At 47.6% G+C, this 140,579-nt stretch overlaps 6 protein-coding genes and 1 pseudogene across 17 annotated transcripts in view; 4 read left to right on the plus strand and 3 right to left on the minus strand.

Annotated features, from left to right (window-relative positions):
- Positions 1-547: 547 nt before the first annotated feature.
- On the plus strand, positions 548-31,539 carry VPS33A (VPS33A core subunit of CORVET and HOPS complexes). Its single transcript, XM_019977836.2, has 13 exons — positions 548-704; positions 4,186-4,251; positions 4,881-5,008; positions 6,448-6,634; positions 12,371-12,487; positions 13,550-13,724; positions 17,044-17,237; positions 18,792-18,918; positions 20,133-20,200; positions 21,090-21,227; positions 24,085-24,222; positions 28,903-29,071; positions 29,583-31,539. The coding sequence occupies exons 1-13, from the start codon at positions 603-605 to the stop codon at positions 29,762-29,764; spliced, it is 1,791 nt and encodes a 596-aa protein (XP_019833395.1). The 5' UTR covers positions 548-602; the 3' UTR covers positions 29,765-31,539.
- LOC109571393 (large ribosomal subunit protein uL6 pseudogene) lies at positions 27,916-28,561 on the plus strand (annotated as a pseudogene).
- Positions 31,540-31,677: 138 nt separating the features above from the next.
- On the plus strand, positions 31,678-35,411 carry LOC139176732 (uncharacterized). Its single transcript, XM_070769489.1, has 2 exons — positions 31,678-34,157; positions 35,252-35,411. Exon 2 carries the CDS (start codon positions 35,277-35,279, stop codon positions 35,409-35,411), a length of 135 nt encoding a protein of 44 aa, XP_070625590.1. The 5' UTR covers positions 31,678-34,157; positions 35,252-35,276.
- Positions 35,412-35,814: 403 nt separating this feature from the next.
- Positions 35,815-53,560, plus strand: DIABLO (diablo IAP-binding mitochondrial protein). Of its 6 annotated transcripts, none has more exons than XM_019977806.2 (6): positions 35,815-35,933; positions 36,793-36,919; positions 40,935-41,066; positions 43,125-43,235; positions 43,424-43,520; positions 52,671-53,560. In XM_019977806.2, exons 1-6 carry the CDS (start codon positions 35,884-35,886, stop codon positions 52,868-52,870), a joined length of 717 nt encoding a protein of 238 aa, XP_019833365.1. In that variant the 5' UTR covers positions 35,815-35,883; the 3' UTR covers positions 52,871-53,560. The 6 variants fall into 6 exon arrangements, with proteins under 6 accessions (XP_019833365.1, XP_019833366.1, XP_070625588.1 ...); XM_019977807.2 differs by lacking the exon at positions 52,671-53,560 and adding an exon at positions 51,047-51,511; XM_070769487.1 differs by lacking the exon at positions 52,671-53,560 and adding an exon at positions 51,011-51,333.
- Positions 53,561-53,710: 150 nt separating this feature from the next.
- On the minus strand, positions 53,711-58,962 carry B3GNT4 (UDP-GlcNAc:betaGal beta-1,3-N-acetylglucosaminyltransferase 4). 4 transcript variants are annotated; one of them, XM_070769485.1, is made up of 3 exons: positions 58,362-58,598; positions 57,781-57,854; positions 53,711-54,935 (listed from the first exon to the last, which is right to left on the minus strand). In XM_070769485.1, the coding sequence occupies exon 3, from the start codon at positions 54,926-54,928 to the stop codon at positions 53,855-53,857; it is 1,074 nt and encodes a 357-aa protein (XP_070625586.1). In that variant the 5' UTR covers positions 54,929-54,935; positions 57,781-57,854; positions 58,362-58,598; the 3' UTR covers positions 53,711-53,854. The 4 variants fall into 4 exon arrangements, with proteins under 4 accessions (XP_070625586.1, XP_019833364.2, XP_070625585.1 ...); XM_019977805.2 differs by lacking the exons at positions 57,781-57,854; positions 58,362-58,598 and adding an exon at positions 58,876-58,962; XM_070769484.1 differs by lacking the exon at positions 57,781-57,854 and having other exon boundaries at positions 58,362-58,597.
- Positions 58,889-74,171, minus strand: LRRC43 (leucine rich repeat containing 43). The gene is made up of 13 exons (XM_070768932.1): positions 74,066-74,171; positions 72,507-72,767; positions 71,815-71,925; positions 70,142-70,281; positions 67,441-67,679; positions 66,373-66,560; positions 65,100-65,332; positions 64,784-64,925; positions 64,488-64,628; positions 64,210-64,398; positions 63,840-63,870; positions 63,680-63,724; positions 58,889-59,004 (listed from the first exon to the last, which is right to left on the minus strand). The coding sequence occupies exons 1-13, from the start codon at positions 74,156-74,158 to the stop codon at positions 58,889-58,891; spliced, it is 1,929 nt and encodes a 642-aa protein (XP_070625033.1). The 5' UTR covers positions 74,159-74,171.
- Positions 74,172-103,381: 29,210 nt separating this feature from the next.
- Positions 103,382-140,579, minus strand: part of MLXIP (MLX interacting protein) — a 60,732-nt gene continuing 23,534 nt past the window's right edge. The window contains exons 2-17 of one of the 4 annotated variants that reach the window (XM_019977307.2): positions 119,888-119,994; positions 119,235-119,320; positions 117,747-117,836; positions 117,171-117,212; positions 116,695-116,866; positions 115,960-116,049; positions 115,060-115,151; positions 113,389-114,055; positions 112,821-112,945; positions 112,516-112,720; positions 110,889-111,016; positions 110,293-110,397; positions 110,057-110,184; positions 109,813-109,936; positions 108,644-108,773; positions 103,382-108,076 (exon numbers count right to left, since the gene is read on the minus strand). In XM_019977307.2, coding sequence (XP_019832866.2) covers positions 107,955-108,076; positions 108,644-108,773; positions 109,813-109,936; positions 110,057-110,184; positions 110,293-110,397; positions 110,889-111,016; positions 112,516-112,720; positions 112,821-112,945; positions 113,389-114,055; positions 115,060-115,151; positions 115,960-116,049; positions 116,695-116,866; positions 117,171-117,212; positions 117,747-117,836; positions 119,235-119,320; positions 119,888-119,994 — 2,413 coding nt within the window. In that variant the 3' untranslated portion in view covers positions 103,382-107,954. The remainder of the gene's footprint in view (positions 108,077-108,643; positions 108,774-109,812; positions 109,937-110,056; positions 110,185-110,292; positions 110,398-110,888; positions 111,017-112,515; positions 112,721-112,820; positions 112,946-113,388; positions 114,056-115,059; positions 115,152-115,959; positions 116,050-116,694; positions 116,867-117,170; positions 117,213-117,746; positions 117,837-119,234; positions 119,321-119,887; positions 119,995-140,579) is intronic. The other 3 variants (XM_019977305.2, XM_019977304.2, XM_070769491.1) reach the window with 3 other exon arrangements.

A 140,579-nucleotide genomic window follows, 5' to 3' on the forward strand; every position in this document is an offset into this window, starting at 1 on the left:
CGAAGAATTGACCCATTTAAAAAGCGCCTGATGCTGGGAAAGAATGAAGGCTGGAGAAGGGGACGACAGAGGATGAGATGGTTGGATGTCTTCAACGACTCAATGGACATGAGTTTTAGTAAACTCTGGGAGTTGGTGATGGACTGGGAGGCCTGGCGTGCTGCAATCCATGGGTTTGCAGAGTTGGACACGACTGAGCGACTGAACTGACTCACTGAAAAGATTTCCATTCAAATATAGCTTCATTATCATTTTACAGAGAGTATACTTGCTAAGAAGAAACCCTCAATTTTTAAACCGGACGTGCAAGATCTAGTCTCTGTGCTTAAACTCAATCAGCACCCAGCTCAGGTGCCCTGGACTGTGGAGTAGTCTGGATGGGGTCTTGGGATGCCTCAGAACCCACGCGGTCGAGGAAAGAGGCGGGCACTAGGACCCGGAGGGAGAGTGGCAGATGCCCTCCCATTCCGGTTTTCCGGGTTTGGCGTGCTGTCAGCGGCCCTGGTCACGTGAACCTATCGTCACGTGATAGCGTCGGTGGGCCACACGTAGGGGAATGCAGATCTGGTTCGAGTAGGGGGTTAAGGGGGCGGTGGGGCAAGATGGCGGCACACTTGTCCTACGGGCGAGTGAACCTCAATGTGCTGCGCGAGGCAGTGCGTCGCGAGCTGCGCGAGTTCCTGGACAAGTGCGCAGGAAGCAAGGTGAGGGACAGTGCGCCGCGACACCGCCGTCCGGCCTGGCCTCATCCGGTCCCTAACTGCCTGGGCTCCAAGTGTACTAGGTCTCCTAGGGCTTCCAGGGAGGAGAGCCGGCGGAAACGATAAGTCGGGGAGAGGGGCCTTTTGGTGGGGCTTCCATCGCAATGTACGCGTGGCATCGCTGTTGTTTCATGGCTGCAGAATAAGCCACCGTGTTGTCTCAGCCCTTCGTGAACCAGCTTGTGTCAGGTGCCCCTCCGGTCCAGAGAGGCGGATCCGGTGCTCCCTGCCCAGTTCCCACCCAAGATATTGGAACTGGGGAGGCGGCCACGCCCAGGAACGTAGCTGCACCAGTGTCCATTCATTACAAAGATCATACGTGTCGTTATAGATCATATTCTCAAAAGAATTAACATGAACTACCAACACCTTGCGATCTGCTGCTCACTGGAATCGTGAGAAGTCGTAACTATCTGAGATTTTTAACGTCAGCTTACTTTAATAGTATTGTTTTTCTTGTTAGATGTTTATTAGCACCCAATTCACAATGGAATCAGAAACCGTAGATCAGGAACTTCATAGGACTTCATTTAAGTGGTATTACCTCCCTCCTCTCCCTTTAGGATTTATCAGTCTTCTAAGTAACTGGCAATATAACTCTGAAGAGAAGAGGAAAATTGGGGAAATTCAGCAGTCAGTATTAGAAAAAATAGGACCCCAAGAGGTGGGGTGAGTGCTAGCAGCTATGGATAGAAAACAAAAGCAGGCTAAGTCCTAGGCGCCCAGTTCCAGCTCATTAAATAACTCTGAAATCTGAATGAGATCATGGATTGTATCAGTGTCAATACCCTGGTTGTAGAGTCTATTGTATTGTAATTGTCTATAGTTTTGCGAAATGTTTGCATTGGGGGAAACTGGACAAAGCATATTGGGGAGTCTCCCTGTATTGTTTCTTCAACTGAATATTTATAATTCTACAGATGTCTCAATAAAAATTCAATTTAAAAAAGAAAGAAAAGGAACTGACATTGGAGTTTAGCAGTAGAAATGCTCAGAGGATCCCAGAGCAGTGCTCAGTGAGGTCGTTCAGTCCCAGGCTGGAGACTTGACTTCTTTATGCTGTTTATATTCAAGGTCCTAATATGGCCTTGGATGTTTTTTAAGAATTAATTAGTCTATTTATTTTTATTTTTGCTTGCGTTGGGTCTTCGTTGTGCCTGTGAGCTTTCTCTAGTTGCAGAGTTTGGGGCTACTCTCTAGTTTTGGTGTCCGGGCTTCTTCTTGCCGTGGCTTCTCTCCTTGTGGAGCACGGGCTCTCTGTGCACAGGCTCTTTAGTTGCAGCATGCAGGCTCGGTAGTTGTGGCTTGCTGGCTCTAAGGCACGTGAGCTTCAGTAGCAGCATGGGGGCTCATTAGTTGTGGTTCAAGGGCCCTTGAGCATGCAGACTTCAGTAGTTGCAGTACTTGAGCTCAGTGGTTGTGGTGCATGGGCTTAGCTGTTCCGAGGCATATAGAATCTTCCCAGACCAGAGATCAAACCCATGTCCTGTGCATGGCAAGTGGACTTCCATCCACTGTGCCACCAGGGAGTCCTGGACATGTTACTTAAACTTTCTGAGCCTTTAAAATTTTTCTCAAAATAAACTTTGTAATACCTATATCAGAGGTTTTAGTTTTTATAATTGAATTGTATGCTACTTATAAAATAGTAGGTTGAACTGTTGCATTTGACAGTTTCCATGTGGTTCAGTCTAATAATAATACCGTGACACAGATACACAGCAAACTACAGTTCCTTGTTTTCTCTAATTGTTCAGTCGCTCAGTCGTGTCCAACTCTTTGCAACCCCATGGACTTTAGCACTCCAGGCTTCCCTGTCCTTCACCACCTTCTGTGGCTTGCTCAAACTCATGTTCATTAAGTCAGTGTTGCCATTCAACCATCTGGTCCTCTGTCGTCCCCTTTTCCTCCTGCCTTCACTCTTTCCCAGCATCAGGGTCTTTTCAGCTCTTCACATCAGATGGCCAAAGTCTTGGAGCTTCAGCTTCAGCTTCAGCATCAGTCCTTCCAATGAATATTCAGGGTTTATTTCTTTTAGGACTGACTGGTTTGATCTCCTTGCAATCCAAGGGACTCAAGAGTCTTCTTCAGCACCACAGTTCAAAAGCCTCAGTTCTTCAGTGTTCAGCCTTCTTTATAGTCCAATTCTTGCATCTATACATGACTACTGGAAAAACCATAGCTTTGACTAGACTGGCCTTTGTTGACAAAGTAGTGTCTCTGCTTTTTTAATATGCTGTCTAGTTTGGTCATAGCTTTTCTTCCAAGGAGCAAGTGTCTTTTAATTTCTTGCCTGCAGTGATTTTGGAGCCCAAGAAAATAAAGTCTGTCACTGTTTTCATTGTTTCCCCATGTATTATCCATGAAGTGATGGAACTAGATGCCATGATCTTTGTCTTTTGAATGTTGAGTTTTAAGCCAGCTTTTTCACTCTCTTTCATCTTCATCAAGAGGCTCTTTAGTTCCTCTTTACTTTCTGCCATAAGGGTGGTGTCATCTGCATATTTGAGGTTATTGATATTTCTCCCAGCAATCTTGATTCCACTTAGTGCTACATCCAGTCCGGCATTTCACATGATGTGCTCTGCATATAAGTTAAATAAGCAGGGTGACAATATACAACCTTGACGTACTCCTTTCCCAATTTTGAACCAGTCTGTTGTTCCATGTCTGGTTCTAACTGTTGCTTCTTGACCTGTACACAGCTTTCTCAGTAGGCAAGTCAGGTGGTCTGGCATTCCCATCTCTTGAAGAATTTTCCAGTTTGTTATGATCCACACAAAGGCTTTAGCATGGTCAATAAAGCAGAAGTAGATGTTTTTCTGGAATTCTCACTTTTTTTATGATCCAGCAGAAGTTGGCAATGTGATCTCTGGTTCCTCTGCCTTTTCTAAATCCAGCTTGAATGTCTGGAAGTTCTTGGTTCACATATTGTTGAAGCCTCCCTTGGAGAATTTTGAGTATTACTTTGCTAGCATGTCAAATGAGTGCAATTGTGCAGTAGTTTGAGCATTCTTTGGCATTGCCTTTCTTTGGGATTGAAATGAAAACTGACCTTTCCCAGTCCTGTGGCCACTGCTGAGTTTTCCATATTTGCTGGCATATTGAGTGCAGCACTTTAACAGCATCCTCTTTTAGGATTTGAAATAGCTTAGCTGGAATTCCATCACCTCCACTAGCTTTGTTCCTAGTGATGCTTCCTAATGCCCACTTGGCTTTGAAGGACAGTGATTAAATCTTAAGTTTCCTAGGACTGCCAGTAACATTACTTGCCTTGATGCTGGTTTTTATTTTTTATTTTTTTAAGATCCACACGATATAAATGTGACCAGAGCCAGTTACAGTCTGTTTATTCAGACTTTGAGGGCAGTAGTTGTTGAAATTCTTGACATTAACTGTAATGTTCATTTCTCCCCTCTTGTAGGCAATAGTTTGGGATGAGTATCTCACTGGACCCTTTGGCCTGATTGCACAGTATTCACTGTTGAAGGTAAGTGAATTGTTCAGGTTTTGTTCAGGAATTAATAACTCTGTACTTCAGCAATAGTCAATGGCTTGCAGGGCTGTTTGGTCTTTATAAAACAGCTGCTAATGTATGGCTAACATTTTGTATACAGTGATCCTTTGGTTAATGATTCTATATTGATCCTATTTGCTCTCATTGTTGTCATTTAGTCGCTAAGTCGTGTCTGACTTTTCTGTGACCCTTTAGACGGTAGCCTACCAGGCTCCTCTGTCCATGGGATTTCCCTGGCCAGAATACTGGAATGGATTGCCATGTCCTTCTTCAGGGGATCTTCCTGATCCAGGGATCAAACCTGCATCTCCTGCATCGGGAGGTGTACTCTTTTACCACTGAGCCACCACAGAAGTCCAGCATTATATGACTGTTACCTGGTATCTTTGATAGTTTATTGCATTAGAGTCATTTACACTCAAAGACTGTCACAGTGACTTCATCCTGAAACCTTATGGTTAATACAGCTGGCTTGGGGAAATCTAAATTTTGAGAACAAAGCATTGATGTGCGTTGACTGCAAGTGTTTCTGATGTCTGAGTCTGACTATGATACTTAAAGTTGAGTGATTTTGTTAACCTTTTGTGTATGTGTTTTCTTAGGAGCATGAAGTGGAAAAAATGTTTACGCTTAAAGGAAGTCGTTTGCCAGCAGCCGATGTCAAGAATATAATTTTTTTTGTCAGACCCAGGCTAGAATTGATGGATATCATTGCTGAAAATGTGCTTAGGTATCTCAGAACTTATGTTTGTGCCAGTAGGAATTAATCCTTCTAATGTTTTTAATGTCCTGAGCTTTTCATTGTAAACCCCTTCTCTTGCCAGTGCCTCGGATAGTGGTCTTTTGCTTCTTGTTTGTTTGTTCTTATTTATTTATCTGGCCATGCTATGTCTTAGTTGCAGCACTCGGGACCTTTGATCTTCGTTATGGCATGTGGGGTCTTCAGTTGCAGCATGCAAACTCTTTTTTTTTTTTAATATTTATTTATTGGCTGTGCTGGGTCTTTGTTGCTGCACATGGGCTTTTTCTAGTTTCAGAGAGTGAGTTCTACTCTCTAGTTGTGATGTGTGGGCTTCTCTTTGCAGTGGCTGCTCTTGTGGAGCACAGACTCAAGGGCATGTGGGCCTCAGGTGCTGCCGCTCATGGGCTCCAGAGTGCAGGCTCTGTAGCTGTGGTGCACGGGCTTAGCTGCTCCATGACACGTGGGATATTCCCAGACCAGGAATTGAACCAGTGTTTCCTGCATTGCCAGGCAGTTCCTTAACCACTGGACCATCAGGAAAGCCCATGCAAACCCTTCGTTGGGATCTAGACTCCTGACCAGGGATCCAACCCGAGCCCCCTGCACTGGGAGAACAGAGTCTTAGACCCTTGATCACCAAAGACACCCCAGCAAGTGGTCTTTTAGAAAAACTAGGACAAACATGGAAAAATAGAAAAATGGAAATAGGAAACTTGTGGCATTGTTCAAGCAGTCTGAGAGGGCAGTTATTATAAAACCGCATTCTTTTAGGACAGCTAAAAGTTTGGATATGTATCAGTAGAAAGGAGCCTGTTTTTAAAAATGAATAACAACAACAAAAAAGCCTACCTCTAATGGTTATACTGATGACAAGGTGCTTGAATTTCATAAGCAAAGTAAGAGCTGATTAAAATTTAATATAGCATCCAGTCTAGAGAGGAAGTTCTGCCAGCTCCATCTGTACTCTGTGATATAATCGATTGATTTTAAGATTTTAAAATCTTAAAAGCCATATGGGCTATTTTGAGAAGTTCACTGTCGAGAGGAGAAAGAAGAGTCAATACTGAGCTTTCATTTGAAAAGGAGTCTCTGTGGCTGCATTGGTTTGGTTAAAGAACCATTTGTTTTCAATAAGACACAGATACACCATTTCAGTAAACCTCAGAGCTTTAATGCCCCTGAAAATAGTTAAAGAGAAAGCTAGAAAATGTACATATTGGCTATGCATCAATGCTGGTTTCCTGTCGGGGGAAAAAAAAGAGAGCAAGAAAGTGACTAACTCTTTGGGTCTGAAAGTCAATGTCATATGTTTATCTCACCAGCATTTATTTAGTGCTTTCTGTGTGCACGGCAATGGGGATAGAGTAAGTGAAATAGTCGAAGACTCTAGGGAGCTCATAAGCTAACAAATGTTCCTTCTTTTGCAGTGAAGACAGACGTGGCCCAGCAAGAGATTTCCACATTTTGTTCGTGCCACGACGTAGCTTATTGTGCGAACAGCGGTTGAAGGATCTGGGTGTTTTGGGATCCTTTATTCATAGGGAGGAGTATAGCCTAGATCTTATTCCTTATGATGGGGATCTCCTATCCATGGAATCGGAGGGTGCGTTCAAAGTAAGTTTGGCATTTTCTGTTTTAATGTCAGGCTGTGATTTTTGCCCAATTTATGAGCTTGATGGTCATATTCATCTCAGATGTACAGCAGAATGCTTCAGTATTTTTTCAGATTATATTCTGTTATGGGTTATTATATTAGGTATAGTTTCACGTGCTGTACGTATATCCTTGTAGCTTTTTTTTTTGTACTAGTTGGTATCCGTTAGTCCCATACCCCTAATTTGTCCCTCCCCTCTTCCGTGCCCCACTGGTTTCTTGTCTTGTCTTTTTTTTGGATGGGGGGCTGTGAAGTAGAAAAGAATAGCTTTATTGCTTTGCCAGGCAAAGGGGGCCACAGTGGGCTAATGCCCTCAAAACTGTGTGTCCCCTCCTGGAGGGAGTAGTGAGGAGTTTTATAGCAATGGTCCAAAGAGGGCGTGAGCAGCTTGTGGACACGCTTCTGATTGGTCAGTGGTGAGATGCGTGGAGGTCAGCATCATCAACCTTCTGATTCCAATGGGTCTGGAGTCTGCATGCTTAATGAGCAGCATACAGTTAACTTCTGCCACCTGGTGGGGGTGTCAGTAGCTGGTGTCTGGGCTTACTAAGGCTCAGGTTCTTTGTGTCTCAGCGCAGAAGGGATTCAGTGAGAGGCAAAGGGTTAGGCAAGAAGCAGAGTTATTAACATGGGACACTTGTAAGAGGTGCAGGCCGGCAGGTGGGGGCTCTGCCACCGCTAGTTGGTTTTCTGTGTCTGTAAGTCTGTTTCTGTTCTGTGTATACATTCATGGTATTATCTTTGCAGATTTCACATATGAGTGGTATCACGTAGTGTTTGTCTTTTTCTGTCTTATTTCGCTAAGCATAATATTCTCTAGGTCCATCCATGTTGCTACAAATGGCACTATTTCATTCTTTTTTAATGGATGAGTAATATTCCATTGTACACTTGCTAAGTTGCTTCAGTTATATCCAACTCTGTGTGAGCCCATGGATTGTAGGTCTGCAGGCTCCTCTGTCCATGGTATTCTCCAGATGAGAATACTGGAGTGGGTTGCCATGCCCTCCTCCAGGGGATTGAACCCATGTCTCCTGCATTGGCAGGTGGGTTCTTTACCACTAGTGCCATTTGGGAAGCCCAATATTCCATTGTGTGTGTGTGTATACAGTCACATACATTTATACATTTATATACACACACACACACACACACACCCGCCACCCCCTCCATGTCTTCATCATCCATTCATCTGTTAATGAGCACTTGGGTCGCTTCCATGTCTGTTGTAATTAGAACTCTCATGAATGTTGGGGTACATACAGTATCTTTTCAATTAGTGTTTTTATTTTTTCCAGATATATATCCGGGAGTGGGATTGCTATTTCACATGGCAATTCTAGTTTTTTAAGGAACCTTCATACTGTTTTCCATAGTGGCTGCACCAATTTATATTCCCACCAGTAGCGTGGGAGGGTTCCCTTTTCCCTTTGCTCCATACCCCCTCCAGCATTTATTATTTGTAGCCTTTTTAATGATGGCCATTTTCACTGGTGTAAGGTGGTACCTCAACGTAGTTTTGATTTGCATTTTTCTAATAATTAGTGACATTGAGCATCTTTTCATGTACCTACTGCTGCTGCTGCTGCTGCTGCTAAGTCGCTTCAGTCATGTCCGACTCTGTGCGACCCCATAGACGGCAGCCCACCAGGCTTCCCCGTCCCTGGGATTCTCCAGGCAAGAACACTGGCCATCAGTATATCTTTTTTGTAGAAATGTCTGTTTATACCGTATGCTTATTTTTTTTATTGGAGTGTTTATTTTTTCGTTAAGTTGTATGAGCTGTTTGTATATTTTGGAAATTAAGCCCTTGTCCATCACCTTGTTTGAAAATAACTTCTCCCAGTTCGTATGTTGTCTTCATTTTGTTTATAGTTTCCCTTGCTTTGCAAAAGCTTATAAATTTGATTAGGTCCAATTTGTTTATCTTTGCTTTTATTTCTATTGCCTTGGAAGACTGACCTAAGAAAACATTGGTATGATTTATGTCAGAATGTTTTGCCTACATTCTCTTCTAGGAGTTTTATGGTATCACATCTTATATTTAAGTAAACATGGCACTTTTTAAACAAATTTTCTTGGTTGATTTATATTTTTGGCTGCAGTGGGTCTTTGTTGCTGCGCTAGGGGGCTAGTTGCCGCAAGCACGGGCTACTCTCTAGTTGTCTCTTGACTTAGTTTGTGATAGTTTTTGCTATGTGTACATCTTTCTAAGTATATTCTGTACTCAGATGAGTGCACAAATCATGAGTATAAAGTTTGATGGATTTTCACAAAGTGAAAACACCTGGGACTCTGCTTAAAAAGAAAACAACAAGAATGCTACCAGTATTCCAGAATGCCTCCTTTTGCCACTCTAGTGACTCCCCACCCTCTGTGTGTCTTCTTAATGTAATCATGTTTATCTGTGTTTCCTTCTTTGAATTTTGCGTATGTGACAGGGATCCTGCTGGTCTGGAGACGAGAACTTTTGAGAAGCACTGGTGTTGCGCCCAAAGTTATTTGAAACTTTTTCTTCTGTATTATGTTGTTACTGTGATCACCATCTTCAAAGAGTTAACCTGAGGAAGAACTCAGTGGCACCCCTGATGAATTTTATAACCAAGAGAGTTTCTTGGCTCTTTTTTTTAAAGTCATGTTCCCCATTGTTTTGCTTACAACAAACCTCTTCCAGTGGTAGTACAGATTTCTCCACCTGCCCCCCGCCCCCAACCTAATGTTTTATATGAAACATACAGAAAAGTTGAAGCTTGAAAGAATGGTACAGTGAACACCTGTATACTCATCACCTAGATTCTGGAATTAACATTTTGCTGTATTAACTTTAAATCACGTACCTATAATGATGTACCCTGGTGTAATCAATTCACATCTGTGTAATTAATGTGACTCAGTAGCAGCTGAGGAAAACTTGCCCCAGCATGACAAAACCTGCCCAGAGGAGAGATTTCCTGTTTATTTAACTGCTGGTTTGCAAGAAAGGACAGAATTCTTTTTTGCCAAGAATTTCAAGCCCTTGGCTGTATATGTTCACTGAAGATTCTATTTTAGAAATCAAGGATTTTGCCTGGATAATAAAGCTAAGAATTCTACTTGAATGTTAAATTCAAGTCCGATTTCTAATAGAGGTGAAGTAATTATACTTATTTATTGGATTTTAAACAGTGAGCATGATTAGGTTTTTGGTTTCTTTTTTTTTTTGGCATCAGGAGACACATGTGGACCTTTCTGTGCTTTGGGGATATGATTTTGATTGTCTTGAACGTTGTACTGTACAGAATGTGGGAATTAGAGTTCAGTTCAGTTGAATGCTCAGTCACAGGGCTTAAACTGTTTTGGCCTTCACTAGTACATGTAGGAATGAATACATAGAAAATCTGCCTACCTCCTTTTTAAACATTGCAAGATATTCTACTGTATAGGCATGTGGGACTTTGGGGTCAAAAAAACATGTATATTTAAATGTTAATGGGTATTAGCATTTGTCCCCTCCAAAAATGTCCTCATGGCTGAAATACCAGGTGAAATTCCACAAGCACAGAATAGAGGGATATTAGGACAAATAATCACCCACCACCAGTCATATGACAGCAAAAAATTCAAGATAAATATGTATCCTCAACTTTTAAATCTTTTTTAAGAGATAGAATTATAAAAGGAATATCTTTATAGTAATGCAGCTTTCTAAATTTAAACAATTAATACTACTTTAAGAGATGTTCTCTAATTTTTTTTTTTTTAAATTTTGTCTTGGCTCTGCTCCGATAGGGAGTTTTAAGTAATTTTTCCATAAAGTATGTCTCTGGACATTCTTGATTTGGCTGTGTCGTATGTGGTGAAATGTTAGCATTGCCAGGCTTGGAAGAGCCACCAGGCATTACTTTCAGTGAAGACCAAGCATCCTCACAGGCTCCTTCCAGGCACAGCCCCCCTTCCTCCCTGGGGCAGAACAGATGAATTCCGCCCTCTCATCCTGAATCCCTCCAGCATCCCCTCCCTCCTGGCTTTGGAGGCTACAGACATGTCAGGAGGGTCAGTGACGGGTGTCTGGTCCAGTGTTCCATTCTGACTTATGAGTGGATGATGATTATGAAAAGGAAAAATCCAAATGATTTCTAATTGTTATATAATAAAATAATAGAAAAATAAAATAATAAAATTATTGTTAATAAGAGCTATATGTGAATATCACTAGAAAAGCTAATAATTTTATTTATATTTTATTATTATATTAATAATGTTAAATATTAATATTGTAAATAATGACAAAAGCTAACATAAGCACTTGTATGTTTCAGGTCCTGGGATGAAATGTTTTACGTGTGTTTTCCTCATTTAATCCATATACTGTGTTGAATATACTCCTTCTGCAGACAATAAGGCATAGAGAAATTATCTAATTGCCCCAGGGCACCAGCTGGGCAGTGACACAGCTGAGGTTCGGAACAAGACAACCAGAGTCAGGAACCTGTGCTCCTACCAGTGTCAAAACTTCTGGAGTCTCTCCTGTCACTTCCTAGCTGTTCACTTCCTAGCTGTTTTTTTTATTTTTAACTTTTTATTTTGTATTGGAATATAGCCAATTAACAATGTGGTTTTTTCATTTTTATTATAATTTTCATAATTTATTGACTTTTTAGGTTTTCTTCCCTTGAGTTGTCACTTTTGTGCCACTTTTGTGTATTATGTTTATTTTTATTTCTATGTTTTATTTTCAATTAGAGAATAATTGCTTTACAATGTTGTGTTGGTTTCTGCCATACAACAACGTGAATCAGCCATAAGGATACGTATGTCCCTCCCTCTTGAACCTCCCTCCCACCTCCCCCAGCTGGTTTGGTGTGTATTTTTGTGTCCCTTTTTCTATGCCAAAGAAGCATAATTTTGCCTGCTTTACAAAATTTACCCTGTATACTTCATAAGGCAAAATATATTTTCTGAAAATGGGATCACTCTAAAGATGTTCAGCTGCCCCTTTTTCATTTCTCAAGATGTTACGGCCTTCAGTCGGCATCATTGTGTGAAAATCTGTGTCATGTTTGTAAAGACTGCCGTGTACCCCGTTGTGAGGTCACCTGGGATTCTGGGGCTCAGGGAATACGTGCACTCGTGGGCATCGCCACGTGGCCTCCCGCAGTGCCCTCCTAGCCTCTGCACTCGCCACTGTGAGTGAGGGAGCCTGGTTCCCTTCTCAGTCTTTCTTGGTGGTAGTGGTCTAGTCAAGAAGTCATGTCCAACTCTTTGTTACCCCTTGGACTGTAGCCCGCCAGGCTCCTCATCCATGGGATTCTCCAGGCAAGAACACTGGAGTGGGTTGCCATTTCCTCCTCCAGGGGATCTTCCCGATCCTGCTTGCCAGGCAGATTCTTTACCACTGAGCCATATGGAAAGCCCGTAAAATCTTTTCTAATCAGTAGCTTATTCAAGAGCTGGTAAACTAGGAGGAGTGCCTTCCAGAAGGCTCTGCCCTGGGAGAATTGCTTCCTAGCTGTCCCCTGATGGCACAGCTCTTGGGCTCCTGGCCTGGGCTGCCAAACAGCAGCTTCGTAAACTGGACCCCAGTTTGCAGCTTCCTGGCAAAGTAGGGAAGTGGAACCCATCTTACCCAGTGGCTGCCAAGTCCCACCACCAGACGGAGGCAGGCACCACAAGGCACCCAGGTGACCGTGACTGTAACTAGCCCTTCCTCTCCACAGGAGTGCTATCTGGAAAGTGACCAGACCAGCCTGTACCATGCAGCCAAGGGGCTGATGACCCTGCAAGCTCTGTACGGGACTATCCCCCAGATCTTTGGGAAAGGAGAGTGCGCCCGGGTGAGAAACGGGAGATGCTTCTGGTGGTGAAGCAAGGGCCCCCTGGTGCCTGGGATGGGGAGGAGTGGGAATCTGTTTTGATTTGAAAATTCGCATACTTGCTAAAATTTCTTTATAGCTCCCAAATTGGCACAGTGCTCTGCAGATACGCTCAGGGAAGCAGTAATTTGTATCATCCAGTAATTGAAGTTGCGCATGTTCTCAGCTGAGATCACAGCAAGCAACGCTCTGCCTTCAACTCATACCATGAACAAGTGTGATTTTTGCCACTATACTGCCATGCAGTACTCATTGCCACTTTTGTGTGTGTGTGTGCATTTTTGTGCCTTTTTTTTTTTTTTTCAGTTGGTGATTTCACTGTTAAAATGGCCCCCAGCGGTGGTGCGGAAGTGCTATCCAGTTTTCAGAATGTAGGAAGGCTATGATGGGCCTTTAGGGAGAAAACTCATATTAGATGAGCTTCATTTAGTGTAAATGATAGTGTTGGAGAATCAACAGCATATATTTAATGTCTTTAAATAGAACACACATAAAACAAGATTATATATTGATCAGATGATGAAAGTGTTGTAATCAGAGACTCAAGAAGCCCTCACCCTAATGGCCCTGCAGAGCGGTGGTTCAGTATTCACTGATTCAGCATTCATGGTGACTTTATAGAATAGAACTTCCGTGAATAATAGAAATAGACTTTGATTTTATGCCTCGTTGAGAAATAGCTGGTAAAGTGTAAGCACTGGAATGGGCATCCAACATGGAGTGGTTTTCTGTCACTGTTTATTTCTTGTCCATCTCACTCTTCCACCATTTTTCTCCAGTTTTTACTTTTTTGATACTTTGCATTTTTAGCTGTTTTTTTTTTTTTGGCTGTGCCATGTGGCACATGGATATTAGTTCCCTGATCAGGGATCAAACCTGGGCCCCTTGCAGTGGAAGTGCAGAGTCTTAACTATTGGATCACTAGGCAAGTTCTAGCCAATTTTTTTTTTTTTAGTCCTAGCCAGATTTTTAAATCTGCTTATGCCCAGTAGAGTCCCACCTGACCCCATGTTTTGTTTCCAGCAAGTGGCCAATATGATGATCAGGATGAAGAGAGAGTTTACAGGAAGCCAGAATTCAATATTCCCTGTGTTTGATAATCTCTTGTTGCTTGATCGGAACGTGGATTTGTTATCGCCTCTCGCCACTCAGCTTACATACGAAGGACTCATTGATGAAATTTATGGCATTCAGAACAGTGAGTAAAGTAACCCTGCCTTTTACCAATAGGTAATCTGATAGGAATATCCAAAAGACCAGTTGAAATTTTTTTTCAAAGAAAAACCCATATTCTAAGCAGTATTTATTATAGTGGACAGAGAAGAAAAAATATGCCAAAATTGTAATTCAAAAGACCATTTTTTTTTCAGGAGACACTTCCTTTCTAAATAACTCAGTATTTGGAAAAATTAAAATGCGGACTTTAGACACTAGGATTCAGTGACATCTGAGCACACTGTCCTTGTTGGTCACACATAGGCTGGCGAGTGTTTACTGCACAGGGCTGTGTGTGCCCCCTGTGAGCAGAGGCCCAGGGCTAAATGCAGGTGGCCCTGCAGTTGGAGAACATAGATTCCAAGGTGGGCAGTCATTCAGGAAAGCTTATGGACGAGGTGGCTTTTGTACTGGGTTTGGAAAGATGGGTAGAATATAGGGGGGTGTTGCTGGTGAGGGGCAGTCAGCATAATACCTGTGGGGAACCATGGGGCAAATAGCTTGCTGAGGCAGGGGGCACAGCCGGGTACATTCTGGGAGAAAGGTGATAGATAACAGGAGGTTGGAGACACTTGATGATAGACTTGAAGGCCTACTAGAGTTAGGCTTAACAGACAGTTGGGGTCAGAGATCACAAGTGTGTTTTATTTGGTTTTGACCGCATGATTTGTGCCTGTTTCTGTCACTGTTTAAAATTGGAGAAGACTGTAATAATGATCTTGATGTATTCCGTATCTTTAAAAACCTATGAGGCTCTGGCAACCCCATGACCACATTCCTATGTGGCAGCTGGTGCCCAGTGAATATCCCTTCTTTAGACAGGCCCTTCTCTCTAGAATACCACAGATTCCACCACTCCTGTCCCATCCAGGCCTCCTTCCCTCATTTACATGAGCCCCAGTCTCTTTTGGCATCCTGAATTATATCACAGGGAGCCAAGGAAGAGCCTTGGAGGAAAGCATGGAGGCAGAAAGCCAGCTGGTGGTGGCCAGGGCTCAGGAAAAGGGTGGGGAGTCAACTCCTGTTGGGTACGGGATTTCCTTTGGGTTTTTTGTTTTTTAATTTTTTGGTTGCACCACAAGGCATGCAGTATCTTAGTTTAGCAAGTAGGAATTGAACCCGCACCCCCTGAAGTGGAAGCATGGAGTCTTAACCATTGGACTGCCAGGGAAGTCCCAGGGTTTTCTTTTGGGATAAAAAAAGTTCTGGAACTAGAGACCAGCTGTGGTTGTAGAAAGTTGTGTATGTAATAAATGCTTTTGTAAAATGGTTAAAATGGTAAGTTTTATGTTAGGTGTATTCTACCATAAGAATGCATGGAGAGCAGATGGATAGATGGATGGCCAAGGGAGTAGATGAAGACACAGCCATGAAGAGGGGTTTCCACAAAGCAGAGTCTTTAATGATAAGGCTGTGAAAAGTCTTATTTTTAAATTATTTGTTTCAAAATTAGGCTTTTTTTTTTTTTTTTGGCTGTGTTGAGTCTTTTTTGTGGTGCAGGGGCTCAGTAGTTGCAGTACATGGGGTTAGTTGCCCTGCAGCATGTGGGATCCCAGTTCCCCGTCCAGGGATCAAACCCAAGATCCCTGCATTGGAAGGCAGATTCCTAACCACTGGACCACCCGGGGAAGTCACCAAGAGATGGCATCTTGAATACTTCTAAAAACTCCATTTCATGGACAGAGGAGTTCTATGCTAGATAGTAGGTGGGAATCAAAGAAATGAGGGAGCCCCTCCTCTCATGGTTGCAGAGAGCAACCACCTAAGAGACCTTTAGAAGGAACTAGGGTTTAGGGCAGGGAGGTGGCCTGGGGAGTGAGGGGAGGCCATGTAAGATAGGTGGGAGGTAGGAAGGGATTCTCCAAGAAGAGAAGGAATATGTGTAAATTCAGTTTCTTGGCAGCAAGGTTTGTTTTTTGTTTTTTTGTGTTTTTTTTTTTATAATATAAGTCAAATGTTGATTAAGGGAAAATTGAAAAAAATAAAGAAGGAAAACACACATCTTCCATGATCCCTGAAATCCTGCCCCTAAACTTTGGGACAACGTTAATATTTTGGTGTATTTCCTCATAGTCATTTTTCTATTAAGAGTTTGTTTTCAGTTAACAAAACGACTGAGCAACTTCACTTTCACTTTTCACTTTCATGCATTGGAGAAGGAAATGGCAACCCACTCTAGTGTTCTTGCCTGGAGAATCCCAGGGATGGGGAAGCCTGATGGGCTGCCGTCTGTGGGGTCGCACAGAGTTGGACAGGAGTGAAGTGACTTAGCAGCAGCAGCAGCAGAATCAGCTTGTACAAATTATTCTGAAAAATTTTGGGGGGTGGGTTGTGGGAGCCCACGCAGCTTGTGGGGTATCTTAGTTCCTTGACCAGATTTTGATTGAACCTGGATTGAACCCAGGTCTTCACAGAGAAAGCGCTGAGTCCTAACCACTGGACTAGGTACAGGGATTCCCTGAACCTCGTTTTTGATTTGGTATAAGATGAGCATTTTCTCAGCATATGTATAATTTTAATAGCTTAATTAAAGTCCATAATATATATTATACCATGGTTTGTACAACCATTCCCCTAGTGGTGGGCAATTTATGTTTGGGTTTCTTTTTTTTTAATGGTTATAAAGGCATCTGTGTACATAATTTTTTTTCATATACTATATTTCTTCCTCTGCATTCTCTGATGCAGGATTTAGGGGTCAGAAGTATTAATGTTATAAGGTCCTTGATTCATACTGCCAAGCTTCTTAGAGTTAAACCAGTTTATATGCTAAGGCAACTCGTAAGAGCATGTAGGGTATTTCTGGAAATGACTAAGTTGGTTTGGAGGGAACACAGGTGGGAGAAGTGGATTAAGGCTACTTAGTGGAGGAACTGGATGCTGTGTTTTGTATGTTTGTTTATAATGCTCATTGCAACCCACCAACTTGATTTCATGATCCACTAACAGGACATGACGTACAGTTTGAAAAACACCATAAGATAATGGGAGAGATCCTTGTAAAATTTTTTTAAGTGAAAACATAACCCATCCCTGAATAAGTTTAGAAAGTAACTAAACATTGCTGCAGTGATTTAGATAGGTGACTCCAAAGAAAAGTGGAACCATGATATTAATATTGAAGAGTGACTGCATTCTGTACTGTGATTGTGGAAAAATCAGAGCGTCAGTGCCATGCACCATTTTTTATAAAGCCAGCTTCCACCCTCTTCTGAGTTGGAAAATTCTGTTTAAGTGCCTGAGCTAAACTGGTTCTTCCATTAAACGCACTCAGGGCCTTGTTCCCTTCCGCTGTTTTTCAGGTTATGTGAAATTACCTCCGGAGAAATTCGCACCTAAAAAACAGGGCGATGGTGGTAAGGACCTTCCTACGGAAGCAAAGAAGCTTCAGCTGAATTCTGCAGAGGAGCTGTACGCTGAGATCAGAGATAAAAACTTCAATGCTGTGGGCTCCGTGCTTAGCAAGAAAGCAAAGGTGATCTCTGCAGCATTCGAGGTGAGATGGTTTGGTTGTTACCCAGCTTCTGTAGGTCACAGGCTAGACTGCCCACCCCTCCTAGCGAGCAAGGACTGCCAAAGTGCAGCCACTGAGCAGGGCTGCAGTTCTGAGCAACTGTGGGCTCAGCCACTGGAGAACCCAAGGTTTTCTTTCTTTTTTTTTTAAATATATGCACCTTCATTCATTCATTCTGCACTTCGTAGCATGCAGGATCTTAGTTCCCCAATCAGGGCTGGAACCCCTGCCCCTGCATTGGAAGCAAGGAGTTCTAACCTCTGGACCACCAGGGAAATCCCCGCCAAGGTTTTCTTTTTAAACTTCTCCCCAGACCTATGAGAAAAGGTGTTTTTCTCTTTTAGGGAGAGAAAGGGGTAGTATTTTGAGTTTACAAGCGTTCACCATAAATATTTGTTCTACCTTCTTTGTAATTATTTCCCATCTCTCTTAAGAGGAAGCCAGCTGTACTCTAAATTTAAGATCCTCTATAACAGAACTTGCAATTTGGGCCAATAGCTCCCAGTTTAGCCAACATGCCAATGGCAAGGGACCTCTGCAGATGCAGGAGGTGATAATAAGAGCGAAATCCCAGGAGCCCAGAGCTTTTAAATGGACGGCTTCATTATCACCTTCCTGCCTCCTCTTGCCCAGCCACTGGTTTATTCTTGGTTAAGCTCATTTTTGAAATGGGAATTCAGTAAGATGCTGAACTCTGCGTGTTTAGTCTTTGGAAACATGTATTAGGAGAACTTTGAAGACTGATTTTTTTCACTGAGTGTGTATTTCCAGGTTTCATCTTTATTTTTTTTAGTGTTTTTTTTTTTTTTTTAACGTGGACCATTTAAAAAATCTTTATTGAACTTATTACCGTTTTTGCTTCTGTTGTTTATGTTCTGGTCTTTTGGCCATGAGGCATGTGTGATTCGACCAGGGATCAAACCCACACCCCCTGCATGGGAAGGTGAAGTCTTAAAACACTGGACATACCTGGGAGGTCCCTAGGTTCATCTTTGTTAGGATTCGTTAATTGATTTTCTTCAATTTTCTGAGTTACTTGCTTTACAATTACTAAACTTTGCAAAAAAAAAGAAAAATTTCTCACCACGAAGTAAGGTTGTTTTTATCCGTGGATAATATTCAAGATTGAGGTTCAGCAGTAAGAATGGATTTTTTTTTCTGTTACAGAGGAAACTTTTTGCTATTTATGTTCCCCTCTTAATATAATGTCTTCATTTTAATTTTTTACTCAGAAATGTTTCTGGATAACCTAATATCGTCCCCCACAAATACTAATCACAATATTATCTGGTCCCTGGGAAGGAAAAAAACCTTAGGCATTTGCTCCCTAAAAAAGTACTAATGTAGTGAACAGGAACAGTGAGCCTGTCTTTTCTGTTTTTCTGTGTCATGTTGAAGATGGGTCTGGCCTGATTTATTTGTATTCCCTTCTTTCTTTTGCATTAGTATAAATTGAATGTCCCCTAAGCAATACAAAGAACAGAGCGCTTAAAATATCTTCCCCACTTCCTGCTCCTGCTGTTTTATGCATTTCAGGAAAGGCACAATGCCAAGACGGTTGGGGAGATCAAGCAGTTCGTTTCACAGCTGCCCCACATGCAGGCAGCGCGAGGCTCCCTCGCAAATCACACCTCGATTGCAGAGCTGATCAAAGATGTAACTAGTGAGTATCCTTGGAAAGTGATGGAGCTTGCCTGGGGCTGACTAGCACGAACCATGACTGACACCATGGCCATTGGCACCGCCATGCTCCCTTGGGAGGGTTAGCTCTGTTTTAATACCGTATGTTATCCTCAGTGTTAATTAAATGTTCCCATGTTTATAGTCAAAAATGTTCCCTTTGTGGTTAACTCAGTTTTCTTTCATTAATAAGATAATGTAATCATGTGATACAATATTTGGAATGTCAAAAAGAGAAAAAAATTCTTCCCCTAACATGAGGCAGTTAATTGTTTCGGTCTGGTTTTTATCCTGTCATTAAGGATTACTTAGAGCAGAATCCAGTTTCTGTTTTAGTTTTTGTTTTTCCCTTGAAGACTCCCTAGGTGGAGAGTGTATGTTAAGTATTTTGAAAGAGCTTGGGAAATGTCTATTACACCAAAGATGAATTTACTTGTTAAAACACAGGCTGTAAAAGCTGAGTTAGAGATTGTTCAATGCCCTGTTTTATAAAGTATGCTTTGAATCTTACATAAAAGTGTTAGAAAATCAGTCCTTTGTTTTCATATTGATGGAAGTGGAGATCAGGTGAAACTGGGTTAGATCTGATGATGCAAGTAAAAGGCTCTTGGCAAATTAGCTTTCATTGATACTGAAGAAAAGGAGAAGGCAATGGCAACCCACTCCAGTACTCTTGCCTGGAAAATCCCATGGACGGAGGAGCCTGGTAGGCTTCAGTCCATGGGGTCGTGAGGAGTCAGACATGATTGAGCGACTTCACTTTTACTTTTCACTTTCATGCACTGGAGAAGGAAATGGCAGCCCGCTCCAGTGTTCTTGCCTGGAGAATCCCAGGGACGGCAGAGCCTGGTGGGCTGCCATCTACGGGGTCGCACAGAATCGGACACGACTGAAGTGACTTAGCAGTAGCAGCAGATACTGAAGAAAAATTCCTAAGATCTTATTAGAATCCTAAGGATATTGAGATTTCATGAGAGTCCTAAGAATAGCGAAAGGGTACAGTGGTTGACTATTCCTGGATGTAACTTAGGAGGTCAGAGTTATAGTTTTCCATGTTTCTTAGATTCTCCTCAGGTGGCAGTTTGAATTTTTGTTTGCTTTCTTTTTTGCATGTCATGTTTCCTAGTCATGCTCTGTGTATAAAGGCATTAACATTTATTGAATTTCTTACTTACAAATTTGCTGTTTCCATTTTAGCTTCTGAAGACTTCTTTGATAAATTGACAGTGGAGCAGGAGTTTATGTCTGGGATAGACACTGATAAAGTATGTGAAAATGAAACTGTTCTAGCAAATAATTGATACCTTATAAAAACTAAGATTACAGCTAGAAAAGCAATTGCTTTGATTCCCATGCCTTATCTAAATATTTTAAAGAGCAGGTGCAAAATGTGAAAACAGAGATCTTAATCAAGTATTTAAGATTATTGTATTGAAGGCACTTTCTTCAGTGCACAGAGAGGTGAGGCCCTGCCTCTAAAATCAAAGATCTCTAAATGAATAGATTTACTTCCTAAGTGAATTGATCTTTTTTTTTTAATTAATTAATTTATTTGGCTGCACCGGGTCTTAGTTGAGGCATGTGGGATCTTTTCGCTGTGGCATGTGGAATCCAGTTCCCTGACTAGGGATCGATCCCAGGCCCCCTGCATTGGGATTGCTGAGTCTTAGCCACTGGACCACCAGGGAGGTCCCAGCAAATTGGTCTGATAGTTCCTTTACATATCCACCTCTATTACTAAATTTGAAATGATTGAATTTGTGAAAACTCCCATCTTCTAGAAAGATTCTTGTTACTTTATGCTGATAAATTGCTGCTGGGATAGCCAGGATCACACACCCGGGACATGCAGCAGCCTCTGGAGGTTGTCCATCCGTGGAGACAGATGAGTCCAGACAGGCTGCTGGGTCCCTCAAGTCTGCCCTCGCCAGCCTGTGCTCCCCGATCGCTGGCGTGTCTGCATGGTGGGGGGTGGGTGGTGTGTGTGTAGCAAGGGCCGAAGGAGCTACTCTGGAGGGAGCTGAGGGAAAGTGCAAAAAGAATGAGCCCTTCTTCCACTCATCTCCTTTATTTGACTTTGAAAAATAATAGTAAATATCCAGTTCTGTCAGTCCCCAGACCAGATGCTGGTGCCCATCTATACTTTGTTTTCAGGTCAACAGCTACATTGAGGATTGTATTGCCCAAAAACATCCCTTGATCAAGGTGTTAAGACTAGTTTGCCTCCAGTCTGTGTGCAATAGTGGACTCAAACAGAAAGTTCTGGATTATTACAAAAGAGAAATTCTACAGGTCAGTATGTTTTTAAATGACTAATTTGCCAGGGGTGAAAGCGTCTTTCTAAAAAAATACTTCCCAAAGCTGCTATTTGGGTGTAGGGTTTCCATTATCTTTTAAATGTTTTAATACCTGGAGGGATTGTCCTTGGTATTTGTCTGCTGTGTTTGCATAATAATAACGATAGTTAATGTTTATTGAGCTTTTACTACATGCCAGGCTTAGTTAGAAGAGTGTTATGTGTATTCATTTGTTTAATCCTTACAAAGGTGATGAGCGAGACAGTCTTATCCCCATTTTATGGATGAGAAAACCAAGGCACAGAGTAGTGCTGTAACTTACCCAAGGTCAGCAGCTAGTGTGTGCCAGTTGTTGTTTTTCATTCCCTAAGTTGTGTCTCTTTGAGATGCCATGGACTGCAGCACTCCAGGCTTCTCTGTCCTCCACTATCTCCTGGAGTTTGCTTAAATTCATGTCCGTTGAGTTTGTGATGCCATCTAACTATCTCATCCTCTGTCATCCCCTTATCCTTTTGCCTTCAATCTTTCCCAGCATGAGGATCTTTCCCAATGAGTTGGCTGTTTGCATCAGCTGGCCAGGGTATTGAAGCTTTAGCTTCACCATCAGTCCTTCCAATGAATATTCAGGTTGATTTCGTTTAAAATTGAGTGGCTTGATCTCCTTGCAGTCTAAGGGACTCTCAAGAGTCTTCCAGCACCACAGTTCAAAAGCATCAATTCTTTGGTGCTCCACCTTTATGATCCAACTCACATCCGTACATGATACTGGAAAAACCATAGCTTTGACTATGTGGACCTTTCTTGGTAAAGTGATGTCTCTGCATTTTAATACTTGTCTACGTTTGTCATAGCTTTTCTTCCAAGGAACAAGCATCTTTTGATTTCACAGCTGTAGTCACTGTCCACAGTGATTCTGGAGCCCAAGAAAGTAACGTCTGTCACTGCTTCCACTTTCTCCTATCTGCCATGAAGTAATGGGACCAGATGCCATGAACTTAGTTTTTTTAATACTTAGTTTTAAGCCAGTTCTTCCACTCTCCTCTTTTACCCTCATCAAGAGAGTCTTCAGTTCCTCTTCACTTTCTGCTGTAAGAGTGGAATCATCTGCATATCTGCGGTTGTTGTGTTCTTTCCCAGAGAATCCCATGGATAGTGTGTACCGGAGCCAGGACTAACCCCAGACAGCCAGGGACTAGTGCTCCTGCTCTTTAACCAGACAATTCCACAGAGGAAGGGAACTTTCTGATGATGATTCCTTAGCCGACTTACTTAAATCAAGCCTGTTACTTTATAGTAAGGAAAAGCCCACCATTGTTTTTCAAATTCTCCTCTCTGTTTAAAAATGTTTCAGCTGTATGTATTTGCTGTTACTATTTACAGTTAAGTACATTATTGTCAAAACTAAATACTCACTTAGTTTGGGTTTTTTGTTTGCTTCTCCTTTAAAAAATTACATGTGCATTCTCATCATATAACATTCAAATGAAGCAGAAGTATATGGTGCAAGGGCTTCCCAGGTAGGTAGCTCAGAAGGTAAAGAATCTGCCTGCAATGCAGGAGACCCGAGTTCACCCCCTAGGTCTGGGAAATCCCCTGGAGAAGGGAATGGCAACCCATTCCAGTATTATTATTGCCTGGAGAATTTCATGGACAGAGGAGCCTGGCAGGCTACAGTCCATGGAGTTGCAAAGAGTTGGACACAACTGAGCATCTAACACACACACACACACACACACACACACACACACACACACACACACACCGTACAAACTGTGACGCCCCGCCTTGCCTCCCCTGCCCACCATTCCCCTCCCTGGAGGGGACTTACATGAGCAGTTTGGTTGGAGTGCTTCCAGATCCCCTTCTTTGCGTGTGTGTACAAAGAACGTTTACATACACAGACCATGGGGCGAGACCAACTGGATCTGAGTCCCAGCTCTGTTACTCATTAGCTGTGTGACCTTGGGCAAGTTATTTAAAGTTCTCTGTAAAATGGAGATAATAGTATCTACCTCATGGGGTTATAGTAAGAATGATTAAGTTAACATATATAAAGCACTTAAAACATGGAAAGTATCATATAAGCATCAGCTTTTATTACTCATTAGATCTCTTTTAATAGAGATAAAATCCTATTATGTGAAGTACAGTAAGTCCCCTACACACAAACCTTCAAAAATTAAAAACTTTCAAAGATGTGAATGTGCATTCCATCAATGTGAGACTTAAGAGAAACTTCAGCTTGCCCTCCAATTGTGTTAGTTGGGTACTCAGGCTAACTTTGCTGGACTTAAAAACACACTCTCAGAACAGAACTTTTTCGTATCTAGAGGACTTAACTATATTCTATTTTTTTGTCCTTAAGAATAAATCCAGAAACTTGTTCTTAATCAGGATGTGTAGGTCTGCCTCATTCTGCTTTTAACAGCTAGTTATATTCCATATGAAAATATACTATAATTTTTTTTTTTGGCCATGCTGTGGGGGATCTCAGTTGCCTGACCAGGGATCAGACCCCCACCTCCTGGGGTGGAAACATGGGATCTTAACCACTGGATTGCCAGGGATGTCCAGAATACTATAATTTATTTGATGCTCACTTAAGTTGGGCCCATAAATTCTCGGAACTTTAAAGTGAAAAGTTTAAATCCTTTGAGTAATCCAGTGAGCTGGATTTGTTGTCATGGGCAAGCAGCTTTAGGACAGGCTTCCGTCCTGCCCTGCCTGCGCCCGCGGACAGTCATCACCTGGATTTTGGTAACGTGCCCCAGAGTGCTCACCAGTGAATTTGTTGGAAGTGCTCCTTTTTGAAAGTCACAGAAACCATTTTCCTGATTTGATTTCTCTTGCAGACCTACGGCTATGAGCACATCCTGACCTTGCACAACCTCGAGAAGGCTGGTCTGCTGAAGCCACAGACGGGGGGCAGAAACAATTACCCCACTATCCGGAAAACGTTACGCCTTTGGATGGATGATGTAAATGAGCAAGTAAGATGCTCCTCTTCAACTCACTGAGAGCTTCCCAGGTGGCTCAGTGGTAAAGAGACCGCCTGGCAATGCAGAAGATAATAATAGGAGACTCGGGTTCTATCCCTGGGTCGGGAGGATCCCCTGGAGGAGGAAATGGCAACTCACTCCAGTATTCTTGCCTGAAAAATCCCATGGCCAACGGAGCCCGGTGGGCTACAGTCCACGGGGTCGCAGAGTCAGACACCCCTGTGCATACTTCAGCTCATTTGAGTTCCCATTGCTGGTGTATTGCCATGACATACGCTACTTGATCTATTCACCTGCTTTGCTTTCTAAAGACAGTTTTCTAATTTTTTTTTTTTTTTTAATGTGTGGATCCTGGCAGAAAGCAGTGCTCTTGTACTGAGAAGTTTGATGGAGTTTTATAAAGATGGGGTGGGACAGGCAGTGCAGTAGAGAACCACTTACCCCCTCCCATCTGAGGTCTGAGGGCAGGGGTTCCAGAACCAGGAGAGCAGAGCTGTGTGGTGACAAGCCAAGGGACTCAACCAGCCTCTGGCAGCATTACAGAGAGGGATTCGGGCAACAAAACGTGACCGCACAGTCCTGTCCTCTCCATTTTCGAGCTGGTGTGGAGCCCACAGGGCTGCCTTCTGGGCACACAGCACCAGGTAGAAGGTGGGGAGGGTCAGGCAAGGATCCAGTACAAAAGGAAAGCAGATGGTGAGAAGCAAGGTTCCTCCCACAGCCAACCCGTCTCCACTCAGAATTGATCACTAGAACCAGTTTGTTACGCATCTTCCCAGAAAGATTCTGTATATAGACAAACATTTTTTAAAATATTTATTTATTGATTTGGCCGCTCTGGGGTCTTAATTGTGGCATGTGGGATCTAGTTCCCTGAACAGAGATCGAACCCGGGCCCTCTGCATTGGAGTACAGAGTATTACCCGCTGGACCACCAGGCAATCCTAAACAAACATTTTTACATAAATGGTGCATATTCTATACCTTGGGTCTTCAAAGTAGGGTGCACTTTGCTTTATATTTGTTATTTATTCCTATCTTTCTAAATTTCATTTTTCTTATATTCTTTTTTTGGTTTTTCATAAGGGGCTTTATTAGGCTGCCTCTTGGCACAAAAGCTCACAATTAAACAATCTCTTCTCTCAGTACTAAAATTGGATTGTTTCTCCCCAGTGGGAATATCAGTTCAGTTCAGTTCAGTCGCTCAGTCGTGTCCAACTCGTTGCGACCCCATGAACTGCAGCATGCCAAGCCTCCCTGTCCATCACCAACTCCCAGAGTCCACCCAAACCTATGTCCATTGTGTTGGTGATGCCATCCAAGCATTGCATCCTCTGTCGTCCCCTTCTCCTCCTGTCCTCAATCTTTCCCAGCATCAGGGTCTTTTCAAATGAGTCAGCTCTCCACATCAGGTGGCCAGAGTATTGGAGTTTCAGCTTCAATATCAGTCCCTCCAATGAACCCAGGACCTATCTCCTTTAGGATGGACTGGTTGGATCTCCTTGCGGTCCAAGGGACTCTCAAGAGTCTTCTCCAACACCACAGTTCAAAAGCATCAATTCTTCGGCGCTCAGCCTTCTTCACAGTCCAACTCTCACATCCATACATGACCACTGGAAGAACCATAGCCTTGACTAGACAGACCTTTGTTGGCAAAGTAACGTCTCTGCTTTTGAATATGCTATCTAGGTTGGTCATAACTTTCCTTCCAAGGAGTAAGCATCTTTTAATTTCATGGCTGCAGTCACCATCTGCAGTGATTTTGGAGCCCAGAAAAATAAAGTCTGTCACTGTTTCCACTGTTTCCCCATCTATTTGCCATGAAGTGATGGGACCAGATGCCATGATCTTTGTTTTCTGAATGTTAAGCTTTAAGCCAACTTTTTCACTCTCCTCTTTCACTTTCATCAAGAGGCTCTTTAGTTCTTCTTCACTTTCTGCCATAAGGGTGGTGTCATTTGCATATCTGAAGTTATTGATATTTCTCCCAGAAATCTTGATTCCAGCTTGTGCTTCCTCCAGCCCAGCGTTTCTCATGATGTACTGTGCATATAAGTTAAATAAGCAGGGTGACAATACACAGCCTTGACGTATTCCTGTCCCTATTTGGAACCAGTCTGTTGTTCCATGGCCAGTTCTAACTGTTGCTTCTGGACCTGTATATAGGTTTCTCAAGAGGCAGGTCAGGTGGTCTGGTATTCCCATCTCTTTCAGAATTTTCCACAGTTTATTGTGATCCACACAGTCAAAGGCTTTGGCGTAGTCAGTAAAGCAGAAATAGATGTTTTTCTGGAACTCTCTTGCTTTTTCCATGATCCAGCGGATGTTGGCAATTTGATCTCTGGTTCCTCTGCCTTTCCTAAAACCAGCTTGAACATCTGGAAGTTCACGGTTCACATATTGCTGAAGCCTGGCTTGGAGAATTTTGAGCTTTACTAGCGTGTGAGATGAGTGCAGTTGTGCAGTAGTTTGAACATTCTTTGGCATTACCTTTCTTTGGGATTGGAATGACAGCCGTAATTCCCGTGTTGTACAGTGTAAATGATGTATTAGTTTGGCTCTTCACTGCCCTGACCAGCCTGTACCTACCTCACCCACCCACCTCTTACCCTCTCAGCACTCAGGTTCTTACTTCCCCGAGAAGGGACGAAACCTGTTGTGCTTCCTGCAGTGCAAGTACAGAGTCTTAATCCATGGATCACCAGGGAGGTCCCCTCCTTCATTCATTTATATATGTATTTGACTGCATTAGGCCTCAGTTGCTGCCTGTGGGATCTTTTACTATGACGTGTGGGTTTAGTTGCCCTGCAGCTTGTGAGATCTTAGTTCCCCAGCTAGGAAATCGAACCTGTATCCGCTGCATTGGGAGGTGGATTCCTAACCACTGGACCACCAGAGAAGTCCCCCCTCCTTCATTCTTTTAACTTCTTTTTAATTGCACCATAGTGGTTTTCAGTTATATCTTGTTTTATGATTTATTAGAAATTCAAGTCATTTGCAGTCTTTCACTAGTTCATTCAGTGTTGCATTAATATGTTTGTGCTTTGGTCTTTTCTCCTCTGGAGCACAAGCCCCTTTGTGGGATAAATGCCTGAAAGGAGAATTGACAGGTGCAAGGGTTCTGTTTCTCGGCTAGAGAGTTCCACTTTACTTGCCAGGAAGTTTCTTGCCAAACCAAGTAACAACTTTCCATCTTCAGTTCCTAGAGATGCTTTGAGTGGCTTTTGAAGGTTTGCGTCGAAAGTGCACCTTTGGATGGAACAGTATGGAAACGTGTACATTACCATGTGTTAAATACATAGGCAGTGGGAATTTGCTGTGTGACGCACGGAGCTCAAATCCAATGCTCTGTGACAAACTAGAGGGGTGGGATGGGGTAGGAGGGAGGCTCAAGAGGGAGGGGATGTATGTATACCTATCCAGGTGGTGCTAGTGGTAGAACCTGTCTGCAGATGCAGGAGACTTGGGTTTGATCCCTAGGTCAGGAAGATCCCCTGGAGGAAGAAATGGTAACTCAGTCCAGTATTTTTGCCTGGAAAATTCCATGGACAGAGGAGCCTGGTGGGCTCCAGTCCATGAGGTCGCAGAGAGTCAGACTCGATTGCACACATGCACACATGGCTGATTCGTGTTGATGTATGGCAGAAACACAATATTGTAAAGTAATTATCCTCCAATTAAAAGTAAATTACAGCTCTCTTTGCCGCATCTACTGTGAGAATGAAGACCATTCTCAGCAACCAGACTGTCGACATCCCAGAAAATGTCGACATTAACTTGAAGGGACGGACAGTTATTGTGAAGGGCCCCAGAGGCACCCTGCGGAGGGACTTCAATCACATCAATGTAGAACTCAGTCTCCTTGGAAAGAAAAAGAAGAGGCTCCGTGTTGACAAATGGTGGGGAAACAGAAAAGAACTGGCCACTGTTCGCACAGTCTGTAGTCACGTACAGAACATGATCAAGGGTGTTACACCGGGTTTCCATTACAAGATGAGGTCGGTGTATGCCCACTTCCCCATCAACGTTGTTATTCAGGAGAATGGTTCTCTTGTGGAAATCCGAAATTTTGGGGGTGAAAAATATATACGCAGGGTTTGAATGAGGCCAGGGGTTGCCTGTTCAGTATCTCAAGCCCAGAAAGATGAGTTGATTCTTGAAGGAAATGACATTGAACTTGTGTCAAATTCAGCTGCTTTGATTCAGCAAGCCACCACAGTTAAAAACAAGGATATCAGAAAATTTTTGGATGGTATCTATGTTTCTGAAAAAGGAACAGTTCAGCAGGCTGATGAATAAGATCTCAGTGATCCTGCTGCAGAAACAACAAGATAGCAGATGGTTCTGTGGACTCAGTTGTGATGTTTTAAAGAGACAATAAAAACTCTTGATTTGAAAAAAAAAAGTAAATTACAAAAAAAGGTGACCCCTTGGCTGCTAAGAACAGAGCCAAGCATGAGTAGACTGGAGAAGAATATTTTGATATTAGAGAAAGATATTTCAATATTGCTGCCAGATATTTCAGCATTGGAGCAAGCTATTTTTAGGGCTTTGTGTTTCTACTTCAAAGCCAAATCAAATAATTTTGCATTACCCCAAAAGCCGCAGTTAGGTGGCTCCACTTCTCTGTCTCTTGCTGTACAAGCTTTTTTCTCTTCAATTATTTAACAGAATCCCACAGACATATCGTACGTATACAGTGGTTACGCTCCGCTCAGTGTGCGACTGGCCCAGCTGCTTTCCCGGCCTGGCTGGCGGAGTATTGAGGAAGTTCTGCGCATCCTCCCAGGGCCCCACTTTGAGGAACGGCAGCCGTTGCCCACAGGACTGCAAAAGAAACGTAAGTCCAGGGCCCGTATCTACAGATACTCATGCGCTGTTTCTGTGGTTTTCGCATATTAACGCACTTGCTTTATACATTTGTAAAGGACTTAGGAGTCAGAGTCCAATATACTGCTGCTGTTAGTTGTGAATTACATTGTAAGCACTGGAGCGCATTACTCCCTTAGGAGTAGCAGATTTCAACCTCTGAGTTGAGGATCTCCTAAGTTAGAAAAAACATTGAGATCAAAATCATGGTTCCTGAGTTTCAAGTGAACTGTCTGTACCAAGACATATACGACTTTTCTTAGGAATGATGCAGTTTTTTTAAGAGGTGGGAAAAGAAGCATCGATAATAAATTGTTCTTCCGTTGCAGTCCAGGGGTTAAGACTCTGTGCATTCCAATGCTGGGGGTGAGGGTTTGATCCCTGGTCAGGAAACTATGATCCCACATGCTGCACAGCCAAAAATAAATACATAATTTTCAAAAATAATGATAATTCTTCATTCTGAAATGTTCAAATTTTAGGTCAACCAGGAGAAAACCGAGTCACTCTGATCTTTTTCCTCGGGGGTGTAACCTTTGCTGAAATTGCTGCCCTGCGATTTCTCTCCCAGCTGGAAGATGGAGGTACAGAATATGTCATCGCCACCACTAAACTAATCAACGGGGCCAGCTGGTTAGAGTCACTAATGGAAAAACCTTTCTAGGGTGTTCCAAGTAGACTTACCAATGAACTACAGAATAAACTGCTCCTTTGAAGAAGTTACGGGAACGGCAGTGCAGTTCCATGGAGGAATAACAACAGGAATGCAGAATTTACTTCGGGGTCAGCTTCTTAAATTAGGCTGTTTTCTCCGTTCAGTTTCTCTTTTGTGTTCTTAAATTTTTTAAAGAAGAATGGAAGAGACTCAGCCTGTGTAAAAGAAATCCCAGTTTTTCATGTTCTGAGCCCAGGATCTCCATTAGAGACCTCTGGAAATATATGAAGCGTGGTGGGGATGGATAATCTGTTCAGCCATAAATGGGGTCAGTTCTTAAGAACGCAGGGACCAACCAGGTAAAAATGAAAATAAAAGTGGAAGTCCAACCCCTAATAAACAGTGCTGAATTTCTTGGAGGTGCATCATGCCTAGGGCAGTGGCCAAGTGTTAGGGACCTGGGGCTGGTATCTCAAATACCTGAGTTTGAGACTGTTTTTTCCTGTCGAACATGGCACCATACATCCAGTGTCACCGGTCTCTATGTTACCTGGTCGTCAGGGCAAGTTTTGGCTCCTTCTGTTTTTGATTCCAGTGCTTCTAAAAAAGCAAAAGGTTTGGAAGAGCTTCTTGCCGAAGAACAGATTTTATGCTGTGATCAGCTGAATTGGTGTGGGTCCCCAACTTATCAAGGGCTTTTTACATTGAGGAAAACTCAGCTTTCTGAGAATGTATTTGAAGATGTGTTCTTAGTGCATGTTATTAAGAAATTTCAGTGGTAGATGCCTTCAGTTTTCTTCCCTGCTCATCGTGAGCCCCACCATCCCGCTGGTTCCCCCCCGTAAGCAGTGACAGCTTTGCTTTGGCATGTGGCAGCTCCCCCTCCCAGGTAAGTGCCACACCTGCTGCCCCAGCAGTCTGCAGCCACTCCTTACACAGCCTCCGGTGTTTGTTATGCTAGGAAACACCCAGCTCCCTGGTTTGGTGATGTCATCCCCCTCTGGTGCAGCTTGTTGGTGATCCAGGCATCCAGCTGCTACCTTTCCTGGGGGAGACTGCTAGGCTGTAGAAGGGAAGAGGGAAGGTGCTGGCAGAGAAGTTGGAAATCTCCCTCCTGCACTGTCCCAGCATCCGAAAGAGTTAAGGCCAAGAAGGGGACTAAATTAATGGTTTTATAGCCCTTGCCCAAGTCTCCAGCAAAATTAGTTGACCCCTCCCCCTTCTTTGCTGGGGTCCAAAGTCAGTGTCCCTCCCCAGGTGTCATTTCTTTTCTTTTTTTTTTTTAATTATTTATTTGGCTCCACTGGGTCTCAGTTGCAGCACTTGGGATCTTCTTTGCTGCAGCATGTGGGATCTAGTTCCCTGACAAGGGATCAAACCCAGGCCCTCTGCATTGAGAGCACAGAGTCTTAGCCAGCGGATCACCAGGGAAGTCCCCTGAGGTGTCATTTCTGTTGTTAATTAGTACCTGTACATGTTTTTGTCTCTAGTGAAATTCTGTTAGCACATGCCATGTTATGAGTGAAGGAGAAATCCTGCATTTAAAAAAAATCTCTTTAATGTAAAAATGAGGGGTAGAAGAGGGAATATTTAAAAGATAAGCTTCTTGTGAATTTAACTTGGCTTTAACATTCAGTATTTGGAAAGGTCTTAAAGAAAGCAATCCCTGTTTTAGGAATCCTTTCTCAACTCCTTGTTAGCCCAGGGAGATTAGTTTATACCTTCCAGCCCCAGTGGCTCTCAGTCTTAGCTGCTGTAGAGAATAAAATGCACCTTGTCCATCAGTGTTTTTGGCTCCTGGGATTCAATTCCAGTCCAGGCAAGTGCCCTTGGCTGGGGTTTTGTCCTGTGAACAGATGCTCAGTTGTGTCTCATGTGTCTGCATTCACTCATGACTCTCCATTCTCTTGCTCTGAGCATAGTTAGGTCAGCTCCTAAAAATGCATTCAGCATAAGACTTCAAAACCTCAATTGCTCCATTTGTATGCAAATAGAAAGTGGGGGATAATTATATATTATACGCCTTTGTGTAAGTTCACTTAATACTTGAAGCAGTCTTTGTCCCAAAGAAGTGTGCCCTTACTGAGAAAACGGGTACGTGAATGGTACATTTATTCTTGGAAAGGGTGGATTGTTTACATCATGTCTGGACTTTTTGTCTAGTTGGATAGATGGTTCTGCAACACCAGCAGTCCTACAAAAAGAAGTCTCCGTAGATACAGAAGCCTGCATAGGCGCTATTTTGTGTCCTTCTGTATACTTTTGAATTGTAGCCAAAAGAGAAATAAGTATTTGAACCCCAGTTTAACTGTGGAGCAAGAGACTAATGGTTAAAGGAGGTTTAAAACAGCGCACTGTAAAGTTTTTCTTGTATATTGGAGTACAGCTGATTAACAGTGTTGTGATAGTTTCAGGTGGACAGCAAAGGGACTCAGCCACACCTGTATCCATTCTCCCCAAATCCAGGTAACAGCACATTTAATTCTTGAAGAGAACTGGGAAGGGAGATTTCCATGTGTTCAGCCACTGTAGCTCTGTCCTCATGACAAGTGGATTATAATTAATCTGACATGTAGTCTGTCTCTTGTTTTCAGTTGAACTGTTTATATTCAGCAGAGCTGAACTCAAAAAAAAGAAATACTTCTTTAAAAAAAACCAGAACGAACTGAGTGCCTAAAGCAGCCAGTAAGAGGGGCTGTGCTAAGGATGGCAAGGCAGAGAAATACAGACACCGCATAAGACTATGAATGATAAACAGAATGAATTATACTTGAGAACCTTGTATATATTTCAGTCCTATGGTTTAACAATGACATAGTGTAGAAAATAGAGGATGTTTTTTGTCATCCAGCAATCAAAGACAGTACTGTAAAATTTCTCAGACTCTCATTTCTAAATGGATGCATGCGAGCTACATAATGTGTCTCAGCTTCAGTTACTCCACTGCGACATTATTTAGTTGCTAAGTCAGGTCTGACTCTTTACGACCCCATGGACTGTAGCCCACTAAGCTCTTCTATCCATGGGCTTTTCCCAGGCAAGAATACTGAAGTGGGCAGCCATTTCCTTCTCCAGGGGTTCTTCCCAACCCAGAGATCAAACCCATGTCTTCTGCAGTGGCAAGTGGATTCTGTACCACTGAGCCACCTGAGAAGGCCACTCTGTTGGTATAAAATACCCCAAATTGGGTGGTGATTAGAGTCTACAAAGGCTGGAACACAAAACTGCCTTAAGATATCCATATGAAGGATGTGAGAGTTAAAGGGTAACAGAATCAGGTCTATTTTAGTAGCCTTTTGCATGTTACTTTGGTGTGGGATTAGAATATAAATCTCAGCCATACTTGCCTGTGACTCGGCAGGACACAGCCCTCCAGATGACCAGGTCTCTGTGGGGAGTAATTACTCACTGGCTTCCTGCACGCAGCTTGATAATGTTCCGCTCCTGTTTTCAACCCGGCTGCAGCGGGGCAATGATTTGATAATAAGAGATCCTGATCAAATTAGAGAGCCATTTGGCTTCTGGATGAAGATGTTGATAAAAGTGTTGATGTCCATGCTGCCTGTTTTTTTTTAAAGGTCAAAACATAGTCTTAACTACAAACTACTACAAAAAACAGGAATGGGGAGCAGCATAAAGTTTGTGCTTTCTTTTCCCTTCATTGTTACATCTGGGAAAGGGTCTGTTCTTTATTGGCTGGAATCCTGACTGGTTCTTTTAACCTTAACATTTGGAGGAGTTGAAATTGGAAGTAGGTACATTGCGAAGGTGTCTATATAATAAGTCTCTAAACTGCAACTCTGAATTAGAATCTAGCACTTGAGAGCTCTTGGTTTTCTGAGCTAGTTCTCACACAAATGCTTGTAATTGCATGTTTTAAGACAAAAAAGCTAAAGTTTTTGCTTTAGTTGGACAGTCATAAGTGAATGTTGTATGTACAGTGGTTCTTCTTGTCTGAGACTCAAGGATGGGACTGCTGTTTGTGGAAGTTTGTTAGAAAAGAATCTGGACTGTATCCCATCCACAGTGTTTAGAAAAGCCAGGCAGAAGGGCCATGAAATCCCCCCTGTGTACCACTTGCTCAGCGCCTCTAAGACAGGAGCTTTTGCAGGCAACCTCAGAGCCGTGTGGGCTGTGATGGTGACACAGGCAGAGGGTGGGCAAGCCTGCCAGCGCCCTGCCTGGTCTGGACTTGCCTGTGCGCAGCTCCGTGAGAGCTCAGGGACCACGTGGAGGTTGTGATTGGTCTCTAGACCACACCTAGTTGGTGAGTGCAGCTGCTGCCTGAAAGTCCCTCAGCTTTGCCGACATCACTGGAGCGCACACAAGCCTACCTTCGGACAGCAGACCGGAGAGGGACCGCAGAGCTGCCACAGTGGAGGATTCGTGGAAACTTGGTTGAGTGAGTGAAATGGGGAGACAGGGAAGTTGGTGGCTGGCACTGAGGGGTGTTGCTGGGCAGGGCAGCAGTGGAGGTAAAGAATTGGTTTGTAATTGTTACCATCTGATTCCATCCGAGGTGGAAGATAGAGGGCTGGAGCGGATGCCAAGAGCACAATGGGCAAAGAGATAAGCCCAGAGTCAAACTGATACCCACCTCTTGGCACTCCTGCGATCCTGGCTGGCCATAAAGCAGCGGTCCTCGGACTCTTGTAAATAGATAAGCCTTGGGGCCAGAAAAATTGCAGAAGGGCTGCAGTGAGGGCCCGCTGCTTTCCCCCTACTCAAAACGATCTCTTTTCCTCTCCTAAGCAGCGCTGACAGCTGGGGCTGCGGCTTGAATGATGGCAAAAAGCAAGCTTTACTCCATTAGCCCATTAACAACACTCACAACATTAAAAATGCAGGAGGTGGATGGGAGGAGAGGGCTGGAGATGAAGACCAGTGCAGCAGCGGGAGCTGGGAACTCTCCTCTCCAGGCTTCCCTGCTCCGAGCTCAGATCCAGATCAGGAGCCAAAGAATGAGAACGTTCAGTTTAAAAGAACTATATGATATAAATGTAGACAGTGTCCACGTGGGTTGTTAGGGAGAAAATCAGTCCTTTGGGCTTCCTTAGCCTCGGAGAGGGCAATGGCAACCTACTCCAGTACTCTTGCCTGGGAAATCCCATGGACGGAGGAGCCTGGTAGGCTGCAGTCCATGGGGTCGCGAAGAGTCGGACACGACTGAGCAACTTCACTTGTCACTTTCATGCACTAGAGAAGGAAATGGCAACCCACTCCATATTCTTGCCTGGAGAATCCCAGGAATGGGAGCCTGGTGGGCTGCCGTCTATGGGGTCGCACAGAGTCGGACACGACTGACGTGACTTAGCAGCAGCAGCCTTAGGAAGGTGTGTTTATACTTTTTAGAGGTCCTAGTCTAGCCCCGTGTCCACACTGCCTCTAACGGTGCGGGACTCGGTTGCGCTCGCTTAGTGTTCAGCGGAGGTTGGTCTAGCGAAAGAACCGTCCTCTTGGCGTGCTCAAGGTCTCCTGGGTGCCCCCACCCTGCAGGTTCTCGGGCCTCCCGCGTAGGGCGATGCCGACCTCGTCCACCATCCACGTGCTGCAGCTTCTGCGAGAGCTGCTGGCCTTCGTGCTCCTCAGCTACACGGTGCTCATCGGGGCGCTGCTGCTGGCCGGTTGGACCACCTACTTCCTGGTGCTGAAGTGACAGCGCCGCCTGCCCGGCTCCCTGCCCCTCCCACCTCCCGCCCCGCACCCGGCCCCAACCACCTGCCCTCCAGGGCGCTGCTCCGCCTCCGACCTCTGCTCCGCCTCCGACCTCTGTCCTGACGGACCCGCACGGCCGGCCAGCCAACCAGAGAACTCTCCAGGGGCGAGGACCCGAGACCCTGTCCAAACACCCTTGGCGACGGCCGACTTCGCTCGGCTCCCTCTACCCCAGGGTCGGCTCCGCCCCGCCGCGCCCCACGCGGAAGCTCTGGCGGTTAGGTGTCTGGCAACGCGGTTTCTGCCGTTACCTTCAGCCCCGCCCCTTTCATCGTCTGTCCAATCCCGACTGCGCTCTCGGGCTGGGGCGTGGTCATGGGACTAAGCCCTCTCAAGTGGCGGCCGCTCCCCGCCCCCTGCTCGCGAAGTGCCATCACTTCCGGCGTGTGCGACTGGCGTCCTGCCGCCGCGGAATGGCGGCTCTACGGAGTTGGCTTTCTCGGAGCGTATCCTCGCTTTTCAGGTACCGCTGCGGTCGTGTAGGAGGTCAGGGTCGGACGGAGAGTGGGAACTCTGGGAGCGCCGTAACCAGACTGCAGCCCCGGCGTTGCGGGCTCGCGCTTCGCTTCTCGGCCGAGCGGGTCACGGCGTCCCGCCCCTCCCGGAGGTTTGAGGACGCCCCGCCCCTACTCCAGGTCTGAGGCCTCTACCCCCGGGACACGCCCGGACTTCACGTCCCACTGACGCATTTTTCGTTGTTCACCTGCCGAAAGAGCATTCCCCCACTTCGGGCTGTCTTTTGGGGGCGTCTCGGTCTGCCCGCGAAATGACTTCGGTTGGCCTCTTGAAGTCACAGGGGAGAATTAAGGGGAAAGGCCTGGGCTGGCGGTGGCTTGCCGGAGGGAATTTTCCCTGAGGGGGGAGGAGTTCCGGAAGTGTTCGGCTTCCAAGCAGGCCTGGTTCCCCTCGCAGCGCCTGCGGGCTCCACGTCGTGTCGCAAGGACCATCAGACCCTTTGCAGCCTAGGCCGGAGGACCAGCGCTAAATCCTGCCTGCAGAAGCGTTTTTATTTGGGCCTTAGTTTTTAAAAAGCTTTGAGACCACTATTTACACGTCTACACCTGGTACCTCTCAAACTCCACCACCATCCGCCCTCATTCCCGCGCGGGGGGAGCCAAGTAGCGATTGCCTGTTTGTGCGAGTCCAGGCCTCTCTAGTCCGCCCGCTGCTCACTGAGTCCCGTCCTGTGAAAAGGCACCCTACGTCGTCATTTGGGTTCCAGCCTGGCCCCACTTTGAGTCTCCACCCCCTCCACGTAAATTGAAGAGGTTCTTCCAGATGGGTGGTTGTGCCTTATTAAACTTATTAAACTCTGTTTCTAGGTACAGACAGTGTGTTCCAGTCGTGGCTAACTTTAAGAAGCGCTGTTTCTCGGAATTGATAAGACCATGGCACAAAACGGTGGCTGTGGGATTTGGGGTCACTCTGTGTGCAGTTCCTATTGCCCAGGTGAAGTACCATCTTGTCACTCAGTGTTTTTGGTCTTTGTGTACTGTGTCCTCTGAAGTCTCAAATAGGCGATGAAGCATCTGACAAGCTCTAATGGTTTTCACCCAGTGCTCTCCCCAGCCCCAGGTGATGGTATGCTGTATCAGCATTGTTTCATAGCTGAGCAGATATATTAATATCCTCATTTTGGTCATTTGGTAGAAACTGGTATGTCAGTTTGGTCAAATTGTATAAAAAGGGAAGAAAGAAAATAATGTATTACAGAACAATAATCTTTTCATTGAACAAAACTTTATGGGGCAACTTTTATGTGTCATACACAAGAGACTAAGTAAATCAAGATTTCTGCTTTTGTAAATCTCACATTCTGGAGAGGAGGAGGAAGAAAAAGTGGAATGAGAGAAAAAAGATGAGCTCACAGATAGCGGAAGGTCAAAATGTACTTAGATGTTTGTACTTTGTGGGCCGTTGTAAGCATTGGAATTTATTATGATAAAGAAGCCACTGGGGATTTTAACATAAGATTATTATGGTCTGACATAAATTTTTTTTTAATTTATGTTTAATTGTAGGATAGTTGCTTTAAACTGTTGTGTTGGTTTCTCCAATACAACAGTGTGAATCAGCTACCAGTTTAGTTCAGTTCAGTCGCTCAGTCATGTCCGACTCTTTGCAACCCCATGAATCACAGCACGCCAGGCCTCCCTGTCCATCACCAACTCCCGGAGTTCACTCAGACTCATGTCCATCGAGTCAGTGATGCCATCCAGCCATCTCATCCTCTGTCGTCCCCTTCTCCTCCTGCCCCCAATCCCTCCCAGCATCAGAGTCTTTTCCAATGAGTCAACTCTTCGCATGAGGTGGCCAAAGTACTGGAGTTTCAGCTTTAGCATCATTCCTTCCAAAGAAATCCCAGGGCTGATTTCCTTCAGAATGGACTGGTTGGATCTCCTTGCAGTCCAAGGGACTCTCAAGAGTCTTCTCCAACACCACAGTTCAAAGGCATCAATTCTTTGGCGCTCAGCCTTCTTCACAGTCCAACTCTCACATCCATACATGACCACAGGAAAAACCATAGCCTTGACTAGACGAACCTTTGTTGGCCAAGTAAATATAATAATAAGTATACGTATATACTTTCCCTTCTTCAGCCTCCCTCCCACCCCTGACATAAGTTTTTAAAGGTTGTTGTGTGGAACTAAAAAGACCAGTTGGGGTCCAGGCATGAGATGATCGTGGGCCTGAATCAGGTGGGGAGAAGTGGGTTGACGGTCAGCAGGTGTTGCTGTTGGGTTAGATGTAAAGTATATAACTTATTTCCAGTGGTTTTAAAAGGCCTCAGCAACTGAAAGAATGGTGTTGCCAGATACTGGGATGGAGAGGAGTGGGTTTTGAGAGGAGGAAATTTAAGAGTTTGGTTTTGCAAATGATGTCTAGATAGAGCTGTCAACTAGACAGCTGATAGGGAAGTGACATCTTATTTTAAAACCATTGGTTATATGCCTTATCAGGAAGAACTAAATAGGAAACCAGCAAACATTTTGGCAAAATGTACTTGATACTTAAATGTGTGGTTAATCATGACAGCAAGATTAATTCCCTTTTTCACAAGTATTTTCAGCATCTCCTGAGGCTCTCTCATGAGCCCTTTCCTTTCTGTGCCGTACTCGGCCCTCGTCTCTGCAGACTGATGAATCTTTAACCTAAAAATGCTTACTTGGACACCAAGTTATTTTCAGTCATAATTAGGACAGCCTTTTCTTTCTTCCTCCAAAAGATTTTTTGTTTGTCCTTTGTAGTTTGTTTATTGTTCTTAAGCCCTAGTTACCTCACTCAGTTCTGGGTCAGATGCCAGGACCCTTTGGTTGACAGGAGCCTCAACTCACTCTCCTGCAGGAAAAGCATTGCCACTTCCGTTCTTCAGAGCCTACAGTGGCTCTCCATTTTGTGTCAAAAAACTAAAATTCAGAGAACTTCCTCACAGTTCAGCAACCAGGCTAGATTCCCAAATAGCCCCTGCTTGCATCATATGTATTCTCCTCGTTTCATCTAACCCAGGATACCTGTCCATTCTAATCCTACTTGTCTTCAGACACAAGTCCCACCCCCGTGTGTGTTTGTTGTCGTTTTTAGCGTATTTATTCATTTTGGCTGTGCTGGTCTTCATTGCTGCACTCAGGGTTTCTCTAGTTTCAGTGAGCAGGGACTACTCTCTAGTTGTGTGTAGGCTTCTCACTGCAGTGGCTTCTCATGGAGCGCAGGCTCAGTAGTTGTGACACACGGGCTTAGTTGCCTCACGGGCATGTGGAATCTTCCCCAACCAGAGACTGAACTTGAGTCCCTTCCATTGGCCGGCTGATTCTTAACCACTGGACCACAAGGGAACTCCCCCACCTCTTTTTAAAGCCTTCTTAGTTACTTGCCAGCAATGACCTCCCTTTTCTGACCACTTATGTTGTATATTTTGATATTTGGTGATCATACATTTGACTCTGAGTCAGCAGAATACAAACGAAACTTTGGAGTGAGGAGGTTTGGTTTGGAAAGAGTTACATAACTATTCTGAGCTTCCATTTTCTCATCTTAAAAAAAGACATAATAATACGTGGACTGTTGTGAGGGACAAGTAAATGAGCACTGTAAAATGGAAGGCGTTTTATGAAGCCAAAAGGCTCAGCAGGTAAAGAGTCGCCTGCAATGCAGGAGACACAGGAGATCCGGGGTTTGATCCCTGGGTTGGGAAGGTCCCCTGGAGGAGGAAATGGCAACACACTCCAGTATTCTTGCCTAGGAAATCCCATGGGCAGAAGAGTCTGGTGGGCTGCAGTCCATAGGGTTGCAAAGAGTCAGACACAACTGAGCATGGTATAAAAATAAATAAATTTATATTTTTTTAATGGAGGGTATTAGCAAGACTTAACTTACCAGAATAAGTCAAAATTAGCTTTTCATGAGCAGAGAGGATATCATTCTTTGCTCTCTAGCTCTTCAGTGCAAGGTACTTAATAAATTCTTATTTATTTGATCAAATGAAAAGTGTGATAAATATAATTCATGATTTATTCATGTATCTTTTTTTGGCTGCACCAGGTCTTAGTTGCAGCACATGAGATCTTTGATCTTTATGGTGGCATTTGAACTCTTAGTTGCCACATGTCGGATCTAATTCCCAGATCAGGGATCAAACCCAGGCCCCCTCCATGTGTTTATGCTCTAAATAGCAAAAAAGAGATAACAGATGATAGAGGGGTTGGTTTGTTAGTTCTGATACAGTAAGTCCTCTGCTGAGGGAGAAAAAGGGGAGAGTCATCACAGTTTCTAGTATTTAATCAAGGTGGTCACAGCCCCCTTAACTCATGAGCTGGTTATACTGGTTTTTGTTTTTTTCAAATAAAACAGCTGAGGTCAGAGGAAAGAGTCTCCCTGCTCCCCCCAACCAAGACTGTACAGCTCAATCAAGAGGGATTCACCCTCTCCACCAGCCGTTTACTTTCTTACGCTCAGCTGAACTCCTTATCAACTCTGTGAAACCTTTTCTAAGCTATTGTCATTTAACACAGATGTGATTGCTCCCTTATGTGCACCCCTCCAGACTTCTTCCATAGCACCCATGGTACTTGATTGTATTAATTCTCTAGTTCACTCTTAGCTCCAACTCCTCCTCCTCCATCTGAAATCTTTAAGATTCTTATCTTTATATCCCAAGCATCTAGCACTGTGGTAATGAAGAATCATACCTTTGTGAAATTTGTGATTATAAGTACTAAGTCTTTTATAAAAAGGAATACTTTGCTCTTCGGAGCAGAGAATGACAAATAAAAAAAGTAGGTAGAAACCATACTGTAGAATCATTTTCATATGTTGTCTTTAATAGCACAAATAAAGCTTTAAAAGAAAAAGTTAACACAGAAGCAGCAGAATGTAGTTGTAGTGTGGGAATTACATTTTTTCCTTGGCTGTGATCTCAGCTTGATTTTTAGGTTAAAAGTTAAGTAAAAATGTTTGTGTCTTTCAGAAACCAGAGCCTCATTCTCTTAGTAACGATACATTAATGAGGAGGGCTGTGTCTTTGGTAACAGATAGCACCTCTACCTTTCTCTCTCAGACCACATATGCATTGATCGAAGCAATCACTGAATATACTAAGGTAAGTGTCTCCTCGTTAAGTCTTGATCATCTAAATCCATCATTAGCAAACTATGGCTCACGGATCAAATCCAGTCTTGCCTGTGTTTGTAGTTTGATTGGAACATGGCCAGTTTCATTTGTGTGTTGTCTATGACAGCTTTCATGAGTTGAATAGTTGCAAACAGACCACTCTCTGGCCCTTGACCAAAAAAAGTTGCTTTGCAAATCAGTTTACCTGTACCATTTTTCTAGATTGCACATATAAGCAATATTAGGCGATTTTTTTTCCTCCTTCTGACTTACTTCATTCTGTATGACACCCTCTAGATCCATCCATATCCCTGCAAATGTTACTATTTATTTCATTCCTTTTTATGACTGAATAATATTCTGTTGTATATATGTACCACATCTTTTTAATCTGTTTCTCTGTTGATGGACATTTAGATTGCTTTCATGTCCTGGCTATTGTAAATAGTGCTGCAGTGAACATTAAGGTATATGCCTTCTTTTAAATGATGGTTTTCTCTGGATATATGCCTAAGAGTGGGATTGTTGGGTCATACGGTAGTTCTATTTTTAGTTTTTTAAGGAACCTCCGTATTGGTCTCCATAGTGGTTGTACCAGTTTACGTTCCCACCATCAGTGTAGGAGGGTCCCCTTTTCTCCACGCCCTCTCCAGAGTTTGTTCATAGATTTTTTAATGCTGGCCATTCTGACAGTGTGAGGTGATACCTCATTGCAGTTTGCCTTTCTCTGACTGGTACTGTGGAGCGTCTTTTCATGTGCTTTTTGGCCATCTGTATGTCTTTTGGGGAGAAACGTCTGTTTACGTCTGTTGTCCATGTTTTGATTGGGTTGTTTTTTTGATATTGAGCTGCATGAGCCATTTGTATACTTCGGAGATTAATCTCTTGTCAGTTGCTTCATTTGCACATATTTTCTCCATGCTGAGGGTTGTCTTTTAGTTTTGTTTATGGTTTCCTTTGCTGTGCAGAAGCTTTAATTAGACCCTATTTGTTTATTTTCATTATTCTAGGCAGTGGATTGAAAAAGATCTTGCTGTGATGTATGTCAAAGACTGTTCTGCCTATGTTTTCCTCTGAGCAATTTATAGTATTTGGCTTTACATTTAGGTCTTTAATCCATTTTATTTTTTGTGTATGGTGTTAGGGAGTGTTCTCATTCTTTTGCATGTAGCTGTCCTGTTTTCCCAGCACCAGTTATTAAAGAGACTGTCTTTGTTCCATTGTATATTCTTGCCTTGTCATAGATTAGGTGGTCATAGTTTTGTGGGTTTATCTCTGAACTTTCTAATACTATTCCATTATCTATATTTCTCTACCATATTATTTTGATTACTCTAACTGTAGTACAGTCTGAGGTCAGGGAGCCTGGTTCCTCCAGCCCCATTCTTGTTTCTCAAGATTGCTTTCACTATTTGGGGTCTTTTGTGTTTCCATATAAAATGTAAAATTTTGTTCTAATTCTGTGAAAATGCCCTTGGCAATTCGATTGGGATTGCATTGAATCTGTAGGTTGCTTTGGATAGTATGGTCATTTCCACAATACTGATTTTTCCAATCCAGGAACATGGTGTATGTCTCTTATCTGTTTGTATCACCTTTGAGTTCTTTCGTCAGTATCTTACATTTTCTGAGTACAGGTCTTTTGTCTTAAGTTTATTGCTAGATATTTTATTCATTTTGTTGCAGTGGTAAATGGGATTGTTTTTTTTTTTTATATATATATACACACACACACACATTTAGCATATATATATATACACACACACACACATATATATACACACACATACATTTTTCATATTCCTTTCCATATGGCTCATCACAGGATAGCGAATTTAGTTCCCTGTGCTATATAGTAGGACTCTGTTGTTTATCCATTCTCTATATAATGGTTTGCTTCTGCTAATCCCAAACTCCCAATCCATCCCTCACAGTGGTGAAGTTCAATGAATAGCCAGTTTGCAGCAATGGGACTTCTATCCCATTGAGATGTAAGTCTCACCCTAATACATCTCACTTATTTTACTAATTTCTTCTGTATTTGTAGGCTGTTTATACCTTAATTTCTCTGTACCGACAATACACAAGTTTACTTGGGAAAATGAATTCACAGGAGGAAGATGAAGTGTGGCAGGTGATCATAGGAGCCAGAGTTGAGGTAAGCAAAGAGTTACTTGGATTATTCTGTTAGTGCTCCTACCTCATTGTGGTATCTAAATTATTAAATGAAGGTGTTTTACCAGTAACTGTCCTCTCAAACTGCTATTGAACTGAAGAAGTCCATTTAAATGTGCTTAATACTAATGAAGAGTCATGTTGTCTGAAGCGCTTTTGTTTAATTTATAGATGACTTCAAAACAACAAGAGTACCTGAAGCTGGAAACCACCTGGATGACTGCAGTTAGTCTTTCAGAGATGGCAGCAGAAGCTGCCTACCAAACAGGTAGGTTAAAGTTTGTACTGTAGAGGTGCTGTTGGAGTTTACATCCAGCCAAAAAATGAGGGATACTGTGGCTCTTTGTGAGAAGATGTTCCCATTTCCAGCATATTGTTTTCATTTACACAAAGAAAAAATTAATGCCCTTGTAGACCAGACCAGTAGAAGCTAGATGGTATAGAAAATGAAAAATGATAAAACTGTCAGTTGGAAATTTTGATTGCTTGCAAATAGTTAAGGATTTTACTTTTTTAGTAACCTAGATAATCTATCTGTATCTCAGGCTTTGTGGTAAACATTTTATAGATACTTTTAATCCCTGCAGTTCTTTTTAAAGTAGGAGTTATTATCATTCCCACTTTACAGATGAAGAAACTGGCAGATAGAGGGGGTTACATAATTCACCGAACATGCTGTGGTACCCAGTAAGTGAGCAGCCAAACTGGGATTCAACAAGTTAGGTCAAATCCTAAAGCCTTTGTCCCTGGTAGCCAGGGCATCATCCTCTCTACCTTAGTGCCTCCCAGTATAGAATGGTGCCCCATTCACCAGGGGTTTTCTAACCATCACTATCCATCCAGTAGGCTTGAGGTTGAATGATTTTCCAGTGTATTTTGAGGGAAATCCTCATTTAACATCTTACCTGAATGGTCCCAAACTATGTCAACATAAAAATTCTTAAGAAACTGGTTTGTTAAAATGTTTGTTTTCTGAAATCTTAAAGATGTAAAAGATGTTTTAAGTAGATACAGAAGGAATTCTTAGTTAACTAATGCCCAAGGAATCAAGAGATTCTGCAAACAGGACTGGAATGAAGACCAAAACAACAGAAGCGTGAACTAGCATTAGTGGCACACCAAAGATGGGGGCAGGGTCTCCAGGCACAGTGAAGAGGGAGCCTTGCTGAGAACATCGCCAGGCAGCCTTCACCACTCACTAGGCCAGCTTAAGGTCTAGCAGGAACAAAGAGGGAAGGTAAACTACAAGCATTATCTAAGAAAAAGACGTTTTCCCAGAACTGACTGAAGGGGCTCACAAAGGTTCTGAACAGAATTTAAAATATAAGTCTATCTCACATGGCAAGAAAATATTCAGAATGTAAAATATACAAAGAAAAATCCTAAAAACTATAAGAAAAAATAGAATACTTACAAAGGAAGTATATGCGTGAGTGTGTTAGTTTTTCAGTTGTGTCCAACTCTTTGCAACCCCGTGGACTGTAATCCACCAGGCTCTTCTGTTCACGGAATTCTCCAAGCAAGAATGCAGGAGTGGGAAGCCATTCTTCTCCAGGGGATTTTCCCAATCCAGGGATCAAACCCGTTGGTCTCTTGCATTGCAGGCAGATTCTTTACCTTCTGAGCCATAAGATAAGCCCCAGAGGAAGGATATCTGCAACCCTAAGATACAAGGTGACAAATCAGTAATCATTCAAATATCATTAAAATGTAAGAGTGAAAGACCTTCCTACAGAGACTCAAGGTTTACCAGTTGGCATGTACTTTCTGGAAAAGTGTTTAAAAAAAAAATTAGAAGCACCTGAGATACAGAAATAATGAACAAAACTTAGTACAACTTGTCAGAAGCTCTGAATGTTAAATTTTTAAGTAATCAAATCAGTTTGGGAAAGCAGTGAAAGCATGCTAAGCTTTGTTGTTTGAGAAGGGAGACGTTGGCTTAACATAGACATTGTTAAACACTTCAAGAAGAAGTGCTGGGGGAAGGGACAAAGAAAACTTAATAAATTCAGTTAAGGCTACAGGTTGAAGAAATAAAGCCTGTTAATTAGAAAACGCAAAGTAAAGGAACATGTTCAACCATCAGTAATCACAATAAAGAATAAATTTACTTACTAAATGATACTTCGTATTAAAAAATAATTCTAGCTAAAACTGTTTACAGAGGCACATCTAAAATAACAGATAGGAAGATTGGGTATTTTAAGATAAACTTAAATATCAAAAAGCTGAGCAAAAAGGTGACAGCAGTGTTAGAAGAGGGATTCAAGACAGAAAACATTAAAAGGGACAGAACAGTTTATCAAGACACCACTCGAAATGTGTGCCTAATAAGCCAAAATCTGATAGATTTACAAGGAGAAATTGAGCTTTACACATATCTCAGGCTCATAGGTCAAAACATGAAAAAAGCGATTAGGTGTTGGAACAGGATAATTTTTTTTTTTTAAGCCTAACCAAATATATACACTGAATACAAAATGTTGCCCCCACCAAAAAAAAAACTCTTCAAATACAAATAGTATATAAACATGTACAAAAATTGATTTTTATGCCAAGTGACAAAGACTCAGAAAATTAGTTGATATCCCCTTCCTCACCAAAAATAAAAATGGAAATTTAACTTGCACAACTCAAGTATATTAAAAAAAAAACCCTGATTTTAAAATGGACAGAAGACCTGAACGATTTTCCAAAGACATATAGATGGCCAAACAGGTGCATGAAATGATACACAGTGTTGCTAAGCATCAGGGAAATGCAAGTCAAAACCACGATGAAATATCACCTCACACCTGTCAGCATGGCTATTATCAAAGAGGATCATAAATAACAAATGTTGGTGAGAATGTGGAAAAAAGGTAACCCTAGTACACTGTTGGTGATGATGTAAAACGGTGTAGCCAACTGTGGTAAACAGTATTGTGGTTCCTCAAAAATAAACCTACACACCTATGGTCAACTAATCTATGACAAAGGAGGCAAGAATATACAGTGGAGAAAAGACAGTCTCTTCAAAAAGTGGTGCTGGGGAAACGACATCTACAAGTAAATGAATGAAATTAGAATGATCCCTAACACCATACTCAAAAATAACATCAAAATGGATTTAAAGACCTAAATGTAAGGCTGGATATGATAAAACTCTTAGAGGAAAACACAGAACACTCTCTGACATAAATTGCAGCAATGTCTTTTTTGATCCACCTGCTAGAATAATGAAAATAAAAACAAATGGGACCTAATTAGACATAAAAGCTTTTGCATAGCAAAGGAACTCATAAAAAGAAAACCCTCAGTGTGGGAGAAAATACTTGAAAATGAAGCAACCCACAAAGGATTAATCTACAAAATACACAAAGAGCTCATACAACGAAACAACAAAAAAAAATAAAAAAATGGGCAGAACAGTCAAGTAGATATTTCTCCAAAGAAGAAATACCTATGGCCAACAGCACATGAAAACATGCGCAGCTTCACTAATTAGAGAAATACAAATCAAAACTGCAATGAGATGTCACTTCACACTGGCCATCACCAAAAAGTACAAGCAATAAATGCTGAAAGGTAAAGGGAACCCTCCTACACTGTTGGTGGGAATGAAAAATTGGTACAACCACTATGGAGAATAGTATGGCGGTTCCTTAAAAAACTAAAAGTAGGACTACCATATGATCCAGCAATCCCACTCTTGGGTATATATCCAGAGAAAAGCATAATTCAAAAAAAATACAGGCACACCAATATTGACTACAGCAACACTTATAATAGGTAAGATGTGGCAGCAACCAAACTATCCATCAACAGGAGTGGATAAAGAAGATGTAGTACATACTGGGCTTCCCTGGTGGCTCAGTGGTAGAGGATCTGCTTGCCGATTCAGGACACGTAGGTTTGTGCCCTGGTCTAGGAAGATCCCACATGTCAAGGAGCAACCTAGCCTGTGCTCTAGAGCTTGGGAACTGCAACCATTGAGCCCACATGCCCTAGGAGCAGCCACAGCAATGAGAAAGATGTGGCACATATATACAGTGGGATATAACTCAGCCATATAAAGAATGAAATAATACTGCAACAACATGGATGGACCTAGAGAGGGTCATACTTAGCGAAGTCAGAGAAAGCCGTATATGACATCACTTATATATGGAACCAAAAAAGGCAAAATAACTTAGAAAGATAAATAGAGTCACAAATATAGAAAACAAACTTACGGTTTTCAGAGGGAAAGGTTGAGGGTGGGAATAAATTGGAAGCTTAGGATTGACACATAGATACTATATATATAAAACAGGTAACTATTAAGGCCCTGCTGTATAGCACAGGGAACTCAACAGTCTGTAGTGACCTATATGGGAAAAGAATCTAAAGAAGAGCAGATAGATGTATATGTATAGCTGATTCACTTTATTGTACACCTGAAGCACACCATTGTAAATCAACTACTCAAAACCTTCTTTTTAAAGAATTGTAAAGATAAATAATAAAACTGAAAACGGGGAATTCTGTGGCTGCCCAGTGGTTAGGACTCTATGCTTTCACTGCCAAGGGCACAGGTTCAGTCCCTGGTGAGGGAACTAAAATCCTACAATCTTTTTTTTTTTCTTTTCTTTTTGCTGTGTGCAGCACATCCAAAAAAAAAAAAAAAAAAAACCACTATTATATGATCCAGCAGTTCCTTTCTGTGCTGTGTGCATGTGTGTTAAGTTGCTTCAGTCATGTCAAACTCTGTGCAACCCTATGGATTGTAGCCTGCCAGGCTCCTCTGTCCCTGAGGATTCTCCAGGCAAGACTACTGGCATGGGTTGCCATTTCCTCCTCTAGGGGATCTTCCCAACCCAGGGACCAAATCCATTTCTCTTATATCTCTTGCATTGGCAGGTGGATTCTTAACCACTAGCACCACTTGGGAAGCCCTAATTACTTTCTACTCCTGGGTATATATCTGAAGAAATCTAAACTATGAATTTGGTTTTTTTTGTTGTTTTTTTTTGTGTACACATTTAGTTTTATTGTAACAAAGCAACTTGTACACTTTTAAGGTTTAAAACTGAGCATCATCTTTCCTTTCCAGTGAAACAAAAAGAAAAATTTTAAAATAAACAGGAACAAAATTACAATAGAGAATGTCAATTGCAAATAAGATCCTACAGGTTCTGCTGATTATGAATTTGAAAAGATGTATGTGCTCCTATGTTCATAGCATTATTTACAGTAGCCAAGATTTGGAAGCAACCTAAGTGTCCATCAGCAGATGAATTGATAAAGATGTAGTGTGTGTGTATACTGCTCTGCCACAAAAGAATGAAATTTTGCCATTTGCAGCAGTATGGATGTACTTGCAGGGTTTAGGCTTAGTAAAATGTCAGACACCAATAAGTACTGTATATCACTTAGGTGTGGAATCTAAAAAAGAAAACTAGTGAATATAACAAAACAGACTCATGGGTATAGAGAACAAACTAGTAGTTACAAATGGGGAGTGGGAAGGGGATGAAGAGGTAGTGTATAAAATAAACTACGAAGATGTACAGCATGAGAAATAGAGCTGCACATATTATTATAACAACTAAGTGGTTTAGAACCTTTAAAAGTTGTGAATAGTTATGTTGTACACCTAAAACTTCTATACTGTTGTAAATCAGCTATACCTCAATAAAGAAAAATGGAAATTTGAAAGTACTCAGAACTCTCATGACAAGTCTCATTAATAGCAGAGACCTAGAGCGTTGTAGACAAAGTAGCTCTTAAATAGAAATGGACCCCTTATTTAAAGATGAATGTCATAAATACAAAACACAGCAACCATAAATGACAGGTAATGTTCCCTGTACCAGGAGGTACTGAAAATAAACTTTTAGCCCAGTAAGTTAGGAAAAGCAAATAAATTCAGACAGTGCCAAATAAAAGGTATAAGACGACGAAAAAATAGTCAAAAAGGCAAAAAACCTGGTTCCTTGTAAAGAATAAGGAAAATAAGGTTTGGATTGGGGGCAGGAGGAGAAGGGACAACAGGATGAGATGGCTGGATGGCATCACTGACTCGATGGACGTGAGTTTGAGTGAACTCCGGGAGTTGGTGATGGACAGGGAGGCCTGGCGTGCTGTGATTCATGGGGTCGCAAAGAGTCGGACATGACTGAGCGACTGAACTGAACTGAAGTATAACTTTTAGAGTGCAGAAATAACATCAGAAAGAGCTATTATAGTTTATCTATTTTTGGCTGCACTGGGTCTTTGGTGCGCAATCTTTGGCGCTCAAGATTCTCGTGGTGGTGGCTTCTCGTTGCAGAGCACAGGTTCTAGAGCACAGGCTCAGTAGCTGTAGCACACAGGCTTAGTCACCCCTCAGCATGTGGACTCTTCCCCGACCAAGGATCAAACCTATGTCCCCTGCTTTGGCAAAGCCCAGAAAGAGCTATTAGGGAATTTTTTTAAATCATAGAATATTATGATATTTATGTAAATCCTAAGTTGGCCCAGGAAGAATCAAAGCAAGAGGAGTAACCACAAAAATTGAAACAATATTCATAAAAAATCTGTGCCCCCTAATTAGACACTAAGTCCACGCAGTTTTGTGTGAGAATTTTATCAAATCTTCAAGAAACATAAATCCTGTGTTACAGAAAGTGTACCAGAAAATGACGACAAGCCTCCCAACTACTATAACTGTCTAAAGCCACCGTGGGCTTCCATGGTATAAAGAATACGCTTGCCAATGCAGGAGACATGGGTTTGATCCCTGGGTTGGGAAGATCCCCTGGAGAAGGAAATGGCAACCCACTGGTGTGAAGTGGTACCTCATTATAGTTTTGATTTGCATTTCTCTAATAATTATGTGATGTTGAGCATCGATATCCTTGCCTGAGAAATCCTGTGGACAGAGGAGCCTGGTGGGCTACAGTCCATGGGGTTGCAAAGAGTCAGTCACAACTTAGTTACTAAACCACCACCACCAAAGCCATAGGCCTGAACCCAAACTGGACTAGACGAGCACTAGAGCAAAAACCTACAGCTCAGTGTCACCTGTGGATAGACACAAATGAAAAATAGCCATATACCTTCAAAATACAATTGTAATTCAACACTGGGGGGAAAAACTTATCAAGAGAACATAGGCAAAACATTCTCTGACATAAATCATACCAATGTTTACTTAGATCAGCCTCCCAAGGCAATACAAATAAAAACAAAAGTAAATAAATGGGACATAGTCAAACTTACAAGCCTTTGCACAACAAAGGAAGCAAACAAAAAAGAGCCTACAGAATGGTAGCAAATAATTGCAAACAGTGTGAACCGACAATACTTAATTTCCAAAATACACAGACAGCTCATACAGTGCAACAACAGCAACAAAAAGAAAACCCAATCAGAACATGGGCAAAACATGTAAGATATTTCTCCAAAGAAATACATATGGCCAACAGGCACACGAAAAGATGCTCACCGTCACTAATTATTAGAGAAATTTAAATCAGAACTATAATGAGGTACCACCTCACACCAGTCAGAATGGCCATCATTAAAGAGTCTACAAATAACAAATGCTGGAGGGGGTGTGGAGGAAAGGGAACCCTCGTATACTGTTGGTGGGAATGTAAGTTGGTGTAGCCGCTATAGAAAATGGAGATTACTCAGAAAAGTAAGAACTGCCATATGGTGGAGCAACCCCGCTCCTGGGCGTGTACCCAGACAAGACTATAATTCAAAAAGATATGTGCAACCCTGTGTTCATAGCAACACTATTTACAATAGCCAAAACATGGAAACAACCTAAATATCCATCAGCAGATGACTGGAGAAAGAAGATGGGGGTTCATGTACACAACGGACTACTACTCGGCCGTAAAAAGGAAAGAATGCCATTTGCAGCAACATGGATGCAACTAGAGATATCATACTGAGGAGGAGAAAAACATACATACTATATCACGTAACTGTGGAATGTAAACTAGGACACAAGTGAACCTATCTGTGAAACAAGCATGGACACAGGACAGACTGGTAGTTGCCGAGAGGTTGGGGAGGGATGGACTGGGAGGTTGGGATTAGCAGATGTAAGCTTTTATATATAGAACGGATAAACAACAAAGTCCTACTGTATTACAGAGAGAACTCTATGCAGTATCCTACGATAAACCATAATGGAAAAGAATATTTGCAAAAAGAATATATGTATTACTGAATCACCTTGCTGTGCAGCAGTAATTAAGACGTTGTAGATCAACTGTACTTCAATAAAAATAAATTTTAAAAGATCTTGTGTACATACAGTGAAAAAACCCCAAAACCTATCAACATTTAATTCACTACTTAAGGTTATCTACAGTAGATTTAAGGAGAAAAGCCACCTCTGTAATCATATCAATGTATGCCCCAAGAAGCTTCAGTAAAATGTAGTGTCCATTTATGATTTAAACCTAAATTAAGTACAATTATAGTTTTCCTAACATCATAAAAGTAGCTGTACATCATAGTGAAATATGAGAAACATTTCCATCAATGTCAGAAATAAGGGTGCCTGCTGTTCTCCACTACCTTTCAACATTCTACTAAAGGTTCTCTTTAATGCAGTAAGCTAGAAAAGAACTGCTCGAGTGTTCTGTAGATGAATTAAATATGCGCATCTATACGGGCTTCCCTGGTGGCTCAGCTGGTAAAGAATCCATCTGCAATTCAGGAGCCCTGGATTCTATCCGAGTTGAGAAGATCCCCTGGAGAAGGGAATGGCTACCCACTCTAGGATTCTGGCCTGGAGAATTCCATGGACTGTGCAGTCCATGTGGTCACAAAGAGTCAGACACGACTGAGTGACTTTCATATGATGAAATACACTAGCAACAGGTATCAATAAAATGATATCATTCAAAAATAAAACTGCAAAATATGTTCAGTAAATACCGTTTGTGCCATTATGTCAATTTAGAGTCAATTTTTTCCTGAGTATTCCATGTGAATACAGTAACTGATTAATTGGCCTTAATGGTTCATGAATTGAACAGTAGCCCATCTAGTATTAATTAGTAGATGAAATGTTGCTTTACAGTAACATTTTAAAGGATGAGAAAGATGCTGTTTAAACTTCCAAAAGATAGAGCTTTGACAAATTTGTGAATGATCTCTTCATTGTCAAGTAGAAATGTATTACTTGAATGTAGTTTAAAAAATTAAAATCTTAAAACGCCTATACTAAGAGCTGTGCAGCCATAAAGATGATTGTGGGAATTGCATTTGATAATTATGACGACTGCTGACAGCTGGAGGAAAATGCCAGGGTTTTGACAATAGAGAGGAAAACAGACCTGAATATGGAGGTAGAAGGTTCTCTACTCTGCAGGGAGGCTCAGGTACAACCACAAAGAGCCCCTAGGCTTTCCTTGTGTCCACTCAGCATAAATGGCCCATCTTCCGGCAGGCGCGGACCAGGCCTCCATAACGGCCAGGAGTCACATCCAGCTGGTGAAATCGCAGGTGCAGGAGGTACGCCAGCTTTCCCAGAAGGCGGAAACCAAGTTGGCAGAAGCACAGACAGAGGAACTCCGACAGAAAACCCAGGAGGACGGGAGCGAGAGGGCCGAGCCGGAGGAGCAGGAGGCCTACCTGCGTGAGGATTGACACTGCTGCCGCTCAGCCTGCAGAAGGCAGGGCAGGCGCCACCCGGCCCCGGCTTAGCACAGCTTCCTCCGCACAGAGAGGCAGTGGCAGGGCCTGCCCGGGCCCGTCAGACCAGAGGTCGTTGGGAGCTGTGAGTGCCTGACCCCTGTCCCCACCGTCTCAGGCCTGTACTGGACCTGGCTCTTAGCCTGTGGGCACTGCACCCCACTCAGCAGGGTTGCCCTCTCGCCCACCCATGGATCTTTTTACCTCTCACCCAGAGCATTTCACCAACCTGGCCAGAGAGAGGGGGCCTTCTCTGTCATGTCCACAAGTTCAATAGCTGTTTAACCTCAGTTTTCCCATCTTATTTACATTTTCTAATGTGATTCAGTATTTGCTCCCTCCATAGGGGCATGAGTTTAGGGGAGAAGGGGAGACTGTCCTGTTTATGAGATTTCTTTGTGTTGAGTGTTTCTAATGCCTTCTGTGACCTGGCCCCAGTGCCCTGTAAGGATATCTCAGGCAAAGGAGCCAAAAATCCATTGTTCTTAAGGGACTGAATATGGAGTGTTTACCTGGTGCTCACAACAGGACTTACTCCAACACACGCTTCTCATTTCCTTTTTTGCTTGGAGTTTCTCTATTGTATCTGAAGGAAGATAATTTTTTTGCATTTAAAAAAGAAAATGTTTCTGTGTGTCTTCTGGAGTCCTGTGCAGTGGCCCTCCTTTGCCCGCCGCCCTCCCCCTGCCCCAACTAGAGGAGCCCTAAGGGCTCCAGGAGTGCCCCGGCACCTCACGGCGTTCTGGCAGCATTTGCCATGTTTTGCCCGTTTAACACATACTGGTACAAGTTAGCCAGATTTCAGTATTTTAATCAAAGGTAGCAAGGTGTGGGAGGGGTTTACAAAAACAAAGTCAGTGTTCCCTGTAGCCTGTCAAGGGCCAGGTTGCAGGGTTCTTGATTTCTCATCATGATTGAAAAATTAAACAGTCCACTCGCTCAGCCCACCCCAGGAAGCTGGGACAAGGGGGCAGCTGCACACTTGAGCCCCTCGTCTATTACCAGTGACCACATGGTCCACATCTCCAGGGGACTGAGGCGGTGGACCAGAAGGAGCCCTCGGTACAGACAGGGGTCTAGAGGGTTCAGGGGCCGCCGGATTCCGAAAGTCTTGAAGCCAGCGTGGTGCATGGGGCTCACCCCCAGCTTTCTCAAGCACATCCCCACAAAGACGTCATCAATGGGGAAGAGTTCAGCCTCTTCCACAGCCAACTGGAGGCGCTGCACGGTGGCTCTGGACATGACATACCCCCCACCCCCAGCATAGGGCGGGTAGTGGCGGGCCCTGTACATGGATGGTGGGATGAAATATTTGACCTTGGTGTTCCTGTTGGGCAGGGCCTGACGGATGACATCCCCCACCAGGAGGTCCTGGGCTGGGTCCCAGCCATCCAGGAACTCCAGCACATTGGGGATATGGACAAAGACGTCATCATCTCCTTTTAGTATGAAATTGGCCTGGGGACAGGCAGCAGCCACCCAGCGCTGCAGGTGCAGCTCTTTGAGTGTCAGGTTGAAGAAGTCCTCAGCAAAGTCCCACTGCAGGATGTCATCAAACTCGCGGCTCTCGTAGGCCAGCAGCTGGGCTGGGGGAGCAGGCCCTGCCAACCCCAGGAGGAACACCAGCTTCAGCTGCCGGCCCTTAGCCCAGCTTCCCGCCCGGCCCCACGTGCTGCGGATGGCCGCACGCCGCTCCACATGGCCGGGCTGCGACTTGATGGCCAGGAGCAGAAAGGTGTCCTCGGCACAGCCCGAAGGCTCCAGCAGGATGGAGAAGTTGCGGCAGTGGCGGTAGGTCAAGAAGAGGCGGTGACGGGTGGGCAGGAACAGGGAGGCATTAGCCACTGTGTGGTTGGGTAGACATGGGCTGCGCCGGAGCCCTGGGGGAGCCCAGAAGGGCTGTCGGGCCACGGGCCCCCCTGCTGGCTGGGCCTCCTTCTTCAGTAAGAACAGGCAGCTGAGCAGCAACACTGCAAGGCTGTACAGGACCAGCCACCCCACCTTGCGGAACATGGTGGTCCTGCAAGGAGAGCGCTGGTGAGCAGACGCAGTCCTGGCCCGGCCTCCACCTCCTCCATCCAAGAGCAACCCACCATCCTGCGTGCGTGCTAAGTCGCTCACTCATGTCCGATTCTCTGTGACCCCATGGACTGTAGCCCACCAGGCTCTGTCCATGGGATTCTCCAGGCAAGAATACTGGAGTGGGTTGCCATTTCCTCCTCCACAGGATCTTCCCAACCCAGGGATCGAACCTATGTCTCTTGCATCTCTGCTTCCCTGGTGGCTCAATGGTAGAGAATCCGCCTGCCAGTGCAGGAGATATGGGTTTGATCCCTGATCCAGGAAGATCCCTCATACTTCAGAGCAGCTAAGCCTGTGCACCACAACCACTGAGCCTCCAGCAACTAGGTCCTTCTATTTTTTTCAGTGTGTCCTCTGGCTCTTTCCACAGCCCCTCCCATAGAACAGACCAAGCACACCAGCCGTGCCAGCGCTTGCTTCCCTTCTGCTGTCATTAGAGAACTTGGCTCAACTTTTTCTCCAAAAAGACTTGCAGCCACTTTAGATATATGAGACACCACAAGTGTTTTCAGTATTTCCCAAGAAACTCAAGTACCTAATGAGTTTCAGTGAAAATGACACAGCTTATTTCCAGAAAGAAACTCGAGAGTGCTCTGTTGATGGAAGACCCAGTCTCAGAGATGACAGCCCCAGACACTGTCCTTAGGGAGTCTGGTCCACTGGGGAGAACCACTGTAGGGCAGCAGCAGGTGACAGAGGCCACAGAACGCACCCTTCACACCTGCCCCAGGTAGCTTGGGTTTCCTGGGGAGTCAGTGAAATGGGGCTTTAGGAAAAACACAAAAACATGCACAGGAAGAGCGTGAAATAAATAGGGAAGCCATAGACTTGTATCAGGCTCCCCTGCAGACACCTCTCACCAGTTCCTACTGCTTACTGAGTTCCGGTTTTCTCTTAGCAAGTCTCCTGGTGATCCAAAGAGAAGGCTGAGAAGTGGTAACTTAGCACAGTAACCTACCCACAGCTCACAGCAGCAAAGCCAGGCCTCAGTCTCCCTCCTCATCACCTCCCTGCTATGTCCTGGACCAGCTAGCCATCACTTCGATCCAGTCTACCTGCATTAAGCTCATCCCTGTTGTCTCTGCTGCCACTCCCCCAAAAGCATCTCACAGCTGCCAGAACTGTGCTTTTGAACTGTGGTGTGGGAGAAGACTCTTGAGAGTCCCTTGGACTGCAAGGAGATCAAACCAGTCAATCCTAAAGGAAATCAGTCCTGAATATTCATTGGAGGGCTGAAGCTGAAACTCCAATACTTTGGCCACCTGATGCAAAGAACTAACTCACTGGAAAAGACCCGATGCTGGGAAAAATTGAAGGCAGGAAGAGAAGGGGATGACAGAGGATGCGATGGTTGGATGGCATCACTGACTCGATGGACATGAGTTTAAGCAAGCTCCAGGAGCTGGTGATGGACAGGGAAGCCTGGTGTGCTGCAGTCCATGGTGTCGCAAAGAGTCAGACACGACTGAGGGACTGAACTGAACTGACAGCTGCCAGGGCTGCTGTAGCAGGCAAAACTGGCAGGGTCACAGCTCTCACAGTCCAAGAAGCCAGTACAAACCTCAAAGTGTTGAAAAGAAATTAAAGCAGTGTGAGGGAATACAGTGACCCAGAAGGCTGTCTTAGCCAGTAGTTTAGAAAGACCTCCCTGAAAAAGAACACCTGAGCAAGAACTGAACAAAGTAAGGATCCAAACCACATAAAGGTGTGGAGGGAGGGGGAGACTTCCCTTGTGATTCAGTGGTTAAGAATCCACCTGCCAATGCAGGGGACATGGGTTCCATTCCTGGTCCGGGAAGATTCCACCTGCCGTGGGGCAGCTACACCCATATGCCTAGAGCCTGTGACCCACAACAAGAGAAGTCACTGCAATGAGAAGCCGGAGCACCACAACTAGAGTGGCCCCTGCTCACTGCAACCAGAGAAAGCAAGCGGGCAGCAACGAAGACCCAGTGCAGCCAGAAATAATTTTTTTATTAAAGATCTGGGGAGGCGGAGTGGGGAGAGGAGGGGAGAGCATGGTCTGGGCCGGAGGGAACAGTTGAGTGCAGAGCTCCTGACAGAGGACAGGAGGTGTGCAGTGTGGTTGGAGTGTAAAGGACAAGGAGGAAAGTGGTAGGTAGTGAAGCAGAAGCAAAAGCCTGAGGAAGGTCACATACAAGATCCATAGTGAAGTTCCCGGGAAAGATCTAGGGTTTTATTGTAAGCACTGCGGAGATCCCTTAGAGGATTTAGCAGAGAAGGTCACTACTGCTGATGCTTAGATGATGGTTTATGGAAGGGCAAGAATGGAAACAGGAAAGTAGCTAGCAAACTCTTGCATTAGTCATTAAGGGAGCGCAGCTGAGACTAGGGTGGAGGCTGTGGGGCGCCTGAGGGCCAGATGGATTGCAGGCATAGAAAATGGCTTTCAGGTGTGGGAGATACACTGGCTGCTGGAGAGGACACCGGGGGAAGGGGAGAGTGGGGGCAGATTGGTGGCGCCATTTACCGAGAAGGGCGCAAAGCCAGCAGTTTGGTTTTGACTTGTGCGTTTCAGAGGCGCTGTGGACCCGATTGCCCCTTTGCCCACAGCGCTCCCAGGGCGCCCAATTCCTCGGCGCTCCACTGCAGGAGCTAACCCCCAACTCCCCACCGCAAGGACGGGCCGTTCCTCTGCTCCCCACTCCACTGCACTTACTGTGAATCCAATCCAGTACCTGCTAAACATAAGCCTCCCTCCATTCTGTGACCCGCCCCCTCCCCCTCCCCAAGCCTGGTCCTTCGGTGAGTGCACGCCTTACCCTCAAGTGGGTGCTGAGCCCTAAGGGTCTGATATTGCTTCTGGGATCCTCACTGGTCTCGGTAACCTGGTATGCTTCGATGAGGGCAAGGGTCAAGGGCTGGTTCATTCTCCACACGACAGTCCGTAAAGGACTGTTGTGGGGGCGCAAAGTCCCGCGGGGTCGCCAGAACAGGAACCAGATCCCCGCGGTGGGCACCCCTCTCCCGGCTGGAGCACAGTCAGCAGCGCTGCACGACGGGGAATCCGGAGCAAGCGCCCCCAGGCTGCCCCCGGCCAAACCCCCAGCTCCGGCCATTCGGCATTCTTGCCCCAGTGGGGCGAACAGAAGCCGAGAGGTATCAGGAGACACCCCTCACCCCACCCCCGGCCCCGGCTCCGGCCCCGGCGGTTCACTGGGGGCAGGAAGCGGCTCCCGCCGGGCAGGGCGACCACGACCTCAATGCAACCAGGTCGGTGCATTGCCCCTCCCGGGCATGGGCCCGGCACCCCTCTGCTCACACTGGGACAGGCCCCTCCCAGCAGAGGGGCTCCAGGCCGACCCAGACCCGACACCCGTCCGCCCGCCCCTCGCCGACCTACCTGAGCCGTGACGCCGCCTGGGCACAGGCGAGGAGCTCGCGCAGCCGGATCAGGTGAGCACAGTTTGCTCTTGTGGGCTCGTGCGGAGGGCGGGGCTTCGCGGCGCCCGCCAGCGCTGGCCACGCCCGCGCACCGCTGCCTCCCCAGCCGCGGACGTCGGGCTTGGGGGCGAGGCTTCTGGAGGGCGGGGCCCCTCCCACCCCACGCACCTGCAGGCCAAGAGGTCCTCCCCGGCTCTCCCCGGCCAGGGACCCTCTTCCAGTTCCCGGCTCCTCCCCACCCCAGCTACCCCGGCCAGCAACCCCCTCCTCCCCTCCCCGAGGCCAACCCCTACCCCCCGACGCCGTTCCTCCCTGGCCAGCCCCCCCAACCCCGCTGCTAGCCTCCTGCTCCTCCCTAGCCAGGCATTCGCCGCTCCTCCTGGCCAGCACCCCCCTCCCCAGACGCACGGCGGCAGCCGGACTGTCGCGGGGTCAGAACTGGACCGGCCAGACATCCACGGTGTCAGAACCACCTTTAATCCCGCCCTACATGACGAGCCCCCGGAGCGCCTCCTCGGTCGACCGCCACTGGATCAGCTGGATCTGGATCTCCACCGTCAGGGGCTCGGGCTGATAGTCATTTTCGTACACTGAAACCAAAAGATTTTACTTCTGAGGGAATATGAAAATGTGAATCCGGAGAGATGAGCGGGTTGGCGGTGCACGGCCGACCCGGGCGACTCCGTCTCCAAAATGCAAACCTGACCTGGGTCCCCAGGCCAGCACGGTTTCAGAATCGCCCTGGGGTCTTAACCGTAATAAGGCATAAATCACATCTAATTAAGTCATTCAACAAGCTTCAATTTGAGTTACAAGATGAACTAGCTGCTTTTTCTTCAGACATCTTTTTCACTTGAAAGAAGGCTGACAAAATATGGTTATTTCTGCACTTTTTGGTGGGCCCAGTGGCTAGGACCCCACACTCCCAATGCAAGGGGCCGGGTCCATTCCTGGTCAGGGAACTAAATCCCACATGACCGGGGGCAGCCAAATAAATAAATATATATATTTTAAATATGGTTATTTCAGCGTGAATATTTGGCAAATATTTTCTTAAAAATGAATGAAGCAAGCCTGGCACTCCAGGCAAAACATCTGAAAGCATTTGGATAAATACATTTGTAACATTTGCACTTTCAAGTAGAAAGTGCAAATACTTTGTAACATTGTATCTGCCACCATGAACTTAACAGTTTTCCAATACTGGAAGACTTTTCCAGTGATAGGTTTGAGGATAAAGAAGGCGATTTGGAGATAATGGATAAAGAAACACGTGAACAGTTGGAAAATATGCGTAACTCAGTGAACCAGTATTTCACAAAAAACAATGACCAGATGTTAGCAATTGTCCATGAGTAAGACAGATGTTCAAAATGCAGCGTGTTTTTTTTTTTTTAAAGGCAATGTAGACTAATGAATTTAACATAACTTATTATGAAAAACTTCATCCATATAGATTGTTTCCATGTTGTAACAACCTTCTTTTAAAAACTACTGGTTGTCAAGCCTGATGTAATGTCAAAGAATATCCACAATTATTTTAAAGTCTATTAAGTTATTTCCATCTTTTCCAGTTGCATGTCCATGTGAGAATAGATTTTCTTCATATACTTTAACTACAGCAAACATCACACAGACTCACTGCAGAAGCACCTCTGCATATGTGGCTTCCTCAGTTAAGCCAGACATTAAAGAAATTAGCAAAAATGTAAAAAGTAAAAGCTTTCTTTGAGCTCATTTTAATCCCAGGGCTTAATGATAAAATTGCTTAAAATCAGTGATAAAGAGAAAACTTTTAAAGCTTAAAGAGAGAGGGCGAAAAAAGGACACATTATATAAGAGGAACAAATATGAAGATGACATCAGATTTATCATCAGAAAAAAAAAAAATGCAAACCAGAGGACAGTAGCAGAACAGTGGACATTAAACACTCAAATTTGAAAACTATCAACTTAAATTTCTCTCTTCCCTCCCCACTCTCCTTTGGGGGCTCCCACTCTGTGGATATGATTTCCTTTGAGTTTATGTCACTGATCACTAATGCTCTGTTCATTTTTTTTCCAGCCATTTTTCTCTCTGAGTTTAAGTCTGGGTAGTTTCTCCTGCTTCCAGTTAGTTTCCTCAGTCTTCCTTCTGCATTGTCTAATCTGCCATTAATCCCGCCGAGTACATTTTTCAAGTGATACTGTGATTTTCATCTCTACAATTCTGATTTATCTTCCATGTCACTATGTAACATGGTCAATCTTTCCTCTAGCTTCTTGGCTATATGGAATATAATGATAAAGATGGATTTAATGTCCTTGTCTATGAATTCTATCATATATGTCATTGCTGAGTCAATTACAATTGATTCAATTTCATTATATACTGAATTGTCTTGCTTTTTTACATGCCTGGTAATTTCTCACTGGGTGGCAGACATTGTGAACTTACCTTGAGTGGCTGGCTACCTCACCTTGGCTTGGCTATTTCTGTATTCCTATCAATATCCTTAGGTTTTGTTTTAGGACACAGTTAAGTCTGACCCTTTCAGGTCTTGCTTTCCCTTCATGCTCAGAATCTGTAGTGTTTCCCAGAGTACTGGGCTCAACCCTTTTCTATCAACAAACTCATATCTTCATGGCTTTAAACACCATCTATAAGCTGATTCATTCATTCAATCGATGTGCTGGGAGCTGGAGATTGTTTGGCTTTAAAGAATACAAGCATAGCTCCTGCCCTAATAGAGCTTACTCGTGTGTACATACGTGTGTGTGTGTGTGTGTTAGTCACTCAGTTGTGTCCAACTCTTTGCGACCCCATGGACTCTTTGCATCCACCTGGCTCCTCTATCCCTGGGTTCTCCAGGCAAGAATAGGGGAGTGAGTTGCCATGCCCTCCTCCAAGGAATCTTCCTAACCCAGGGATCGAACCCAGGTCTCCCACACTGCAGGCAGATTCCTTACCATCTGATCCATCAGGGAAGCCCAAGATCTCACACGATGTGGGACAACTAAGCCCATGTGCTGTAACTGCTGAGCCCGCACCCTAGAACCCGTGCTCTGCAGCGAGAAGCCACTGCAGTGAGAAGCCCTCGCACTGCAACTAGAGAGCAGCCCCCATTCACCGCCCCTAGAGAAAGCCTGCGTGCTGCACGAAGACCCAGTGCAGCCATAAATAAATAAATTAAAAAAAAATTAAGCACCTACACAGATTCACATCTATGTAGGTATCATTGTGATACCTGTGATCATTGTGATTTCCTGTAAAGGAAAACATAGGATGCTGTGAAGAAGATAAAGGGCCTAACCCCAACCAGACGATCAGCTTCCCTGGAGAAGGGTCACTGAAGCTGACTGACCCAGGAAGCAGCAGTGGAGTGAGTGGGAAGAGTAAAGGAAGTACTCTGAGTAGACTTCCCCCGTGCAGGCTAAGGAAACTGCAGTCGTTCTGAGTGAAGACCGCTAGGTGTTCTGACCAGGGCAGAGGAGATGGAGTCAGAGAAGAGGAGGCAGCTCAGCACACTGTCGACCATGGGGACTCTGGATGCACACCCAACTCAACTTCTCAACTTCACGTCCCCAAAGCTGAGCTCATCTTCTCCCCCCACCGCACCGGGCCCCAATCACTGCCAGGCAGAAGTCCTGCCTGCTCCTGCTCCCCAGTCACCAGGTTGGCCTGTTTCTTCTTCCTCATGGCTCTCTGCTCCGTCTTCTCCACACCATCCCCACCACCCATTCCTAAGCCCAGGCTCTGATTCTTGCCTTAAGTGCTTCTTTTTTTTTTTAAGGTGACTTTTTTTTTTCCAGCGAGAGAAAATTCTCATAAAATTCAGAACATTTAAACCATTTAAAAGCATACAGTTCGGTGACTTTTAGTAAATTTACAATGGTGTGCAACCATCACCACTAATTCCAGAACATTTTCATCACCCTAAATGGAAACCCATTAAGCAGTCACACCCCTTTCCCCTCCCCCACTTCCAGGCAACCACTGATCTACTCTCTGTCTCTATGGGTTTGACTCATCTCGACATTTCATGTAAAATGGAATCACACACTACGCAGTCTTTTGTGTCTGGCTTCTTTCCCTTAGCACTGAGTTTTCAAGCTTTACCCATGGAGTTGGATGTGTCAGGGCTTCATTCCTTTTCATGATGGAATAATTGTATGGGGACTTCCCTGGTCGTCCAGTGGCTAAGACAAGTCTGAGCTCTCAATGCAGGGGCCCCAGGTTCGATCCCTGGTCAGGGAACTGGATCCCACATGCCACAACTAAAAGGTCTCAAGTCCCACAGCTAAAGATCATGCATGCTACAACTAAAGAACTGGCTTGCCACAACTAAGACCGAGCACAGCAAATAATTTTTTTCTTTAAAAAGTCCCACTGTATGGGTCGGTCACATTTGGCTTACCCAGTTCATCCACTGATGGTCATCTGGGCTGTTTCCACACTGCCTGCTGCTCACAGCACTGCTGTGATCTTACCTAGACTTTTGCAGCACTCTCCCAACTGAGCAATGTCTTCCATCTCTCCCCGTAAGCCAAACAGTTCTAAAAATTAAATCTAAAACTTACCTATTTCAATGCTGCCACTGCCCACACAACAAGCCTGAGATCCTCATACAGCAAAGAAGAGCTAATGCCCTGCAGGAGCTTCCCAGGTAGGGCTCACATGGTAAAAGAACCTGCCTGCCAATGCAGGAGACATAAGACACCAGTTCAAACCCTGGATAGGGAAGATCCCTTGGAGGAGGGACAAGTATTCTTTCCTGGAGAATCCCCATGGACAGAGGAGCCTGCCTTGGGATGGCAAAGAGTCAGAGACGACTGAGCGACTTAGCATGCCATGCAGGAGCAAGACTACCGCTGAGCTGGAAGGACACTGGACCCCCTGAACCCGAGCCTCCCCTCCCCATTCCGTCCTGCCCCGCCCCGGGACGCCTGTCCTGCCCGGGTCCTGACCGAGGCAGGCCCCCGTGCACAGGGCCACACAGAAGACTCAGGGCTTGGTCCTCAGGGTAGGTGTGGCCCTCCCATCAGCTGGAAGATACAACTCTCCATCCTCCCATCCCTTCAGTCCCCAGTCAGGCTGACCCCTCAGGGAGTCCTGCTATATTTGTGCCCTTCCCCAAACTCCTGTGTGGAAATCCCAGCCCCCCATGGTGATGCTGTTGGGAGGTAGGGCCTTTGGAAGGTGATTATGTCATGAGGGCAGGGGGTGGTTGGTGCTGGCCCCTCTCCCACCAGGTGAGGACCCAGGGGGAAGGTGCCAACCAGGCCGAGGGCCGTCACCTGGTGCTGCTGGCATCTTGGTCTTGGACTTCACCTCCAGAGCAGCTGGAAAGCAATGTCTGGTGTTCACTCGCCACCCGCCCTGGGGCAACTTACAGCAACCCTAACAGACTCGTCCTCGGCAAACCCTCCCTGCCCTCTGCCCCTCATCAGCACCTACCTTTTTTACCTTTCTTATTCTTCTTTGCATCCTGAGAGAGAGAACCACAGAGTAAGTTCCTCACTGGAGTGGGGGGGTACTGGGGGAAGGATGGGTCCAGACACTAGCGGGTGAGAGCTCCCTGGTCAGGGTCCCTCTTAGACCAGGGAGGTGAGGCAGGGGTCTCCTCCGGAGGAGCTTCCCGGCCTGCCTGCTTGCCTGGCCCTTCGGACTCGAGAAGGCCACCCATCAGGCAGGTGACCCTTGTTGCATGCCCTGACCCCCATCCTCTTGTGGTTCTGCTGCTCTTCCCCATCCCCCCTCCCCCTCCATCCCCTCCCCACCATGACCAGGCATCTGTGGGCAGGGGAGGGGTGGGGGGGCATTATACCCTGTTAAGTGTCAGCCGGTCAGCTTCCAAGGTCCGGATCACCCCAAAGTTGCACACGGTAGACACGAACGGCTCCCCCGCCAGCAGGGGCTCTAGCACCACCGGGCTGCTGCCCAGCACCCGCAGGATGGGCGGGTCCTGGCGCAGCTCCTTAGGAAGCTCCTTCTGCTTCTTGCTCCCCTTTTGTGCCTGTGGGTGAGGCCAGGTGGGTGGACGGGGTGGGCAGGGGGCCGGGAGCACCCTCCCACCACCCAGGCCACCGCCGCACCTGGAGGTACCTTGGGGGGCTCTTTCTCCCCTTTGCCCTTCTTGTCTTTCTTGTCTTTCTCCTTCTCCTTCTTGTCCTTCTCTCCTTTGCCCTTCTTAGCAGCCAAGGGACTGTCTGAGGAAGACGGCTGCTCCACAGGCCAGGAGAGAATCTAGGGGGTGGAGGCGGGGAGGGGGCTAGCCAGGATCTTTCTGGAAAAGCACAGAGACCCTGCCAATGGGGGAGTAGGGCTACAGATGCCCGACAGAGAAGCAGAGCACAGGAGACAGGGGCAGAGTATGAAGCCTGGAGAACGCTGGCGCCCACCTTCTCCTCCACGACGGTGACCACGGTCCCTGAGAGCAGGAAGGCCTTGAGCGGCACCAGGTCCTTCAGCGTGTGCTGCATCTCGTAGTTGCAGGGGATGACGTCAGACCAGGGCTTGGGGACTGTGCTGAAGAGCACGGTCCTTGGGAGCAGAGAGGCCACATGGTGGGGGGCTGTGCCATCCGGGGAGGGCTTTGAGAAGATCAGCAACACATGGGCACAGCCAGGGACAGAGGCCAGGAGGGATGGGGGCACAGAGAACGGTAAACATCCGGTGTGGTCTGGGCCAGGTCCCCAGCCACGTGAGCATCCTTACCCCGGGGATGGGCAGAGCCGGGGATCCAGGAGTGGCCGCAGTTTGGCCAGCTCTTCTGCAGAGTCTGTGGACCGTGGCAACGGCTCAGAAGCGCCAGAGACAATGGACTCCTCCATCTCCCCCAACTCGGACAGGGAGGCCAGCCCTGATTCCAAGGACTCTTCTACGTCTTCGATGATTTCTTCCAGAATGTCCTCACCCAGCTGTTCCAAGCTGGAAGGGGGCTTGATGATCTGTCAAAGATGTGAAAATACATTCAAGACTGCCAGCCTCAGAGCTCACGCCCGACACAACACGCACACGGTGCGAATGGGCGCCTGTGCTTGATGGATGTGAAGCAAAGAAATGCATGGCCTTAGAGGGCAGGAAGTTAAAAACCAGCCAAGCAAACAAACTGAACAGCCAGTCTTGATTCTTCCGAAAGTTCTGTGTTAGGAGTAAAGACAGGGACTTCCCTGGATGTTCAGTGGCTAAGACTCCAAGCTCCCAACACAGAGGGCCTGGCTTCAATGCCTGGTCAGGGGACTAGATCCCACATGCCACAACTAAAGATCCTGCATGCCACAACAAAGATGGAAGATCCAACATTCTGCAACTAAGACCCGGCACAGACAAACAAATAAATGAGTAATAATAATAAAGAGTCAAAATAGTAACAATTTCTTCACACGTTAGGAAACCCTCGCATTTCTCCTAGTCGGATGACGCTGTTGAGTTTTCTTGTGATGGAAAGGGAGAGGGGAGGTACAGGGGGAGTTGGAGAGCAGGGTCGGGAGGCCAGCAGCCTAGTCCCGAGAATCTGGGCTGCTCCCTTGTTAGGTCCTTTGCTTCTGTTTCAGGGGGGATTAGGAAGGGGTGAGCAGGACTCAGAGTCACTCCAGCTTCAAGGGGCTTCCCAGGTGGTGCTAGTGGTAAAGAACCCACTTGCCAATACAGGAGACTTAAGAGATGTGGCTTCGATCCCTGGGTCAGGAAGATCCCCTGGAGGAGGAGACAGCAACCCACTCCAGTATCCTTGCTTGGACAATCCCAGGGATGGAGGAGCTCGGAGGCTACAGTCCAGGGGATCGCAAAGAGTTGGACACGACTGAAGTGACTGAGCACACCAGCAACACCAGCTTCAAGAAAGGGGCTGAGCAGAAGCTGCCTTCCTGTTCAGAGGAGGGTATGAATTGGAAAGGCCCATGTCAAGGGGTTTCCTGGTTTCCCTAAAGCCATCCTGTCTGCACAGGGGATCCTGAGAACCCAAGGGCAGAGCTGCCCAGGCACCCACCTCGGCCAGGACGCCACCGTATTGGCTTCCTTCGCCTTCTTCATCTTCTACAAAATCGTACGTCACATAGTAATTGTAAGTGATGAAAGGGCCTTGGGGCCCTGGTTCTGAGTCCAAGACCGAGGAGTCCAGCACCCCTCGGAGGTTTCCAACAGTCACCAATAACTGTGCCTCGGGCGCCAGGAGATCTGCAGGAGGGAACAGGCAGGGGTGAGGGGAACTGAGGGATGAGATGGACAGACAGAGAGCAAAGGAGGGCGGGTGAGCACGCCTCCTGCCTCCTGCTCTGAGCCGGGCTGAGCCTCACTTTGCAGACTTGGGTTCATGTCCCAGCTCTGCCAAGTTCAACACGCAGGGAACTGGGGTAAGTCTCAGGGGCTTCCCTGGTGGCTCGGACAGTAAAACATCCACCTGCAATGTGGGAGACCCGGGTTCAATCCCTGAGTCAGGAAGATCCCCTGGAGATGGGAATGGCTACCCACTCCAGTATCCTTGCCTGGATAAGTCCAAGGACAGATGTTACAGTCCATGGGGTCACAAAGAGTCAAGACACGACTGAGTGACTGACACTTTCACTTTCCTTCGGGCAAGACACCCCTCTTCAGCCTTGTTTTCCTGATCTGTATAATGGAAATGGCAGGAGCTGCTTTGCAGGATGCTTGCAGGTGGAGGCTATGTGACTTTAGCCGGTGCCTGACATGCAGAGGGCGGAGCTATTACTACCCTGTTTCATCACCCTGACCTTGAGAAGACTCTGGTACAGCCACAAGGGGTGATCTCAAGTCACCAGCAAGCCAAGAAGCTGATTTAAAGAATGTTTCCCATTTGTCTCGCAAGGAAGGGAGGGGACCGCAATGGTCCCAACCCCCTACCATTTCTGTCCCCAAATCTCAATCACGTGGATCAAAATCTGGGCGAGAACTCTGCCCAAGAAAGTGAGTTACACCTGACCAAGGTCTGAGTCAGCCGAGTTGGGTGACAAACAAGACATGTACACCCAGTAGGGTGGTGGGTAGGCCGGGGGGGCCCTCAACAGTTCCCCCAAGCCCTGCGCCTTGGCCCCCTCACCCTCGCTGCGGCTGAGCCCCCGGAAGAGATGCTTCTCGCTGGATGCCACGGTGATGTCGTCCAGCACGCAGAGCCTGGCCAGGCTGTCGATGGTGAAGCCCCGGTAGTGGGGCACCAGGGCCAGTGGATTGCCCTGGAGGAGCAGCAGCCTCAGGTGCTTCAGTGTCTGCAGGCCGGCCACCATGTTCTGCAGGTCCGTCAGGTTGTTGAAGCTCAGGTCCAGGGAGACGAGGTTGGGCCTGAAAGGCGAGCGGCACGGCCCAGGAGCACGAGGCCAGGTGAGCAGAGCGGTGGGGACAGGCGGCCGTGGTCGTGTCACTGTGCCTGCATCTGCCAGCACCCCCGGCACCCCGAGTCCCGGCTGGACAAGGCCCGGTGCTGAGGGCGGGATGGGAGACTGTGGCCTCCCTGACACTCAGGCCTCAGGCTGCGGTTGACCCGAGTTAGCCCCCTGTCTGGATGGAGCCCCCGTTTCCCCCGACCCTCTGGCTCTTGCTGTGCACAGAGGTGGCCGTCACATCCTGCTTCCACTCAACTTGTATGTGTATAGACCTCTTCTCAGCTAACCATCTGGCTATCTCCCATACATCTAGAAGGTTCTCAGCAGAGACAGAGAGACTGGTGAGGAAGGTGGAGGCAGGCCTCTGTACAGAGGGGCCATGGGGGTGGGGTAGGAGAGCCCGACAAACAGGGGGGCCTGGGAAGAGGGGGTGTGAGCCTTGAAGGGTCTGGAAGCTGGAAGAAGTGCCCCAGGGTCAGACCAGGCCACGACTGTGGGAAGCAGTCTGATTTGTTCCTTTTATTTTTTTTAAATATTTACTTATTTATTTGACTGCACCAGGTCTCGGTCCTGGATGTGGAATCTAGTTCCCTGACCAGGAATCAAACCCAGGCCCCCTGCTTTGGGAGCACGGAGTCTCAGCCACTGGACTGCCAGGGAAGTCCCTGGTTTGTTTCTTGGGGCACGTGGGTGAAGAAGAGCCAGCCACTAGGGACAGAGGCGGCGCCCGCACATCCCACCCGGTGGCGGGCCTCCCTACTGTGCAAACCAGAAAGTGAACAGATTCCAGCTCTGAGAGCAGAGGCAACAAATACAGTTCACAAGGGGACACCTCATCAGCACAATCCCGCCGTCACACGTGACCATCTCCCAGCCGCACCTGCCCTTCTTCCCTCCTCTCATCCTGCCCTAATGTTGACCAGCCAGTCACAGAAATACCCGAGAAGAACACTTCGTTTGGACCGGCACACAGATTTTGCCCAATACCAGCCTCCTTCAGGAGAACTGGTGGAAGCATCAGAAAGATGGATTCGCAGGACAAGTACCCTCCTTTTAAATTCAAAACAGCAAAAGATGGAGCTTTCACACATACATGTTTCTATGAAATCCACACTCAGCATCAAGCAGGTGACGTTATCATAAGCCTGTTTTCCAAATCAAAGACCAGAACACTTAAGGGACGTCCCTGGAGGTCCAGTGGTTAAGACTCCGCGCTTCCACAGCAGGGAGTGTGGGTTTGGTCCCTGGTTGGGGAACTAAGATCCTACATGCCATGTGGCCAAAAATTTTAAATGAATAAATTAATAAAAAATAACCAGAACGCTTAGAACTCTGGCAGAGTTCTGAACTCAGCTGTCACACACAGCCCAAAGCGTGTGTTCTCTTCCTGTGCCTCGGCAGCTTCCCTGACGACGGAGGAAGTGGAAGTCAGGGATTGGAATTGTGCATGGTTGAGGTTCTGCAGGGGCAGCTTTGCCAAGATAAAGAGGAGGAAGGAGGAAATTAGGGTCAGAGACAGGCCTTCCATGAGCACATTCCCAGGCCACCTGGGAAAGCTGCCCTGCTCCTCGAGGCCTTCCTGGGCTGTGAGGAAAGAACTGTCATGAACCTCAGCCCAGGGAGGTCTGCCCGGGATGCTGAGCCCCGGGAATCCTCACAGGGGCTTTGACAGGCCTCTCTGGCCCAGCTTCCTCTGAGGGAGGGTCTTTTTTGTTTTTTTAATGTGGATCATTTTTAAAGTCTTTATTGAATATGTTACAATGTTATTTCTGTTTTATGTTTTAGGGGTTATCAGCCCCAAGGCATGTGGAATCTTAGCTCCCTGACCAGGAATCGAACCTATGACGCCCTGCACTGGAAGGCAAAGTTCTAACCACTGGACTGCTGGGGAAGTCCCTCCTCTGATAGGCTTTCATGGGTGGTGTCTGCTGCCCTCAGATGACTCAGACTGACCACTGCTCACCCACCAAGGAGACAAAGCCAAAGCAGACTTGTCTGTAGGGCAGTGGTTCTCAGGTGGGGGTAGCTTTGCCCCCCAGTGGCCCTGTGGCACTTTGGGTTGTCACAGCGGGTCTGGGGTGGATGCTCCTGGCCTCTGATGCGTGGAGGCCAGGGAGATGCAGGACGGCCCTCGGAACCGAGAATTCACTGGCCCGAACAACAGCAAGAGGAATCCTGAATTGGAAGCACGTCCTCAAAGCAAAAGGTCCGCTCACTCTCATTGGCTCTTGGTGCCCTCCCTGGGCCTCAGTGGGATTTTTGGTTTATGACGTCAGAGAAAAAAACCCTAGGTCTGGACTTAGCAGCCAACCAGGAGTTATTACAGAAAAGAGCAAAGCTGAGTTCTCCAAGTCTCCAGCTTAGAGGGGCCCCAAAGCTCAGCCCCCTCCTCCCTCTTCCCCCGGGGGGCTCCCGAGTTACCAGTGGTCGCTGGTGACGTGCAGACTCTCCAGGGGGCCCAGGAGCTTGTTGTGGCCCAGCCCCAAGTGCTGGAGGCGCGGGGGTGGGTGGCGGCACAGACACTCCATGCTGGCTATCTTGTTGCCGTACAGCTCCAGGACCTGAGACGAGCGGACAGACAGCCCGGGAGCCCAGGTAGAACAGAGTCCGCCCCCTCCTTCAGCCCTGGGCAACTTAGGAGGGGAGCTGCGAAGTACTCAGGCCTTGTCTCTCTCTGCCCACCTGGACTCTCTCCTAAGGATCCAGGAAGAAGGACTTCCCTGGTGGTCCAGTGGCTAAGACTCCACACTCTCAGTGCAGGGGGTCCAGGTTCAATTCCTGGTCAGGGAACTAGATCCCATATGCTGCTGCTAAGACCCAGTGCAGCCAAGTAAATAAATATTTAAAAATAAAGTAAAAAATATAATAATAAAATAAAGTAAATACAGCCTTTGGGTTGGTGATTTTTAAAAAAGGGTTCGGGAAGAAAATATTCCTGCAGTAGCTGTCAGAAAGCTTCTTTTCCTTTTGCAAAGGAAACTTTAAAATATGGAGTGGAGCTGATGTCGGAGAGGGTGAGAGGGAACATCTGTAATATTTTGGCAACTTCCCAATCCATGGCAGTTGTCCCTGGGAAAGCCAAAGTGCCCCTGGACCAAAGAAATAAGCCCAAAGATAACAGATTCTTGTGTTTCTCCTCCCAGGCCTTCCTCATTTTCTTCTTGAGCCCGGCACTGAGACATACAGCGGAGCCTCTTCTGCCATCAAATTTACTAGTCCCGGCATTTAATTTAAAATTGAGACCATTTTGATACACTCAGCTGAAGACTCATAATATTGTCTGGCCTACCATTTTTTCATTGTGGTTTTGTATATATTAAAACATAATTTGTGATTTCAACCCTTTTTAAGTGGACAATTCAGCAGCTTTAAGTACACTCACTCAGGGTACATCCGTCATCATCACTGTCCATTTCATCGCCCCACACAGAAACTCGACCCACTGAACGTCTCCCCAGTCCCTCCCCTGCTCCCCCTGTATCCTCTAATGTACTTTCTGTCTCTCTGGATTTGCCTCTTCTACGGATTTCATGTAATCATCTAATACGTGGCTTTTTGTGTCCGACCCCTTTATTCAGCACCACGTTTTCAAGATCATCCACGTTGTTCATTTCATTTTTTTTTTCTTGCCACACTGTGTGGCATGAGGGATCTTAGTTCCCCAACCAGGGATAGATCCCATGCCCCCTTAGGTGGGTGGAAGCAAGGAGTCTTACACACTGGACTGCCAGGGAAGTCCCTGTCATGCCTTTTCATGACTGTGTAGACAGACCACATTTTGCTGCTCCATTCATCTGCTGATAACACACAGGCTGTCTTCACCGTTTGGCAACTGTGAACAGTGAACACTAGCGTACAAGAATCTGAGTCCCTGCCTTTGAGGCTTTGGGGTGTATACCTAGGAAGGGAATTTCTGGGCCACATGGAAATCCTGTGTTTCACTTTTTAAGGGATCTGGCCAACCTTTCAAAAGCCTTGGACCCACCCTTAGCATAAGACATGATGGTCAAATCTCTTGGGGAGTGGGCAAGGAAGTGCAGGGTCTCTGGGCAGCTCTGGCTCCAAGACCCAGAATGGAACCTGGGCTCCTTTACCTTGAGAGTTGGGGGCAGGTTGGTGGTGTCAATCTCCTTGATTTGATTAGCACTCAGCACCAACTCTTCAAGCTTCACAAATTTCAGGAGCTCTTTGTCCACCAGGCTTACCTGGAAAGGAGGAAAGGGATATTGGAGCTGCAGTGGCCGGGGTGGCCCTGGAATCTACTAGAGGACAGCAACGGTGGGTCCAGCCTCAGAGAGTGACCACCCCACACCCCAACCCCCTTCCTCTCCTGTGCGCCTTTCCTGCAGCTTTCTGCCAGGGCCTGCAGAGGCCTCTCACCTCTCAAGCCTCACCCTTCCTCTGACACCCTTCCAGCTTCCCTGTCTTGTGTCCCTTGCTGGACTGTCAGCTCCCGAGGGCAGGAATCAGAGCCATGGTGAACCCTGTGGTCTTAAAGGACCACTCTAGTTTACATCCCACAGGGTCAGGCCAGAAACTTCAGGGGCCTGTCTATGAATCCTCAGCTGACTTTGGCTCCAAGGACATTATGGGCCACCCTGGCTGGGCCTCCCTTCTCTGGGGCAACAAACTAGGCAAGTTTGCTGGGCTTGGTAGCCCTGCTCTGTGGACAAGCTGGTGAGATTAACCAGGAGGAGGGCAGAGCTAGGTCTTACCACCCGGTCCCGTAAGGGAAATGGCTCCCCTCTCATCATCCCTGTACTTGAGGCTCACTCCCAGCACTCACATCCTTGTCCACCACCCGGAGCGACCTGAAGTAGGTGTAGAAGAAGCTGTCTTTGAGCATCAGTGGATTCTGGATGGCCAGCTCTTTCAGGAAAAGGTCCTCTGCACTTGAGCCCTCCACCAGAGCCCAGGGTGAGTGGGCGCTGCGGACTAAGCCCAGCAGATCCTCTACCGTCTCCTCCCCAGGGCTCAGGGACTTCTCCTCTCTGGGGATCAGCTCCCGCCATACTCGGCTAGTTTGAGGAAGAAATCGTGACTTATTCTGCAGTAAGGGGTGGGGGAGGGGAGGAACAGAATTTCTCTCTTTATGACTCACCCCCTCTCAAGGATTCAAAACTCCCAAAATGGAATAGACTATAAGACAGGACGAGCAGGGTGAGCTTAGAAACCAGGAGGTGTGAAAGGCAATCTGTGGGAGGTACTTAGCCAAGGAAAGGTTTCCGAAGCAGAGGTGGCAAAGGCTGAACATTTGGCCCTTTAGATGCCATAAGTGGAGGATGAAAGGTTTTGGTCCTTGAGTTTACTGTCTTCCACCCCTTCGTCTTGAGAGGCGTCTGTCTATGAAGCCCCAAAGCACAGCACAATGCCAGGCACACAGTAGGGGCCCAGTCAATGTTCATCAAACAAGTTAATTAGTTCCTTGATTAGCATCTCGGTTTTCTCTTCTGTGAAAATGGGGACCAGCCCGACAAGGGAATGTGGGGTTCCAGCTTCCCACTAGTCAATCCTAAAGGAAATCAGCCCTGAATATTCACTGGAAGGACTGATGCTGAAGCTGAAGCTCCAGTACTTTGGCCACCTAATGCAAAGAGCTGACTCATTGGAAAAGACCCTGATGCTGAGAAAGACTGAGGGCAGGAGAAGAAGGGGATGACAAGATGAGATGGTTGGATGGCATCACCGACTTATTGGACATGAGTGTGAGCAAACTCTGGGAGAGAGTGAAGGACAGGGAAGCCTGGTGTGCTGCAGTCCATGGGGTCTCAAACAGTTGGACAGGAACACCAAAAGGCCTCCCACCAAGCCCATGGGAACCATTCAGGACTCAGGACTTCCTGGCACACTTGAGAAGCCCCTGGTTCTGAAGGTCATGCTCCTCCTGCACTTAGCTGGTGAGGACAGCCCCTTTGGCCACATCGCAGCAGGGTCCTAACTGTACACCTGCTCTCAGGACGATATTTCACCCCTAAAGGAGGCTGGTGTCTTTAAGAGAGCCTGCCCCGGGGTCCCGCTCTGCTCGAGGCGGGGTCCCTGCCTTCTACCGGGTCAGTGCCCACAGGTGGGGGCCTATCTCGTCCTCTCCTGCAGCGTCCCTGTTCCCACAGTCCACCGCATCACCACCCCCAGGTCAGGACGCTCCCTAAACGCCCCGATCCAAACATCCTCTCCAGGCTTCTCCTTATCGACCAACTCCTGGGGCTGGTGGCGCCCTCAGCACCCAGAGCCAGCCCTTCCCCAGCCCCGCTCTGCATCCCTGGGCCCTGGCCTGGCCCCTGGTCGGTCCCCTCCGTTTCCCAGACCCCCGAGCACCTCCCCCGGCCGCCCCGCCAGCGCCCGCACCCAGCTGCCGGTGCCGCACGGGAACTCGTGCAGACACAATTGTCGCAGGTGCTCCCGGACCGCGGCGCTCAAGGTCCGGGTCTCCAGCTCCATGCTCGCGCGTTCGCCGCGCCAGCTGGTTGCTAGGCACCCGCCGGGACGCTCCAGGCGGCGGAGGCGCGGTTGCGCAGGCGCTCCTGGAACCCACTATTCTCGCTTGCGGACACTTTTCCCTCAGCCAGAAATCAGAGACCCAACTGCACCGGGTTAGCAATACTCTTCCCACCACCGCCTGGGGGTGATTACTGTGGTGGCCCCTGCAGGTATTGAGCGCTTCCCAGCTGCTAATCTGTTTCTTCTCTGGAGCACCTCGGAATAAAGGATGAATTCTTATCCCCCTTTGGCGAAACTGGGGAGGAGAAATGAATCCAAGGACAAACAGTCCTCTCTAATCAGTGGATTCCAAGGTGGATCTGTTTAATCCCTGCGTCAGAAATTTTAACCACTGTCCACCCAAACAACAGATTTATCACCAAGGCCCCGTTTTAGACGGGTCCAATCTCATTCATCTTTCCATCCTCAGTATCTAGCCCACTGCCCGGCTGGCAACAGACTCCTGGGCACCGGTTTGTGAAATTAACAGGATAAGATGATGGGAGTGGGGCCTTACCTGGTGGTCCAGTGGCTAAGATTCCACAGTCCTAATGCAGGGGGCCTTTGTTCCATTCCAGATCAGGGAACTAGATCCCTGCCCTCCACCCTGGGTCAATGCCCACAGGCCATATGCTGCAGCTAAGAGTTCACATGCTGCAACTCAAAAGATCCTACATGCTGCAACTAAGACCTGGTGCAGCCAAATAAATAAAAATAAATATATAAAAAGAGGTGGTTCTGATTCCTATAATTTGAAAATGCAACATCTTGACTGAGATCTAATGTATGTAACTAAAATTCACCTGTTTAAAGTGCACAATTCTTAAGTATATTCATCAGTATTCATTCAGTTCAGTCGCTCAGTCGTGTCCGACTCTTTGCAACCCCATGAATTGCAGCATGCCAGGCCTCCTTGTCCATCACCAACTCCCAGGGTTCATTCAAACTCACGTCCATCGAGTCGGTGATGCCATCCAGCCATCTCATCCTCTGTCATCCCCTTCTCCTCCTGCCCCCAATCCCTCCCAGCATCAGAGTCTTTTCCAATGAGTCAACTCTTTGCATGAGGTGGCCAAAGTACTGAAGTTTCAGCTTTAGCATCATTCCTTCCAAAGAACACCCAGGACTGATCTCCTTTAGAATGGACTGGTTGGATCTCCTTGCAGTCCAAGGAACTCAAGAGTCTTCTCCAACACCACAGTTCAAAAGCATCAATTGTTCGGTGCTCAGCCTTCTTCATAGTCCAAATCTCACATCCATACATGACCACTGGAAGAACCATAGCCTTGACTAGACAGACCTTTGTTGGCAAAGTAACACCTCTGCTTTTGAATATGCTATCTAGGTTGGTCATAACTTTCCTTCCAAGGAGTAAGCATCTTTTAATTTCATGGCTGCAATCACCATCTGCAGTGATTTTGGAGCCCCCCAAAATAAAGTCTGACACTGTTTCCACTGTTTCCCCATCTATTTCCCATGAAGTGATGGGACCGGATGCCATGATCTTAGTTTATAGTGCCACTATATCCATAGTGCAGCTCTCACTGTAATCTAATTTTAAACTTTTTCTTCATTGTTGGGGACCAGAGTGAGGTACTCCGCCCATGGCAAAGGTCATGAGGAAGGAGGCTTGACATACGCAAAGGCGGGATCAAGCCTCAGGAGTCCTCCTGGAAATCCTTGAGCATCTATCCCCATAACCAGAGCCTGCCTACTTTACTACTTTGTGCTCACCTACACCTCTGACTTTATGGGGGGCTGTCCCCCACCACCTCTTTTGGAGAAGGAATTAACTTAGAGTTCCAGTTAATAATAATTCCTGGGCGTGATAGGAGTGTTTCAACCTACAAACTCCTCTGAAGGTTCTCTAGCCTGCCTGACACGCTTGTCCGGCCACATGTGATTGCTCACAGCCTCCCAAACGTGAGAGACATGAGATGCTTTAAACCTTCTAAAAACAGGTTCCTTAGAAAAGTTAGAAAACTATTAGTATAAGTATAATGGGCTGATTAGAAATTGTATTGGTGAAGGGTTTTTCATTTGTTGAGCCAATGTTTGTTGCTAAGTCTCCATATCCCCTGCCCTTACACACATTAATGAATATATAGAAGAAATAAGTATTAACCTTTGATATTAATCACGTTAGACCTTAGGCTAAGTAAATTCTTTCCTTAACTAAAACCCACTACATCCTCACCCTATAGGAATGTAACTTTATTTGGGTAGTGTCTGTTTTAAGAATAATCACCCCTGGAGAAATAAGTGTCCTGGTTGACTGACCGTTGTCACAAGGAGAGGGTCATAAATTGTCAGCAGGCTCCCCTGGCCAGAAGATGATGTAACACCCCTAAGACCTCTGTATACATTTGTGTGAAGCACCTGACTTTAATAAAAGTCAGGACTGCTGACCCCGCGTGACTTTTGTATAACATCTCAGTGTATAAAAACAGACTCTGGAAAATAAAGAATTGGGATCAGTTCCTCGAAATACTGGTCTCCCCATGTCGCTCTCTCTCTCTCACTCTGGTTGAGTCTCCATCTGGAGCGCGGAACCCACCAAGCTTACTAATTTTGCCTGGGCTTCTAAGATCCGACCGGGGAGGCCTCAGTGTCTCCTCTCCTTCGGGAGAACAGAAGGACGCCTGTGGCCTACGTAAGTGGTGCAAGCTTCTTGTCTTGAAGTTTTATTGGTCCCCCGCATAAACCAAGCTACTCAGCCTCTTTTCTCCACTGAATTTTCCTACTGAGCTATCCTCATTCTATTACTCTTTATATCTTTGATAAATATTTAAATAGCCGCCGAAGCCGTCTCCCCTTCGAATACCCTGGGTCAGCCGGGGCTGGACCCCGGCACTTCATCCCAAAAGGACACACAGCATAATAGTTTCAAGGTTCAGATATGTTGCAGCACGTCAGTACTTCATTCCTTCTTATGGCTGAATAATATTCTATATATGGGTAGAAGGCATTTTTGTTTATCCATTCACCAGTTGAAGGACATCTGAGTTGTTTCTACTTTTTGGTTCTGATGAATAATGCAGCTATGAACATTCATGTACAAGTTTTGTATGAACATAAGTTTTCATTTCTCTTGGGTGGATACTTAGGAATGAAATTATTGGGTCATATGGTAACTCAACGTTTCACATTTTGAGGACCCGCTAAACTATTTACACAGAAGCTGCACCATTCATTTTACATTTCTACCAGCAATACATGAGAGTTCCACTTTTTTCATATCCTCACCAACACCAATTATTTTACATTTACAAAACCTATAGCCACCTTAATAGGTATGAAGTGATATCTCATTGTGGTTTTCATTTGCATTTTCCTAATGCCTGTCAAGAAGGGACTGGCGACCCACTCCAGTACTCTTGCCTGGAAAATCCCATGGACGGAGGAGCCTGGTGGGCTGCAGTCCATGGGGTCGATAAGAGTTGGACATGACTGAGTGACTTCACTTTCACTTTTCACTTTCATGCATTGGAGAAGGAAATGGCAACCCACTCCAGTGTTCTTGCCTGGAGAATCCCAGGGACGGGGGAGCCTGGCGGGCTGCTGTCTATGGGGTCACACAGAGTCAGACACGACTGAAGCGACTTAGCAGCAATGCCTGACAAAGAGATGGGAATACCAGACCACCTGTCCTGCCTCCTGAGAAATCTGTATGCAAGTCAAGACGCAACAGTTAGAACTGGAGATGGAACAACAGACTGGTTCCAAATCGGGAAAGGAGTACAGTTCAGTTCAGTCTGACATGACCGAGGGACTGAACTGAACTGAATGCCTGACTGGGCTCCCCTGGTGGCTCAGTGGTAAAGAATACGCCTGTCAGTGCAGGAGACATGGGTTTGATCCCTGAGTTGGGAAGATCTCTTGGAGAAGGAAGTGGCAACCTACTCCAGTATCTTGCCTGGAGAATTCCATGGACAGAGGAGCCTGGCAGGCTACAGTCCATGGGGTCCCAAAAGAATGGGACACGACTGAGTGACTAAATAACAACAACAACAATGCCTGACTAATGATGCTGAACATCTTTTCATGCGATTATTTGTATTTTCTTTGGAGAAATGTCTATTCAAATACTTTGGTCATTTTAAAATTGGGTTTGTTTGTTTGTTATCATTGAGTTGTAAGAGCTTTTATATGTTCTGGATGCTAGCCCCCCCGTCTTGTTCATGATTTTCTCCCATTCTCAGGGTTGGCTTTCACTTTCGTGGTAGTGTCCCTTGACAAGCAAAATGTTTTAATTTTGCTGAGATGTAATTTATCTGTTTTTTTTCCCCTTTGGTTGTTTGTGCCTTTGGTGTCATTTTAAGAAACCACTGCCTAAACCATAAAACTGAGTTTTGAGCATTCTTTCTATATTCTGCTCAGAATTCCTTTGCTGGATTTGCATTTGGTTAACATTTTTTTCCCCTAGTCTTGGTTTATCTTTTCATCCTCTCAACAAGGTTTTTAGAAAAGAATTATTATTTTTTTTTAATTTTGAGGAAGTCCGATTTACTGACTGTGATCCCCAAACACCTGGACATCTGTCATTCTTTTTGATTGTCCTGTATTAGAACACCTTTACTGCTGTGAGAAAAATTTCCCAGAACTTGGAAATAAGACAAAAAGGGAGCCATGCATCTTTTTAAAGAATAAAACAAATATCCAAGAGCCTACAGTGCTCAGTGATATATATCAAAGAGATGAACCAGGGAGGATACCTGGGATTCCAGGGACACGACTGAGTTTGTGGTTTTACTTTTTCCTCCATTCCAAAACCACAGTATGGCTTCCCCTTGCCCAACAGTTTATCCAACCCCCACTAGCAAATTTCCCAGTGACCTCATGTTCTCAAACCTACTGTATCTCTTCAGCCTTTATCTTATTTGACCTCTCTGTGCCTTTTGGTGGTGCCAATCATTTCCGCCTTCTTGAAACCGCTTCTTATCTTGTTCCATGACCACATGTTTTCAAGTACATTTCTTTCCCTCTTGAGGATGTCTTTTCAGTGTTTTAGACTAAATCCTCTTCCTGTACCTGTTCCATTAATGGAGGTGTGTGCCAGGGCTCCACCCTTGATTCACAACTCACATTGGTCCTCTCTCTTAGATGTCCAGTTTCATCAACACGATATACAGGTGGTACCCAATGTATGTCTCCAGTTCCTTCCTTCAAGCTCCAAGTGCAAATGCCCAGTGGCCTTCTGTGCACTCCCACCTTACCACATCAATAAACAAATTCTTTATGTCACCTGAGCCCTGTAATCCTCTCCCAGTAGGGACCAACACCATCTATCCAGTTGCCCAAATAAGACACCTGGAAGTCATCCTCCATTCCTCCCTTTCCATTATCCCCAGATTCAATCAATCACCTCCTGAAGATGGGATTCTATCTCCTGCAGATTTTGCCAATCCATCCACAGGTCTTCATTGCCTTTCTCACTATCACCCTGGTTCGCAGGGTATGCACCTCCATTCTGGCTATGTTGAACGTGAAGTCCAGGTGGGCCATTCAGGTGGAGATGTCCATAGGGCAGCTGGACATTTAGATAAAAGGAGAGAAACATTAAAATGTGAGAACATAGACCAAGTACTGGGCCCTTTGAGGCATGTCCATTAAAGAGCAAAGCAGGAAGATGATTCAGCCTCAGAATGCACTGTGAGAAGCTGATATCCAAAACATATCAGGATAACATTTTCAGGGGGGAAAAATGTTCTCAAGAAGAGGAAGTAGTTGATATTATTGCATGCCATGAAAGGATGAAGTCAAATGATAGCTGAAAAGAACCCAGTAAGCTTGGCAATATGAGGTCACTAGAGACTATGTGGGTTCTCACAAAAGTTATAAACTTAACACCTTAAAACCACAAAGATTGCTATTGTTTTTCAGTCCCTAAGTCATGTCTGACGCTTTGCAACCCCATGGACTGCAGCATGCCAGGCTTTCCTGTCCTTCACTGTCTCCCAGAGTTTGCTCAAACCCATGTCCATTGAGTCAGTGATGCCATCCAACCATCTCATGCTGTGTCGTCCCCTTCTCCTCCTGCCCTCAATCTTTCCCAGCATCAGGGTCTTTTCAAATGAGTCAGCTCTTCGCATCAGGCGGCCAAAGTATTGGAGCTTCAGCTTCAGCATCAGTCCTTCCAATGAATATTCAGGGTTGATTCCCTTTAGGGTGGACTGGTTTGATCTCCTTGAGAGTCTCCAAGGGACTCTCAAGAGTCTTCTCCAGGGCCACAGTTCGAAAACATCAATTCTTTTGTGCTCAGCTTCTTTATGGTTGAACTCTCACATCCGTACTTGACTACTGGAAAAACCGTAGCTTTGACTATACAGACCTCTATTGACAAAGTGATGTTTCTGCAGGTCAGGAATCCAGTATGGTGTAACTGGATTCTGTTCTCCGCTTGTTCTGTGTTCTCTCTTTAGTTCTTTACCAGCTAAAGTCAAGGTATCAGCTGGGGCTGCAGGTCTCACCTAGGGCCCAGGTGCCTCTTCCCAACTTACTGGTTGTTGGTCAAACTAATTTTCTTCTCATGCTTTCCACCTGGACCCTCCACCTTCAAGCTAGCAATGGAAGTTGGGTCGTTCTCATGCTTTGAGTCTCTCTCACTTCTTCCTTCTTTAAGTCTCGTGTGATGACACTGGGCCCACCTGGTAATCAACCTACCTTAGGGTCAATTGATTAGTAACCTGAATTACATCTGCAAAGTCCCCTCTGCCATGTAATGTAACAGCACTGTGGGAGTAAACACCAGAGGCTGTAAGTCGTGGGGGCAAAATGTTACCTAGTGTGGACTTTTCTAGAGGGTTTTGAATAAATCATTGGAGTGAAAACCATACTGTGAGGTAAAAGTAAGTCTAGATATCTCTGAAGAAGCTTGGATAAGAGGAGAAAAGAGGGGACTTCCCTGGTGGTCCAGTGGCTAAGACTCTGTGCTCCCGATGCAGTTGGCCTGGGTGTGATCCCTGGTCAGGGAACTGGATCCCACAATTTGCAGCTAAGATCCAGTGCAGCCAAATAAATAAATAAAAATAAATACTTTTTAAAAGAATAGGAAAGAGACAGCAATGACTAGAGGAGGGCTTGGGCTTAAGGGTGGAGGGGGTTGCCAACTGTCTCTTCTGGTGTACACTGGGTTCTATGAACCACCCAGGTCTGACCTCATCCCTGAGCTTGTGACTTTTATCCAGTGGCTGACCTGACATTAAATAGATGCCCAGAGGGCATCTCAAACTTAACTCACTCCAAATAGGACTCTTGATTTCTCATCTCTAGACTTTATCCCCCCATGGCGCATTAACCATTCAATGGCTGTATTTAAATCCTTGGAGTCACCCTTGATTCCTCTCTTCAGTTCATCCCCACACCAGTCCAGCAGCCATCCTGTAGATCTTCAACTACTCCATCCTGGTCCAAGTCACCATCACCTCTCACCTGTATGGCTGCATAACCCAACTGGACCCTCTGCTTCCACCCCAGATCACACAATCCATTGTGCACTCAGCGGCCTATCTCTTTTTCATTCTCTAAAGGACACCAGAGCCTACGTTTCCCCACCTACAGCCATGCAGCAGTGCCTCATCATACTTAGAATTAAACCCAAATTCTTTTTTTTTCCTTTGGTTGCACCACACGTGACATGTGGGATCTTAATTCCCCAACCAGGGATCGAACGCATTCCCCCTGCAGTAGAGGAACCAGAAGCTCGGACTCTTAACCACTGAACCACCAGGGAAGTCCTAAACCTAAGTTCCTTAAAGCCCTCTGTGACCTGGCCTCCGCCCAGCTCTCCACCACCCTCTCCTTCTCTCAGTTCATTCCAGCTACCATGACCTGTGACATCAAGATCATTTTTGCACCATGGGACCCCCTGCTTGGAGCACCCATTTGCCAGATCTTCCCACAGCAGACTCCTACTCATCTTTTAGGTCTCCGCTTCAGTGATATCTCATTAGAGAGACATTTCCTGCTCCCCTGACTGCATATGTCATCTATCACTCTCTGCCTATCTCTATCTCTGATCCACTCTTGTTTATTAATGGTGTTTGTTGTCAGCTCCTTGCCCACGAGAACACCAGTTTCCTGAAGTCAGAGACCTCATCTAACTTTTTGGCCATCATTTCTGAAAGCTGAGAATAACATCAAGTTAGAGTTGGCACTCAAAATACGAGTAAGTGATTTCAACAAATAACTCCGGGACTTCCCTGGTGGTGTGGTGGTTAAGACTTTGCGCTTCCCTTGCACTGGGCCTGGTTATGGAACTAAGATCCCACATGCTGCGAGCAGCCTGGCCAAAATACATAACAACTAAAAATTAAAAAACTAGTTGACAAGAACCAGGTAACTCTGGAGCATGGATTCTGGCTTGAGGCCTGTGGTTACAAAGATGCTGTGGAGGATCCAACGATGTTTAAGGCCAAGCAGCGGGGAGTCAACATCTTTGACTCACTCAAGTTCACAGTGGTTATCAGGGCTGTCCCCGAGCTCTGGCATGGGCATGCTTCAGAAACTTCCAGAGATAATACATTTTATAAGCTTTGTGCCGGCTTTACACCTACACACATTCACCATGACCCTCCCCAGAAATTTCTTGTGGGGCACTGACCCTCAACTCCGGTTAGTCATACGTTCCTTGGGGGTTCTGCCTGTCAACCCCAGGGGCTTTGAAATTTCTTCTAGTCAAATCACCAAGCTCTTTCCAAGAAGAAATGGCAAAGACGTGTATGCCTTCCTGTGGGCTCCGTGTGTGCATCTGGACTGAGTCAGGCATCTGCCCACCTTGAGGGTAACCTCAGCATTTCCTTCCAGCCCTGCTTTCACCCAGGCTCGGATGGCAGAAGTTTGAAAGTGCCTTCTGTAGAAAAGCTGAGTAATGACTTTGCCATGGGTGGGACTTTCAGTGTCCCTCTTCCTTGCAACTGGCCCTTTATATATATACCTCCCTAAGACTATGGCGAGCACATCTCACTCCAGCAGCTGTTGCCGAAGCAGCCTTGCTCTCTCCTGCCATGGTCTCCCTCTCAGGTATCACTGGGTCCTGCGGCCACGGATGCTGGGGGGCACGGTCGGGTCTCCCCAGACGGAGAAGAAGACTGGAGGGGCCCAACGCGGCACAGCTCCAGTGGAGGAAGCTGGGGCGGGTGGGGGTGTGCGGTCCGCGTACCTCACAGCATCACTGTCTTTTTCCAGGATCCTCCGGGCTTGCCCTGTTCCTGCTCTGCTGTTCGGGAGCTTTGCTCTCCTCCCATAGCCATCCACTACCACAAGACGTACAATCAGCTGTAATCACAGAATTGAAGTTCTCATTTTCGAAACTCATGGAAGAATATGTAAGTGCCCACCAGATTTCTTTTCTAAGCCATTTCTTTAAAATGCCTTCCTGGGCCCCCAGAAGAAGCCTACTCTTTTTCAGACCAGAAGCTAGGGCTGTGGACATACCTGGAAGGGATGGGAACAACTAGACAGGCTTTTGTCGTTCTTGTTGTTCAGGCACTCAGTCGTGTCCGACTCTGTGACTCCATGGACTATAACACATCAGGCTCCTCTGTCCTCCACTATCTCCTGGAGTTTGCTCAAATTCATGTCTATTGAGTGAGTGAGACAATCTAACCATCTCATCTTCTATCGCCCTCTTCTCCTCCTGCCTTCAATCTTTCCAAGCATCAGGCTCTTTTCCAACAAGTCGGCTCTTCACATCAGGTGGCCAGAGTATTGGATCTCCAGTTTCATCACAGACAGGCTAGGATGGAATTTTTGTGAGGTTGGTGGTGGGGGTCAGAGATAGAGATTAGCCCAGAGACCCCCAAGCTCAACAATTTCTCACACACCCCTACTTTTGTGGGCTTGTTCATCCCCGACATATTCGGTTCACAGGTAAATTCGTTTTCCTCCCTCCCTGCTCTTCAAAGAGCAGCCAATCTCAGCCTAAGCTGTACATGATAGCCCAGAAAGTACAGGATGCTAAAATCCTCCTGTGGGTCACAAGGAGCGTCTCTTACGGCAAACAAGGACGGTTAACACATGTGTGTGTGTTACTTATGAATTAGGGCTCCATCAGCTTCTAGTAGAGGCCCAGCTGAGCCTGACCCACGGCAGGGAAAGTGGGAGGCTGAGTACATGAAAATGCTCTTTCAGTTTCTCAGGGTTGTGGTCAAGACAGGAGCTCTTACACAGCTTTGAGTAAACAGAAAGCAACACGTGGAAGTGAGTCGTAAGATTGGCCTTGATCTTCCCTTCCATCCTGGCATTTAAACTTTAGCCTTGGCTTTTTTTTTTTGTTTGCTTAATTTATTTATTTAACTTTGTCTGGACTGGGTCTTCATTGCTGCACATGGGCTTTCTCCAGCTGCGAAGAGTCGGGGCTACGCTCTAGTTGCGGTGTGCAGGCTTCTCACGGCAGTGGCTTCTCTTGTGGGCACAGGATCTAGAGCAAAGGTTCAGAAGTTGTGGCATCAGCGCATATTTGCTCCGTGGCTTGTGGGATCTTCCCGGACCAGGGATGGAAGCTGTGTTCCCTGTATTGGCAGGCAGATTCTTAACCACTGAGCCACCAGGGACACCCCTGCCTTGGCTTCCTTCTACAGATGCAAAGGCGGAGGCTGTTGGCTCTGGTGATCAGGCAGCTTGAGGTTGATGAGATGCTTCTAGTCCCCAGGAAGAGAGATGGGAGAGGGCGTGGTCTGGAGTCCAGGGTGTGTTGGAGTAAAACCTCTCTGGCATCTTGGAGACCTCTCCAGCCAAAAATAACCACCACCTCCCACCCTGGCTAGGAGAGGGGGATATCTTTTTTAATTAATTTATTTTAATTGGAGGCTAATGACTTTACAATATTGTGGTGGTTTTGGCCATACCTTGACATAAATCAGCCATGGGTGTCCCTGTGTCCCCCATCCTGAACTCCCCCTCCCACCTCCCTCCCCATCCCACCCCTCAGGGTTGGCCCCAGTACACTTGCTCTGAGTGCCCTGTTTCGTACACCGAACATGGACTGGTGATCTATTTCACATGTGGTAATACACATGTTTCAGTGCTTTTGAGAAGGGGATATATCGACTTTACACAGAGTCACAGAGAACCAGGAGCAGCATAGAAATGCAGACGCCCTCCCCTTCCCCACCTCTCTGGGCCCCTGAGCAGCTAAGAGTGGATTCCAGAAGGTTGCGCAATCCTCAGAGGAGAGGAGGTAGAGACGTGCAGAAGAGGCAGGACGGAGCCGCGGTTAGTGGCACAGGCTTTGGGAGTGCTGCCTGATGTGGGTTGGAATCCCACTCCATCACCTGATCTTGCACCAGCTCCACAAACCAGCTGAGCATTAGTTTCTTCTGGGAGAGGGGACACTGCCCATCACAGGCTTGTGGCACCGGTTAGACGAGCCACTGAAGAGAAAGCACTGCCCAGGCCCCTCCACTTATTATTGATGTTTAGTTGCTCATTCGTGTCTGACTCTTTGCAACCCCTTGGACTGTCGCCCGCCAGGGATTCAGACTGTAGTCTATGGGATTCTCTAGGCCAGAATACTGGAGTGGGTTGTCATTTCCTTCTCCAGGAGATCTTCCTGACCCAGGAGCTATCAGGATTTCTGGCTGCTTTGCAACACTAATGCTCACCCATTTCCCCTCCTCCTTCCACAGGAGCAGAAAGAGAAGGGAGTGGCAGAATCCTGCACGTGCCGCATGCAGTGTTTTTCTGTGAGCCCTCAACCGCCACACAACATCAACAGCTCAGCCATCCTGCCTTATTTCAGAGCGATCAAACCATTTTTCAAGGACACAAATAATTTTTCTGATGTCATGGACCATCTCAAAAAACTTGAATTGCAACGTGCTCCAGACATTGCTGTTCCTACAGCCACCTATCCAAGTAAAATGTTCGTCAAGTGTGTTTTAGAAACATTTTCAAAGTGCCTGAAATTAGTGGGCACTGAACCCCCGAAGGTCACTGAAGACCATCTGGTTGACCCTGTTCCTTTTGACTGGCAGGAATGCAAGGAGCCTTAAAAAAAAAAGATGAGTAACAGCTGTGTATGAGAATTCTGCTGCGAGTTAAGTAAATCATTCTAGTTATCCTCTCAATGAAGCCTCAAAATTGCAAGTCCTGGGAAGACTGAGATATAAATGTCTGAGCTAACTTGAAAATGATTTCAAGTTATGTCATTGTTCTTTGTCTTGTTATTTATAGAATGTTTTTCTTTGGAAGACTTAAATTGTATTACACCCTTGTGAGGGCAGGAGGTTATAGCTATTTTAATTTATTGATATTTATCATACTGAGATTGTTAATGCTCCTTGGAGGAGCCCTTGGAAACTATTTAATAAATTATGCTGAATTTTTCTCATAACCTGTTTTGGATTTTGTGCATGGGTGAACAGTGGTGACTGAGGGGGTAGACGGGGTATCCAGGCTTGGTGGTGTTGGGGCTTAGGGTGACTGAGACGTGCTGTAGAAATAAATAATATCTGTCACTGCTGTTTCTCCTCATTGGAAAGGCTTAGTGGCAAAGGATGATAATTTTAGCAGTAGTAAGCATTTATTGGGCATCTTCCTGCCAGACACTGAAAGTCTCACTCTCTCCTCTCTGTATAGGTGGGGAAACTTAAGCAAGAAGTCACGTAGTCATTTGCCCAAGATTGTTAAGTGTGTGCGGCTGGGGGACAGATTCAAGCCTTTTTTAAAAATGTATTCATTTTTTGCTGCGCTGAGTCTCCACTGCCGCCCTCGGGCTCTCTCTAGTTTTGGCGAGTGGGGCTTCTCTTCCTTTCAGTGATGCACAGGTTTCTTGCTGTGGGGCTTCTCTTGTTTCGGGGCACAGGCTCTAGGCACGAGGGCTCAGTAAGCTGTGGTGCACAGGCTTAGTTGCTCCATGACATGTGGGATCTTCCTGAATCAGGGATCAAACCAGTGTGCCCTGCATTGGCAGGTGGATTCTTAACCACTGGACCACCAGGGAAGACCCTCAAGCCTATTCTTTACCACTCTGCCTATCTTTGTTCCTCTCTGGGCAGCAACTGGGTCTTTGAGGCATTTAATGCCATGCCTGGCACAGAGCAATCATTCACATGCCTACTGCCTAGCTCCCCACTGGATCCTCAGTGACCCTGCTCCCCTGTTCCTACAAAGGTCTGTTCCATCATTTCAGCAGTGACGTAGCCAGGGCCAAGGATTTCCTCATGTTAAGAGATACATCCATAGCTGTCCACAGTACTCAGCTATCATCTGGACGAATGGTTCTCCAAGTGTGGTCTCTGGATCAACAGCCTTGGCATCGGCTGACAATGTGTTATAAACGCAAAGCCCTGAGCCCTACCCGAGACCTAGCTAGGCCTACTGAATCTGACACTCTGGGGGTGCAGCCAGCACCCTGTGTTTGAAAAAAACCTCCACATGTGTGCTCCAGCCTGAGAACCACTGTTGATCAGCACCTTCATCTTCACCTTAACCGGGGGGAAACTGAAGCCCAGAGAGACAGTATAATTTGCCCAAGTTCTCGTGTAAAAGGAACGAGGTTAGGACTCTGAGATACACAGTCCAGCCTCGGCTTCTCATCCTTATTTTTGTGGGTGTTTTCTTCTTCTTCTTCTTTTTTGGTTCTGTTGCTCACCTTGCAGGATCTTAGTTCCCCAACCAGAGATTGAATCTAGGCCACCACAGTGTAAGCACTGAGTCCTAACCACTGGACCTCCAGGGGATTCCTTCTGGTGGGTATTTCTACTCCAGTCCCACACCAGTCTTTTAAAGTCCCCAAATATCCTAGCCTCCAGTGACAATGTTTTGATCAGTCCTTCCAGAAACACCCATGTGCTTGGACATCTATTGCTCCTTTTGACTGTCCTATGTTGGAACATTCTTACTATTGTTAGAAAAACCATCCAAAACGGGGACATAAGGCAGAAAGATGACCATATGTCCTTTCAAAGAATAAAATTAATGTGTAGTACTCTGTGGAGATATAAATAAATAAAAAGGAGGAAAAGGACAAATGTTCCTTGCATAATTCTAGTTAACATAAAAGAAGAAAATAGAAAATCACCATTAAGCACCACAGTAGTAACTGCTGAAGATAATATCAAGAGATGAAGGCTGAAATTAATGGGGGAAATGGAGGAGAAACACGAAATGTGCACAGGCTTCCAGCAACTGTCTCCCAGTTTTCACTAATCATTGTGCTGGTTTTACCTTGCATCCACAGAGTCTCCAGGAGGTGCTCCAGCTGGACTCCCCTCTCCCTGACAGTAGGGCGGACGGTGACTTGCTTCTAAAGCAGAGTAGTAACTTCCCTGCTGGTCCAGGGGTTAAAAAAAAAAACAAAAACAACCTAAAACAGAAACAATATTGTAACAAATTCAATAGACTTTAAAAATAGTCCACATCCAAAAAAAAATCTTAAAAAAAATAAAAAATAAGTCTCAGAGTAGGGATGGGAAAGACAGAAACCCACTGGACGATAAACATGGCGGATACCTTCCCGAGCCAAGGGGGAAGAAGGTCAATACCACCTGTAGTGGCAGAGACACCTCCAGGCAGGGGTCTTGGATGCCCCAGATGTATCGTGATGGGAAGGGCACCTCCTCACTTTTGGGGGACTCTTCCACCAAGTCCACAAGCCCAGTCTCCTCCTGAAAAAATATCAGACACACCCATATCTGCAAACTGTGGGCTGTTCTGCAGATTCCCCGACCGCTTCAAAAGCGTGAGAGTCAGGAAAATCGAGGAAGACTAAGAAATTGTCACAGAGCAGAGACCAAGAGGGGATGATCACTGGATACAGTCTTGGAAGGGATTTGAAAAAGGCAATAGTGAAAAAAAAAACTAGTGGATACCCAAATTAAGCCTGTTCTGGTATTAATTTCTTAGTTTTGTTTTGTTTTGTTTTTCAGTCGTGCTGCACAGCATGCGGGCTCTTAGTTCCCTGACCAGGGATTGAACCTGCGCCCCTTGCAGTGGTAGTGTGGAATTTTAACCACTGGACCATGGGGAAATCCCAATTTCTTACTTTTGATAGATGTGCGCCATGGTTACATAAGACGTTCGTATTTAGAAGAAACTGGAGAAGGGTGTATGAGAACTCTGTACTATCTATAACTTTGCTGTATGTCTGAATGTATTTCAAAATAAAACATTAAAAATAAAATCCAGTTCCTCAGTAATGCTAGCTGCATTTTAAGTGCTCAATAGCTACGCGTGGCTGAGGCTCATCCTATATGGGACAGCTCAGAACATCTCCACCACCACAGAAAGTTCTGTACAGCACTGGTCTCAGGAAACGGGACTCTGGCACAATTTATTATTGATTAGGTCCCCAAGTCTGTGAATGTGGAGAAAGTTGCTAAGACGATTTCTGTCCAGTAGAGAAGACAACTGCTGGGTGACGGCTTTATTGACTACAGAGCACTAATGAGGTGGACATCTACCTGTGCATCGTCTTCCAATTTTCATTTTCTTCACGGATGGTGGATAAACAGAGGGTCGGTCCTTCTTGTACTGGCCGTGGAGTCAGTCGTGCTGGACTCATTGACTCGTTCATGGACGAGGTAAGGAAAATCTTGGCGTGTGCTCACTCTCTGTGTAAGAATTAAGTTTAAACAGCCTGAAACTTATGTTTGGTGGAAATTGGAGCCTGCCTCCTGCTGCTGAAGCTGGAAGGGGAAGAGATTGGCAGCTGAGGTGTGGGTGCATCATGGAAAACTGCTTCCCCCTCCTAGAATAATTCTCCCTGAAAAGTGTGTATTTTCCCCTCCAGGCAAGTCTTCAGTACTCCATGGGCACCATCTGGGTGTCCTACAAGTCAATTCAATTCTGACACTAACTTTGTGGGGTTAGCACAGACCCTACGGTCAAAAGCTCAGTCCCACAAGACGGCTTCTCTCTACTTCAGATACCAATCACAGAGAGTGGGTCCCAAGTTACTCACATTTCTGTCTGTCTCAGCTACAAACCAGGGGTTCCCACAACCCCCTGATGAGGCTCAGTGATTTGCTAGAATGGCTCCCAGAACTCAGGGAACCTTTGCCTATGTTTATTGGTTTATATAAAGGATGCTGTAAAGGATAGGAACGAACAGCCAGAGGGAGAGGTACAAAGGGTGAAATAAACAAGGGTCCTGAGCACAGGCGCTTCTGTCCCCGTGGAGCTGGAGTTTGTCCTCCTCTGGCACATGGATGTGTTCACCAACCCCTGCAATTCAGATCTACACAGAGGTTTTATCCTGCGAAGTTCTGGGCTGTATGAAGCACAAGCTGGAATCAAGGTTGCCGGGAGAGACATCAATTACCTCAGATATGCAGATGACACCATCATTATGGCAGAAAGCAAAGAACTAAAGAGCCTCTTGATGAAAGTTAAAGAGGACAGTGAAAAAGCTGGCTTAAAAATCAACATTCAAAAAACGAAGATCATGGCATCCGGTCCCATCACTTTGTGGCAAATAGATGGGGAAACAATGGAAACAGTGTGAGACTTTATTTTCTTGGGCTCCAAAATCACTGCAAATGTTGACTGCAGCCATGAAATTAAAAGACACTTACTCCTTGGAAGAAAAGCTATGACCCATATAGACAGCATATTAAAAAGCAGAAACATTACTTTGCCAACAAAGGTCTGTCTAGTCAAAGCTGTGGTTTTTCTAGTAGTCATGTATGGATGTGAGAGTTGGACTATAAAGAAAGCTGAGCCCTGAAGAATTGATGCTTTTGAACTGTGGTGTTGGAGAAGACTCTTGAGAGTCCCTTGGACTGCCAGAAGATCCAACCAGTCCATCCTAAAGGAAATCAGCCCTGAGTATTCATTGGAAGGACTGATGCTGAAGCTGAAACTCTACTACTTTGGCCACCTCATGCCAAGAAGTGTCTTGTAATCATGGTTTGGTCTTTCTGACAAGCATCCTGAAGGTGTCCAGGAACCCATCCAGAGTCCCTTCATTAGAACCAAGACCTCCTACAACAGAGGAAATCCCCAGGGATTTAGGAGCTCTGTGTCAGATACTCCCAGCATCTCCATAAACTCAGGAAATTACAAGAGGAATTGGGGGCAGAGACTGAATATATATTTCTACTCTGTCTCCGCAGGTGATCAAGGCAGTTCAGACTTTGCCTTTTTTTATTGTTGTTTCTTAGATTTTTTTTTAATGTGGACCTTTTTTCGCTCTTTTTAAAATTTATTTTTAATTGGAGGATAATTGCTTTGCAATGTTGTGTTTGTTTCTGCCATACAACAGCGTAAATCAGCCATAAGTGTACCTATGTCCCCTCCCTTTGGAATGCCCTCCCACCCCACAGAAGTGGACCATTCTTAAAGTCTTCATAGAATCTGTTACAATATCCCTTCTGTTGTTTTATGTTCTGGTTTTTCGGCCATGAGGCATGTGGGATCTTAGTGTCCCGACCGGGGATTGAACCCGCATCCCCTGCATTGGAAGGTGAAGTCCTAACCACAGGGAAGTTCCAGTTCCATCAGATTTTGGATCAGGAGGCAGGGGGGATGCTCTACTCAAAGGCAGGAGGGCACTCGGTGGGATTCCCAACTGCTGGAAGGTTGATGGTCTCGAGGAGAGGAGGCAGATGCAATAAGATCCGGACTAGGGGCCATGGGGGCTGAGACGTTAGTGGCTACCAAGCCCCCGACCCTGCCCCAGTCAGGCCTCTCGCCTGTCTCCTTGCTGTTCTGCTTGAACCAGTCAATGCTCAGTTGGTGGGGAACCCAGGACCTCCGAGAGATCTGCCAACAACCCCAGTCTTTCTCCCTTTTTTTCACTGAAAGCCCGCAGTTTGGGGGAATGACTCAGCCATGGGCTGGGGACTCCACCGTGGTCTTCTAACTAAAACCAACTTGTGGCTCTTGGAAGGAGAAGAAAGGTGCTCTTGAATTTTGTGATGTCTCCTCTCGGACTTCCAGCGCCTCCACCTACAGCTTCTCTGACCGAGAGGCAGAGGATCTGCTCACTGAAGTCCCTCTCGCCTTTGGGTGGGCCATCCCTAACGTGAGTCTGGGCTGCAGGGCTGGATTTGGAGGCCTGCAACCTGAGCGGCGGCCCAGGGCCCTCTTAGAAGGGCCACACGCTGTTTTCAATACTGTGTGGCCACTGTCTTGAAATTCTGAAGGATTTTTTTTTTAACAAGGGGCCCCACGCTTTCATTTTGCACTGAGCCTACAAATTATATAGTTGGTCCTGCTGGGGTGTTTGTAGATTTCTGGGTTTTACGCCAAGATTCTGACTGAGCGGGTCTGGTCTGGGCCTTAGACTCAGTATTATTAACAGCTTCACTGATATGTAACTTACCTGCCTTGAAGTTCACCCGTTTCAAGTGTTTAATTCAATGTATTTTAAGTATAGTCGGAGTTCTGCAATCATCACCACTATCTCATTCCAGAAAATTCTCGTGCCCCCCCAAAACCCCCCGTTTCCCCTCCCCGCAGCCTCCAGGAAATCTTGATCTCTGCCGCTCTGTGCTTGTCTTTTCTGTACGTTTCAGAATCAGACAATATGTCTCCATTTTTGCCCGGCTTCTTTCATTCAGCATCATGTTTTCAAGGTTAATCCATGTGGTAGGGTGTGCCAGTGTTTATTGCTCTTTACTCTTGAACATTATGGGATCAGCATGTTTTACACAAGCCGTCAAGGTCTGAGGTAGTTGGTTCACCTGTACAGAGACGTTTGCCTTGAAGCCTGCTTTCCCCATTTCACAGAAACAAGAAAAATTTGGAGGGGAGATGAGGGAGGAGATTAGGGGTAGAAATTTGTCACTAAATCAAGACCACCTACCACAACACTACGCAAGAGGGAAAAAAAGTCCAATTCAGCTTTGTCTTTCCTGATAACACCGATCTAGGACAGAGATGACCACGGTGATAAGAATGATGAATCCGAAGTTATCTGGAACTCAGCTAGCAAGAACTCTCAAATAATTAGAATTTCTTTTGGTGATAACCTGCAAAAACCTAGAAAGAGGCCAAAGGATGATCATATTTTAACATTCTGGTGACAAATTTAATATCTCCTCCACCAAATGATTTCCAGGGTCTGTCTTGTGAATCAGGATTCCACATGGATTAACCTTGAAAACGTGATGCTGAATGAAAGAAGCCAGACAAAAGTGGAGACATATTGTCTGATTCTGTTGTTACACTCCAAAGTGAAAACATTTAAAAATCAAGTGCCGCTGATTTACAGAGGAAAGGAAAACAAACACGCCATCACGGGTCACAGAGAAGAAAACACTAATATGGTCATAGGACTCAGTTTTTTCAGAGGGAATTTTTTGGACTGAGCTTAAACATAAAGGCTTAAACTCGCTCAGCTTATAAGAGAAGAGTCAAGAATATGAAGCTGTAAGAAAAACACTTTTAAGCAATGTCATTTTCTTATTCTGGAGGTTCGAGATGTGAGAAGAAAAATCAAAAGGAAATAGAAAAGGCAATCAGATAATAAGAAAATGAAGAGAGGAGGAGGGAAGCAGAGAGAACAGGAGAAAGAAATGCGTAAATGTGAAAACAAGAAAACAAATGTCCAGTAAATGTGAAACTTGGGGGAACCCCACCAAGTAATTGAGAAAGGCAAATAAACAGAAGGCTCTCTTTCCTGCCCGTCCAATCAGCTCAGCCTGGAGGCTGTGAAAGGCCTCCTCAGCCACTTCTGGAAACAGGTATCCATCTTATAAAAGGATTCTACCCCTCACCGGGAACCCCACCTTGGCATCCTATCCTCATGGAACTTCCTAAGGAGATGATCATAGCTGGGACAGGATATACACAGTGACATGTCCATAACAGCATTAATGAGAATATCCGAAATAAACAGGGAGGGACTTCCCTGGTGGTCCAGTGGTTAAGAATCTGCCTGCCAATGCAGGGGACACGGTTTGATCCCTGATCTGGGAAGATCCCACATACCATGGAGCAACTAAGTCCTTCTGCCTAGAGCACGTGCTCTGCAACAAAGAGTAGCCCCCGCTCCCCACTAGAGAAAGCCCACGTGCAGCAACAAAGACTCAGCACAGCCAATAATGAATTTTAAAAAAAAATGACTTTGCCTTCCATAGGGCCATGGGTTCTATCCCTGGTTGGTGAGCTAAGATCCCACAGGCCTTGTGGCCATAGAAAACAAAACATAAAACAGAAGCAACCTTGTAACACATGGTCCACATTAAAAAAAAACCCTCAAAAAATTTTTAAATAAAATCAATTAAAAAAGAAAATGAATAGAGAAACAAGAGTGGAAGCAACCTGTGTTAGTCCAGGCCACCCGAGGTGCGTATACCTAGATGGGATTCGCTGTGGAAAAAAGGTTGCTCTGCAGACAAAGCTGTGAGGGAAGGGGAGGAGGAAGGAAAGGAGGAAACAGAGGAGGAAGAGGCGGGTCTGGCCCCGGCAGAAGGGACCAGAGAAGGAAGGAGGGTAGGGAGTAGCTTCTCACCTGTCAGGAAATCCTCCCAGTCTCTTTTCAGAGGGATGTGTGTGTATTATTTTAGAAGTCAGTAAATTAAACACACTTCAGATTTTGAAAGAAATAGCTGTCAGAGAAAAAAGGATGAAGAATGGAGAGGTTTGAAGGGTTTTACACATATCGGTAAAAAGGTAAAATTCTTTGGCTGTTCCAAGGCAGTTCACCATAGTAGTGGGTTGTGAAATTTGTAGTTTCTTCTCTCTGAACTTTGAAATTAGGCTAGAGTCCCCTGTTCACAGCTCTTCAGACTCCCAGCTGAATGGCACAAGCAAAGCAGAACATCAGGGCCAATCATTCCTTGCATAGTGTAACTGATTTCTCAGTGTATCCAATATTGCTTCTCTCAGCCTTTCTATGGGCTATCCAAAACTGTAGTACTTTATCATGAGGACTATTCAAAATGACAATTCTGAGGTTCTGTGAGATCCCAACTTTATGAATTTACTTATTTGAGGGCCCTGGAACAATTCTTCCTCCAAAAGCTGTGGTGTAAAAGCAGATATTCCTGGGTTTTAGTTTCTGGTCTCTTCTCTACTTAGGACCAGATATAACCTTCAATAAGCTACTTCAGTTTTTCTAAAGTATGCAATTTAGTTGTGTGTGTGGTGTATATGCGCATATATGTATATTCAGAGCTGTGTAACCATCACCACCACCTCGTTCCAGAACATTTTTATCACCCTCAAAGAAACTTTGTACCCCATTGCAGTCGCTTCTCATTCTCCCTTTTCTTCAGCTCCTGGCAACCACTAACTCACTTTTTGTTTATGGATTTGCTTATTCTGGACACTTCACGTAAATGGAATCATACAATACGTGGCCTTTTTAGTCTGGCTTGTTTTACACAGCATAGTGTTTTCAAGATCCATTCATGTTGTAGCTGCTTTACATGTCAGTACTTTATCCCTTTTTATGGCTGAATAATATTCCATTGTATGGCTATGCCACATTTGATTTATATGTTCATCAGTTCAAGGGCATTTGGGCTATTTTCACACTTGGGTGGTGTGAGTAATGCTGCTATGGATATTTGCACACAACTGTCTGCTGGAGTCAGTTTCCACTTCTTTGGGGCTCATGCCAAGGAATGGAACTGCGGAACCCCCACAGGAACTCTAACTTTTGGAGGAACTACCAAACTCATCCACAACGGCCGCACCTTTTTACATTCCTACCAGCCTTGTGCAAGGTTCTAATGTCACCACATCTCAAGAACACTTATTTTCCATTTATTTTGTTTTTATTATCACCATTTTGGTAGGTGTGAAGTGACCGCTCACGGCGATTTTTAACACTCATCTCCCTGTGCTCGGTCGCTCAGACGTGTCCAACTCTTCGCAACCCTGTGGACTGTGGCTTGCCAGGCTCCTCTGTCCATGGAATTCTCCAGGCAAGAATACTGGAGTGGGTTGCCATTTTCTAGTCCAGGGGATTTTCCCGACCCAGGGATTGAACCTGAGTCTCCTGAGGCTCCCACATTGGCAGGCAGATTCTTAACCACTGAGCCACCCAGGAAGCCCAGGCATCTCCCTAATGACTAACTTGTGATGTTGAGCATCTTTTCTTGTGATTGTTAGCCATTCACATACCATTCAAGTCCTTTGTCTATTTTAAAATTGTCTGTAAAGGTCCATTCAAATCGTCGTCTTTTTATTATTGAGTTGTAAGAGTTTTTCTATATGTTCTGAATACCAGCCCATTGCCTAATACATGATTTGCAAATATTGTTTTCCCCATTCTGTGGGTTGTCTTATCACTTTCTTGATAGCATCCTTGACCCACACAATTTTTATTTTTGATAAACTGTACTCTATTTTTCCTTTGGTTGCTTGTGCTTTTGATATCAGTCTAAGAAACTGTTGCCCTGTCCATGGTGATGAAGATTTACATCTATCTTTTCCCGTCACTAAGTCCCAACACCATCTGCTGAAAATATTATTCTTTCCCCACAAGAGTCTTGGCATCCCTATAAAAAACCATTTGACAGTGGATTTATAGGTTTATTTCTGGACTCTCAGTAGAATAAAATTCCATTGATCTACATGTCTGTTTTTGTAAATTTATCTTTTTAAATTTTTTTTTGATGTGGACCATTTTTTAAAAGTCTTTATTGAATTTGTAACAATACTGTTTCTGTTTTATGTTTTGGTTTATTGGCCTTGCAGCATGTGGGATTTTAGCTCCCTGCCCAGGGATTGAACCCACACCCCCTCTGGACTGGAAGGCAAAGTCTTAGCCACCAGACCACCAGGAAGTCCCTCCATGTCTGTTTAACGCTGGTACCACCCTGTCTTGACGACTGTAGCTTTACAGTAAGTTTTGAATTGACAAGTGTGAGCCCTCCCACTTTGTACTTCTTTTTCAAGATCGTTTTGGCTGTTCTGGCCCCTTGCAAATATTTCCATATGAAGTTCAGGATCAACTTGTTCATTTCTGCAATAAACACAGTTGTGATTCTGATAGGGATTGCACTGAATCCGTAGGTCACTTTAGGGAGTGTTACCATCTTGGCAATATTGTCTTCTAATCCATGAACACAGGATGTCTTTCCATTTATTTAGGTCTGCTCTACATTTTTTTCAACATTAAAAAAAACTGAGAGGTGACATTTACATGAGATGAACCATCCTAACATGTAAATTCAGTGGCATTTAGTATAGTCATAATGTCATATAACCACCATGTACATTAAGTCCCAAAACAGTGTCATTACCCCAAAAGAATACCCCATATCCATTAAGTACACCTCTATTCTTCTCCCCCTGCCAACACCAACCTACTTTCTGTCTCTAAGGATTTGCCTACTCTGGATAATCCATTTATGTGGGCTCACACAATATGTGGCCTTTTGTGTCTGGTTCCCTTCACATAGCATCATATTTTTGAGGTTCATCTACACTGCAGCCTCTGTCAGTACTTCATTCTTTTTTATGGCTGAATAATATTCCTCAACCTCAACAATGCTTTACAGTTTTCAGTGTCAGAGTCTTGCCCTTCTCTGATGAAATTTATTCCTAGGTATTTTATTCTCTTTGACACTATCCTACAGGGACTTGTTTCCTTCATTTCGTTTTTGGAGTGTTCACTGTTAGTGTCCAGAAATACAGCTGATTTTTGTGTATTAGTTTTGTGTCCTGGGGCCTTGCTGAACTCATTGACTAGCTCTTAGCGGTATGTGTGTGTCCCTCAGGGCTTTCTATACAAAGCATCTTGTCATCTGCACAAAGGGAGTGTTTTTCTCCCTCCTTCCTCATAGGAATGCCTTGGGTTTCTATGTCCTGCTGATCTGCCCTGACTGCACTCTCCAGGACAGTGTTGTCCAGTCCTGGAGACAGCGGACATCTCTGTCTTCCTCTTCATGGATGGAAAGCATTCAGGCTGTCATCATCCCATATGTTCACTGGGGGTTTTTCGTAGGTGCCTTTATCAGGTGGAGGAACTCCCCTTCCACTGCCAGTCCCTGGATGCTCTCATCATGGCAGGTAAGCCTTTGCTATCTCCAGTGTAGGATGAGGGTCATAATCCCCACCTTATGGGGTCTTTTGAGGATAACAAGGGGTAACATAATGATGTCTAGCACGGGGCCTGGCACCCATCGGCTGTTATCATTTGCAGGAAGCTCCAGAGTCAGACTCACTTGGGGCTGCAGCCCCGCTTCGCAGGCATCAATCAGTGATGCTGTGGGCAAGTTCTGCGACTCTCTAAGCCTCAACTTCCTTATCTCTACAGCAGGGATAATCGGAGGACCTGTTTTGTGGGGTTGTTTCATCGTCCCTGGCAGGTCGTGGTAGATGTAACTTAGATCATAAGCTCAGGACACTAAATCTCTGTGCTCAGGGAGATGAGTGATAAAATGAGATGTGGCTCCTGTCCTTAGGAAGAGGTGATGTTGTGAATGCGGTCTTGACATTCACAGTACCAGGTGGAAGGGGGCATGTGATGCCAGTGACAGAAATGGAGCCCCGGTGGTAGTTCAGGGTCTAAAGTGGGGCGGCCCAGGCCAGGGCAGGCTACAGACAGGCGGAAGCACTGGGCCTTCCGGGGTCGGGGTGGGGAGGATGGCACACAACGAAGAAGCTGCATAACCACAGCGGGTGCAGCTTGCCTGGAACCTGTTGTGGGAGACAGTGTCAACGCCGAACAGAAGGCCAGGCTGAGGGCAGGGCTTTGTTCCTGAAGAATAAGTTCTCAAGGGCTGGGAGGGGGCCTCAAGATTTTGGAAAAAGGGATGGTGGTGGAAATCTCCCTGCTATTTTCAGGTCAGGGCTGGAGAGGTTGGTTGGGAAGTAGCTCAACTCTGACCCATACCAGCTGTGCCTGCAGTGTGGCCTGGGACCACAGTCAGCGACTTTGTGGAGAAAGAATTCACAGCACAAGGATGTGACGGATGAAAAGGAGACAGGCAGGATGATGTGGAGAACGAAGGACCAGAAGGACTGCAGGATATTAAAAAGGAGGATTGTCTCAGCTACGCGTTAATAAAGACAGGGATCGTGGGAAGAGGGGCTGGGGGAGAAGGTGGGAAAGAAGGAAGGAAAGAAGAGCGAAAAGAGCTGCCTATAAACTGGCACGTTGAACCCTTACAACGATCCGGTGGGGCTGGTGTAATTAGTGTCCACATTTTATAGTTGAAAGATTTGGGGGCCCAGAGGGGCTGTCACTTGTCCAAGGCAGTGGGGAGCCAGAGGGTAAAGAGTCTGGCTTTTTCTCTAAATGCTGCAGGAAGCCACTGGATGGTTGACCACGGGAAGACCAGTGTTGGTAGGCGTCTTTAAAAGGATCCTGCCAGCCATGTGGGGAACTGAGGCGGGAGCAGCAAGAGGAGGAACCCGGGAATGTCACACTGTCGGGGTGGGAGCTGAGGGTGGGGAGAGGTTGTTGGATTCTTGATCATTTGGGGGAACCCACTGACAGGACTCCCTGGTAGATGGGAGATGGGAAGTGAGGGAAAAGGACAGAACGAGGGGGCCGTGTGAATTTCCAGCGTGAGCAACTGGGCAGGTGGTGGCGTCATGTGAGGAGATGCTGAGTATCTGGGGGTACACACGCTCTAGGCTGGGGAGGGTGAGATATAAAAGGCAGGCTGGTTACAAGGGGAGAGACTTGAGATGCTTGTGGGGAGAGAGGAAGGAGTCAGCTGGACAAAGAGAAAACTGCTCGAGACAGAAGAGGCTAAGAGCCGAGCAAAAGCCCCAGTGGAGAGGGAGGGCAGGGTTGACCCGAAGGGAGGTGTTACATCTGATCAGTGTCTCTTCCCATGAAACATGCTCTTCCCTGTGGGTCTTGCCCCCTCTGCTTGGCTGACTCTTGTCCTGCTGGGTCCTGGTTCGGGGGGTAGGGGCCACTCCCTGACCCCCTCCTTCAACCCCAGGGGTGGTCCCTGCTGCTCCTCTAGGGCACCCCATGCTCCTCCCCATCCCTACACATCAAGATGGGTTTTGTTGTGTCTCCAATAAACTCACTGTGTGACCTCTGAGCTGAGTCCAAATTCAGCCTTCAGCACATGTGTCTTGATCAAAGTCTGGAGGAAAGAGAGCAAGTTGGGTGAGACTCTGGCAATTTTGGGGGTGGGAGGAGGTGCAAAATTGATGCTTTGTCTATCAGGGTGTGTGTCGGGGGTGCTCAATTAGGCTAGGGACTCAGGAGACACCAATAGGTTGGCATCCAGGCTGTGAGACGACAGGTGAGGGGGCAGGTGGAAATGGCCCCATCCCCTCCACCGACCTGTATGGTATCAACCTGCCCTGCTTAGTCACACCAGTGGGAGAGACGATCAGATAGGCTAGACCAAGAGATTAGACTGTTTGCTATACAAACCCATTAAGGCAGGAAAGTAGACAAAGCTTCCCCCCCTACCACCCCCTCCGCCGACTCCCTAAACAATAAGGGTTTTCTAGCTAATGACTCAGTGAAACAGAAAATCAGATCAATCAGGTCTCCCCATTCCCCAGGGTTCTCATTAACTCTGACTGTAGTCTAACACAAAGCCTTTGTGGGTTTTCAAACGACGGACACTGCAGGCATAGATGCAGTTCTAGGAAATGGTACTCAAAAGCACATTTACTATTAACAGATGAAACCCATATGGCGTCTGGGATGTGCTTCAAAATAACGGGGGCGGGGTGAGGTAGATACCAAAGAAAAGTGGCCCTGAGTCGGTCATCTTTTAAAGTGGATGGTTGGGTACATGGGGGTTCATTGTACTGTCCTCTCTGTACTGTACTGACTTCTGTGTTTGCTGGAGAGTTTCTGAAATAAAAAGGTAAAAGCACACATTGAGTATAACCACACCAGCCTAGCAAGGCTAACTTCAGAATCTGACATACAGATAAGAGCGACTGAGAAGGTAAACTGCGTTCTATAGAATCGGGTCCAAATCCAAGATGAAGTGCTCGCAGATGCCATTTGGAAACTATTCTTACCACATTTACAATCCAAATGACTAAAGTTGATGCTTCATATTAAGTATACACTCATAGTAGCCAACCTCTAAACCCTGCAGGACACCTACACGTCTGCACCTGCTGGTTGCACCCCCCTCCCCGCCCCAGCTCTTCAGGCTCCCCACACCCTCCACCTGTCTGGCACAGAGTTGGGGAAGGGGTAGCTGGTTTGGTGGAAGGGCGAGGGCCTGAGGGTCACTGGGCGGGTTCCCTGGGTACCTGCTGTGCTGGTTCTGAGCTGGGCACACTGGCGGCTGTGGGCCCCTTGTCCTGAGGGGTCTTAAAACCCGGTGGGGAACATGCACGGTAATGACCAGCATCCTGAGGAAATACAGTTGTCTGAGGTCTGACTTGGTGTGTGCATGTGTGTGTGTACACATGTGTCAAAGCTCACGTGTGTTCACATGTGTGAAAGCGCATGGGTACCTGTGTGTCACGGGGTGGGGCAGGAACATTAGGGCTGGTTTCTGAAGAACAGACATTTAAGGATTATATAGGGAAGAAAGAGGGACTTCCCTGGTGGTCCAGGGGTTAAGGCTCTGAGCGCCCAACGCAGGAAGCCTGGGTTTGAGTCCTGGTCGGGGAACTAAGATCCCACATGCCTCAATCAAGCCTGCATGCTACAACTGGAGAAGGTTGTATGCCACGATGAAGACTCAGCACAGCCAAAATAAGTAAGTAAACTGGAAGAAACAACAGGAGTTATTCAAGAAGAGGGGTGGAGATGGGCAAAGTCTTGGGCAGAGGGAGGAGGCTTTGGGAAAACCTGAAGAGAGAAACCAAACCAAACCAAGCCAAGCAGGCCCGCTCAAGGCACAGAAAAGAGCAAAAATGTGATTGGAAAGGCAAGCAGAGGAAGGACGGGCTCAACGCAGAGGGGCGGACGGATCTTTCCCTGGAAGCCCTTGAAGGAGTCAGTGCCATGACTGGACCTGGACCACTTCAAGCTCCCATGGACTGTAAGGCCAAGGCTACAAGACAGAAGGGATAGAGGACATAATCGTGTGAACTTGAGGGGCGACGGCAACTTGGACTTGGGTGGTGATGACAGTGGGGCTGGAGAGAAGTAGATGGTGTGTTTGGAAGACTTCCAGAGGGCACGTGAGACAGAACTCGGTGTGGGAGAGGGGATGGCACAGATAAGCCTCTGGATTCGGTGGATGGAGGATAAAATACATTTTTAGAGGATGAAAAATGAAAACTCCAGCCTTCTGGTCTGACCCATGTGGCCTCGCCATCTCAGAAACGACTGATGTCTTCCTCTATGAAATGAGGAAACCCACGCCACTGACTCAAGAACTGTCCAGAGGTGGCCCAGTGCCTGATGCTGAGGCAAGCAGGCTCCAGCGCCCTGGCCTCTTCCCTCCAGACACTCTGTTCCCCCCTTCCCCACACTCAAACCCTCCCTTCTTCTCCTAATTATGCCCCAAGTTATCTTTTGAGATTCCAGACCTAACATGTGGCCAGACTCAAAAAGCTAGAAGAACCCACTGATTATCTCAGTGGAAACCAAGTTCCTTCTCGCCCCAAGGAATCCATGAACCACTCACCGATTTGTCAGGGGCCCCTGATTCTCAAGGCCCCAGATCTTGCTTTGTGTCATGAAGGTGTTTTTCCTCGGGGAAGGCGTGGGGGTTTGATCAGACAAGAGCCTGCGTATCAACCCACTGCATTTTAGTCAAGAGATACGGATCTGTACAGTTGTTCAGTGAAACAAGACAGCGGCTCTGGAGAGGGGCCGGCAGCCCAAGAGGCCGGCACGGCTTACCTTAAGAGTCACGCTGCCCAAGCACAAGGAACTGGGGCGGCGGGGGCGGTGGCGGGGTTGGGCATGGGCAGAGGAAGATGGGAGGGCAAAAAGAAGGGCTTTTAGATTAAGCAGAAATCATCAAAGTTCTCAGCACAACAAAGGGACATCTCTGCTGGTCAACTTTCCAGCATCTTCCGTGTATGGTATTGGGTCGACAGTCAACAGGGAGGCCCCTGCCCCTTGGGGTGTGATGATGACGTAGATCCCCGCTGGGTGCTGGCCTGGGGCTGGCCATGCTGGTGGCAATCTGCGCTTTCTGGGAGCTGGACATTCGTGATTTCATGTGACCCTGACGACCACCCTATGAAGACTCCAGGGTGGCTGCTGTTCGCCGAAGCGCCATGTGAGCAAACGGGCACTTTGTTCAAGCACCTCTGGGCTCTGTCCACCTGGGAAAGCCAGCACGAGCGAGCCAGGCGCGGGCACCCCTCTGCCCCCATCTCATTTTATCACCTCCTCCACTGCTCCAACCGGGTTAGCAAAGACCACACGTCACAGGCTTTTCCAAAAATACGGCTTTTTATTGTCTTGGATGCAAATATAGTTTTGGAGCTGCATTGTAGTGTTGGATACAGCTGGTGGAACCGTGCTTCTCGACAGCAGAGCATCAACGACCGAGCTCAGCGTGGCGCAGGCCCGAGGGAGGCTGCGATGAACAACACTCTTCTTGGGTTTTGCTTTTTCTGCCCATGAGGGGTGACTTGTCTCCTGGGTGGGGAGCTCTGACACAGTCACCGGAGAGCACAACAGGGGAAAAAAAAAAATGAACCATTTACACCGTGAGATGAAACCCGAGAAAGGAAAAGAAGGTGCTGTTTCAGCCGTGGCGTTACACAAGCAAAACAAGTGGTGTGAACAGATTCAGATAAAGCGGCGCCGGGTGCCGCGGCCCGCCTCCCTCGTGAGAAACAGCCTGGGCTTCGGGGCTCCCGGGTGGAGCCCTTCCTACTTGTAGCTTCCGGATGTCGACTCAATGGAACACCATCAGACTTCAGTTTCTCCCGACCCTTTCCCCCACCTCGGCCCTTGAGGGAGGCCCATCTCTATTTTAGAAACCCAGGAGAGAATTCTTCAAAAGAGCGATGCCCAGGGTTGATTCTGGAACCAAAAGTTTGACTGAGGGATGGAGGTGAATTTTGCTACATAATCGTAAAGAAATTTCACAAAAATAGAATTCCATTGAGTAAACACACACACACAGGCTTGTGCAAGCACACATGTGTAGACACACACACAAAGCCAACAATCAACAGGAAAAGTTCCCTTTTCTTTCTCAAAGGCTGATTTCTCATAAGCCTCAACAGAAAACAGCAAACCCCCTGCCGAGTGGTGAGTAGGGAAGGCCAAGTCCCTTAGAAGGAAAAGAAAATCGGGCAGGTGATCTGTGTGGAGGCACCTGGGGGGTTGTAAGGCTTCTCTCTGTTCCTGGAGCCCCTCCGATACCCAAACCCGTCTGCTAGGTGGGTTAAGGCCATGGCAACCACTGACACGTATGACGTATCTAAGGCTGAAGCCCCTCCACCCTTGCTCTCCTGCCTCATGTTCAGGCGAGGTGAAAATCCTCTTTTAAGATATGAGGCGTTGGAGCACAGAGCCAAACACCACGGCCCACTGCTGCTCCCTCGCCCACATCGGGGCGCCTCGGCCCCCTTTCTGGGCAGGCTCACAACTTGGGAGGCACTTTGCAGAGCTGCTCTGGTGGGCGCTGTTCTAAGCCCGCCTACCAGACGAGATAAAAGAACCCAGGTGGGCAGCTCAGCCAGGGCTGGGCCAGGTCCATGCTGCGCAAGTGTGCAGGAGGCCCCATGCAGACGGCCCCCCGGGAACCCCCACCACCCCGGCATCACCCCGACAAGCCCTCGTTTAGCTGCACCGTGAAAACCGGTGACCACCTTGACAATAACAGCGAGCCTGCCACTCAGGATTCTTCCAGGAGCGCAGAGGGGAGGCCCGAGCTGAGAGGATGCAGGGGCGCTGTCTGGGACCACACCCTCCTGGTAGGGGGGCCTGTAAGATCACTGCATCCCTTCACCTGGGGGCGACAAGGGGGTCGGCCACACCCTGCAGTGCCACGTATCCCCGGAATCCAAGTTTCTCTTCCCACTACCCGGAGCGAGAGAACCTAGAGAGCAGACCTCTGTCTGGCCGGGAAGGTGGGGTTGGGTCGCCAGGACACAGTGGAGGGAGCCGAGTGCATGGGGTCACCTGTGGCGCCCACCACCCCTCCCCAACGAGACCCGGCGCTCACATCAGCACCGACTCCTGATGACAGGACCCTTCCCTTGTGCCCTGAAGACCCCGGAAAGCACCCGCCTGCCGGTTTGGGGCCTCCTGGGTGTGCGTGTGGGGTGACCGGTTGATGTGTAACCTGCCTGAGACGGAGGCAGCGATGGGCCGGCCGACCTCAGAAAGCCCCGCTCTTTCCCTGCATTTCCCACTTGTCGTCAAAGGGCAACCAGCGGTAGGAAGGGAGCTGATGGCACAGAAAGATTTCACAGAAACACTTTCAGAGACTGTGCCAGGCACGCATTTTTTTTTCTTTCAGACTGATTTTTGTATCCTCCAAAATCAGCGTTTTTAAGTCTCTTTTATGGGAGAAGAAATAGGAGGTGGGGTGAAAGGGAGTGTAAACAAATCATAGCGTTCACTGGAGGCAGCTGGCAGAGCAGCCCTGGGGGTTCCCGCACCCCGGCTGGGGACCCCAGGACAAGGGTCAAAGCTAGGGCCACCCCCCGTCCGGCCAGACTCAGTGGGCAAGACTCTGAAACAAGAAAACTTCCAGAGCAAGAAACAATTGTGTCTGTGTTAAAAAATACAGCTTTGTGGCCCTATAGCCATGATACTGGTGAGCACCAAGAAAAATGGATTTAAGTAAATATCTCAAAACAAAACATGCATCGAGTTAACCATCTGCTGGGACACACCGCACACACACACCCGCACGTGCCCACACACAGACACACGCACACGCACACGCACCCTTCAATGCTTCATACAACCTAACAGCTTTAAATATTTAAAAAACAGAATCGTGAACATTAAATCAGCCAAAGGGCAGGAGAGGTAGGCCAAAGAAGCAAGAGGCCAATTTTATATCCCATGGAGCTAAAAAAAAATAAAAATAAAAAGACTCCCAACATGGGGTGGGGAGAAAGCTATTGATCTCAGAGAGGTCGTGGCTGGGCCGAGCTCCACGGCCGCCCACGCGGTTGACGAAGGCACAGGAACAGGGACGCGGCTGAGCGCAGGACCCTCTGCAGCCCCTCGTGGCCGGGAACGTCTCTGATTTTCCTTTGTTTTCCTTTCGAGCCTCGCAGTGCTCTTCCCCCTTGGAGGGAGACCTCGTGTCCACTCGGGGGGAGGCTGGGCTCTCATCCCGCCTCCCAGGGGACACGCAGGGCTGGCCCAGCCTGTCTTGTGCCCGCCCCTCAGGAGAGCCATCCGAAGGCCTGTAAACACGTGTTCTGGGGAGGCAGAGGGGGCCGCCGGGGTGCTCCTGATAGGGCCGGCGCACAGATGAGGGACCGGAGGCAGTGGCATGGCCGGCCACCCGGGGAGGACCCTCCTCCATCCTCCACCAGCGGAGGCTGAGGTGGGGCTGCCCCCAGGGCACCTTCCACAGGCCTCCAGGAGCCAGTGGGAGCCTCCGAAAGGATCCAAGCTTCAGCGGGCGGCCCGCAGCAGCCCCCACCACAGCTCTGCCCAGCCCAGCAGGACTCCTGGCCTGGCCCTTGCTCAGGCAGGTCTCCATCTCGGGCAGGGAGGACAGAGTTTGACGGGGAAGCCTGCCGGCCTCTGAACTTCACAGCAGGACGTGAAAAGCACATTCTTTCAATGAGGAGGTAGCCCTGGCTGGGCTTCCTGAGTGTTAGAGAGCATCCTTCTGCCTGGAACTGCTCCCGCAGACGCGGCGAGAGGAGGACTAGCACGGGCCCCCTCCTCCGAACCCTTCCAGGTGTAACTCCCACCTTCGGAAACGGCCTGCGGGCCCCACAGTCCTCCACCTGGACCAAAGCGGACTTCAACTCCTGACTGATCCGGAGCCGCCTGGAGACAGCTCCGAGGCAGCCACCTCGGAGCTCTGTGTCGACCAATTTCTGCCTCCAAACACAAGACAGGGCAGATGCCGGGGTGCTGGCGTCTTTGGTCCAGGAACTGGGATGGACGGGCTGGGGCTCCCGGCTGGACAATCCAGCTGAGGGGACCCGGTCGATGGCAGCACTGCGGAGCCTGGTGTTTCACGTGCTGCACCCACAGGGCTAGCGGTGTCCATCAAGCACGGCTGTTCCTGGCTTGGAAGCAGGTGGGGCATGAGCGGGCAGGGCCTGGCTGAGCCCCCACCATGTGAAATCCGGGCTGGTGCCATCGTGGCTGCCGCGATGTGAAGTGGAACCAAATCCACTTGTGAAACAGACCACAGCACCGCCCGGGGGACCTCCAGGACTGAAGCAGCTCCGCATCACTGGCGCATTCGTTATCCTCTGGGGCACACATACCCACTGCTTTGCACACATGTGCTGTAGGGTTTCCCGGCCCTGCGAAGCCCGAGCCAACATCCGCTCTATTAGGTCAGAGTTGGGGGAGGAAGGAGGAGACCTTCCAACAGCCCAGGGGTGCAAGAGACGTGACAGGAGGGTGCATCCCAGACAGCAGCTGGGAAGGACCCTCACGCGTCCTAACTTGGGGGAATGGGCGAGGTCTCCTCCTGCCCGTCGGCTCCCTGCACTGCTGCCAGGCCCCCCCATCTCCCCGACACCCACCAGCAGGACAGGACAGGGAGGGGCGGCGTCCCCTCGTTTCCCTTCATCTGGGCTTCTCTGAGGTGAGGGGAGGTCAGTGACTGAGGTCGCTGAGTCAGAGTTCACAGCAAGGGGTTCCCAGAGCTGGGCTATTGCTGTTGGCAGGACCCAAACCTGCTTCAGACCTGAGCGCGGCATTTGGAGCGGCCAGGGCCACAGTCGCAGGGAGGCTAGGAGGCCCTGAAGCGGGAGAGGTGAGGGGCGCAGCCTCCTCTCCACAGGCGGGGAAGGGTCTCCTCGGCATCCCACGTGGCCGCGTGCCCGCTAAGCGCTGCTAGGACTCCCCGGCTCTCTGGCTGATTCTGCTGACGGCCTCTGCTGCCTGCTCGGGCAGCTGGGACGGGTCTGTCAGGATGGACGTGGTGGTGCTCAGGTGCCGGAGGGTGTTCAGCACGGCTGCAAGATAGAAGGGGGAGCCTGCAGATGTGGCCTGGGGGAGCCAGCTCTGAGCCCGAGAGACAGAACATGCAGTTACACGTGTACACCCCGAGGGGCGATCCTTAGGGCCCCCCAAACCAGGAGAGGCACAAACCCCAGGGGAGCCTCTGCTGCGGTCTGGACACTCACACCTCTGCCTTTAAGATGATGCCCGATCCTATCTGCCACCCTGCAGGAGAGTGGGGAACACCCTGAGCTGTTCCTGCTTGTCCCTGTGACCTGACACACAGCCTTGGTCCTTATGAAAAGAGCTGAACGTGAAAGTGTGCCTGAAAACACCTGACACAAGGCCAGGGGAAGAGCAGCTGCTCAACAAACACAAGCTGGGTCTGATCATCAGACGGACACACGGAGACGGCAGAAAGCCGAGCGAGGCGCTGGGAGGCACCCCCTCACCTGCAGGGCCTCACCTTCCTGCCCCAGGTGCGTGCAGACCAACTACGGTGGAGCCTGGGATTTCTGCAGCCGCTTCCATGGCTAAGCCCCCCACGGCCCCACAACGCCCCCCATGCAGCCCCCACTCACTTGGCCTGAGGATGGGCAGGGAGCAGTGCTCGTCCAGCCAGGACAGCGCCGTCCGGTGCAGCTCATCCAGGCTGCTGGTGGACACCACGCCCTTGAAGGACTCAAACAGCGGCTTGATGATGACGCTGAACTGCACAGCGCTTGGGTTAAAGAAACCATAAGCCAGCGCAGAGAGAGCGGAGTCCAGTCACAGGTGTGCCCGTGACCGACACCCCTCGGGACTGGCAGGGTGTTGTGCACAGCTGGGGAGGGGGATGGAAGGGTGGGGAGAGATGTCCCTAATCGTCCCTGCGCTCAGGCTGTGACCTCAGTCCCCACTCTCAGCCTGATGCCGAGGAACCTGCCACTGACCACAGAGGTTCTGACTTGTCCCAGCTCCACTCAGGGACCAGAGCAAAGGGGGGACTGGAGCTGCTGTCGGTCATCTCTTCCTGTAGAACCCGCCCAGGAGCGCACGCATAGATACCCCTGCCCCCGCAGCCCTCCTCTCCTGTGAACCCCTCCTCAGCCTGTCAGTCCCACGGCCGGGGGTGTGGCAGCCGACCCCGCGTGTGTCCCCACTGTGCACTCAGGGGCACAGCGGAGGCTGGGTGGAGACTGACAGGGCCAGAGCCATCCCCCGTAAGGGCCATGCTGCCATCTGGAAGGCCAAGTGCTGGGAGGCCTGGGCCCCAGGGACAGAGCCCAGCACTCAGGCATCCCTGCCTCATTAACAGCTGTCAAGGGCATGTGGTACAAACCCAAAGAACAGCCCAGAGGGAACCAGCTTCAAATCCAGGCTCTGCCACACAGTCACTCTGTGAGCCCGTTTCAGGTGGCAGGGCAGAGCTGATGCCGGGACGTGTCAGAGCAGATCCCACCTCCTTGCTCCCACCAGCGGCTCCAGCCTCCTCTTCCCTTCTCAAGGACTCGGCAGTGCAAAGCAGGCCTGTTCTGTGTCCCTGGGAAGCCCTCAGCCAGTACACTCACCAAGGACAGCCCCCTCCAACACTGCAGGCCTGGCCGGGCCCCTGTCTCTCTTGAGACAGAAACTAGCATTACCTGTCTTGACAAACTCAATGACAACTATTTAGAGAGCCTCTTTCTAAAGGAACCGAAGGGTCAGTGTCACCGTTTCAGGTCACGGGTTGTGGGGATGGGGGGAATGAGCAAAGAAAACTCAAAGATACAATCCAGAACTTCCAATTCTGCAGGGTCCGGCTTTTCACATATTCGTCAAACATGTCTCGCATGTGATCAAACTGGCGCCGGGTGACAGGGACACCCGTGGCAGGGAGCAGCTGCTGGCAGGAGCTGAAATGACAGCAAGAGTCAGGGGAGCTCTGCGGGGCTGGGGATCCAGCGGGCAGGCCCAAGAGAGCGAGGGGAGGACGAGCCCCCTCCACCCCACCCCCTCCCCAGGCCCAGCCTCACAGGATGGTGGCGTTGAGCTCCTCGATCTCCTCTCGCAGCCGCCGGGCCTCCTCCTGCATCTGACTGCGCTCCTGCTGCAGCTTGGTGATGTACTCCACGGTCTTCTGCAGCGTGATGGCGTGGCTGGTCTGCGAGGGGGCCGGGTCAGAGCGCGCAGCACACCAGGTGCCCCCACGTGCCGGTCCTGTCGGTCCCCGCCCTGCCCACCCTCTCCCCCGACCCCCACAGCCACTCACCAGCTTGGTGTTGTTGGAAATTAAGCTGTTCAGGGTGTCGAAGCCCATCTTGATGTTGAAGCGCCTCTTCTGCTCGGCTGAGATGTGCTTCATCTGCCGGTTCTGCTGGGGAATCGGCCCGTCACTGGCCACAGGCCCCCCCCTGCCATCCCCACCTGCTGCTCAGATTCTCTATAGAGAGCTATGTGGAAGGAGGGGGTGACAGGGAGCTAAGAGGCTCCAGGAGGAGCCAGGAGGCGACAAGATGGGGCTAGAAAACCATCCCTACAGAACAGAGCACAGCGAGGGCCTGGTGCTGCAGATCCGGCCCTTCCTGGCCACCCCCACACCTCAGACCCGGTTGTGGCAGCTGCCAGCCCCTGCTCCACAGAGCTCGGGGCCACTGTCACCTCAAGGCTGGGGGCAGGTGGGGCGGGGAGGAGCCAACATGCTCAAGGGCAAAGCGGTGAATGTCCCCATTTCAGGTGTGGGACCCCTGTCAAGCCCATGGGGCTTCCCAGTATGTCTCCAGCAGGGACGCAGCTGTCCCCATGGCCCCTGGATACGCTTCTCCCTGCTTCCCCAGCCTTCCGAGGGGATCAAGACCCAAGAGGTACCTTTAAAACAGCCACGTTTTTGGGGTCTGCAGGCGATTTCCCTGAGCAGTTGTTCTGGGGGGACTGAGGACTAGGGCTCTGCTCGGACGCGCACGGGGAGGCCTGCCCTGAGTTCGGGCAGTCCCGACCTGGGAAGAGCAGAAATTCCCCTTAGGGACCAGGCTGTGCCAGCCGCGTGGGGACTCACCCACAAAGGGAAACCCACCCTCAACCTCTCATGGCAGCCCAGAGCAAAAACTAGGCAAATCCTTGCCAGCATCTGGGGGCGGGGGGCAGCGGGGTGGTCCTGGCTAGGCCTGCCGGGTGCAGCGGTCACAGGTCTAGGAAAAGAGAGAGGCCCGCCTCCCAGAGCACCAGGGGCCCCTCCACGTCTGCAAGGCTCTGGTGCTCACCCTGGGTGGCAAGTACTTAAGCTACCTGTTCTTTGAACTCTACGTGTGTGTTTTCTTATACTTTTTTCAATTTTACCCACCCCAGAAATCTTTTAATTAGGAAAACAAATGAACTCTTGTACCCACAAATAACTCCATGGAGGAAGCCTGTGGCCCCAGCTCAGGAGCTGCGCCCAGGAAGCCCTTCCCAGCCCCGCCTCACAGCACTGACGCGGATGCCTTGACGCTGCTCTCCTCCCTACCCTGCTCTCAAGCCTCCAGCACGGCTCTAACCTCTGGTGATCCGCCTCAGTGGACAAGGTGACGTTTTCCCGAGCCCCCACATCGCATTTCAGGCCCAACCCACAGCCAGTCCGCGTCTGTATTTTCCCGGACGAGGGTCCTCATTCTTTAAAACCTGTCCTTGGACGAGTCCCTGTCTGATCCCTGTAAGCAGAGAGCTAGCTCCCCGCTCATCATGTTCTCCTCTTCACTTCAGAAAGATGCTTCGGCAGAGGGCTTAGCCACGCTGGTTGTATCTAAGACAGGAAGACACTCTGGTCTCCCTCTCTGAGGTGGCATCTGGCTCCACCCCTCCCCAACGCCCCCCACCTGCCCCCACCAGCAGCAGAGTCTTGGGAACATCATTTCCCAGACCTCTCAGACCTCCCTGGGCAACATCAGTCCTACCCCGGCCGTCTCACCAACCGAAGTCCAAGCCGGGGAGGCAGGAAGGGGGCTCCCGAGGTACGCTGCCAGCACACAGGCCAGGGACAACCAGCCAAACCCAGACAGGCTGGGGGCTCCCGCGGCCACAGCAACCACAGGCTTGCAGTTTCTGAAAACCATCAACGAGGACCACCCAGGCCCTCTTGTGGATCAGGACTGGCAGCTCAGAGCCTGGTCTTTTAAAAAATTTTTTTAAATCTTTCTTGGCATGGCATGTGGAATCTCAGTTCTCTGACCAGGTATCTAACCTGCACTCTCTGCAGTGGCAGCACAGAGTCTCGACCCCCAGACCAACAGGGACGTTCCCATCAGAGCCAGGCCCTTCTGAAGGAGGCTGAGTGGTGTCCCCATGAGCACACAAGCTGCTGGCACCACAAGGTGCTAGCGGCTATCCCTCGTTGATCCTGCACTTAGCCTAGGCCACCGGCAGTTTTGGATCCCTCACCGCCCGGCCTAGCAGCCCAGGCTCCACCCAGGTACCCGCGGCAGCCTCCCCGGTCCAGCAGTGGGCCCCCTACTCCACTCACGCGGTCCCAAGCGGTCCAAGCGGAGAGCTGAGTCACCGGCGCCTGTGGCAGGGACCTGGGCAATGCCCCCGTGCAGCGGGCCCTGCTCGCCCTTCACCAGGGAGTCGGGAGGGAAGAGCCGGGACACGGGGGCATGCTGGCTACCCGGGCCAGGGCCGAGGTCGGTCACCAGGATGCTGCTGGGGAACTCTGCGACTCCAGGAGCCTAAGGGGACGTGGAGGAGGGAGGTCACTCCGAGCACAGCTAGGCCGCGTGAGGGCCACCTGGGATCATAAGATGTTGAGGGCCTGTCTCGGCCACTCACCCTGGTGAGGGCAGCAGGCGTGAGGACCACGTTGGACTGGGACACGGTGGAAGCCAGCATCCCTTCTCTCTTCAGAGGGCCTGATGTCATGATCACTGCCTGCGGCTGGCCTGGGAAGGCAGCTGCTGGAACAAGGGGAGGTGAGGGTGAGGCCCAGCTGTGCGCCTGCTCCTGACGCGGGTACTGAACCTGGGCCAGCCAGGCCGCATGGGGGCTGGGCGGGGGGAGCCTCAGGAGCAGCACACGACCCCTCTGCTGCCACTGAGACGCCACCCCTCACTGTAGGGCATGGAGAGACAATGCTAGATTTTTGCAACTTCTCCTTGGTGGGGACAGATTACAGACCCAGGCAAGAGATGACCAGGGCCACGTTTTTTCCCACACTGGGTTGAGACTGGAAGAACACCACAGAATAGAAAACAGACTCGATCTACACACATCATCTTTTACAACCTTCTGCTTCCAAGATCATGACGTGTGTGTGTCACGAGTTTGTCAGCCTCAGGGACAGGAAATGTCCTGGGGGTGGGTGGGGGGGGTCACACTTGCCTTCCCCCACCTGACTCACCTGGGGTGAGGCAAGCGTTCTTCAACACCACAGACACCGGCTCTGGTTTGGGAGCAGGCACTATTTTGGGGGGCTGCTTGTGCCTCCCCCCAGGCAAGGAGACAGGCTTGGGATGCACAAAAGTCAAACGGGGTTGGGGAGGCCCGACGGTTGGCGGCCGGGTGACGGGAGACAGCGCCAGGCCGTAGGGGGACCCAGAGGGGGGCGGATAGCGCGTGGTGATAATGAGGCCCTGGCTCTGGCTGAAGGTGGTGGCAGAGGCGTCGTGGGTGAGGGTGGCGGAGGCCGTGTGGGTGATGACGGAGGGCGACTTGCCAGCTTCGGCAAACTTCTGGGGCTGCAGGAAGGTGGGGGGAGTTGGGGGGTTCAGGGCAGTGGCGGGAGGGGGGCCTAATGGCAAGACGGGGGAAGGAGGCGGCGGGGCGGGGCTGGGCGAGAGCAAAGGCAAGGTGAACACGGGCAGGTACGGCTGGGGGCCACTCAGGGGCGGTGCTGAGGGACCCAGGTCTGCCGGCTGCATGAAAGGGTCCCCAGGCTGGGGCGGGTGTTCACAGCCCTGCCCACTCGTGGGGTCCAGGGCAGCGGCTGCGGGGGGTGCGATGAAGCTGTCGGGGAGGCTTGCGGTGGGGAGATCGGTAGGGAGAGCAGTGGTTGGCAGGATGCTCTCCTGAGGAAGGAAGAGAAGAAGTGAGCAACGAATGCTACAGTCACACAGCTCGCCGCCACTCTCCAGCGCTACACGCCACGGAGCCCGACACGTACACCGTGTGCCTGGGACCCAGCCCTGGGCAGAAGGGACAGAGGCGACATCTCCCAGGCCCGGGACTCCTAATCTGGGGGACATGGAGCTGGGTCTCCCCGGATGCCAGCAGGGGTCTTGTTTCCTTTGGGGACTCAGTGATAACACAGGGCTCAGACACAGTGACTGTCTGCACACACTTGGCTCACAGCCTGGGGATATCCTGTTCCTGGAGTCCGGTGGGGTCCCCCCAAAGTCCCTGCTATCTTCTGTTACAGAGCAGGGGCAGCCTGGCTAGCAGCTGCTCAGGAGGCTCCCCCAGGACGCTGTCTCATATCACCTTCTAGGGAGGTCACGTCTTCCTAAAAGGGAAATGCTATAAGGAATCAATTGTTCGGCTGTCGGTCACCATAGAAGAAGCTCTTCCCTGAGCCAGATGGAAGAAGCGGGGGCCAGGGCACACTAACTGGATACTAACTGAGAGCCTCTTAAGGGCAACCAGCCGGGCCTCCCTCAGCTCAGCGGCCCCAGCTCCTGGTAGCCAACTTGTGCTGAGTGCGTAGCAAAAAGGAAAAGAAATACGAGGAACTTCTTAGCAACCACATTTTTCTTTGCTATCTCACTGGTCCTTTCTTTTTCAAAAAAAAAGTTATTTATTTTTAATTGAAAGATAATTTCACTGGTCCTTTCTTAACTGGTCAAGACGAAGCTTGCCACACACAGGTTATCTGGGGCCTTAGGGGGGAGCAGCATTTACTGAGACTGTCTCCCACCTTGTGGACACCTACAGACGCTCTCTAGGAGGGCTAGAATAACTTCTCTACACATTATGTGTGAGTCCAGCACCGGATCGAGCAACCCCTAGCACTTTGCTGCAGAGGTCTAATGACTGGAAGCCCGGTGCCCTTTCCCTTTCCCCAAGTTCCCTCTACCTGAGCAGGTGGGCTGTTGGGATCTGGTGCAGGCGTTGAGGCGGGTGCAGGCAGCATGGAGCCAAAAATGGAGCGGCTGGAAGAGAAAAGGTCTGAAAGACAACATCGGGGGCCTGTGAGCTCTGTGCCTGCCATTTGACTGAATTAAGATCCAAACAAACTGGGCACTGAACCCCACCTTACCCAGAGGAATGCCATGGCCAGAGGGCACCCCTCCCCCCGCACCGAGGTAACTCTGCTGAAACAGGCCCTCTGATTGGAGTTGTACACGCTGGCAACCAGTGTGGGCTCTGAAACAGCCCCAGGCCTCGGTGTTTAAGGATTGTGGGAGTTCGAGGATCATTTATAACTGCAGGGAACCGCAAGGCGGCAGCTGTGTCGCCAGCGCCCCCTGTTGCCCAGAGGGGGAACTGCTTGCAGTCAAGGCTGAACCTGGGGCTCTGGGACGCGCAGGCTGAGAAACACTTGCAGGCCTTGCTGCTGCTGCTGCTGCTAAGTCGCTTCAGTCGTGTCCGACTCTGTGCGACCCCATAGACGGCAGCCCACCAGGCTCCCCTGTCCTTGGGATTCTCCAGGCAAGAACACTGGAGTGGGTTGCCATTTCCTTCTCCAATGCATGAAAGTGAAAAGTGAAAGTGAAGTCGCTCAGTCGTGTCCGACTCTAGCAACCCCATGGACTGCAGCCTACCAGGCTCCTCCGTTCATGGGATTTTCCAGGCAAAAGTACTGGAGTGGGGTGCCATTGCCTTGCAGCTACTACCAAAAAAAAGCAAGCTTTGGACGAATTCTAAGACCGCTTCCTGGCCCATTCTAACAGTTCCCCTCTATGAAAGGGAAGCCCGGCCCACTCTGTCCTGGGCAAAGGGAGACGCAAGCTCTCTCTCTGCCCCAAGTCCTCACCCTGGAAGGGCTCAAAGGTGTCCATGAAGTCCAGGTTGGGCTGCAATGGAATCAGCCCAGGTTGAATCATGTCTGCGTTTCCCAGGTGCGCTGTTAGAATAAAAAGGAGACAGAGGGATTGTTTGACCTTCTCAGTCCATGTTGTGGGAATGTATGAGGGGACCAGATTGGATCTCCCTGGCCCTACTCGCATTCTCCTGGGCTAGGATTTCTCGGGGGGGGGGGGGTTCATGGGCATTCTCCACCCTCAGAGGGTGGGAAAGAAAGTGAGTTTGCAGGGGAAAGGTAAACTGAGTGAGTATCTGGGAGCAGACGCTGTGCTGTGAACAGCTCTGCAGAGACCCCTCGGTGCTGACTTCATCTGTGGGCTCCTCCCGGAGGGTTAACTGGATGGCTGCAAGCTCTGAGGTGAGAGGCCAAGCAACTGGAGTGCATGTGATTTTCTCGAGAGTGAGTCTCAGGCCCTGTCACTGGCCCCAGGCCCATGTCCTCAGGTGAGGGGACAGGATCAGAAATGTGAAGTCGTTCAGACCAAACCCCCCACTGTTCCCTGGCAGCGGCACCATAGGCTCGATGGGGCCCCCACACAGCAAGGTCGGCCACGCCTTCTCCTCAGCACTCCCCCCAAACAAGCGACAGAGGCTCAGGGATGGACCCAAAGAGGAGCCTGCCCTGGGGACTCCTCCTGGGGTGGAGATGGTACCCTTTTCCATCAAGGGTCTGGGGGCGGGTTACCTATTTCACGGGGGTTGGGCCAGGCCACGGGCGGGTGGGAGGAGAGTGTGGAGAAGAGGGTGTCGCTGAACTCCGACATGAGCATGTCCGTGTCCAGCAGCGTGTCCTCCTCCATGGGGACTGGCGTCTTCCAGCCGTCCCGGTGCTTGTGCCAGTAAAGCATGTCATCGTCCTACCACCAACAGGGGAAGGAAAAGCCAAACAGGCACCGGTGACTTGCAAGTTCTCAGTCAAGTCACGCTGGGGAGATACGTGGCCCAGTTTCTCAGAGTAGCAAGGGCTGCCAGGTAAGAGACGAGGCCAGGGGACGGGACCTGCAGAGAACTGGCTTCTTTCCTTTATGTCCCTCTTCTGGCCCCAGGGAGAGTCCATGTCCCCACCACCTTCTGCTGTGGTGCTGGGCCACCCACACCACTGCTGTTTCTTGTAAAGGGGCAGGTCCCGTGAGGGTCCTCACGGCCCCCACACTTGCTCACCTGGGCCAGGCTGGAAAGATCCTCATCCTTGTGCTGCTGGAGCTGTGGAGAAAGGAGAGAGGGACAAGGTGGTCCCCCAAGGCCCAGAGAGGGGACAAGGCCCTCAGCCTCTCCTCCCCAGAAGAGGATCACTTTCAGAGCATCTAGGCCTTCTCTCTCTGGGAGGAAGGTGGCGAGAAGGATCCTGCTCCTGTCATCCCCAGGCTGAAGCTGGGCTCAGAGATTCCTGACCAGCGTTTGCGGAATAAACAGCCCCAGCCCCAAGCTGGACAGACTGAGAACAAAGCTCACACAACCAAAGCAGGTCACCACTTGGGCTGGGATAGAACGATGGGCTGCAGGGGCCATGGTGGGGGGCAGTGGGCAATGGGTTGACAGCTCTGAGCCAGAGCATCAGGGGTCAGTGTACTGAGTAAATATGGGCTGGAAGTCCTTTTCAAATGTATTTGGCTGCACCGAGTCTCAGTTGTGGCATGTAGGATCTATATAGCTCCCTGACCAGGGATCAAACCCGGGTCCCCTGCCTGGGGAGCACTGCGTCTTAGCCACTGGACTACCAGGGAAGTCTCCAGATACCCTTTTCTTGAAGTAGGTTCTCCACTTGTGATACTCCCGGATCACGATCTCTATGCGGCTTTTCCAGTACTTTCCTTCCGTGGTGATGGCCTGTGGGAGAGACGCAGGGCAGAGGGAAGAGGCGGTGTTGGGTTTTATTCGCAGAGCTCACCTTGCCAGCGAACAAGCGTCTGACTCCAGACGTCAGGCCCGGGCAATCCAGCTCTGAGTCGCCGGCTGCTTGCCTGCGGCTTCATCCACAGAGTGTGTCGGCCTCTGCTGGGCCATGCCCAGCCTCTGAGTGAAGGTGAGCTTTCACTAGGTTATCTTACCCCCCAAGATAACCTAGGGGACTTTGGGGGCCCAGGGTCCAGAGCTTGGACTGGAGTAGGGCTCAGATAAAGTGCTCGGCAGGGGAGGAGCACAGAGATCCGGGAGCTGGAGGAATTGCCAGAGACTCGGGCTAGCTCTCAAATGCCCTGAGGCTCCACCACATTGCCAAAGGGTGAAAAGAAACAGCCAGTCACAGAAGGTTCCGGCAGAAAGGGACCTCCAAGGTCCAGCTCAACCTCCCCACCATGCAGGGCGGGAGCCCCTTCCACAGTTATCTCTGAATTCTGGTGACCAGGAATCATGACAGCCTCAGCGAGACCACCTCACTTTCACATTCGTTTCTTTTGATGGCTGCAGAATATTAAAGCAAGTCCCAGACATCCTATCATAAATGTCATATAATTTCACCTAAAATACTTCACTATGTGTCTTAGACAGTGAAGAATCTCCACAGTGAATAATACAATACTATTACCAGACCTAAAAAGTGATGAGATTCTTTACCACCGTCTGATACCAGATCGTGTCCCTTGGCTCCAAGCTGTCTTGTGTTAGGTTACTTTCCAAGTTTCCCCCTTTTCATCATAACAGTAAGACAAGCTTGGATGAAACTAAAACAATACAGAAGAGAAGAAAGTGAAAGTGGAGTCTTCTCTCCTCCTCACACTAATCCCACAAGTGCGAGTTCTGAATATCCTTTGAGACATTTCCTATGCATGTATAATCACACAGATACATGCTTCCAAAAATTAACCTGAAGATACTAAAACCCTGTTGGGCAACTTGCTTCTTTTCATTTACTATGTCTTCACCATCTTTCCCTCTCAGTATATAAAGATCTGGAGGTCACTCTTCAGTGGTTAAAGATGTCTGCCTTGTCCCCCCACCGCCTCCCCAGCTGACTTCCAGAGACGCGCCGACATTAAAGGAAAGCAGAGGGTAAGTCTTGTTTGGAGGAAGCCCCAAGTCCTTGGATCAGCCTGGCCTGAGAAGGGGGAGCCTCTGCGGGGTATCAGGGGCCACGTGCCCCCACATCGCCGTCGCATCTCACGGGATAACAGCCACCAGGACGCAAGTGCTCTGCCCTGCAGCCTTCCTCTGTAGGGACCCAGCCCTCGGCCCGGCCCTCGTGAGTCACCTCCTTCTCCCGAGTGAGGGCCCATCACTGCCAAGTACCTCGGGCCGGCGGTGCTCGTCCACTTCCACAGAGCCGTCCAGTGGAGTAACAAAGTGGCACACGGGGTTCTTGCGCTTCTCCAAATCTGGGCGGGGCGGGGTGAGACGCTGTCACCGAGGAGCCCTGCCCCGCTGTCTACACCCCACCCCTTGGGGGGATCCTGAAGTGCTCTCCTCTTGGAAAATGAGATTTGGGGAAATAAAGGGTCCAGGTCAAAGGGAAAGACTCTCTCAGTGATGTGGGGGCGAGAAAGGGAGTCTGCCCGATCAAGAGGAAACACCAGCCTGAGCCTAGGGGACCCCCGGCATGCCGGTCTCCTGCAGGAATCACCAGACCCCCCAGCACCCACGCCAGCCGGACACAGGCCATGGCCTGGGCCTGCACCTTCTCAGGCCCGCTGAAAACGGGGACTGTTCCTTGACTCTCCAAATGTCACCCCTCAGCTGTACACCCAACCCTTCCCCTCTGCCTTACAACACTGAGCCTCCTGCGGACACTTGGATTTGGCTTGGTTCTCCTGTCTCCGCAGATTGCCCGAGAGAGACTTTTGTTTGACACACAGGGTTCCAAGACCCGGCTCCAGGCCCCAAGGTGCACAGGCCTCTCGGTGGCAGAACCTACAGGGTCGTGGGTCCAGCCACTCAGCACTTACACTGCATGTACCAGGCCCGCCAGATGGCGTTGTTGAGCCGGATCTTGTCTCTCCATTGGAGCTTCAGGCCTTTAAAATTCTTCCACTTCGGAGACACCAACTTCCCACTGAAAGGTAAAATGAGGAGGGGGACACTCAGTGGTTTCTCTGACAATGAAATGTGCCACCCCATCACTCCAGGCCTCAAGATTCTGGATTAATCCATACAAGCCACAGGCTAGGCTCAATAGGATATAAAGTCACTTTCACTATCTCATTTTGTTGACTTTTGCATATCTTCAAATTTTTCCATAATTAAAAGCTAAAATTCTGTGGATTTTACCTTATACGTGTATCAAATCACCATGCTGTATACCTTAAACTTAATGTTACATGTCAATTTTATTTCAACAAAGCTGGGGGGAAGAAAAAAGAAATCTGCTGACCACTGAAGGAAAGCCAGGCTCCTTGAACCTGGTCTCGACCACCAGTCCCCAGGAGGCACTGACGATCCAGGCACACAAATGTCCCACTGGCCCTAGAACCCGCAGGGCCCTCTCCTGCCTCCAGGCCCCTGCACTGGCAGTCCCCATTCTTCACGGAGCTCACTCTGCCCCTGGCCAGCTGCTCATCCTTCCAAGTGATGCTCAAACACCATCTCCTCCAAGCCGGCACTGGCCTCTCCCAGGCTGCTGCCAGCCCCTTCAGGATCTCTGAGCGCTGTTCACACCTCAAGGACACAATCATCCACTCCCTGTACAGCAATGTGTCTCCACACCTCCGGCCGCCAAAGTGCAGCTTCTCAGGGGAGGGCCCTTCTAGTATCCCCACCCTAACCACCCAGCACCGAACTCAGCACAACACAGGGGCTCGCGCAATAATCCTTCACTGACTGAGTTAAAGAGCCTTTGCCAACAAAGCTGGTGGCAGGCAAGGGACACTCCCTGGTGGCACAGCCTGCTCAGATGGTTTGGTTTTCCACGGGCTGTGCCAGGAGCCACCTCTGAGCCGCTGGCATAGGGCTTCCCCTCTCCAGATGGCTGAGATGGGCAAGGCACTCTTTCTGGTCCATACCAAAAGGGGTTCTGTAAGTTCTACATCACTGCAGGCCACAGCCCTGCCCCCTTCTCCAAAGCCACTCACAGGCCATGTGACAAGCAGAGATGTGCCAGCAGTCACAACAGCTGGGGTCTTCAAAGAGAGCGCCTAAGTAATAAACGCTCCCCAAACCTGAACACCTGGTTTCTTCATCAGAAGCTCTTGGCAAATCTCATGCCCCATCTTCCAACCCAGCACCAGGCCAGGCTGTGGATTGTCGGAGAGAAGGCTGAGAACCCCACAAAGAAAACATCACAGCAAGTCCTCTGAGAACTGGAGGGTCAGACAGACAGCAGCAGCCTCAGTGCAAAGGGTCAGGGGCTTTAAGCCAGTCACATGCCTTTCTGCCTTTGCTCCCCCAGTCCAAAGGCACTTCGACCTCAGCTGTCACCCACATTCAACAGCCAGCAGCCTGGTGTTTCTGAGTCTCTGTGGTGCAACTGCATACTAGAAGTGAACTATTATAGCCACGAAACTCCTCTGACATGCCAGTTGCCTGGGTAAAATCACAATAATACCATTGCCTCCAGAGCGTTTTAAGAAGGATTAAATGCACACACGCGCAGTCACATTCTTAAGACACATTCTTCGTAACCTCGAAAGAATATTTTTTTAAAAACCCACAAAACAAACCAGCAGGCTTAAATATAAACCCACCCTTACTTTACGTAGTGGCTGATGAGAGCATAAGAGCGCCTTAGAGAAGTCAGATGACACCGACATCTTCAATTACTGACCATGAAACGGGTGGGAAGATTCAGAGAGAGGTCAGACCCTGGAGGCTAGAAACCCACTCTGATAAAGTAACTCTCGGGTTCTCATCTTCTTCCCCCCAAACTGCTAGACGTCTGCCTCTTTCTACCCTAGGGATGTTCACTCCTTATGTCCAACGGCTATCACCCATCACCCTAGGCTTTTGTAATACCTCAAGAGCCGATAGGCGGCGCTCAGCTGACACGAACAAGTTAAGTCTGAAACCAAAACTAAAACCTAAACCGCCCAGAGAGGTGGAGAGGGTGAAAGCAGAGGCGATGGCTGATGGACACTCACCCACACACGGCAACTCAACTGCACATGCAAAGTGTTAGAAAAATGCGGGACACACATCTAGATGTTTCCTTATGGAAAGGGCTTCTCCCGCCTTTGATGTGACGTCACTGCTAACCCTCAATGAGGACAGGAGACATTCCCCACGCAGGCACCCACAGACAAGGGCGGGGGCCCTTCCTGTGGAGGCACCCCAAGTCTAGTTTCCCATGGAATGTATAAGACAGGCTGCTCTACGGAGTTCTAATGGGCAGTTCCTTGGCAGGGATCCCTAGAGCAGGATTCCCACAAAGCACCCATGGGCAGACTTCTGCTCCCCCCAAAACCCCACCCTAGCTTAACTCGGCTTCCAGACACAGTTGGCTGGGATGCTTCTTCGCCTAACTCAGGGTTCTGCTATATTCCTTCTTTAAAGTGTAACCAGAAACACATTATTAAAATTTCTGAGGTGTTCTCTGGTAGTCCAGTGGCTAAGACTTTGTTCTCCCAATACAGGGGCCCCGGGTTCCATCCCTGGTCAGGGAACTAGATCCCACATGCCCACAATGAAGATCAAAGATCCCATGTGCCACAACTAATACCTGGTACAAACAAATAAAATTTTAAAATGTAAAAAAGAAAAAAAATCTCCGAGACTACTGGTTTCGCCCTCCATAAACAAAAGACCTCCTCTGGCCTTACCTCCCAACCCTGCCTTCTTAAACATCACCCCCCACACCAACACCAGGGCTTCCTGGTTAGAACAGGGACCCTGGATTCACCCCTTACTCTCCCAATCTGACTCTGCGAAGGCCAGGGTCTGGGTCTGACTCATCCGAGCACAGTGCCTGGCAGGTGGGAGGTGTGATTAAATATGGAATGACTAAGTGAATGCTAAACTTTTCCATAAAGAAAAGTCTTCACACACCCCCTACCACGGCCATCCTTCCTAGAAGACAGGTTCATGACACCAGGCAGGAAGTCTACAGCACAACAAACTCTCTCTCGAAACTGCTGCTGAGTGGAATGGCAAACTGAATTCTCTGGCAGGATGGCAAGAGACTGCTTTGGAATGAAAATTAAAATACAAGCCTTGCACAGACAGGAGCTGGCATTAAGAACGGGTAAGGATGAAACTGAGGTGGGGATTTGGGGTTCTGCTGGTTCCAGGGAGCTCTGAACTCCTGGTCAGAGCATTCTCTGCAAAAGAAAGCAGGCACAGGCTCCAAGGTAGGGCCCAGACAGTGGTGGAGTCCATTCATTTGGTCATGCAACCATATTTGCTTGTAAGGTATTACTTCTTCACCATTCCTCATGCTTCCTGGAATCCCACTGGCAAAATGTTCCCAGGCCTATACTACCCAAAGTAATCTACAGACTTAAAGCATTACCTATCAAAATACCCATGCCATTTTTCACAGAACTAGAATAATCTTAAAAATTTTAATGGAACCATAACAGACCCAGTTCTGCCAAAGCAAGCTTGAGGAATAAGAACAAAGCAGGAAGCATAACCCTCCCAGACTTCAGATAATACCTCAAAGCTACAGTAATCAAAACAGCATGGTATTGGCACAAAAAGAGACATATGGATCAATGGAACAGAACAGAGCCCAGAAATAAACCCATACACCCATGGGCAATTAATCTTCAACAAAGGAGGCAAGAATACACAAGGGGGAAAAGCCAGCCTCTTCAGCAAGTGGTGCTGGGAAAGTCAGTTGCATATAAATCAATGAAAATATAACACTCCCTCACACCACACACAAAAATTAATTCAAAAATGGCTTAAAGACTTAAATATAAGACATCATAAAATTCTTAAAAAAGCACATAGGTAGAACATTCTCTGACAAAAATCGTACCAATGTTTTCTGAGGTCAGTCTCCCAAGGCAATAGAAATAAAAGCAAAAATAAATAAATGGGACCTAATCAAACTTACAAGCTTTTGCACAGTAAAGGAAACCATAAACAAAACAAAAAGACAACTTAAGGACTGGGAGAAAATATCTGCAAATGATGTAACTGATAAGGGCTTAACTTCCAAAATACACAAATGGCTCCTACAATTTAATAACAACAAAAAATGAAACCAAACAACCTAATCAAAAAATGGGCAGAAGATCTAAATAGATACTGCTCAAAAAAAGACATACAGATGGCCACTAGGCACATGAAAAGATGCTCATCACCATTAATTATTAGAGAAATGCGAATCAAAACTACAATAAGGTATCACCCCACACCAGTCAGAATGCCCATCATTAAAAAGTCTGCAAATAATAAACGTGGAGAGGATGTGGAGAAAGGGGACCTGCGTACACCGTTGGAGGGGTGTAAATCGGCACCGCCACTATGTAAAACAGCATGGAGGTTCCTCAGGAAACAAACTAAAAACAGAGGCCCACGTGACGTGGCAATCCCGCTCCCGGGCATACCCCGATAGAAAACTAGCATTTGAAAAGACACGCACACCAGTGTTCACAGCAGCGCTATCTATTATAGCCAAGACACAGAGACAACCTAGATGTCCATCAACAGATGAATGGATAAAGGAGATGTGCTGCATACACACAGTGGAATGTTATTCAGCCGTTAAAATGTCATTTTCAGCAACATGGATGCAAATAGAGATCATCATACTAAGCGAAGGTAAGTCAGAAAGACAAATACCATATGACATCACTTACATGTGGAATCTAAAATACAACACAGATGAACGTATCCATGAATGAAAGAAAAACAGACTCACAGAGAACAGATGTGTGGTTGCCATCGGGGAAGTAAGAGTGGAGGAGAGAAGGACTGGGAGTCTGGGATTAACAGACGCAAACTAGCATAGACAGGATGGATAAACAAGATCCTACTGCATAGCACAGGGAACTATATTCAATATCCTGAGATAAACCATAATGGAAGAGAATACGAAAAAGAATACATATATGTGTGTGTGTGTGTGTGTGTGTGTGTGTGTGTATAACTGAGTCGCTTTGCTATACAGCAGAAATTAAATGTAACATTGTAAGTCAACTGTACTTCAAAAAATTTTTATTAAAAAACAAAAACACATTCCTAGATCTGTCTCCTCCTCAGGGAGGGTGAGTTGGTGTGCTAAAGACTGTAGAAGAAGGGACTGGCATGGGGGTTGCAGCCCCTTCTTTCCTCTTGGGGACAAGCTGTCTCCTGAGGGCCCATGTCCCTCCCATTCCACGCCTAGAGAGCGAGCCTGGGGTGGGGGAGGCCTCTCCTAGTTCTGGGCTGCCTGGGGCTGCTTAGAAAGACAGTCTGGGGTTCCCTGACAAGTCACGTCCGCAGCTTGATCAACGATACAGGGGATAATTTGGCCAACATCTGCTGAACCTTTTTTTGTGGTGGTCATTGGAAGGACTGATGCTGAAGCTGAAACTCCAGTACTTTGGCCACCTCATGCGAAGAGTTGACTCACTGGAAAAGACCCTGATGCTGGGAGGGATTGGGGGCAGGAGAAGAAGGGGACAACAGAGGATGAGATGGCTGGATGGCATCACCGACTCGACGGACATGAGTTTGGGTAAACTCCGGGAGTTGGTGATGGACAGGGAGGCCTGGCGTGCTGCGGTTCATGGGGTCGCAGAGAGTCGGACACGAGTGAGTGACTGAACTGAACTGACAATATATGTAGCATCAAAGTTACCACTTTGACCATTTAAAATGCACAGTTCACTGGCATGAAGTCTGTCCAGAATGCCATGTAACCATCACTGCTGGTTTCAGTGCTGTTTTCCTCACCCCAAAAGGAAGCCCTGTACCCATAGCAGTCACTCCCTGTTACTTCCTCCCCTGGCCTCTGGCAACTATGATCTACTTTCTGTTTCTGTGGATTTGTTTCCTCCGGACATTTCACATAAACCAAATGATAAAATACGCGGCCTTGTGACTCTGGCTCTTTCACCTTGCGCAATAGTTTCGAGGCTCACCCACACTGCAGCATGTGTCAGTGCTTCCTCCCTTCTCATGGCTGAATCACGTGCCACTGGATGGAGAGACCGCAGTTTGTTTACTCCTTCATCTGCTGACGGACATTTGGGTTGTTTCATGTTCTGGCCATTGTGAACAGTGCTGCTGTGAACTGACTCCACTTTGATTTCCCAGTCAGCTCAGAATTCTGGTAAGCGAGAGTGATGGTTACACTGGCACCAGGGACGGGATGTGATGAGGGGCAAAAACAACTGTGACCTTCGGAGGGCAAGTGGCCAACTGTGTATCAACATTTCAAATGCGCATCCCCCCAACTCCCAATCCCATGGTTAGGAGTAGACTCTACTCCAGACCCATCTGCACACGGACACAAAGACATAAATAGAAGACATTAAACTACAGCCCTGTCGGTGGGAGGAAAAGGCTGGGAACAACAAACATTTACATGTGCTGATGGCTCAGACAGTAAAAAATCTGCCTGCAACGCAGGAGCCCCAGGTTTGATCCCTGGGTCAGGAAGATCCCCTGGAGGAGGAAATGGCAACCCACTCCAATCTTCTTAACTGGAGAATTCCATGGATAGAGGAGCCTGGCGGGTTACAGACCATGGGGTTCCAGAGTCAGACATGACTGAGTGACTAACACTAAGTACCTAACAAACAGCAAGATCTGCAAGATGTATTAAGTGGGAAAGAAAAAAAAAAAAGGTGGAAGATACACAGCGTGGCCACCATTTGTATTTTCAAAAGACACGTGCACACAGACACACACACAGGAAAGGAGGGAAGAAAATGTCCAGTCAATCTCAGGGAAGACACACAAGAAAACAGGTAACAGGAAACAGTGATTTCCTTTGGAGAGCTGAATCAAGAATTAAGGAGCCTCAGTCGGTGAGTTAAGTTTTCACTGTTTACTGTTGTTTTCTACTGCTCAAATATAACATAGGAATGTATTTTTTATATATATATATATTTATTTTTTTTTTTTCTTCAAAATAAACAAGGGAACAAGACCAGGTACAGTCCAAAGCCTTACAGGGCTTCCAGTTAATTACAGAAGGCAATTCATCACATGAGCAGATACGAAACTTGTGCACAAGTCGGTTCTGTGCCCTAGATCCAAATACGAGGATAATGGTGAATAAGTGGTTTCTTACATGAGCGAATGAGTGAATAATGCTAGACTGGTCTCTCTTCCAGGACTCCGACTCTTTTTCTTCAAAAGAGCGGTCTCCATTGGCTTTTCCTGGGATCTGGGCCTGGTTCCACGGGCTGCTAGGAGCCAAAACTAACAGGCTCCAGTCGGACAAAGGTTCATTGAGGAGCCGAGGCGTGGGGAGCGGCCCCGCGTGAGGCACGGCAGGCGGAGGGCGCTGTGTTCAGGGGAATCGCCCTGGAGCCATGGGCCCTCCGCCCTGGGCCACCTGCCCAAGCAGAGCCGCCGCCCAGGGAGCGCCTGTGAGGTTTCCAGGGCCTGCTCCCACGCCCAGGCGTGGGTCCTATCTCCTGCACCCCAAACTCATCCCCCTCCTGGGGCACTTAGCATCTTTTTTAAGACTCAAAGAAAGTCCTACTGGCGAAGCAGGCTCAGAGGGCGGAGGCAGCAAGGCAGGCATATGGGCTTCTGAGCGCTTCATTCCAGGCCTGTCCTACTGACAAGGTGAATGGGTGTGTGTGTGTGTCTTTACTGTGGTGTGCAGTGAGCAGGTGTGTCTCGGGGGCATGTGTGCGGTGTACACATGAGTGTGTGGTGCATGGGTATGGGTGTGGTGTGCGTGGTGTGCATGGTGTGTGTGAGTGTGTAAGTGTGCCTGCGTGTGCGGGTGTGCCCGTGTCTAGGTGTTGTCTGCTCACATGTATGAGCACGTTTGTGAGGACTGTGGTTGTCTGTTTTGTGTACTTAGCCGGGAGTGACCATTTCCGTGACAATCAAAACCTAGAGCACCCTGATGGAGCTGAAACGGGTAGAATTGGGCTGGCCGCAGCAGTGACTCCCCTGGCCCTGAACGTGAAGGACAGTGGCTCAAGTCCTTGCCTGAGCGCTCCGTGTCCAGGCCGCCCACCTGGGCACAGACGCCACCACGCTTATACCATTGCCAAGCAAATGAGCAAAGGATGGTTTCCCTTTCTGGACTGCTGGCATGAGCTGTCAGAGTCCCGCCTTTGGTAAGCGAATGCCGATGCCCCTCCTCTTTAGGGGAGCCTGGGACCACGGGTGGCGCAGAGCAGGCGATGCCCAAGTCTGGGGCACGTTGCTGAGCACCGAACTTCAGTCTTAGGTGTGTTTCTGGGTGTGAAAGCCTGGTGTTTCCTGTCCGCCTCGAGCCACGACTGGCCTTCTAGGTGGGAGCAGTGATGCTAGGCAGGGTACCAGTTAAAACTATAACCACATGTCTATTTGCCAGGGGCGTAAACTTGAACCCAGAACCCAGGTGTACCCGGCTCCTCTGGACTGAGGATGAGACTGGACTTAACAACAGGAAAAAGTGGTGCCTGACTTCAACTGTATAACCTGTCAGTAAAACGCTTTTAAAAATCTGTGTACTAGCTATGCGTCTCTTTGATGAGCTATCTGTGCCTTTTGTTTTTAAAAAAACTTATTATTTTGAAATAATTACATAGACTCACAGAAGGTTAAAAAAAAAAAAAGGTATAAAGCATCCCATGTACTCTTCGCCCACCTTCCCCAGTCGTGGTATCTTCTGCAGCTGGAGCATGACCTCAAAAGCAGGAAGCCAGCTTTGGGACACTCTTGTTACCTAGACGACAAATCTTAACTCACTTTTCAACATGTGTTGAAATGTTAGTTGTTTTTTTCTTGCTATTTTATATCGGTAATACTGTAACATTAATGACATTAACACTCTATGATACTCCTCTGCTAATGTTTCCCCTAGGTTTGGGTCTTTACTTCTTTTTATAGCATGTCTCTGAATAAGTGGCGCAGCTGTAAAGAATCCGCCTGCCAATGCAGGAGACAGAGGGTCAGTCCCTGGGTGGGGAAGATCCCGTGGAGAAGGAAACAGCCACCCACTCCAGTATTCTTGCCTGGGAAATCCCATGGACAGAGGAGCCTGACAGGCTACAGCCCATGGGGTCGTGAAGAGTGGGACACGACTAAGCGTGCATGCATACCTGTCCACCCCCACCTTACCCAGAGACTTACTTTTCATTTTAACCTCTTTTTAAGCTTTGTTAGTCTTATTTAACTTTTAAATAAATTATATACTCATACTGAAAGAAAATTCAAACAACACAGAACAGTACCAAGAATGAAAGCAAAGTCGACTGCAATTCCACCACCTAGTAATCACCCTTGTTTAAATTTTGGTGATAACACTGTGTACTGAGAAATAACCTTATCCAAAGAGAAGTCTAGCCCTTGCCCTCGCCTCGTGGGGGTTGGAGGTGACCTCCAGGCCGCTGGAATGTCCTGCTTAACAGTTGGATCTGAGTGTGCCTGGGGCTCAGGACAACCTCACTTTGTGATGAGGATGGGGACCGTGGAGCAGGGAGCAGGGCGTGTGGTTCCAATCTCCAGAGGAAGTGATGACTAAGAAGTATCGGCAGTCTCTGGGAGGGGCTGGAGACTAGAGGTCAGTCACACAGGCAGTGACCCAGCCCAGGAGAAACTCTGAAGACCAAAGACTCAGGTGCGCGTCCCGGGTGAGCAGTGTCACACACTGTGGTGGGGGGAGGTCACGCGGTCCAGTGGCAGAGGGCGGACAGAAGCACCACACCTGCACCCTCTCAGCCCCGGCCCTGCGCACGGCTTCCCTTGGCTGATTTCATCTTGTCCCTGTGATGAACTGTAACCATGAGTCTAGCAGCGCTCAGCGAGTCCTGCGTGTCTTTCTAGCAATTACAGGACCCGAGGATGGTTCTGGGAACTTGCAGTTGGTGTCAGAAGTGGGGGAAGTCTTGTGGACTGTTCTCTCTCACTTTGCAGTTGGCCTGAAGTCCCTGTAATGTATATTTATTTGATTATGTATATGCATGCATACATTCAGATTAAAACCTATGAAAAAATATTTAAATATATGGGATTATTAGTTTTGCCAAATTTCAAAATGAATCCGCCACAGGTATACTAATACTAATACTAATACAATTATGTAAAGTTTAAAAATAAAATAAAATTAGAGAAAAAAAAATAAAAGAAAAAAAAGAAAAACAAAAAAAAAAGAAAAAAAAAAAAATATATGGGATTATCTTGTTTTATAGTCTACTTTTTTTCACTTACAGGTCATGAACATCTTATTATAGTTGGGTATAGATTTATTGGTTACAGAATATTCCATTGTGTACATTTAAAACAATCTACCTAACCACTTTTCCATGAACAGGCATTCATTTATATTAATGGACATACATTGCTTCTGTTTTTCACTATTAGTGCTGAGATGACCGTATTGCTACTTATATTTCTGTGCAATGGCATGACTGTTTCTGTGAGATAAATTTCTAGAAATTGGAAACCTGAATCAGAGGGTATGTGTACATTTATAACTTGGTTTTAGTCAAAGACTTTCAAGGGTTATACTAATTTACACTCTTAATAGCAGTGAACACTGCCTACTTCCCAAACCCTTGCTTATATTAGTCATTATTGATGTTTGCTAATCTTACAAACAAAAAAAATTCAGATCACTCATTTTTCAGTTCCGACTTATTAGTATCTTTTCATGTTTATTGGTCTTTGGGTTTCTCATGTTAACTGTCTGCACGTCTTCTGTTCCTTTCCTGTTGTGTGAGAGCTCTGAATTTGGCAGAAATGTCTGCAGCACACACGGCAGAGTTAGTATGTCGTCTTGACTATTTTCAGGGTGCTTTGTTTTGCTTTTTCACTCGACTTAACTTTTTCATACAAGATGAGCTTTGGGTTGTTATTGTTTTCAGTTGGAATTGTTCATTAATACAATCAAAAATGTAAAGTCCTGTCTTTTATGTTTCCATCTTTTGTGTCATAATTAAAAGGGCTTTTCTATCCCAAGACGGTGAAAACACATATCTACGTCTTCTTTCACAGCTTCACATTTTTATCAGTTATCTCCTTCATCTGGAAGTTGTGTTGGTGTCATGAAGATACTGGGATCCTGCTTCAGTCAGTGGTTCCTACCCGTTCACTCAATTACCCACCTTTCCCCTTGGAGTAAAATACTGTCATCATCATACACCACATTCTCACATGTAACACCTGGGACCACTTCTGAGCGCCCCAGTTCTTTTGGTGTTTTGTGCCTATGTTTTAAACGGTTTCCATTTTTATATTTAACTCGTTGCGCTCTTTACACAGCTCACCAAAATAAACTCCGACTGGTTATCTGATTATCTCATCTTCCCTCACTAGTTGATGACACTTCCATTCAGTTCAGTTCAGTTCAGTTGCTCAGTCATGTCCAACTCTTTGCGACCCAATGAATTGCAGCACGCCAGGCCTCCCTGTCCATCACCAACTCCCAGAGTTCACCCAGACTCATGTCCATCAAGTCAGTGATGCCATCCAGCCATCTCATCCTCTGTCATCCCCTTCTCCTCCTGCCCCCAATCCCTCCCAGCATCAGAGTCTTTTCCAATGAGTCAACTCTTTGCATGAGGTGGCCAAAGTACTGGAGTTTCAGCTTTAGCATCATTCCTTCCAAAGAAATCCCAGGGCTGATCTCCTTCAGAATGGACTGGTGGATCTCCTTGCAGTCTAAGGGACTCTCAAGAGTCTTCTCCAACACCACAGTTCAAAAGCATCAATTCTTTGGCGCTCAGCCTTCTTCACAGGCCAACTCTCACATCCATACATGACCACAGGAAAAACCATAGCCTTGACTAGACGGACCTTTGTTGGCTAAGTAATGTCTCTGCTTTTGAATATGCTATCTAGGTTGGTCATAATATACGCTAAGGTCTGTTCTGGGGGGGCCTCCTATCACTGATTCGTGTCTACCTGTCTTAGTACTACAGTGATTTAATAATTGGAAGTTTGTGATACACGTTACTAAGTAGAGTTAGTCCCCATCATTTTTTTTTTTAATCCTTGCCTGTTTATTCCTCCATGTTCCAACTTTATAGTCATGGTGTCCAATCTCAAAAGAAAACTATTCTGGCATTTTGATTGGAGTTGCCCTTAACAAATACACCACTGTGGACAGCACTAACCATTTCGGCTGGGTCACTTCCGCCTTAGAATGGAGTCTGTTTCTCTACTTATTCAAACAACTTAACCTATTTAAAAAGAGAAATCTGAAACTGCCCTCTTTAATTTTCTTCACACATGTCCCTTTCATTTTCTAACCGCAACACTTAACGTCAAAAGGAAGTTTCGAAGGTGAAGCCAGCAAAACAAAACAAAGTCGCATGGTTACACACCCAAACACAAGCGCTATTCCCATTTTATTGTCTACGGCACAGCCCCACCTCGCTGATACGGTAACTGCCGCCCTCACCCTGATCAAAGTGGCCAACTCACAGGTACAAGTAAGGGGTTTCGATTATATTCAGTACCAGCCTCAAAGAATACGGCATTTCCCTAGCACTTTCATTCGCCTACGGGAAAAGGTAATTAGCAGGTTCAAGTATTCACCAAGGTTAAGATTTCTGTGTGAAGAATGGAAAAACCACCAGCTGCGGACACCTGGCAGAGAGGGGACGTAAATCGGCAGAGGTCTCCAGCCAGAGCGCACCTGGAGACACGGGACTGGCTGGCAGAGACAGAGTCGGGATAGGTCATCTTGCAAATGTTTCTGAGTTCCTATGAAGGCTGGCAAGAAACAAATTTGTTATTATCACCATCATCAGCCATCTCTGAGGTACCGCCAGCTACGTAACCTACTTAACAGGCACAGAAATCTGAAGCTGTCTGATGCATTTCAAAGGATAAGGTGACAGGCTTCAGGTAGCCAAGACCTATAAATAGGCTTTAAAAAGCATTGGCTACGTTTTTTTTTGGGGGGGGGGGGGGAATTTGTTAGTGTTTATTTCTGCTAAAGCTCCTAATAAAGTGTGCAAATATGTGCTACATTTTTATTAGGTCCTGTGTTTGCTACGTTTTTAAAAGTCAACATTGACTATTAAGAAAAAAAAAGATGGATCTGTTCTCTATTGCATTCAAGGCTCCAAACCTTTGGCAATGTGACTAGGGTCACAGTGACACTACAGTAAGTTAACTAAAGTTGCTCTGGGTACATCTATCAAGTTCTAACCTTTATGGGGCCCGAAGCTGGAGCCAGTAGTTAATTCTATGTTGCACCTATCACAGCATAACGCCCTGTGTCAAATGGTGCTTAACACCAGCAACGGGTTGATGGCAAGAGACGGAATCTCTTCGGGTTACATATGGGCCATATACAGCACTCCTACTGTGGGCAGATTAATCCAGCTGAAACACCACTCTCTTCAGGACACAATCCTGATCCACTCACCCAGATCTGTTATTTAGGGCAGTGCTAGGTGCAAGGACAGAGGAGCAGACAGAACCAAGTCCCTAGCCTCGTGGAGCTGACAGACAGGCGGAGACCACGTGTGTGCTGTGCAGGGGTCCCTCAGTGGTGCACGGCAAAGGCCAGGGGAGGGGGCACGGGGAGGCAGGGTTGACACAGGGCCCCCGCCAAGGTCCCCAGGCTTCCTCTCCGGGCTCCGCCCCGCCTGCCTCCCTCCCACCCAGGAGGCCAGAACAACCTGGACCAGGACAATACGTGTCTGTTCACATTTCTCCCCCAGTGAGACTCCTTCAGGGGTTGCCCTGCTTGCTAGAGAGAATCCCTACATATTCACCCAGGTCCAGGTCCCCACAGCTACACATCTGGGTTAAACAAGAACCTTATTCACCTTCCTTGTCTCCCTCCCAGAGTAAATGACTTCTCAGTGTAAATGACTTTGTTGGCTACCCCTGTACCGACCATAACCTGCGACAGCCTGTGTGTGTGTGTGTGTGTGTGGACTGACGGTGTGCCTTCACAACCAACTGCATTTTCCACGAGGCACATAGTGACTCGTCTGTTTTGCTCACTAGTACTTCCCCCACCAGAGGGAAAATGGTCTTCCTACCTCCCAGTTCAGATCAGTTTAGCCACTCAGTCGAGTCCGACTCTTTGCAACCCCACGGACTGCAGCACGCCAGACCTCCCTGTCCATCACCAACTCCCGGAGTCTACCCAAACTCACATCCATTGAGTCGGTGATGCCATCCAACCATCTCATCCTCTGTCGTCCCCTTCTCCTCCCGTCTTCAATCTTTCCCAGCATCAGGGTCTTTTTCAATGAGTCAGCTCTTCGCATCAGGTGGACAAAGTATTAGCGTTTCAGCTTCAGCATCAGTCCTTCCAATGAATATTCAGGACTGATCTCCTTTAGGAAGGACTGGTTGGATCTCCTCGCAGTCCAAGGGACTCTCAAGAATCTTCTCCAACACCACAGTTCAAAGGCATCAATTCTTTGGTGCTCAGCTTTCTTTATGGTCCAACTCTTACATCCATACATGACTACTGGAAAGACCACAGCTTTGACCAGACGGACCTTTGTTGGCAAAGAAATGTCTCTGCTTTTTAATATGCTGTCTAGGTTGGTCATAACTTTTCTTCCAAGGAGCAGGCATCTTTTAATTTCATGGCTGCAGTCACTATCTGCAGTGATTCTGGAGCCCAAGAAAATAAAGTCTGTCACTGTTTCCATTGTTTCCCCATCTATTCGCCATGAAGAGACTGGACCAGATGCCATGATCTTAGTTTTTTGAATGTTGAGTTTTAAGCCAGCTTCTTCACCCTCCTCTTTCACTTTCATCAAGAGGCTCTTTAGTTCCTCTTTGCTTTCTGCCATAAAGGTGGTGTCATCTGCATAATCTGAGGTTATCGATATTTCTCCTGGCAATCTTGATTCCAGCTTGTGCTTCATCCAGCCTGGCATTTCCCATGATGTGCTCTGCATATAAGTTAAATAAGCAGGGTGACAACATACAGCCTTGACGTACTCCTTTCCTGATTTGGAACCAGTCCATTGTCGTGTCCAGTTCTAACTGTTGCTTCTTGACCTGGATACAGACTTCTCAGGAGGCAGGTTAGGTGGTCTGGTATTCCCATCTCTTTAAGAATTTTCCAGTTTTTTGTGATCCACACAGTCAAAGGCTTTAGCGTCGTCAATGAAGCAGAAGTTTTTCTCGAACTCTCTTGTTTTTTCTATGATCCAACAGATGTTGGTAATTTGATCTCTGGTTCCTCTGCCTTTTCTGAACTCAACCTGAACATCTGAAAGTTCTTGGTTCACATACTGTTGAAACCTAGCTTGGAGAATTTTAAGCATTACTTTGCTAGCATGTGAGATGAGTGCAATTGCGTGGTAGTCTGAACATTCTCTGGCATTGCCTTTCTTTGGGATTGCAATGAAAACTGACATTTTCCAGTCCTGTGGCCACTGCTGAGTTTTCCAAATTTGTTGGCATATTGAGTGCAACACTTTAAAACCACCGTCTTTTAGGATTTGAAATAGCTCAATTGGAATTCCATCACCTCCACTAGCTTTGTTCACAGTGATGCTTCCTAAAGCCACTTGACTTCACATTCCAGGATATCTGGCTCTAGGTGAGTGATCACATCATCATGGTTATCAGGGTCATCAAGATCTTTTTTGTAAAGTTCTGTGTATTCTTGCCACCTCTTCTTAGTATCTTCTGTTTCTATTAGGTCCATACCATTTCTGTCCTTTATTGTGCCCATCTTTGTATGAAATGTTCCCTTGGTATCTCTGATTTTCTCTAATTTTCCCCCACCTCCCGCCGGCCTCATTCCTGCCTTTGCCCAACCCACACCTCCCTACCCTTCCAGCAGCCCTCCCCCTCTCAATACCTGCTCCCTCCCACACTGAAGTCCTCCTTGGCCTCAAGTCCAGGCTCTCACAGGATGTGTTACTGTCCCTTTGTCCTCGTTTTATGTCCCCCTCTCCCCATTCCACCTCCCATCTCCTCCCCTCACCATTTAAAATCAGGCCACAGGGCTTTGTGAATTAACTGACTGCTACTTTTTCCAGGATTGCTTCACTTTGGAGAAGATGCCTAGATGAAAGAGAAGGGTTTATTGCAAACTGCAGAAGACGAAACCAGGAGGCTCGCTCCAGCCCCCTGGTCCCAGTTCTGGATGCTAAACGGCAAAGGGACACCATCTCTGCCCCACAAGTCATTCCTTTACCCCGGCCTCAGTTTCCCTTTTCTCGATGGGGGAGCACTGAACTAGCTTCTCCCAATGTCCTTTCCAGTTCATAGGGTCTGAACTGTACCCCTCCCCAGAGGCTGGCCCTAAGAATACAACTGAGAGGCACCCACAGTAGGAGGTGATGGGGTAACACCAGCTACCATTAAGCAAAAGAGGGATGAGCAAGGTCTAGAGCACCCCACCACAACCCCAGACCTCTCATCTCTTGTCGAGAAGAGGGACTATAAAAGGCAAGAAAACTGAAAGTGCTGGTCGCTCAGTCGGGTCCGACTCTTTGTCTCATGGACTGCAATCTGCCAGGCTCCTCTGTCCACGGGATTTCCCAGGCAAGAAAACTGGAGTGGGTAGCCATTCCCTTCTCCAGGAGATTTTCCCAGCCCAGGGATTGAACCCGGGCCTCCTGCACCGTGGGCAGACTCTTTACTGTCTGAGCCACAGGGGATGGCCCCTTTAAAAAGCATCCAAACAGATGAAGAACTCTCCACAGCCCTCTTCCCATAAAAGATATTTCAAAATAAAATCTGTTCTACTTTTGCCTATACAGAGACTGTTCCTTTCATCTGCTGCTGAGAATCGGTTGTCACCCTACGTCTCTCCCTCTTTTCATCCTCCTCCCAGGCATGCTTTTTAATCAACTCATTAACCTTCTAAGTGGCAGAGGCTTTGGGGATGAGCAGTAGAGGTGGAGATTAACACCCTAAATCGAAGGCAAGCTGGATAATCTCTGCTTGGTCTCTGCTTCAGAAACGCCATCCGTCTCCGCCCTGGCCAGCTGAGATGACACTGACATCTGCTGACACTGTCTCCCAACACATACTTTCTCGCCTTCAAAATACTTACATTTTCCCTTTCTGATATACTCATTTGCACCATGCCCTCTTGGTCAGAAGCAACAATTTGTTACTCATAAAACCAAACTTAAAAACAGGGGTGAAAGATGAAAAGAGGTTTTGATTTATTACCCTACCCGAATTTTAACCTCTGATCTTTATGTGTTATAAACCCAGCTGCAGAGCTACTTGCCATCTTAACTGCTGTTGCAAATGCTTAAAAAGAAAAGTGTTTTTTTTATGGCTCCCTGAGAGGGTAAACACACCTTTAGCTACTACAGTGCTATAAAAATCAAGGTCAGGGTGACTTATCTCTTTCATTTCCCCCTGCTTCAAGGCCTCCTGGGAGAGCAGACGAAAATAAAATGGGAATATCTAAGGCACAAATAATCCAACAAACAGAAGGGCTGAGGGTAAAGTCCACCCAAAAACTGACGAACATTTTATTTTCTCAAAATTGAAGTCCCTGCTATGCTGAGGACTATGCTCCACAATCACACACAAAAGCAACAAATGGGCCGGGCAGGAGTTTGTGGGGCAATGACAGACTGAACCAAACGGCAAGATTTTGTGCTATTTATCCTACAGATCTTTGGGGACCAGTGTGCATTTGCAGGGAAGAGGAGCTGGGGGAGGGGTACTTGTGAACAAGACCTGAAGCCAGCCATTTACAGGGATTAAAAAAATAATAATAATTTTATTTATTTTTGGCTGGGCTGGGTCTTCATTGTTGCACACAGGGTGGGCTTTCTCCAGCTGCCGCAAGCGGGGGCTACTCTTCAATGCAATGGCTTCTGCTGCAGAGTGCAGGCTCTAGCCATGTGGGCTTCAGTAGTCGCGGCATGTGAGTTGAGGAGTTATGGCACACGGGCTTAGTTGCTCAGAGGCATGTGGGATCTTCTCGTACCAGGGATCGAACTTGTGTCCCCTGCATTGGCAGGCAGATGCTTCACTACTGAGCTGCCAAGAAAGCTCTACGGGGACTTTTTAACTGTTAAGTTTCAGAGTCTTTCTATTATTGCAAGGGCTGGCTACACTTTCTTGGCATAAGGAAGAAGGATAACATCTGATTCCTCTCATGTCGAAATTCCAGGTTTTACTGAGGAAATCTGATCCTGTCCACTGTGCTGTCCTGATGACAGAAAAATCCATCGACAGAATCTCAGGCCGGCCTAACTTCATGGGTAGAAACGCCACGTGCCTCATGGTTAGGGCTGACTCTAAAGTACAGCAGAAGCTTTTACTCAGAAGGACGCTTTCCTAACCACCTGCGACTCTCCCATCCGCGTCCCCGCCTGCCAACCATGCGGCCTCAGGCAGACAGCTGGCCTTCCATAACTTCGCTTTTTTGGGGGAAGACAGTCTTGTTTCACAGAGCTGTGGCAAGAATGAAGTGAAGAAAGGTATTCAGAATGGACTAACAGGGTGTGGAACACAGGAGGTTCTTGATAAACGGATGAACGCATCCGGCTGACATTTCCCACAACGTTTGGAACAGTTCTGACCCTAGGCTGTGAGAAAGCACAGTTGAAGGACTCTTGGCCGCCTCAGCCAATCCTCCCAGCGACTCGACTCAAGGGACAAGGAGAGAATGACTGTTAGGGGTGGGTGATGAGCAAAGGTCCTTGAGAGCCAAAGAGAACTACCACTTAAGAGATTAGATACGCGGTTCTTCAATGAAAAGGCAGATTGAATCCCACCAGTATTAGCAGCACAAACACAACTCTCTCCCTTTTTTTATTAGCACCATTTCACTCTCCCAGCCCAGACAAGTATCTACATAGGAGAAAAGCCTAAGAGCTCTTTAACAGGAACTGAAGCCTGCCGTTCCCCATGCTCCCAGCCTCCCGAGCAAGAAAACGCCGCCAGGGACCCATCACTCACCCTCACCTCAGCTCTCAGGCACGCTTCACAGCAAGGCCCTGTATCAAGCACCACTCAGGCAGGCCAGCGAGGGGAAACCTGGGAGACAGCGGGAGGGAGAGAGGGAAAACCCAGGCAGGAATGCTGAGGGTGCAGTTCTAAACGCTGCAGGTACTCCAGAAGAAAGTGGACAGGCCAGTTGGGTTCACATTTTAAGTTGTGTTGTTGCTGTTGTTTAGTTGCTCAGTTGTGTCCAACTCTTTTGCGATCCCATGGACCCCTGCCAGGCTCCTCTGTCCATAGGGTTTTCCTGGCAAGAATACTGGAGTGGGTTGCCATTTCCCTCTCCGGGGAATCTTCCCGACCCAAAAATCAAACTCGCATCTCTTGCATTGGCAGGTGGATTCTTTACCACTGAGCCACCTGGAAGCCCTTTAGGTTGTGCAGCTGATGGCTAAGCCTCTTTCGGTTCAAAGCCCATAATTCTAAGAATCTAAAAGAATAAAGAAAAGTGAAAAGTACCAAGTGAGAAACGACTGCCCTAAAATGATTAGAAGGCAGCTGCTGGAACAAATAAAAAGGGAAAGGCCACAGTTTTCATTTCTCAGCTTTTTATAAGGCTCAGACAAATACGAGTTTTGATAAAGAAGAGCCTGCGAGTCCACCATGCTTTCACGACCAGGAAAGCAAACGCAGCCATAACTGGAGAAATCGTCAGCCGGCCAGGAAGTGAAGCCTCCCAGCAACACTTGCCAAGAGCCTGCGTGGGACGCATCAGACTCTGCGTGGAGGACCAGGCGCAAAAGCCAGGCTCTGGCCCTCGGACCTCGAAAGCTAATGGGAAAGTCAGAAACGTCTTGCTTCAAGGGAGCGAGGGCATGTGTGCAGGGCATGGAAACAGCAGGGCGCCCAGTCGTGGATTCAGGATGGCTTCCTCAAGCAGGATGCCTGAGCTGAGTCTCCAAGACAGGCGGGACTTAACCCAGGAGAGGGGGTGTAGAGAAAACGGTTTCCGGCAGGAGAAATAAAGAGGTCTTTCTCAAAGTATCGGCAGTTATGGCTTCTGGTGCCCTGCCTCCTTCATTCTTGGCTTTGATGACGGGAGTTTAGAGTGTTGACTCTCTGGAGCCTTAAGTTCTCCACCTCACTGCTGCCTCCCCTTTTCTGGTGGGCTGGGGTCCGCTACAGTAGTTATACTCTTGGGAAAAGAAGAGAGCCGTGGAAAGTCAGCGTCTCTCTGTCTCACGCTCAGGTTCAGTGTTATTTTCTGATTCACGGGGTCACAAAGAGTCGGACATGAAGAGCGACGGAAATGACTGAACTGATAATCCAAAAAGACGATAGGGCAGGAGGAAGAGCTAGCTTCTCATACCAGTTATTTAAATAAAGCAGAATGAGGGTACTTCCCTGGGGGTCCAACGGTTAGGACTTTGCCTTCCAATGCAAGGGGCGCAGGTTCAATCCCTGGTCGGGGAACTAGATCTCACACGCCTCAGAGCCAAAACACCAAAACGTAAAACAGAAGCAATGTTGTAACAAGGTCAATAAAGACTTTAAAAATGGTCCACATTAAAAAAAAAATTTTTTTTTAAAGCAGAATGAGAAAGAAGGGAAAGAGAGAGGAAGGAAAGAAGAGAGGGTAGGGTTTAGGAAAGGGAAGTTTTAGAAAGAAATCTCTTGTATTATTAGGGGTTTAGAAAGTAAGAGATACAGACACATTAAGCAAGTATAGCAAAAGTTAACAAATGT

This window comes from Bos indicus, chromosome 17, assembly GCF_029378745.1.
Source record: "Bos indicus isolate NIAB-ARS_2022 breed Sahiwal x Tharparkar chromosome 17, NIAB-ARS_B.indTharparkar_mat_pri_1.0, whole genome shotgun sequence".
Classification (NCBI taxonomy): domain Eukaryota; kingdom Metazoa; phylum Chordata; class Mammalia; order Artiodactyla; family Bovidae; genus Bos; species Bos indicus.

Excerpts from the sequence above, each read along its gene's own strand:
- VPS33A (XM_019977836.2), top strand. The coding sequence starts at position 603 with ATGGCGGCACACTTGTCCTACGGGCGAGTGAACCTCAATGTGCTGCGC. Across the intron at positions 12,488-13,549 it reads GGAAAGGAGAGTGCGCCCGG|CAAGTGGCCAATATGATGAT; the intron begins GTGAGAAACGGG and ends TTTTGTTTCCAG. Across the intron at positions 29,072-29,582 it reads CACAGGACTGCAAAAGAAAC|GTCAACCAGGAGAAAACCGA; the intron begins GTAAGTCCAGGG and ends TTCAAATTTTAG.
- LOC139176732 (XM_070769489.1), top strand. The coding sequence starts at position 35,277 with ATGCCGACCTCGTCCACCATCCACGTGCTGCAGCTTCTGCGAGAGCTG.
- DIABLO (XM_019977806.2), top strand. The coding sequence starts at position 35,884 with ATGGCGGCTCTACGGAGTTGGCTTTCTCGGAGCGTATCCTCGCTTTTC. Across the intron at positions 35,934-36,792 it reads AGCGTATCCTCGCTTTTCAG|GTACAGACAGTGTGTTCCAG; the intron begins GTACCGCTGCGG and ends CTCTGTTTCTAG. Across the intron at positions 41,067-43,124 it reads CAATCACTGAATATACTAAG|GCTGTTTATACCTTAATTTC; the intron begins GTAAGTGTCTCC and ends CTGTATTTGTAG.
- B3GNT4 (XM_019977805.2), bottom strand. The coding sequence starts at position 54,928 with ATGTTCCGCAAGGTGGGGTGGCTGGTCCTGTACAGCCTTGCAGTGTTG.
- LRRC43 (XM_070768932.1), bottom strand. The coding sequence starts at position 74,158 with ATGGAGCTGGAGACCCGGACCTTGAGCGCCGCGGTCCGGGAGCACCTG. Across the intron at positions 72,768-74,065 it reads CGTGCGGCACCGGCAGCTGG|AATAAGTCACGATTTCTTCC; the intron begins GTGCGGGCGCTG and ends CCCTTACTGCAG. Across the intron at positions 64,629-64,783 it reads TCACCGTCGTGGAGGAGAAG|ATTCTCTCCTGGCCTGTGGA; the intron begins GTGGGCGCCAGC and ends TCCACCCCCTAG.